This window comes from Notolabrus celidotus, chromosome 2, assembly GCF_009762535.1.
Source record: "Notolabrus celidotus isolate fNotCel1 chromosome 2, fNotCel1.pri, whole genome shotgun sequence".
NCBI classification, from domain to species: Eukaryota; Metazoa; Chordata; class Actinopteri; order Labriformes; family Labridae; genus Notolabrus; species Notolabrus celidotus.
The window spans coordinates 35,792,648-35,936,826 of record NC_048273.1 but is presented as its reverse complement, the minus strand read 5'-3'; the positions used below and the strand labels follow the sequence as shown (position 1 = coordinate 35,936,826).

Sequence of the window (144,179 nt, the reverse complement as noted above, 5' to 3'; positions counted from 1 at the left end):
TGATTGATTGATTGATTGATTGATTGATTGATTGATTGATTGATTGATTGATTGACTTCAGTTATATACTCTTTAAATCAAGGAGACTTAAAGCTCAAATGAGGAGTTTTTAGCTGCCAACAAAACAGACTGGATACAGTACTCTGTGTGTTACCTACAAACACAAATAACACCATCAACCACCAGATTCATTCAGAAGTCATTTTTAATCTTTGTAAGCACTTATGCTAGGTTGGTGAAGTTCTGCTTAAACAGCCTTTGTTGACATTTTTCACAGGAAAGATCAAAGTTAAGAAAAGTTTGATGTTATATTTTTTGCCTTTTGCCTTTATAAGATAGGACAGCTGAAGAGAGACAGAAAACATGGGGAGCAAAGGGTGGGGGAAGACATGCAGAAAATGGTTGTGGCCATGAGTCAAACCGGCGACCTCTGCGATGAGGACTATGGCCTCTGTAAGTTGGGTGCTGAAACCGCTAGGCCACCAGCACCCCACAAGTGCAATGTTAAAGATGAGATCAGAAAAGAGGTAAGAGGTATAAATTTGTCCACAGGGGAGTCTGGTTCTGCCTGAGGTTTCTGCCTATTAAATGGAAGTTTTTCCTCACCACTGTAACTAGCTAAATACTGCGATGTGCAATGCTCATGATGGATTAAGGTGGGGTCAGACTGAGTCTTACCCTGTCTTGAAGTTGGGTCTCTGTTCATAATTTGACATAGAGTGGTCTAGACCTCCTATGTTTGTAAAAGCGTCTTGAGATAACGTTTGTTGTGATTTGGCGCTATACAAATAAAGATTGATTGATTGATTGATTGAGGGGACGCCATAATCAACACAACAAAGTTCTTCACAGAAGCCTAAAGTGGTGCTGTATGAAGAAAACTCTGTCATTCATTGATCCATAATGTATCTAACTAAGATAAGACGGAGTGATATTGTAAAAATATCAGGACTGCTGTGATTCAGTCATCAGCACGAGGCTGCATCAAAGCAGTGCTGATCTTCAGTACAACATCCAAAACCTCAAATGTGATGTACGTAGCTATTATACAACAGTTATTCAAGCCGCACGTGGATGTAAAAAGTAGGGATGTGCACGTTTATATTGATTATTGTTTATTTATTAATGCAGGCCCACAATGACGGCAGCAGGGAAGCCTAGAGTCAGAAACAACCTTGTTACCTGGCAACAAAAAAAAAAGCTGAATGGGTCTGTGGGGGTTTTAAAACTGCTGTGAAAAACCAAAAGAGTCCCTCTTCATTACAACGTCCAAATGTACTCATCAGATATGTCTTTTTTGTAAGACACAAGTTATAGTTTCAGGATTTCATGGCTACATTTGGAGAGGACGGGACAGAGGGTAGAGCTGAAAACCAGGAGGGAGAGAGTTTTCTTTCTGTCTCTGTTCTCAAGTATCAATCAATCAATTATTTTTATTAGTTTAGTGCCAAATCACAACAAATGTTTGCTCATGATGCTTGCATGTAGACTTTTCTTTTGTCCTTTCATTTACTGTTCAGTAATTCACCTTGAAGAAACATAAGACACAGTGGTAAGGAAAGATGAATTTTCCCCAGGCAAACCTCGAGCAGAACCGGACTCACAGGCAAACAGCCTTCTACTGTAACAGGATGACTCTTATGCAGTGCACAGCTCTATCTGGGCCCACAATACTACTGCTCTTGTTTAACATGATGACTAAACTAACAACTCTGCTGCAATCTGCACTGGCACTCCAAGTGTTTTCAGGATTAGAGTTAGCCTGTGCCTGTTTACAGGCCCTTGATTGTTTAGGACCAGTCAAATGACTAATTCCTTGTTTTAAAATCCCTCACATCCTCTTAGATTTTATGTAGAAAATCAACAGCTGCGCCTTTATAACTCTACGACAAACTCTGGAACTCCCCCGCCAAGGTCGTGAGAGAAGCTAACTCTTACATGAGTTTTTAAAGATGTTTTTGAGCCATTTTTTTTTAAGAGAGACAGGAAGAGCCGTTCTCAAACAATTTCCTATGCACTCTGCTTACACATTTCCCTTCATTTGCATGCTCACAGGGAGTGTCTGCCACACTGAGTGCCATCCAAAACCTCTGAGTGTGGAGCTGTGAAACACTTCGACAGCAAGCCTGCACCGATGCTTTTTTAATGACCATATGTAACACCGTTTATCCCTCGGCATGGCAGATGCTCCATAAATTGAGGCTTTGTGTTGTAACCTGCACACATGAAGTGTTTCACATTAACAGTGACTAAAAGAAGTGAGTATCATCAGTGTGAATGTGGACCATGGTTACATAAAGGTCCTGATTTCAAAGGACTGAGGGGAGATTGTGCCAAAGCTTGGAGCTTAACATGATCCCTCCAACTTGAAGCAGGGGTTCCCAAACCTTTCAGCCCACGACCCCCAAAATATAGGTGCAGAAGACTCGTGACCTCCCCTGTCCCTCCAAGTGATTAAATGTTGCTTCATACTTCATTTAGCCGGTCTACAGAAAACTTGCCTACCTACATGCACATGTAGCTGTGTTCCCTGTGCTGTTATAAGCGACCCTGCTGCTACTGATGCTAACTTATAAATAACCCTAAACTCAGGAGTCATCTGGCAACAAAGAAAAGCAGAACATTAATTTAAAAAAATCTATTTGCAAGGTCTTATTTCGAATTGAACTATTATTTTTGTCTATATTTCACAATAATGGGTAAAATATGCAGTTTTAGACAACTTAAAAAAAAACAACATTCTGGATGACATCTTGCAACTCCTCATTAGTGTCTCATGACCCCCCAGGGGGTCCCAACCCCCAATTTGGGAACCCCTCCCTTAAAGAATGGAGCTTAATTTAACTGTGGATGTGGCTTCAAATGGAATTCACTCCGTAGTGGAGTTTTAGTGGAATGTGACTGATCTGAAAAAGCCTTGGAGTTTAGGGCTGTTTTCCAAACGGCCTGCTACATACTACCTACTAATGTAGTAGGCAGTACTGCGTTTCTGCTATGCAGCATGCTGAGCCAGACGTCACTGGATTTCCAGTTTCAGAAAGCAGAAGCAAACAACGGCCAAGCTGATAGATAAACTGCTTCTTTAGCATTCATTGATAATTTAAAAAGTTAAGAAGTGGTTTATATGGAATTTAATGATTTTTACAGCACCTAGAAACAGAGTGCCACCGTCAACAAGAATAAAAAGAAGAAGCATAACGTTAGCGCTGTGCATTGTGGGAAACAGTACAGGAGGGAGACTGGTCCGATGCATACTGAGAAATTTTCCTGAATCAGTACGACATCTGGGGAGTTTTGGCATACTGCAGATTTTGCTCTTGTTCACATACTACATACTGAATTTTGGCCAAGTCAGTATGTAATGCTAGTATAGTAGGCGATTTCCAAAACAGCCTAGGAGTAGAGTGAGGAACTTTCAGTTTGTGTTGATTTTGGCGCCCCCTGTGGACAAAGTGGAACCTCTTATATCTTAAAAGATATTTCCTGTACATGTGTTTGTTGTATTTTTTTGTTGTCTTTTAACAGTCAAACTCATCACTCATTGAGAATCTTTGATGTGGAAAAGGTAAAAACAAAGCTGAGTGACGTTATTTACTTCATCTTGCACTGACCCCTGCAGGGCTGTTAGACATTAAAAATAACTTTATAGAATCAATCTTTATACTGATGGTCATTTTTGCTTTTGTAAGTCATACAGAGGCAGTAATATAAATTTCAGTCTGTTTTGTAAGCTAATAAATAATCAGAGGAGCTTTAAGTGTCTTTTTGTTGAGTAAGAGTCCACTTAACCTGGCACTGGTTTTGCCGAGTTGATAAGAGCACACCTACAGAGTACAGAGACTGCAGTCCTTGAAGCGGGCGGCCTGCTTTCAATTTCAATCTGTGGTTCCTTGCCTCATATCAATCCCCTCTCTCCCTGTTTCTTACTCTATCCGCTGTCCCATCTTCTCAATAAAGGCATATGAGGTCCAAAAATAAACAGATTTTTGCTCCTGTCCATATTTATACTCACACTTTTTTTTATCTTGTTCCTGATTGTCTCTATGACCCCGGCGCTGTCGCTCTCACACAGTTTCTCGGTGGTCCTCAGGTCGTCACAGGCCATCTGCATCTTCTCCTCCTCAAATGTCATCATGGCGTTCTGTGGAGGATGATTTAGTCAGAAAACACCTTTAAATATCAGGCATACGCTTCTTTTTATCGCACTGATATGATTCAGAATCAAAATCATCTTTATTTGCCCAATATTTTTACAAATATAAGGAATTTGACACTTGATTTACATCTTTCTTAATATCCATACAGAGAAATAGACATAAAACATCAAACACTGATATAAAATCGTCTTGTGCAACAGAACAGATCTTCGCTTAAGCTGGCTTACAAACCCAAAGATCTTGTAATAGGAGGGAAGGAGTGTTATGTAATAGACTTATAAAGGACAAAGGGCTCTTGTGCTTAACAATGAATGGGGGGACACAGTGACATCTGTACAGCTGTGTGTTTGGAATTAGAGAGATCCAACTCAGTTATAACACCAGGAAGTTTACTGAGATGTTGCTATAAGCTCTTTAGATCCTCTTGAACCAGAGAGGAAATAATCACACGTAAATAGTAAACATGCTCTCCCTTGTAAAGTACCATTTATTAAAAGCACTAACTCATATTTAAAGAAGACTTTTGTGGTTTGACGTTTGTATGTTTTGTTGTATAACTGAGGCAGCCTCTCAGTTTCTGCTGCATTACACAGACCCCTGAGCGTGCCCACCATGTTGGTCAGATGTCACCTCCCCCACTCCCTTTAGGGCCATTTTGGATCCGAGGGTCAGAGGATGACATCATCTCTGCCTTCATGGTGTGTGACTAGGGTTATGAGGGGCTGCCTGTAGTGTGCATGTGCAAGTGTGTGTGTGTGTGTGACCACCACACTGTGAACAATCGCGCTCTTCCAGCAGTGATGTACGCACTGTTACAGTAATGTGCTTCTCAGAACAAGCAGTGCTGTTCTTTGAGAGGAGGAGGATGCATCCATTATGTTAATGGTTGGAGAGAGATGCAGAGAATGCCGGTGGTGACAAACAAGCTGACAGATTGGGTTATTTCAGGTCTTAATATTGAGCTACTTATGAGCTGTGACTTTATTGGCTTGAATCTTACACTGCTGCAATTTTATGAATCACTACTCTGCCATTTCCAAACACTAGCTGATATTTCCTTTGGCATTTTATTCCAATATTATAAAACCAGAGGAGAGAAAACTCACCAGGAAACTGACAAAACTGGCCCCGAAGCTCATCAGTGGACTCTGGGTCCTGCAGAGACAACAGAAGGGAGAGAGATGAAGATATCTCAGATGAAAAACGAGAAAACTCAGATGAATATTTTCTGAAATATTAAAAAAGTGCTCTGACGTCCACCCATCGTTGCATCCAGAAAACCAGAGGTGATAAATCATACCTGACAGCAGACATCGATTCTAGGGATGCTCAATGATGGATTTTTGCTGATATGCTGATATTTTCAAGCATATTCTGGCCAATACTGATACTGACATATGATGATAAAAAAATCCTTTTTCAGGCATTCAGTAATAATACAAAAATATATTTCTACTGATTACAGGCCTTCAGTTCACAAGTTAGTGAGGCTGAACCTGCTGACAGGACTTACACCTGATGTCCAGATGTCTGCGGTGAAGCTAATGGGAGTAGCTCTATGTGACTAAAGGCGAAGCTTTGCAGCTCAAGTGACGCTATATCTGAGAAGTGATGCTGGCTAGGCATAGCATAGTGTAGGCTCCAAGTAGCTATAGTTATTAGCTTGGAGAAGCCCGCTGCTTTGTTTATTAGCTTCCTTGAATGACTAGAGTAGAGACTGTTTACAGTATTCGCGAATGCTGACACTGTCATTCTTAGTTTTCAGAAACTCTTGGTGCTGTTCAGGATGACGCTTCTCTAGATGCTAAGTTAAACCAAGCGGCAACCTCTGGTCTAAAAATATGATTCCAAAGGGGAAGTGTTAGAAACTGCAGTTCATCAAGGATCCACTTGAGGCTGGCTCCGGAAGTACCGGGAAACCACATACACACCAATTCAAAGAAGATGATCTTTAGAGCAGAAATAAACATGTTTACAGGCTGGTTCAAAAGACGAGTGTAGTCTGGATAGATCATTTCTCGATCGGCTCTCACTGTGAGGGGGGGAATTTTTTTCTAACGCTGCAATCTCAAAGATATTAAGATTACAAGTCTTCCAATGAGAGGCACAGCTGACTTGATTGACAGGTGGGAACACTGTAGCTGTTGGCGAGGAGGCTCAAAGCCCGCCTCTTTATGTCATAATCACTCGACAGCAGCAATATGGCTCCCGCCGACAATTGCCCTCAAAACAGGTCTTCAGAAACAGATGTGTGGCGTCACAGATACCACGTCCATATTTTATACAGTCTATGAGTTAATCTGATAGTGTTGCTCCTCCTTGTATCACCAGCATTCACAAGCATTGGAAATAACTATTTAACTGTCTGTTTACGACACTTCATTAATAATAATGATGATTCAATATAATTCCATTGTGGTGCCAATAAGCGGTCATGGTATGCACATAATCAATGAATCACCTTATCGGTGCACAAAATGACTGATTATTATAGCTTTGAGTTTTTATCTGCTGATACCAATATTCTGCTGATGATACCGTATACATCCCTCATTGATTCTAGCTCTAGATAACAGGGGTCTCAGGCCTGATGATGCCCATAGAAATTCTAAAGAAGGAATAAATTAAAAACTGAAGGTGCAGTCAAAGCTTTTACAGTGAATGTCAGACTTTAAGTGGACAAATTAAATGATCACTCTTGTGAGTACAACAAAAATAAAGGTATCCATGTGATCTAGTTTCATGTAGAGGCTAATCATATGTCTTAATTTTCTATCTAAACATAAACAAATTATTAAAGGAAAGGGTATTATCTATCATTTTATTTTGGTAAAATTGTTTGGCCAAAATATCAGTACATGACTGTATCTGTTGATGCGAATCAAAAGTCAACCTGCAGTCACAATCCTTTCAGAAAACACCATCAAACTTTTCCAGTACACCAGTTTGCCATTGTGGAAATGTTCCTTCAATGTTTCTAAGCCCTGTATTTGATTTTTACCCGCTGCTGTAACCTCATCTCTAAAATGTTTGATCTATGAGGGAAATAATGTCTCAAGTCTCAAAATGTGTTTTTTCCATTCTTATGACCCTTTAAAAAGGGTTGTGTCAGTGATGGACATGTCATCCCTCCTTTAGAGACATAAAACAGAGCCGGTCTAAAGTCTGTCTATGGTAGGACCAGCAAGACAGACACCTGAGGGAATAGACCCTCTTCAATGACAAGCAGGCTTTCATGTGCATGTTAAACAGAGTATTTTACATTCAGGAGCTGTGGCTTCTCTGTTCCTGTGTAGGACTACAAGCTTTACTCTTTATCCTGAGTTTCAATCGCAGTTTGTTTCTGCAGATAATGTCCTCTCTTGCTGATATGACAGACTGTGCACACAACATGCTGCAGCACATTAACGCAGATCAGAGGGTCGGGTAATTACCTGTATCTCTTGAAGAGCTCGTCGCTCTCCTTGAATCCGTTGTTGAGCAGCATGTTGATGCCCTGCAGGGCCATCTCAGCATCATCTATGTGCTCTGCCTTCTCCTCCACCTGCTGCTGCTGCTGGGACTGCTCGGGACCCGCCATTGTTTGTACCACTACACCTCTGTGGCTGCTGCTGCTGCTGCTGGGTTGAACCGCTGCGTCTTGGGAACAAATCTGACCGTGGTTCTTCTTCCCTAAAACAAAGCCGCATTGGTTTACTTCCACTGATAAAGCAGATTAATGCAAACAGGAGAAGCGCCTTTATTCTGCTATAAAAGAAAGCAGTGCAGCTTCCGCAGGCTCCAGACGTCCGTGCGCACCTCAGGGAGAGATAGGCCACTGATGCCCAGACGGGCTCGAACACACGGTACTTTATCGATTCACAGCTTTCATCCTCCTTCGCATCAGCAGCAGCCTGAACGCTCAGTAATAACCAAACACACCGAGTTCTGCGTCTAAATCAGCCATCCGTCTGTGTTTTAACCCTTCACTTCTCTGTGGCGTGCAGCAGCATCCGATGCATTACATAACCTGGATCCAAGCGGCTGTGTGTGGCTCTCCCAGTCCCACGTAATGCACTCGTCAAACGGCCTGGCGTCACAACGCAGCGCGCACAGCCGGGAGGATGGAGGGAGGATGAGGGCCGCCGAGGAGAAGCTGCATCCTGTCAGCTTTCATCCACTCACACTGCCTCCACACCCGCAGGATACACACCAAACCCAGCCCCTCATCAAACACACGGCCAATGGGAGCACAGAGAGAGCAGCATGCAGACACACATGATGACAGACAGGTGAGGGGAATAATAACAGAGCTGCACATACAGTTGATTTAGCATTTTTACATGGGGTATTATTATAGTCCATGTGCCAGCAGCTTTGTATGTAGTGGCTGATTATGATCAGGGATTGGTGAGACCAAAGATTCTGCCCTCACATGTTCATGTTAGTCTCAGACAGTGCTCACAATGTGTATTTATCATGCAAAGAACAAGCTCTATTGAGGGAACTGATCAATTAAAGATGTGCTGTGTTTTTTACTCCCAAAATTCCTCTTTTTTTTTTAAAATTGTCTCCATGAAGGTGATCTCCTCCATGTAAAGATTTAAAAAGGCATACCAGACTTAAGACTGAGGATATATCTTAACTCACAGTTTTACAAAATATCAAGAAAGTATTTTATTGTAATATTTGTAAGGGAAGGTATATGTTGTAGAAAAAGTTGGTCCCAGTCAAATGCTTTGTTTGCCCATGATGTGTTCATTACGTCTCTGCAGATCAAAACAGTCCCTTCATTTGCTCAGACAGTTGTTTGTTCCCTTAGAACCAATGTTTCTCCAGCAGCTGGAAAAGCCTGACTGGTGAGATTTCTGAACAGGTAAAGATATCTCATAACTCTATCTGTAAGACAAACACTCCTTAAAGGTTGAGCTTGTTATTGTCCATTAAAATCTTCCCTCTTTGTTTCTTCTTGAAGGCAACCTTCAGTTTCCACAGCTTCATTATACACATATCGTTTATGCATTTTGTGATGTCTTCTAAATGCCAGAAATAATCAAACCTGTAGTATTGACATACGCCTCCAATGTGTATGGAAACATCACATATGATGAGTGACATGTCTCTACATATGGTTCCTAATATGCAGTGATAGAAAACTTAGATTTGCAAACTACCTGTTCCACATCTGATGAAGCTGAACTGCACTACAGCTGCTTGAGATCGATTTTTGTGATATCACTAACTAAAGATAAAAGTAGTCATTAGCATTTAAACCAATTGACAAAAATGATCATGATATCAAACAATGAAAACAAAAAGCTCACATCAGAGCAAAAAAAGTCATTCATTTAGTACAAAATGTGTTCCCTATTTACAAGTCAGACATGAACCACAAAGATAAATGCTTCAATGTTGTTAAATAGTGACAACTTCAAGGAGTCCAGGTCCAGATATTGTACGTTGCAGGATTACTCACTCAGTTAACCTGGTTACTTCTAAAACAACATACAAAATCCTCTGATTTTCATCTTAAGGAGCAAAACTCAGTCCAGTCCAAGCTTAATTTCAGACTCAAATTCCAAATAATGACAAGACAAGACATAAAATTGCACACTAAAATACAAACTTTGAACAAACTCTGCTAAGATGTCTATATCCACCCCAGAAAAAGTAAATACTATACACCAAAAAAGAGGCAATTATGCAAGTGTCTCCAGAGCTGAGACTCATAATGTCCTGTATGTCTGACATTAGAGAGGATCAAGACAGTCTCATTCACTGAGACTAAAACGTCAGAGATGAACTCATTCACTCAGTCAAATATATTCACTGGCACAGTACCATCCAGGTCGTCCCTCTCTCTGTCACCTCTCATACATTGTTTGCCACTTGTTTCTCTATAAGCTTCTTTCTCACAGTTTGACCACATGCTCTATACAAATACTCCTTCACCACATCTGAACACAAACTGAACCTGTGTGAAAGCATGTTTGCTTGAGAATACATCATTCATCAACATCAATCATAGAATGTCCAAGATATTTAACCCTGTCACTCACTTTATGATCGTGATTAGCTAAAGTCAAGAAATATCAGCTTCCTCTCTTTAGTGCAACAGATCAATAATCAGCTCTATGACTGACACACTGTGTGGTCCTTTTCAATGTTATATGTTAATGTTTTCAGTGTTTTTTGAACAACCAGCGAGCTGAAGCATAAGCTTGCTGGTACTTTAACTAAACATCATGACAGGGAACAATTCTATAAGTGTGTTGTCTAATTCTGCCTGTTTCTGAAATCCCTCCTCCTCACCACACTGACCTTTTATTGACCCCTCAGCTAAAATGCTTACACTTAAAATCCACAATCCACGTTCTGTTCAGAAATACATTCAAAAGCTCAGCTGAAGCTGATATGATGCTACAACAATCAGATTAAGTTGGATTAAGTTTAACCTTCCAAATTTAGCCCTTTCAGTACTGAATACCTCCTTTTTGTTTCCACACCTCAGCTTCCTAAAGTTAGGTAAGTACCGTGACACTGAAAGAAGGTCTTTGGATTTTGTCCTTAATAATTACATCAGAAGTAAACACATCTCTGGGGCTAATGTGAATAAAGAGTGAGTGTAGGTAAGGGTTATCCAATAAACCACATTGCATAAATCTTTCCCCTCCTTGGACTTATCACTTTTGTTCAGTCTTACTACCTTCCTTACAAACAGACCTCATTTATGTCTTTGTTGCTGTGCAGGACATGCTGTTTGAGTCAACTTGCTCACATTAAAATGACTTAATGAAGATCTAAATAAAGTGAGCTAAGAATGTGACTGTCTCCTTTGTTGGTGTGAGGGCCGGCTCATGTGAATAAACATGAGTGTTCCCTGAAGATGAGCACGCTCACGTGGCGGTGGCGTACTGTTGTTTTAATTAAAGCCAAAAACCCCGATGTGAACCTGTTCTGTGAGATCTCTGAGTGCGTGGGAGTGTTGTCTTGATGGATGTTTATGTGTTGTGATGTGTCTTCTGTTTGCAGGCCTCAGAACAATGCTGAAGTATGTTAGGTTATTTGTCAGATGCACATGCAGCCACACTTCTGAAGTAGTGCTCTCACATGAACTGATCATTACTTACATCTTATTTATATTCTATGTTTAGATGAGTGTCCCTTGGTTTTTTAAAGCTTATTTTAACACAAAGTTATTGACCAACCAACTCAATAAGGTTTTTTTTAGGTAAAAGTTTTTAAAGGACAGACTTACTGTCCTTCAAAGACTCATGACTTTGTGTTTGTTTAACTGAGTATCCGTTTGAACCGTCCTAAAGACGTGACATCTAGGCGTTTCAAATGTTGGAAACAGTGATGCTTTCATTTTAGAATGGATATAGAACAATTCATTATTAGTATATCACTGCAAAGCAAAAGCAAAGAGAGTGAAAAGATCTATCTCCCTATAAAATATCATTACAAGTTTACTGCTATTTATATAATGTCTCCAATACAATAAACTTACCCGTACTATCCTATTATGCCTTATATTATCTCCTGCTAGAAATTCAATTCAACACTTGAATAAACTCACCTTTATTTATACAGCACTATTCATACATAAAGCATGTAGCAGCACAAAGTGCTTTGTCAAAGAACAAACAGAAAGAAAACGTATTAAAAACGTAACAACTAAAACAAGAAAGAAGATAATAAAATAATCAAAATATGTAATAAATAACGAAGAAGAAATTAAAGCTAGGGTTGGTAGTCAGGGAAACTAGCATGAATTTGAGTGATTCACTGATTCATGACCATATGATGGTGACTGATTCAAAACCGGTCCTCAGCACATGGTTTGTGTTTTGCACCACATCAACTCATGTCTCACTCAGCGGTAAGAAAACACCAAAACATTCTCATAGTGAAAGTTAAAAACACAAACAAACATAAAATGTACACTTTGCAGGAGGCGGGCAGAACGGCAGGACAGGATTTGATTGGTTTCATCATTTGGCTCCTGATGGTAGGGATTGGTTGGTGTTTTCCCAGGTTTACTCTGGCTGTAGATAGTTGCTTTTTTCCACTCTCGCCATCGGGACATAAAGATCATCTTAGCCAGTATAACAAAAAATGTATCGAAATCTGACTACCAACCCCAGCTTTAACAGGGGGGGGGGAGAGGAATCGCTAACTCCATCGTGGCACAGTCAGTAAGACTTTGAAACCAGTTTCAGAGATCATTATATCTCTGTTTGCTCCAGTAAGAATCATGTTATCTCCTTCCATGTCAGACAGAGCTGCCTTAAAAGGAAGCTTGCATACTAAGACTTATTGCAATGCATATACCTACATATGTAAGTACACTACCAGTCAAAAGTTTAGAAACACCTTCTCATTCAAGGGTTTGTATTTATTGTAATGATTGTAAACACTGTACATTAATACTGAAGACATCAAAACTATGGAACATATATGGAATTATTGAATGAACAAAAAAGTGTTAAACAAAGCAGAATATGTTTTAGATTTTAGATTCTGTAAAGTAGCCCCCTTTTTCCTTCATGACAGCTTTGCACACTCTTGGTATTCTCTCAGTCTGCTTCATGAAGTGGTCTCCTGGAATGGTTTCTAATGAACATGAGCCTTGTCAAGAGTTCATTTGTAGAATGACTTGCCTTCTTAATGTGTTTGAGACCATCAGTTGTGTTGTTCAGAGGTAGGGTTAGTACACAATGGATAGCCCTATTTGACTACTGTTGTAATCCAGATTATGGTAAAACCAGATTATTTCATAGTTTTGATGTCTTCAGTATTAATCTACAATGTTAAAAATAATTAGAATAAATAAAAACCATTGAATGAGTAGGTGTGTCCAAACTTTTGACATGTGGTGTATACTTTATACCACCACTGCAAAAGTGAGTGCCACCGCAGTAAAACAGTCTGGCTCTGCCCCTGTTTAAAAACAGCAACATAAGTCAAAGTAAGAGAAATATCATACAGCAAGTTTAGACCTCAACATGTCTTTTTCTGCCACTTCTAAAAACTGAACCTTCTTGCATAATCCTCCAAGTACTGTCTAAACCTCTGTGCATGGTTGCGTTTCAAATGTGGTCACACAGACAAGAAAGTAAACAAAAGCTGATCCTTTGACCCGTATGCAGGGGGCGGTACCTCAGCAGTAGAACACAGGACTGCAAAGATCACATCAGAGTAGGAAGAGCAGAGTAAGGAGAGTGTTTTATACTCATTAACGAACATGGAGCTCGGAGCAACAGTTACAGCTGTAAGGAGTCAGAGGGTGCTGGTCGGTGATGAAGTCCGTCCTGCTGTCGTCGTTATAAAGGACGGGAAAATCTGCCAGATACTCTCTGACAGGGACTTTTCTGGGGATGTTGCAGAGGTGAGCTGACCCAGGTTTAAGATTTAAATGTTAAGGTAAAATGCATTGACTCCACCTTGTGTCTATTGACCCATCTGTGACAGCAGGTGTTGGATGTGGGTGACAGTGTGGTGATGCCAGGCGTTGTAGACAGCCATGTCCATGTGAATGAACCAGGCCGCACCTCCTGGGAGGGTTTCTACACCGCCACCAAGGCTGCTGCAGCCGGGGGGGTGACGACAATTGTGGACATGCCACTGTGAGTTCCCTCTGCCCCCTAAAATTAATCAGCTTTACCAACAGTCTGAACATGCTATGTCAAAGGTGCAAGGTTGAAGGTGCAGAGTCAAAAAATGTGAAGTAACTTCCCTCACCTGGTGAAGAAAAAAAAGGCACCACACAAAAGATGTTCAGTAGCTAGGTAATATTTAACATTGTTATTTCATGCCAGTAATTTTAAGTTGCAATTGATTTTGGTTTCTATCCTATTGAAATGTCACAGAAACAGCATCCCTCCAACGACCACACTTGGTAACTTTCACGAGAAGATGCGTGAGGCAACCGGACAGTGTTTTGTGGACACAGCCTTCTGGGGCGGTGTCATTCCTGGTAATCAGGTACAGTGGATGGCTTTCACTCTCAGGTGGACTGTGCTGAATTATGACGAATACAAAACAAGTAACGAATGTCTTCCTACAGCTGGAGCTTCGACCAATGATCCAGGCTGGAGTGGCAGGCTTTAAGTGTTTCCTCATCCACAGTGGAGTGGACGAGTTCCCCCATGTGACCGACAGCGACCTACACTCAGCCATGAAGCAGCTGCAGGGAACAGGAAGTGTCCTGCTGGTACACAGACAACTACATCTATAAGAACTGGGATTGTTCAAGCCACATGCTCAGATTAAGTATTTCAATATGACTGAAGCATCTTCTGCTCTCTCTCTCCTTTAGTTTCATGCAGAGACAGAAGTTCAGCCAACGACAGAGGAGGATGGTGGTAACGATAGTTTTACAATGCAAATATCTGTCTGTGCCATACCCTGTTTTAGCTTGCTGTCTCCATAGAGCATGTTTTTTTTAAATCAGGGTTGGTTCCATGGACACAATCACTTTGATGTTTACTTTATATCCTAATACCAATATTTTGATTATCCTTTGAGTATCTAAGGCCAGATTTGTTTGAATATCTTGAACCTAGAGGATTTTGGAGTGGATTAAATAATGTTGTCATGTGGGCAGATTGTCCTCTCTGCCAACCGAAGTTTGCAAAACAAAAACATCCATGACTCACGGCCTGTAGTAGTCATTAGTAATTCTTGCTAATGTTGCCAATAAAAGCTGGAGGCACTTTTCACTGATGGCAAACACTCATGAGGGGCCTGTTAGCCCCTGTGAGAGACTGAAATATCCCAAACTGCACCTGAAAGGTTTTTGTGATTTATTAAAATATGACAAAGTTAACCATGAAGAAGTTCATCATCAAATCATCAAAGTATCTGATGAGTGGTTACAGTGCAAAATGCCTCGCTGCAATGCTGCCCATTTGGTCTCCAGCCAAGTGCTTTGTCGCGTGTCAAATGTTGACAGTGGTCAATAGTCTTGGCAACACCTGCAGAGGGGGGCAAATTCAATTATGTTAAGAGCTCCTTAAAGGCTTCAGAAAGGCTTTGATTGCTAAAAGTCAATCAAGAAAGTCTATAGATACAGCAGGAGTTCTTGGAAAACGATTTTATTTTTGAGATTTTGGTGAACTGGTCCTTTAAATATGTGAAAATAGTCTATAAGATTTGAAGTTGATATTTTCCTGTCCTTTTACATTGATAGATGTAAACATTTAAGCATCATATAGCAACAGAGTTTTCCACTAACTCATTACTGATGCAAAATAATATTCTGCCTGCTCTGGTCTGAAAAAAAAAAGACTTGAAAAGGCCACACAGAGATCATTTTATGGATCTAAAGTACTCTGTTTACTCTGCACATCCCCTCCCCTATTAGATCCCTCTCAGTACTCCACCTTCCTGCAGTCCAGGCCTGACATCATGGAGGTCGAAGCAATTCGAATTGTCACAGAGCTCTGCCTCCATTACCAGTAAGAACATCAGTGTGGCTACAAATAACCATTGCATCAGAGCAGATAGGTCTCACAGGATTTCTCTGTAGCACTGATCAACTCTCCCTGACTCTCACTGCTCCAGGGTGCGGTGTCATATAGTCCACTTGTCTTCTGCAAAGCCATTAAAACTGATCCAGGATGCTCGACAGGCCGGAGCCCCCCTCACAGTGGAGACCACTCACCATTACCTCAGCCTGAGTGCAGAGAGTATACCTGCAGGGGCCACGCAGTTCAAGTGCTGCCCCCCCATCAGAGGATCTATAAACCAGGTAAACATATCAGATGAAAACCTGAACATCAAACTCAGCTGCACCAGCTTTATTGATAATTGATTTTCCTCCCCACAGGAGCAGTTATGGTCCGCTCTGAAGGATGGACACATTGACATGGTGGTGTCTGATCACTCCCCCTGCACCCCCGATCTGAAGAAACTGGAGAGTGGAGACTTCACTCAGGCCTGGGGAGGAATTTCTTCTCTACAATTTGGTAACTTAAGACATAAGATGGGCTAACTTAAAGGGAGGTTTCACATGTTTTGTGAAGGCATTTAATCAGGTAAATAGTAAATGTAATTCATTGAAGTAACACGTCCTCAGTGCATGCTGTACTGACCGATAACACTGACTTCTACAGTTTATGGGGCCCATGTACAATGACCCATTCACCACAGACTCTGACTCTCTATGCTACAGATCTTGGACCATGTGAACATCTGTTTCAGCTAAAACCCTATAAAATGAACTCTAAACCATAGAATACTTGTTTGAAGCCAGGGTTTTGGAGCTAGTTTGCAATACAGGCATGGACTACAAATCTAATCTGAAATAGTCTGAAGATCTTCCATGCCACTTCAATTTACTGCGCTGATCCCACAGGAACAATAAAATCTGAAGCTGCACCCGAGGGACACGACAGAAGACAATAGCAGCGGCTGCAGGCGTCGACAGGCCTCGCTTGAATGGGCTTTCAAAAGATGAAAATGTTTTGTTTTTCTAGCTCCGGCTCTGTCATATGATGGTGTGAATGGATGAATGTGACACTTTGTGTAAGTGCTTTGAGCTTTCAGAAGACTACAGAGAAAGCGCTACATAAACACAGTTCATTTACTATTCATCTACTAGATACAAGTATAATGACATCCCCCAAATACAAGTACAGAAACTATACGATACGATATGATGCCATGTGGTAGGGTTCTGTACAGCACAGTAAGGAGAGATACAACAGAATACGAGATAATACGATACAATGCGACCCGATATGACATGATGTGATGAACACATGTTACAAAACGATATGATGCCATGCAATGCCATATGATACGGTACGATACGATACATTACGATGCGATGGGATATGATACATTATGATACAATGCATTATGATACAATACATTATGCTCCGCTACATTATGATATGCTACATTATGATGCGCTACATTATGCTCCGCTACATTATGATACGCTACATTATGATACGCTACATTATGATATGCTACATTATGATACGCTACATTATGATAAGCTACATTATGATAAGCTACATTATGATATGCTACATTATGATAAGCTACATTTTGATAAGCTACATTATGATACGCTACATTATGATAAGCTACATTATGATACGCTACATTATGATATGCTACATTATGATACGCTACATTATGATAAGCTACATTATGATACGCTACATTATGATATGCTACATTATGATAAGCTACATTTTGATAAGCTACATTATGATACGCTACATTATGATAAGCTACATTATGATACGCTACATTATGATATGCTACATTATGATATGCTACATTATGATATGCTACATTATGATAAGCTACATTTTGATAATCTACATTATGATACGCTACATTATGATACGCTACATTATGATAAGCTACATTATGATACGCTACATTATGATATGCTACATTATGATATGCTACATTATGATATGCTACATTATGATATGCTACATTATGATACGCTACATTATGATAAGCTACATTATGATACGCTACATTATGATACAGTACATTATGATACGCTACATTATGATATGCTACATTATGATATGCTACATTATGATACGCTACATTATGATAAGCTACATTATGATACGCTACATTATGATATGCTACACTATGATACGCTACATTATGATACGCTACATTATGATACGCTACATTATGATACGCTACATTATGATATGCTACATTATGATACGCTACATTATGATACGCTACATTATGATACGCTACATTATGATATGCTACATTATGATACGCTACATTATGATAAGCTACATTATGATACGCTACATTATGATACGCTACATTATGATACGCTACATTATGATATGCTACATTATGATACGCTACATTATGATATGCTACATTATGATATGCTACATTATGATACGCTACATTATGATAAGCTACATTATGATATGCTACATTATGATACACTACATTATGATATGCTACATTATGATATGCTACATTATGATAAGCTACATTATGATAAGCTACATTATGATAAGCTACATTATGATACGCTACATTATGATACGCTACATTATGATATGCTACATTATGATATGCTACATTATGATACGCTACATTATGATATGCTACATTATGATATGCTACATTATGACACGCTACATTATGATATGCTACATTATGATACGCTACATTATGATACACTACATTATGATATGCTACATTATGATATGCTACATTATGATACGCTACATTATGATAAGCTACATTATGATATGCTACATTATGATACGCTACATTATGATACGCTACATTATGATATGCTACATTATGATATGCTACATTATGATACGCTACATTATGATATGCTACATTATGATATGCTACATTATGACACGCTACATTATGATAAGCTACATTATGATACGCTACATTATGATACGCTACATTATGATATGCTACATTATGATATGCTACATTATGATACGCTACATTATGATATGCTACATTATGATATGCTACATTATGACACGCTACATTATGATAAGCTACATTATGATACGCTACATTATGATACGCTACATTATGATACGCTACATTATGATATGCTACATTATGATATGCTACATTATGATACGCTACATTATGATATGCTACATTATGATATGCTAAATTATGATATGCTACATTATGATACGCTACATTATGATACGCTACATTATGATACGCTACATTATGATACGCTACATTATGATACGCTACATTATGATATGCTACATTATGATATGCTACATTATGATACGCTACATTATGATACGCTACATTATGATATGCTACATTATGATATGCTACATTATTATAAGCTACATTTTGATAAGCTACATTATGATACGCTACATTATGATACGCTACATTATGATATTCTACATTATGATATGCTAAATTATGATATGCTACATTATGATACGCTACATTATGATACGCTACATTATGATACGCTACATTATGATATGCTACATTATGATACGCTACATTATGATACGCTACATTATGATATGCTACATTATGATACGCTACATTATGATAAGCTACATTATGATAAGCTACATTATGATACGCTACATTATGATACGCTACATTATGATATGCTACATTATGATATGCTACATTATGATACGCTACATTATGATAAGCTACATTATGATACGCTACATTATGATACGCTACATTATGATACGCTACATTATGATACGCTACATTATGATAAGCTACATTATGATACGCTACATTATGATAAGCTACATTATGATACGCTACATTATGATACGCTACATTATGATACGCTACATTATGATATGCTACATTATGATATGCTACATTATAATATGCTACATTATGATACGCTACATTATGATATGCTACATTATGATACGCTACATTTTGATACGCTACATTATGATAAGCTACATTATGATACGCTACATTATGATATGCTACATTATGATATGCTACATTATGATATGCTACATTATGATATGCTACATTATGATAAGCTACATTATGATACGCTACATTATGATAAGCTACATTATGATACGCTACATTATGATACGCTACATTATGATATGCTACATTATGATATGCTACATTATGATAAGCTACATTATGATACGCTACATTATGATAAGCTACATTATGATACGCTACACTACGATACGATGCGGCACGATGCGATATGATACAATACGATCCGATACAGTATATTACGATCCGATACATTACGATGCAATACGATAAGATGCGATACGAGATAATACGATACAATGCGACCCGATATGACAAGATGTGATGCGACACATCACGTTACAAAACGATATGATGCCATGCAATGCCATATGATACGGTACGATCCGATACAATACAATAAGAAACGATGCGATGCGATGGAATACGATACATTACGATACGATTCGATACATTACGGTATGATACGATACATTATGATGCAATACGATATGTTACAATACAATACAACCATATTTAGCTGCCTTTAAAAATGGTATTAATAAACAAAAACAGGACAAACAATCCATAGCAACCATAAACAAAATATATACGGGAATACAATTGACCTGTTACAAAACAACATGATGCCATGCAACGCCATATGATACCATACGATACATACAATACAATATAATACGATGGGATACAAAACAATACCATACCATACGATAAAATACGATAAGATAAGATAAGATAGGATAAGATAGGATAAGATACAATACGATGCGATACAATACGATGCGATACAATACGATGCGATACAATACGATGCGATACAATACGATGGGATACAATACATGACAATACAATACATGACGATACAAAACGATACGATACGATGCGATACATTATGATGCAATACGGTACGATACGATACGATACGATGCAATACAATATGATACGTTACAATACATGACGATACGATACGATTCATTATGATGCAATACGGTACGATAAGATACGATGCAATACAATACAATATGATACGATACAATACATGACGATACGTTACAATACATGACGATACGATACGATTCATTATGATGCAATACGGTACGATACGGTACGATGCAATACAATACGATACGGTACGATACAATACATGACGATACGATACGATTCATCATGATGCAATACGGTACGATACGATGTGATACAATACAATACAATACAAAACATATTAAGCTGCCTTTAAAAATTAATAATAATTAATAAATCAAAAATAGGACAAACAATCCATAACAACCATAAACTACATGTACATTGGGACACTTTGGTCAACTGGAAATTCATCAGTGTCATTAAGGCCAGATAGTACAGCTGTAAAAATGCACTGAGGCCTGAGCTGCGGCTGCTTATTTGCATCCTGGCTCATGTAGGCACTACTGTTTAACATGAGGGTTTTTTTTAGGAATTAGCAGTATTTTAATAGAGATTGAGACTGAGAAGCCACGGTCATTACTCTGTGTGAAGAAAAACTCAACAACAGGAAAGCAGTTCTTCAGTTGACAATGTTTACCTGATTGGACGACCACAAAAACTTCATCATAACTACACAGATGCTTAGCAGAGTATTTGCTGTATTTTCTTATGTTTGTGCATCACTACTGGCTCTGTGCTGAGATCTGTAATTTAACTTGGTCAGTGATACATTGTACTGGGGGGTTAATTTCAGTGCTTGATGCATAGGTCTGGGTTGTGTATTTACATTCTACTGGGTGTTAAAATATCTCAATTTGAGGCGTTTCAAATCACAACAAAGTTTCTCTGCCTGCTGTTTGAGAAATGGCAAAGCTCCGGGATTTGTCTGTCGATGACAAATCCTCTGCTGTGTTCAGTTGAAAGAGACACTCTCTTAAGACTCTCTACTTTAAACCAGAGCTGGGCAAAATAACAGAGAATTTATATGCAGATTTTCTTTTTGAGGTGGATTAGTTGTTTCCTTCTTTCCCTCCTCCAAACTATAATCCTGAAAATCACCCAAACTGGGCAAAGTTCACGTGGAGGTAAACAGAAGCTGAGTGCCAAACAATCATTTACTGTTCAGACTGTGAAAAGGGAGAAAAACGGTCAAAGTCTGACACCAGGAAGGCTCTGACACTTATCCGCAGTATTAAACCGCACAGAATCATTACACCTCCTGATGTGATTGTGCATTTATGGTGCAATGAGTGTGTATAAGAGAGGAGCTTCATAAATACTTAATGGTGCCAGACCTGATTAACCACTCCTCTGGTTTTAACCATCCTCAGGTCTGCCTCTGTTCTGGACTTCAGCCAGTAAAAAAGGATTTCAGCTGAGCGACGTGACGAGACTCCTCAGCCAGAAAACTGCCCAGCTGTGCTGTCTTGATAAACAGAAGGGCAGCCTCGCCCCCGGCTATGATGCCGATCTGGTCATATGGGACCCAGAGCGAGAATTTAAAGTGTGTATAAAGAACCCATATGATCAATAATCACTTTTTCTGACAAAGAAAATCTTCATACTTTAAGACGTTTTGAGATTAATTTTCTGCCATGCTTTACAGATTGAAGAGGCAAACGTCCATCATAAAAACAAGGTATATCAGATCACATTTGCAGAAAATAAGAGGTAAAAAGCTATTTTTGTATAGCTTGGCTCATGATTCGGTGTGTGTGTGTTTGTGTGTGTGTGTGTGTGTGTGTAGATTACTCCGTACCTTGGCGTCACTCTGCATGGCGTTGTGTGTGTCACCATCATCAGGGGGCATCTGGTGTACAGAGAAGGCTCCTTCTGCCCTGAGCCTCTGGGGAAACACCTCCTCATCCCTCCGAGGAGAAATCAAGCCCAACTGTGAATAGAGATAACAACAAGCTGCAATAAACCAGAATAAATCTGAGCTCTGTTTTCCTGTGAGTCCATCAATAAGAGTGCTTCATGTCATTTTCATAATGTCTCTCACATCACATAGATGCTTTAAATTATACTTTATTATCTGAACATTATTTACATTTTTATAAGATGTGGGAAATGTTGCTGATTTGACAGATAGTTATACTATTTATATCCTTTTAAGTGTGTCTGAATATGGATTTAAGTGCCACATTTTAACCCTAAGACAAGTATGAATCCCTCTAGGGGAACCTGTTTCCACGCCCCAGTTTTTCAAAAACTTTAATCTGGATCAAAGTGATCCAGATTTTGTAGTCCCTTTTTGCTATCACAGATAAAAGTGATCTTGCAGATTTTGTCCTGGTTTTTCAGAGGCTTTTCAGATAGGATCCAGATACCACAAGATCAGGATTACAGAATCTAGATTTGCAGTCTTTGAATAGGCCAGCATCAGTTGGTCAAAGTAATACACTTCATTAACATGGTATGTATATTAAATGTCTCATTGGGATGAAAAAAAAAAAGTCAAACAAAGCACTTTTTTGTCAGCATACTAATGTTTTAATGCACCAGTCACTGACAAACAACAGCAGGAGGACCCCCACTCTTCAGGGGTAGAACCGCCCCATAAGAGGCCACGTCTGGTAAAAGACTCTAAGAGTCAAGATGGCTATCAGGATCTGGTGAGGAAAAAAACTGAGAGGGCAGAGAAACGGATCACTGACACTGAGCAGCAGATGAAACTGACTTTGCTTCAACAGAGGAAAACAAAGCTTCGTATTCGCCTCTTCGAAGAGAGGCTGAAAGATGCTGGCGTTACAGTTTCTGAGGAATACATGTCAAATTATTGTTTTCAAGTTCTTGTTGAAAATACTTCATGTCTAATTATTTAATTTAGAATGGATATTGTTTTGGTATGGTCCGTTACTGTTTAACAGTCTGATGGCAGTGGGCGCAAAGGAGCGCCTGAAGCGTTCAGTCTTGCACCATAGTGGAATGATGCGCTGACTGAACGAGCTCCCCATCAGCCACAGCTCATCAAGGAGAGGGTGAGAGGGGTTGTCCAGGATGGCTCGCAGTTTGTCCATCAACCTCCTCTCAGCCCCTGACTCCAGACTGTCCAGTTCTAGGCCAACCACAGAGCGGGCCTTCTTTACCAGCTTGTTGAGCTTGCTGGCCTCACCTGTCTTGATACCTCCACCCCAGCACGCCACAGCAAAGAAGAGAGCACTGGCCACCACAGACTGATAGAAGGTCTTCAGAAGCCTGCTGCAGACACTGAAGGACCTGAGTCTCCTTAGGAAGAACAGTCTGCTCTGTCCCTTCCTGTAGATGGCATCAGTGTTGGTGGACCAGTCCAGTTTATTGTTTATTTGGACCCCAAGGTACTTGTATGAGTCCACCCTCTCCACTTCCTCCCCCTGGATGAGGACTGGGGGCCTCCTGTTCCTCCGGTAGCTCACCACCAGCTCCTTAGTCTTGCTGATGTTGAGCTTCAGATGATTGCTGTCGCACCACGCGATGAAGCTCTCTATCAGTCCTCCACGCGATGAAGCTCTCTATCAGTCCTAAAGAAAGGAAAAGAAAAAAAAGAAGTCCCATTCTCACTTTTTCAATAAGTGAGATGTCACTTGTGATAAAACATTTGGAAGTTATTCTGTTTGTGACCTTGACAGTATTTCTCAAATTTTTGCAAAAAACCTTTTGAAACTATTTTCCTGCAAATTTTTCCTAAATCTAAAAAACTTTTAATGGAGCTCCCAAAGAACACACAAAGATGTTGTTGTAGCCACTTCAAAGATTGGAGAGAATCACAGTTTAGATATTGTGCTTAGTTTGTCTTGCTATAATTTATTATCAAAAAAACCCTGATGTGTCGTCAGTGTGTGTTTTGTATCCAGTAAATTGAAAAACCTTAAAAAAAATATATTGAAAAACAAATAAAGTATAAAACCAATATTTTGACGCCCATAATTCTGTTGTGTACATTATTCAAATGTTTCTGCTTAGGTTGTAATTATGATCAACAGTAAGGACTGAAACTATTATAAACTGATTAAAATGCAGGCCAACAAAAGCTTCTGCACATGAATGTCTGACACTCGTTTGTTATTATTGTTTTCTGTTGTAGCAGCAGTTTAATAGTTAACCCTGACTTTCTGGAGGGTTTCTAGTCAAATATTAACATTTGATGTCATGTTGGGTGACCTTCGTATCCTTAAAAACGAGAAAGTATCAAACAAGCTGAACTTACTGAGCACATGAGAGCAGCCTCTGTTGACAGAAGCAGTCTGAGATAAAGGTAGAAAATGTTGTGACAGACTCCTGACCTGCAGACCTCAGTGGTCAGACCGAGGGGAGGACTCTGCTCAGCCTTCACTTCGCCTGCTCCCCTTTTTTCTGTGCCTTCACCGAGTTGCCTCACAGCTGGAAACATGTCGTCCGTCTCTCTGCCTCCACCAGAATGTCTGCAGAAACCGTTGTCGGTTCCTCATCGTCACATGTTTGGACCGGGGCCTTCAAACGTTCCTCCACGGATCCTGGAGGCCGGGGCCAATCCTGTCATTGGACACATGCATCCAGAGATATTTGAGGTAACTCAGCCTTCTTAGGAAGAGGAGCATGAGACAGAAAACAGACAATTTTGCATGCAAGCCATAGCTTACCTTAAGCAATGTCTAAGTATATACTTAAAGATCTCTGAAAAGAATGTAACTATGTGTCAGTATAAGAGAGGGGTAATGTATTATATCACTTTTTACCTTTCTGTCCCAGTCTTTCTGTTGTAGAAACAAAACCTACACCCCTGAGCTCTGTTTGAAGTGGACAGGTTGGAAGGGTTGTGGCTGATCTGTGTTGGGACCACCTTCAGTCAGTCATTCACAAAGGGAGCAGGTTGATACAGCAGTCAATTCTATTCAAACTACTCTTTAAACACTTCTTTGTTCATTTTATGTTTCAGATAATGAGTGACATCAAAAGTGGAGTCCAGTACATGTTCCAGACTCAGAACAACGTGACTTTAGCTGTGAGCGGCACCGGACACACTGCGATGGAGTGTGCCATCTTTAACTCGGTGGAGGCCGGGGAGAGCGTGCTGTCTGCAGTCAACGGCATCTGGGGAGAGAGAGCGGCGGACATGGCTGAAAGGATAGGTACGACTGATGTTGTCATGTTTCTTCTTTTGGAAAATATTCAAACTTAGAAACAGGCAAAGAGGTGGAGCAGAGGCCGGCCTTTAGCCTCCTGGACAAAAAGCTACAATGCTTACATACTGAAATTGTCAGTTGTGTAAGCAACACCCCTTATTATGTCTTTTGATGCCAAACCAAGCAGCAACCTCCCACCGCGAGAATTGAAGCCAATGTGGAAGTGTTAAAAACTGCAGTTCATCGAGTGTCCAATTGAGGCTGGCTCCAGAAGTACCAGAAACCACATACACACCAATTCAAAAAAGCCGATCTTTACAGCAGAAATAAACATGTTTACAGCCTGGTACAAAAAATGAGTGTAGTCTGGATAGCTCATTTCTCGATCGGCACACACTGTACGGGGGGTGAATTTTTCCATAATGCAGCAATTTAGAAGATATTAAGATTCCAAGTTTTTCATTATGAGAGGCTCAGCTGACTCGACAGCAGTTATGTTGAGTTCAGTCCAATATGGCTCCAGCCGACGATTGGCTTCAAAACAGCTCTTCAGAAACAGATGGGTGACGTCACGGATACTACGACCGTTATTTATACAGTCTATGTGCCAAACCCGTAACCTTGTCTCCTCAAAATGAAAGCGTTATAACCCTGCCCCCGTACAGTGTGTACGAATAAAAAGAAGCTAACCAGACTGTAAACATGTTAAGTTTTGGAACTGCAGTTTCTAACACTTCCGTATTGGCCTCATTATTTAGGATAGGATTCACCAACAATGATTACGGCACTTCACGTTGCCACTCTTACACCTTGAAATTAGCTGTAATCAACAGCATAAGAATTTCTTCTGGGTGTAGTTATTCGTGCTCTTTAATCCAACAGGTGCCAGAGTGAATACAATTGTGGCGCCCCCTGGTGGTTTCTTCTCCAATGCAGAGATAGAGCAGGTATAACTGCCTCTCCATTTATTAGATTGCACAAATTATTCCTGTTAAAGCTGCAGTCTGTGTGCTGATGTTGTTTCCTCTTACAGGCCTTATCAAAACACAGACCAGCCGTGTTCTTCCTCGCTCATGGAGAGTCCTCTACGGGAGTCCTGCATCCTTTAGACGGTATCGGACAGCTGTGCCATAAGTAAGATGCAGCATTCACACATCTTTGATCCCACCTGCTGCAAAAATATCTGCAGAAAACAGCTTATGTGTGATTTGTTCCTGCAGATATAACTGCTTGTTTCTTGTTGACTCTGTGGCTTCGATTGGTGGAGCTCCTCTCTGCATGGATGAGCAAGGTGGAGTATTTCAATCCTGCTTATTTATGAGGCTATTTACTGTGTCATATGATCTGCTTTGAAGACACCACGTTTATATTTTATGGGTATTTGTGTTTGCAGAGATTGACATCCTGTACACAGGCTCCCAAAAAGTTCTGAATGCTCCCCCGGGTACAGCACCCATCTCGTTCAGTGACAGAGCATGGTGAGCAACCTAAATTCAAGTGATGGTTTAAAAATATATAACAAAGAAGTTAAAGGAAAAATCTTTCTGCAGCCAGAAGATATTTAACCGGAGGACAAAGCCTGTGTCGTTCTTCTTGGATTTAAGTTGGCTTGCTAACTACTGGGGATGTGATGGCAAGCCTGCCAGAGTGTAAGACAAATCTTTATTAAACACTCCAGGACTTGATAACGAATCAAAGCGTTGTTTAATTTCAGCCATATGTAAACAATTTACTGTGTTTTTTTGTTCTCCTTTCCTTCTTTACAGATATCACCACACAGGTCCTGTCACTGCTTTCTACACTCTGAGGGAGAGCCTGGCTGTCCTTTGTGAGGAGGTGAGACGTGTTTGAATGAAAAGTTTTTTATTTTCAAATCTCTCAGAGTTTTTAACAGTAATGTACAGACAGTAAGGGAAAAGGATCTGGATTCAATAACAACTCCATTCCCACAATATTCTGTCAGATCATACACTGTAAAGCAGAGGTGAACCGGTCGTCATGTAAGCTGTTAGCTGTAGATAGCTATGCCCTTAAATATATCTTGCTCTGTCATCTTTTTCACTCCAAGTGAGACATAAGTTTTGATCAAAAAATAAATAAATTGCATTGTACTGAAGTAGACACAAAATTAGTCATTCAGACCAAAACTCATTAAAAAATGTTTACTCTGTTGGGGTGCTGGTGGCCTAGCAGTCTAAGCGCCCCACGTATAGAGGCTACAGTCCTCGTCGCAGGGGTCGCCGGTTCGATTCCCGGCTGGCCGACCATATCCTGCATGTCTTCCCCTGCTCCCTACTCCCCACATTTCCTGTCTCTCTTCAGCTGTCCTATAAAATAAAGGCAATAATGCCAAAAAAATATAGAAGAAAAAATATATATTTATAAAAAAATAAAAAATGTTTACTCTGTTATATAGAGAGTAAAATAACAGAGATCAGAGATGCATAATGCGTCTACTTATGTTGATTGCCAAAAAACTTATTACTATTAACTGGAAGGACACAAAGCCACCAACAACTGCACAGTGGAAACAGAGACTAAAGCAGCTCTACATCATGGAACAGATGACAGCAAAACTACAACTGGAGACAGACTTTTTTATGCAAAGATGGAACTGCATTTGTATTTATTTGGACATGTAACCATGTGATCTGCATGACGCAGCTGAACTCAGCATAGAGCGTGATTATACGGGTGGCCCTGACCCCTGCCTGAAATGCTTGTCATTAGGTTATGTTTTATACTTTCTTTCATTATATAGATGGTAAGTAATGTAGAAACTGTGTGTCAAGCTGTGAAAAATTAAAATAAACAGTACAGAAAAAAAAAAGTTTACTCAAATGATAAACAAAGCAAGACAATACATTTCACATCTGCTTCCAGACAATAAGACAACCTCTTGAGCAGTGAAGTGTCCTCCTGCTGGACAGTTAGAAGTATGCATGTGAAGACCACTTTTTCCCATGCTTCACATTTCAGATCAAGTACAGTATTGGTATGAGAAAAATATATAAATGTGGATTAATTATCATCGTTTGCTTTGGGATATCCTGTAGGAAAATGAAATATATTCAAAAAGCCAAACATGTTGTTTAGGAATTCTGCTTCAGGTTTAAGCTTTTATTTTACCAAAAGTTTGTGTGATTAAACATTAAACTAAGTTGTTTAAAATGGTAAACATTAACTAGACAAAACAGAAGTGTTGTCACTGTAAGCGTGGTGGGACATTTTAGCTCAAAACATCCCTGTGCTGAAGTAAAGGTGCACTGAGTGCTGTTTGCAAGGCTGCAGATGTCACACTGTATATTCTCAATAATGCCTTTGAATTAACATGCATGACAAAATTTGGCTTGAGCACACAATGTTAATGTTTTGTCTCTTTCATTCATTGTCTCTTAATTGAAGGGTCTGAAGAATTCATGGGAAAGGCATCAAAAAGTGGCGGAGTACTTCCACGCAGGCCTGGAGAGCATGGGTCTGAAACTCTTTGTCAAAGAAAAGGTACGTTTCAAACGTTAATGCTATCATGACATTTTCTGAAATAACCAGAGTTTACATTATCAAAGAGACTAAAGTCCTGACTTTGATTGTTATTTCAGAAAGCAAGACTGCCTACAGTAACCACGATAGTTGCCCCTCATGGTTACGACTGGAAGGAGATCACATCATACATCATGAAAACACATAACTTAGAGATTTCTGGAGGGCTTGGACCATCAGTTGGCCTGGTGAGAGTATACATTGCCTTTAATACAGTTCTTTATGACCATCAATAAGTTGTTGAATTACATGTCTCCTAACTCCTGGATGTTTTTGGTCGTTTCAGGTGCTACGTGTGGGGCTGATGGGATGTAACAGCAGCATGGCTAACGTTGACATGGTGTTGGGGGCTCTGAAAGACGCTCTGAAACACTGCCATAAGAGCAAAGTGTGACATGTAACATGCTGGAAAGGTTACCCTGAATTAATGCTACTTTTAAAAGGAAAAAAGCTGTGTGTAATGATAAATATCATTTTAAGTTCTCATTTAGTGAAGCCATTTTTTCTGTTGTATGTTGGAGCTGCAGGTGTTGAATGATGATTTGCTGTGCACAACAAGAGATGTAAAGAATTTACGAAACAAAGCACAGAGATTGTATATTGAGTGTGCCAAACTGCGCTGTTTGAAAATACACTATCAAATAATTGACTCTTGCCCTTACCCTTGTAAGTGGATCATCCTGAGTGGAAACTTAGCAGTTAAAAATGTAAAACATAGGTTCATTTTGGTGATATCATTTTTAACAGTTGGCTTTTAGATTTAACAGAATTTGATCAAGTGGTGAGAAAAGGCACTAGATCCATTACATGAGAAAAAGTAGTACTTCTAATGAACAATGAGTACCTTTAATCACATAACACATATCATATTACTGTTTAAAAATGATGTCTGCATTAATATGTTGATTATTTTGTTATTAAATATGGATTCTCCCCTGCCTCTTCTTATCTGTAACAATAATAATGATTAGCTGTATTTTTGTAATAATTGTTGGAATTTAGTAACTTTGTTAACACCATCTCACGTTTTCTTAGACATATTTTGTAGTGTAATAAGCAGGTTATTTAGTAATATTACTGTGAATAAAAATCTCATATGTACGAAAATGTTTCTGTTTCTGCTGTTCAGTGAAATCGGTGGTCCAGTGGTATGATGAGCACTTGCAAGGATATCCCATATCAGAGGCTGTTTACGAAACCACCTGCTACATACTACCTATGAATGTAGTATGCTGTACCTACTTCATACTGTATGCAGTATGTACTTCATACTGCGTTTGGAGATAGGATGTAGTATGACTGTTCTGTTGGATCTGTTTTGCAGTATGCTGGGTGAGGCGTCGCTTCATCTCCGGTTTCAGAAAGCTGAAGTAAACTTTGGACAAGCTGATAGAGAAACTGCTTCTTTAGCATCACTTATGATTTAAAAAGTTAGGAAGTGTTTTATATAGAATTTTACATTTTCACAGCACCTAAAAACTGAGTGTCCCCCTCATAGACTGTATAAATAATGGACGTAGTATCCGTGACGTCACCCATCTGTTCCTGAGCGCTGTTTTGAAGCCAATCATCTGCATCAGCCATATTGGTACGGAACTCAACCAGTCAAAGTGTGACGTAAAGAGGCAGGGTTTGCGCCTCCGAGCCAACAGCTATGTGTTCCTGTCTGTCAATCAAGTCAGTCATGTCCTTATTCGTAATCTTAATATCTTCTGAACCGTTGCGTCAGAAAAAAATCACCCTCCGTACAGTGTGTGCCGATAGAGAAATTAGAATGTTTATTAAAGCTAGGGTTGGTAGTCATTGAAAACTAGCATGAATTTGAATGTAGCATTTCCTCAGGATCTGTCTAACCCCTCCCCTCAGAATTTGCTCTCGTTCACATACTGCATACTACATACTGAAATTTGACTAAATCCAGACGTATTATATAGTAAGCGGTTTCGAAAAGAGACAGTGTCTCTATTGGGGCTGAGACCCCACTTTCATGACTGCACAAGCCGATCTGTGTTGGGGGCAAGCGAGCCGGATACGGCCCTGGTGATGAAGCTTTCAGCAGTGTGTCTGCCCCCTGGTGGCTGGCTGCAGTATAGGTCAAAAAATTTGTCTCCCCCATTCATATGAATGGGGGAGCAGTCAAACTTTAAAACATAAATACATGTACGAATGTTTCTCACATCAGTATGCTGTGGTGATATGTAGTTAGTATTTGACTGTTTTGTGTCCAAGGCCTCTTTTTCCTGAAAAGTTCTTTTTAGTTGGTTATTAGAGGTTAAAAAATGGGGTTTCACTTCCTGTTTACTTTGATTCACAGCCCCCGTAGAGTGAAACTTCAAAGGACACACAGCGTCTTGTGACGTTACGCTGTGGGCGGAGCTTGTTACAGTGGCTTCACAGGCTCTGGCTGCACAATGGCTGCGCCCAGGAGAGGGATTTTTTGGCTTCAGAACCGTACAACGGGAAGAGGCGGAGCAACACTGTCCATTTTTATTTACAGTCTATGGTTGGGGGGCTAAGTGGAAATCTGGTTGGGAAGGATAGTGATGACATTCGAAGTCCCTCTCTCAGAACAGATGTTTACTCTGTGACTACAAACAGCAGCTTTAAGAAAACATAAGATATACTTTATTGGTCCCCAGTTGGGGGAAATTATTTTGTAACAGCAGCTTACAACACGGGGCAGGGGAATACAACAATGTATTAACATAGTTAAAAAAATATAATAACAATTTTGATAGCAATGACAAAGGTAAAATATAATAAAATAAAATAAAATAGAATAAAAATAAAATAAAATAAAATATGACAACTATTACAGATGTATACAAACTATGTACACTTATATCTGATAAATAGATAAGGTATGTTATTGCACGGATAAAATTAACAAATAATAATTAGCAAATTATATATAAGTAATAAAAAACCAACAAAGAAAAGAAAAAATTGATCAATACAAAAAAATATAAACATGATAATAATAAACAAACAATAATAAACAGTACAAACAAAGAGGAAGATAAACATATGAAAACAAGGCAAATAAACATGAATAAATGATATTCATAATAATAGTAATATCATTAAAAATAATAATAATACTCCCAGGGGGTCCCGACCATAGACTGTATAAAATATAAACAATGTCCCGACCTATTTTATACAGTCTATGGTCCCGACCCACACTAAGGGAACCCCTGATTTACATTAAAGGATTATCATGGTTCAGGCCTACCCATAGACCGTATCACTCTGTTGAGTGTCTGGGTGCAATAAAGTTTTCTGAAAAAACAAAAAAAAGTAGAGAATAAAGACTACGTCACTTCCGCGTTGACGTTTGTGTAGGTTTTTAAGAAAATAGCGGGTAAATGTTGAGGAGCTACCCAGCTACCGTATGGGAGCTACAGACTGAGATTTAGCTCAAGAGAGGTCTGACAGTGTGAGCCCTTTTGTCTTTTGGAAGCACACAGCTGTAAACATGGCGTGTAAACGAGGAGCTCTCATAGTCCTGGAGGGGGTCGACAAAGCCGGGAAAACCACCCAGTGTAAGCAGCTCGTCCAGGCCCTGCAGCAGAGCGGCAGACCGGCCGAGATGATGAGGTTTCCCGGTAAGGGCGTGTCTCAACCTTAGCTTGAGATCTCACTTTTCTTTTACAAGGCAGCTGAGTGATGCAAATACCATGTCACTGCCATGTCACATTAATACAATAAACACTGTGGTGTGGTCTCTTTCATGGCAGACAGGACCACCACCATCGGACAGCTGATCAGCGCCTACCTGGAGAAGAAGAGTGACCTGGAGGACCACACGGTGCATCTGCTCTTCTCTGCTAACCGCTGGGAGCTGGTGTAAGACTCTAGATCTATGTTGAATTGGGCCTACCCTGTAAAGTAGTTATATAACATTGTTGAATTTACTTGAATACACAGACTAGAACCAGAGCTTTTAGGGGCAGACACTGTGACATGAAGGAAAAGCACACGTGTCTAGTGACAGTAATGATAGTTCACTACCACAGTATGGAAGTCCTGTTTTGTGAGTGCTAGGTGCTAACCATAGATCAGGGGCATCAAACTCATTTCAGTTCAGGGGCCACATACAGCCCGAGTTGATCTGGAGTGGGCCAGACCAGTAAAATCAGAACATAATAACCTATAAGTAATGAAAACGCTACATTTTTCTCTTTGCTTTTGTCCAAAAACAGTATGTTACAGTCTGAAAATGTTCACATTGCATGAACTATCTTTCTACAAAAACAGCTGTTGTATTTTTTGTCATGATGAGTCTCATAGTGGGCTGAATATTTTACTCTTTAAGCCCTGAAACCTATTGCCAACACACCAAACACACAGGTTACCCATTCACCTGACACACAGAGTGTGTAATGTTTACAGCAAAAGAACAGAGATTATAATAATGAAGAAGGTAAAGTTGATTATTGTGGACCCCTCAGCTCCAGCAGGAACAGTTTGCTTGCTGGACAGTGTTGTATACAGGGGTGTAGTGCTAGTGTTAGTAGTTAGTGGATCATCTTACTGTGCTCTAAAAGTCTTTATGAATCTCAATGCAAACAGCAAGTCATCTATTTTATCACTTTGAGAAATAAAGTCCTGGAGAACTGTTAAGGTGCGCTCTGTCAGTAATATGACTTTAATGTGACCCACAGAGGACACATTTCAAATAGTGGTTACTTTTATTGAAAATTGCAGTTAATGTGCCATAGACTGTATGAATAAGATGCTAACTCATCCTTGTTTATTTTCCAAGCTTCACTTTTCCCGCTATGATCAGTTTTCATCATCGTTCAATCTACACTGTAGCACACTCTGTAGTTTCGTGCTGCATAGCCTCGTGTGCACCTCCTAACAAAATGAACCAAGAGTCAGACCAGTGTAGACTGCAAACCCTGGATTGGTCCAGTGGGTAGCAGTGTGTTTACATTTACACTTCAAGTATGGCTGTCATCGTCCTCTGCTTACACTGATTCAGCAGCCGCACAATCCACCTCCTCTTCTTTGCAACAATTGCAGTTTGATCAACTACTGCTAAGTGTTTATCAGCTCCAAAATCAACGTAATAATAATAATAATAATAATAATATTATTATTTGTAGAGCACTTTTCAAAAATGAAAGTTCCAATTGCTTTACATTGGCAGCAAAATAAAACAGGCACATTGTAAAATTACACAAGTCAAGATAAAGAAATAAAACCTATTTTAAAAGACATAAAATTCCCCTAAAAGAACTCCATATATACAATTAATTTAAAACATATTTATTGAAATAAGTAAAATAAAATACAATTCAGATAAAAACAGAAAAGGCTGTGGGATAAAAGTATGTTTTCAGAAGAGATTTAAAATAGATTAAAAAAAATATATACAACTGGATTAATTTCCTCTTATCTCTAAACAGTGAAGCTGTTTTTTTTCCATAATAACAGATGGACTTATCTTATTATCTCAAGATGAAAGGATCATTTCTTTGGTTTTTCTTTTTAGTGCCTTTGCATCTTTGGAGATATGACTTATGCTCATGTATATTTTAGGTCCCAGGAAAATAGCTGCAATGACTAGTTGTCAAGGAGTAAATAAAATGTATGAAAGAAAATATCTGGCTGCATGTCCGCTTAGGACCACCATTAACATGGGAAATCAACATTGCAGGAAAAGCACAGCCCATAAAACAGATACAGGGCAGTAGTTTGTGATATCTTAAAGAATAGAAATAGTGAATACATAATAAGATAAAAGATAATAACCAGCGTTTCATTTAACAATTCCCAGAACTTAAATGTAGTTTAATTTATGCCTGCCAGCAATCCAATCAGAATAATGTAACATTTTTTGTAACTTGCCCTGAAAAATTTCCAGTGCACTAAAAACATTCCAGCCTGCCTCATCTCATGCATCTTGTTAAAATCCCTCTGACCACAGACCTCTGATGAAGAGGAAACTAGAGCAGGGGACCACCCTGATCGTAGATCGGTACGCCTTCTCTGGGGTTGCTTTCACCAGTGCCAAGCCAGTGAGTCTTTCTCAGCCTCTGCATCCATCAGACACTCATCACGTGTTAGTTAAGCATCAGATACTTACACATTCTCATCTCTTTGAAGGGATTCAGTCTGGACTGGTGCAAGAACCCTGATGTGGGACTTCCAAAGCCGGACCTGGTCATGTTTCTTCAGCTCAGTCCAGCTGAAGCGGCTCTCAGGGGTCAGTTTGGAGAGGAGAGATACGAGACCAGCACTTTCCAGAAGACTGTCCAACAGAAGTTTGAACACTTGATGAAGGATCCGTCTGTGAACTGGCAGGTAAGAGGCCGAGCTGGATTATAGATCCACAACACTGTGCAAGAAGTTGATGTAGCTACTTGGCCTCACAAGTTAGTGTCTGTGTAATTCTTCATAATGGCCAGCAGGGGGCTACGCCATTATCTGTCAAAATTAAAAGATTGCATGTAGGGATGAGTACCTTTCACATTTGAACCGATACGATACCAATACCCGGTACCTGGGAATCAGTACCGGTACCAATTTTTAGTACTTTTGTGTGTGTTTATGTGGTAATAAATGTTTATTTGTTCAATAATAAAATCTCACATTTTTTAAATTTAACATATTTATTTCATTTGACATAAAATGATCAGAAACAGAATTATATAGGTGATTATATATATTAGCTGACACGTGCTCGTGGCGTCTAATTGCTCTTTCAGGAGTTTATCAATGAACACACCTGAATACCTGCGGACAGGAAAAAGTCAGTTCTCCATCTCTTTATAAAAACAGGACACACAACTTGTTGGGCATTCATGCACACAGGAACGGTGATAAAGAGGGCAGGTAGTCTGAGCGAGGGGATCAGCCTCAACCACAGACTGTAAATAAAAAGTAAACTTTAATCCACCTGCGCTTCTGCCTCGCGGTGAGTGCGTGCGCCTGTCAGCTGCAGGCTCTGCTTGGCCTGCTCCCGTGCATATGCAGAGAGCAGAGAGGCCCTACCGATCAGTCTCAAACTTTATTACAGGGCGAAAGTATGGAAAATCGCCTATTCTTCCACTCCCTCACAGCCACAAGGATGCATTCAGGTACCGAAACATTGTAGCGTTTGATTTTACGTGAATCGGTACTCGGTAAGACCGACGGAATTCGGTCGGTACCTATAAAAGTACCGAATTCGGTACCCATCCCTAATTGCATGAAAGTAAAAGAAACATAAACCTAAATAAGTTGATACATTACCACATGAACTTTCCTTCATGAGGTTATGGTCTCAATCTCTAGTCTTAAGTGTTAAACACAGCAGGATGCTCACTCTGTTTTGGAGCAGGATACGCTTTAGGGAGTGGTGAGATTTGCAAGTTTCTACTACAGCAAACTTTCAACCAGGATACAGATGTGCTCAAATAAAACTAAGAGGTTGTTAAACATGTGACTTCAAAATGAGAGTCAACAAACCAGTGGGTGCAGATAGAGTAGTTAAAGCCTGAGTGAGGAACTTTGTGCAGATGTTGGCAACCCCTGTGGACAAAACAGTACGTGTATTTATTTTCTGTTCTTTTTCCATATGTGAGTAAAAATATATTTAAACCTTTATCGTAAATGTGTAGTGTGCAACTATAAACAAATCTTGTAAGTCTACTCTAAGGAAACCTAGCACAGCAGAGGTGACAGGCATATATCATCTATTCTAGTCAATGTGTTAAAGGTGACATATCATGCAAAATGGACTTTTTAATGGTTCTCTACCTGAAATATGTTTCCCTGGCATGTCTACAAACCCCCAGAGAATGAAAAAAATCCATTCTGCCCCTGTTTTGATTTCTCCACCTTTCTGTAAATGTGTGTGAAACGAGCCGTTTCAGACTTCCCTGTTTTTGTTACGTAACAACAATATCCGGTCTGTCACGGAGTCAGAGCTCGGAGCTTGTTCAGCCCATAGACTGTATAAAATAATACTGAATCCCCCCTCCGTTTTTCATTACCTGCACAAATGTGAGGTAACAAGGAGCTTAGGAGGGAGGCATGCTAGTTGTAGGCTGTCTTAATAAACACAAAGGTCGGTTTTACTCCCCACGTCTGCAGATTTGAAGATCCAGTGGATGATTTCTATTTTTCATGTAACTGTAGCTGTGTACCAAGACACACGTCTACATACTGACAAATAAAACAACATGAAACACAGAATCTGTGACCAATCCTTCAGAAAGGTCCCGCTGCCTCTCTGGCAGAGGTCGGTTTTACTCCCCACGTCTGCAGATTTGAAGATCTAGTGGATGATTTTTATTTATCATTGATAAGTGCTAGCGCTAGTTAGCATAGCCACATAGCTACATGTTCGTAGCTGTGTACCAAGACACACGTCGACATACTGATAAATAAAACAAGAAACACTAAATCTGTGACCAATCCTTCAGAAAGGTCCTGCTACAGGCGCCTCTCCGTCAGGATCAGATTCTGGATCAGATTCAGAGGGTTGAAGTAACGGGATCTCTGAGCAGCCGTGTATATTCAGCCAACATGTAAACATTAGATCAACGTGCTGGAGAGCCGAGGCCACATCCACTTCCTGAGGGGGAGTGGTCAGAGAGAAAACAGAGTGTTCTGAGGAGGACTGAAGAAGAGGGTTTTTCAGACATGCCAAAATCTGATTTCAAAGTGTTTTTTTGAGCATAAACTTTAAAGACATGTTTTGGGGACCTCTTAGACCAATATATATTGATGACAAAAGCGTGATATGTCACCTTTAACTTCCACTGGATCCGCTCCGTTGTGATCCGGCTGCGTCTCTGATCCGGCAGGTCGGAATGCAACGGATCAGATACGCAAGACTTCTGTTATTGGCGGATGCTGGAGCACGACGCATCAATCTCAACAGAGCAGATGGAGCGGGACAGGAAGTCAGGTTTCACCAAAACAAAATGAAAACATCCGGTTAATTTTCAGAATAAAACACTCCATTTTTCACTTACCTACAACAACAACAAACTGTCAGAGCCAGGCTTTGAGTCACCAGGTCAGGTTTTGAGCGGCCGATAAAAACGACATGGATGAGGAGAGGAGGATTAATTAATGCAGTAATTATTGCGGGAAAACCTCGCGTTCTGAAAACGCAACCGGTGGGGTGAGAAAGCACAGAGCAGGATCAGGTGGAAGTCCCTTGTTAGTCTTCTCTCTTATCGTCTCGTTGTCTTTTCTGTGTCATAAAACAGCATCAGTATTAATCAGTCTGTTTGATCACCAGCTAAACACTCCAAACAGGATCTTTGAGTCTGCTTCTTCAATATGATTCGTTTCGATCCAGTTTGTGTTTAACAGCTTGTGATTTGTGTTTTCTAGGTCATTGATGCTTCTCAGAGCGTTGACCAAGTGCATAAGGACATCAAAGCTCACAGCCAAAATGCGATCAACACAGCTCAGAACCTGCCGATGGGAGAACTCTGGAAGTGACCTCAGACCTGTGTGAGGGACACTGCTGCTTTTAGACAAACACAAGATGTGCTGTGTAGTGACTCAATGACTCTTCTACACACTGAACACTTTTCTCGCACCCTATTTTTGTATGTTATTGCTATTAAACACATCAGTGGTACACCTGGGCTGTCAGTGAGGTATTTTTCCACACTGTGTTGACATTGAGTTGTGTTGACATTGTGGATATTTCTAAAATTAGACACATCCTATCTCAGAGCGACGCAGAAAAACTAGTCCATGCATTTGTTACCTCCAGGTTAGATTACTGTAACTCCCTCTTATCAGGCTGCCCCAATAAGTCTCTAAAGACTCTTCAGCTAGTTCAAAACGCCGCAGCTCGAGTATTGACTAGAACTAGGAAGAGAGAGCACATCTCTCCAGTGTTAGCTTCTCTACACTGACTCCCAATAAAATGTAGAATAGAATTTAAAATCCTTCTTTTAACCTACAAAGCCCTTAAAAATCAGACACCCTTGTATCTTAAAGAGCTCATAGTGCCCTATTACCCCTCTAGAGCTCTACGCTCCCAACATGCAGGCTTGCTAGTTGTACCTAAAATCTACAAAAGTAGTATGGGAACGTAGAACCTTCAGTTATCAGGCCCCTCTCCTTTGGAATCATCTACCAGTCAGGGTCCGGGAGGCAGACACCTTCTCCACTTTTAAGAGTAGGCTTCAAACTTTCCTTTTTGATAAAGCTTATAATTAAAGCTGGCTCAGGCTTGGACCAGCTTTTGTTATGCTGCTATAGGCCTAGACTACCGGAGGAACTGGCGCACTAACACACTGGGATCCTAGCTCACCCCTTTCCCCCCCAACCCCTTCATCTCTTACTTTAACTCTGCCTGTCCCATTAAAGTTACTAACCATAGACCTTTCTGGAGTCCCTGAGCTCCATTGTCTCGTAGATTCCTCTGAGCTGCCGTAGACGTCCTCCTGCTGCAGACGTTCCAGACTCCAGCTGATACGGACGTGCTGGACTCCAGCGGCAACAGCTTCTACTACTCGTCTCATCACTAACACCTCTCTCTCTTACTCCCCTCTATCTGTCTTTCCAGACCCAACTCAGTCGAGGCATGATGGCTGTCTAACATGAGTCTGGTTCTGCCTGAGGTTTCTGCCTGTTAAAGGAAGTTTTTCCTTGCTGCTGTAACTAGCTAAATACTGCGATGTGCAATGCTCATGATGGATTAAGGTGGGGTCAGACTGAGTCTTACCCTGTCTTGAAGTTGGGTCTCTGTTCATAATTTGACATAGAGTGGTCTAGACCTCCTAGGTTTGTAAAAGCATCCTGAGATAACATTTGTTGTGATTTGGTGCTATACAAATAAAGATTGATTGATTGATTGATTGATTGAGGAGGACATCGGTCAAACATCAGATTCTGAATTGATTTTATTTTGAATCCTCTTACACGTCTATTGTTCGTTCACCTGTCTATACAGCGTTTTGATTAAATAAATAATCTTCAAATGAACCTGTGTATATGTTGAAAACTTGGCAAGGATACTTTGCATGAATAATTAATACAGCATGTCTGCTGAGTTGACTTATTTTGGTTTCATTACAGGCTGTTACAGACTTGTTAGTAGTGACAAACCGCGTAAGCCATGGGCAACATGAACCGTCGTGTTTCTATACAACATAAAACTGTTATGGCAATTTAAATTATGGAGTCAGGGAAAGGCACCATATCACTTCAGAATAAACATTTAAAGTGTTAAGACTCAATGGAAACACATGGATGTGGAAGATGTGCATACAGAATTAGTCCTGAGCTCCTGCTACGGCTTCCACCAGGCGGTCTCGACGTCGGATACAGAGAGCTTTCAGTGGCTGTTGAGAAGAACGCTGTGTGATGCACACTGACTACACCATTGGAGCTGGACCGGCTCAAGAGGTCTCCAGTTAATGTTCATCCTCTCAGGCTTCCCGTCTGATACAGAGAAGAGACAGAAGAAACTCTCGCCCACTGTCGAGAACAGTGAATCATTGTTCGTTTTGTCCCTCACAGAGAAAGGATCTCAAACTCTTCATCCTCCGAATCGAAGAACCGCTCCAACCTGTCCGAGTCCGAGAAGTCTATGAAGAGAGTGTCAACACGGAGAAGATTTAAGGGTAATATAAATCATGTACATATTTGGAATAAATGCTTCCTGAAGAGATGACGCTCATTTACCAGGAGTGAGGTTAAGAGCGTCCACGCTGACCATGTGAGAGGGCTGACTGTCGACCAGTTCAAACATGGGCAGGCCTCCTCTTTTGCAGGACCACTGGAAGAGGAAGATTTATATTAGGGATGTACATTTCAAGTATTTTCTGTGATTGATCTTTGGAAATGTTAATGATCAATTATCGATTAATCATTAAGAAAATGTAAAAGTTTTCCATGTCAAAAACAATGACAAATGTGTTTTTTCCCTGAATCAAATTTTCCTTCAAGACACAATGTTTATAACTGACAGTATTGAATATCTACGGATCGTATTGAGGTGTTCAAAATGTTTAACGTTGAATATCAACGTGAGGAGCAGGCTCATAATCTCTGTGGACATACAGTCATAAAGTGAAGACTCAGACTTCAACAAGGGAACTGAGCAGAATCATATTTCAGACTCACAGTGTCCAGTTTCTGTCTACTTGTTCTTATTGAGTAAAATAAACATGTAAATGTGGTCAGGTGTCAGCTGGGAGCGCAACCGGGTCAGAATCAGTCTGGCGGCAGAGAAAAATAGCACCTGTGGAGACCTGTCACTTAGCCGCAGCCCCCAGCTGAGCGTCTCTGCTGTGAGCAACCCCTTCAGTCAGCTGATTCTGAAACATGCTTTAAACTTCACACACCTCCCTGATAGCTGAACCAGATATGAGACCACATGATGTTTGTTCAACGTGATAGAAAATCAAAACAAAAAAATGTGTCAGATTAAGTTCTTAACAATCAATTATTCGATGTTGATTAATTGTGAACATCCCTAATTTATATAATGTGCTAAATTCTACAAAACCAATGTTACATTCTTCATGTAACAAGCAATGTCAACAGAAACATACCCTTCTTATGCGCATACACCAGTCATCAAACTCATCCTCTGTTCTGCAGAAGAAACCCTGGCAGACGGAAAACAAGAAGGAATTGAACATCAGAACATTTTCAGCTTTCCCACTCAATAAAACAAACATGTTTATTTTAGGAAACAAAAGCTCTGATCTATTTAAACTCTCTCTGGCGTTCTTACCGCTGCGATGGACGGGTCCAGCTCACAGATGTGCATGCGACATGGCGGGTGCTGACAGTGGTACGTCTCATCTTGGACTTGACCGTCTTCACATGGCTCCACTGCAGGCTGAGTGGTGTGCGGGTCTAAGTAAATGAGTTCCTCTCCTTAAACCGAGGACACAAGCATATTTATAACCGGGTAACTCTCTTTGTGTACGTAGCATTAATATGGTGGGTATGAGTGTTCTGTGCACAGCTGAGTGTTTATTTCACAAACACAGAGACCAGACATACCGACATAACCAATGAAGTAATGGGCACTGTTGGGTTTTCCCCCAATAACACCCAGGGACTGAGGCAGCATGAAGCATTGCTGTGGGAAGAGACAAGAGGGTTTATCTCACCCCAGCTGGAGCTGACTTTGTCTCAGAGATAGTTAAAAAAAAAACTTTACTCTTAAATGTGATTGCCAGTTTTCAACAAAGAGAAATCAAATCAAGATCACATCTACAGAAGAAACACCTGCATAGTCCTCATTTAAAAAAAGTAAACAACTCCTGCTCTGTTTCAAAGCCTTAAGTTTGGCATTGTTTGGAGTATCTGAAACCAGAGGTGACAAGAGATGGACGAGAGTTAAGCCTCTGTCTGGTTTGACTGGTTCCTGTGGAGGTAACTCATCAATCATAAAGCAGACATGCCCTAAAGCATACCCTGTTTTCATCTATTTGACTAAATACCAACATAACTATCTTACAAACTGAAAACATCCTGGTGTTTTTGCAACTTGGCCTGATTTTTTGCATTTTGGCTCTAATGACTGTCAGGGTCAGAGCACTATGAAATGGGCCAAATGGATTGTAAGGGTTGTGACTATCTTTAGCTGCGGTCTTCTGAAAAAATTATGAGAATACTATGTCCAAAGAGACCTTTAGTTACAGTGAGATCATTTTTTTAAACAAGCAACAGTTGTTGCTCTCTTCAAAGCAACTACACTCCATTGCAGAACATGAAGCTGTGCTGGTCTACTGCTGTTTTAATCTGACACACACCATTGGGTGACTTTTGGGTTCAAATGGTGATTTGAATGTGACAAAATGTTTGTGTTACCCAAAATGATGAAAATAAATGAACAGATAGAAGCAGCTTTAGACCAAACTCCTGTCTGTGAGATAGAGTGAGCTGGAGATCTTGAGACTTTGAAACATGAACTCAAAGCTTATTTATTGTGTCTGGCTTTTATGTAGGGTTTAACAGTTTTATTACTTACTTTTTACTATTATATTGATTTAAATGTTGTTTTATTATTTTTAATTAATTTAAAGGCACTATGAGGAGTTTTTGACTGGTTGACAAACAGATTGAAAATGATACTGATGCCTCTTTTCGACCCTCAAAAGCAAACAAGACCATCCACAACAACACTGATACCTTCTCTGTTGTCATTTTTAATGCCTGAAACCGCTCTGAGGGGGTAGGTGTCAGATCAGATGATTGACATCTTGCTTTAGAAACACCCTGTTAGGTCTATTTTCATGGCAAATAATCACACTGTGTGATACATCTATATGTTAAACACAACAGGATGAGGTTATTGTCTTAAGATACAAATTTTGCATGTACAGGATAAGAGCTAAGAGGTATCGTGTTGTCCACAAGGGGGCGCCAGAATCGATACAAAACCAAAAGTTCCTCACAGCAGCTTTAACACTTTATTTTATCTATTTATGTTTTAATTGATACACTCAGTTTTATTGATATTTTTAGCCTAAATTTTATTTTCAACTCTTATTCTTGACACTTTTACATGTTTTAATTTGAACTAATTATATTCTTAATATTAATTTAATGCTTACACTTATTTTAATGAAATTATTTTATTTCTGCTTCTTTCTTGTTTTCAATCACTGTAAAGCACTTTGGGTTGCATTTGATTTGTATGAAATGTTCTATATAAATAAAGCTTGATTGATTGATTGATTGATAGTCAGTATTAGTCAGTGGAGTGGTTGTTGTGAACAGTGTTATAATCACTGATTCAGTCTTCAAAAAACATCTTATTTGTTAACATAACATGAACTCTCATTGCAGCATATTTTAAAGCTGCATGAAGCAGTCTACTAGATTTTTAACCTTCCAGTCATTAATTATGAGCCAGGTTCAAAATTTGACAATCTCTGTATAAGAGGACATAACAGTCATATAAAACTCTTAGATTGAAAAGTTAAATTCTTTATAAAGTATGTATAATGGGGGAAAACACTCACCTTCAGGGTTTCTATGTAGGCCTCATTGATATCACTCAGGCCCAGCCTGAGAGGGATGAGCAGGACCAGAGGTTTCCACAGAGCCGTCTCCTCCTCAGACATTGCACACGCCCCCTCCAGGCAGCCGTTAAGCTCCCCGACACCGTCTGCATCTGCACATGCTCCGTCCAACCAGGGCATACAAAGACGCTCTGCAGCGACAACAAGAGAAGAAGTCACCCTGTGAAATGTGCTCACGTTTATGCTGCAGAGAAAGAGAGCAGATAAAAGCCATGAAAGGATTCAAGTGGATCTAATATATTTCTAACATGGACTCAGCAGATTTATGTTTCTGTAGCGATCCATCACTGTAAAGTGTTTCCTCTCTTGTGTTGGATGAACTTGTTTTTCAGACATTATTTGTCTTCAACAGAACCTTTGTTCCATATAAACGAGAAGATTCAGGTGAAGCCCTTCTTCAGCAAACAACCCCAGCACGGTCAATAACTCAGCCCGGAGTGACATTCAGACTGCTTATTCATATGAATGATAACGGGAGCAGAACACTCAAACACAACGTTGCAACACAAGTGAACTCACTGATCTCCTCGATGACCACGGTGTTGTCCATCGCCACGTGTACCACTAATCTGCTCCATGTATCAAACACTGCCAGCTTCCTGAGAGCAGAACATGGAAACACATCACACATCAGTTTGTTAACACATCAGATAATCATCTCTTTACATCGAAACCTCCTCAGGGAGCAGCGTCTCGTCTCTGGTGTTCATTTATTGACAGAGCGGGTGAACACACGGAGAGAGAGGGGGAATAAAGACATCATTGTATTATGGTTTAGGCGTGACATGATACACATTCCTGCAACCTTCAAACATTTATATTGATTGACTGGTTATGGTGCTAATGCACTTTGAAACAAAGCAATGTTTCTGCACAGGCAGAGAAAATTAAAGGGAAGAGTTAACATGTAAATATTACATTTTAAAGGAGACACTATGAAAAACCCACTGTGCACCCACTGACCCACAGAACAAACGTGATACAAGCAAACCCTGTCCTTTATATGTGGTTGAGCCTCTGTCTGAAAACACACAAGCTGACGGTCCGTTCAACATTTGAGAGTTATTATAATAATACCTTCTTCAGAGCTTTATTTCATGGATGTCCAGGAGCTAAGTTCCTCTGGAGAGATGTGGAGAATTTTATTGCCAATTTTATGAATTGCACAGTTGATTTAACTCCTTTATTAAACATCATTTTATATTATGAGAATGAAAGAAGTTGCAACGATTGATTGATCTTATAATCAATTAATCAACTGTACATTTCACATCCATAAGTCCAAATTCACACTGCTCAGTTTTTGTCACTGAATGTACAGTTAGTACTACATAGAGTCTTTAAAACTTAACAACCAAAAATGCTGCCCACACTTTGATTCAAGTCAAGATTTATTTAAAGAATAAATATTCATCAACAATCATTTAACTGTTTATTTATAGATACTATTCCTATAATGTATTTTTCCTTTAAGGATTATACTGATTCTCATTTCTGATAAAGCTCCAATATTATTATTTTTTTTTAAATGCACTTCATTATGTATACTTATAAATATGCCATGATTCCTATGACGTACACTACCAGTCAAAAGTTTGGACACACCTTCTCATTCAAGGGTTTGCATTTATTTTAATTATTGTAAACACTGTAGATTAATACTGAAGACATCAAAACTATGAAAGAACATATATGGAATTATTGAATGAACAAAAAAGTGTTAAACAAAGCAGAATCTGTTTTATATTTTACATTCTGTAAAGTAGCCCCCTTTTTCCTTCATGACAGCTTTGCACACTCTTGGTATTCTCTCAGTCTGCTTCATGAAGTGGTCTCCTGGAATGGTTTCTAATGAACATGAGCCTTGTCAAGAGTTCATTTGTAGAATGACTTGCCTTCTTAATGTGTTTGAGACCATCAGTTGTGTTGTTCAGAGGTAGGGTTAGTACACAATGGATAGCCCTATCATAGTTTTGATGTCTTCAGTATTAATCTACAATGTTGAAAATAATAACAATAAATAAAAACCATTGAATGAGAAGGTGTGTCCAAACTTTGGACTGGTAGTGTATTTATATTTGTCTTATTTTTCCTGTATTGTATTTTTCCTTTAAGAAGTATATAGATTGTCATTTCTGCTAAAGCTCTAATTTTCTTTTTTTAAATGCACTTTATGTATACTTATATGTATGCAATAATTCCTATGATATATGTACTGTTTTCTTATGCCTTCAAATAAAGTTTTCTGCTTCAGAGTTACACTTTTGGGAAATCTGCTACAGTTTTCTCACAAGAGTTTGAGCTACTAGACTCTCTAGTCTCCTTAAATGCAAAGGAGGAGGAGCACATTTGCATTTCAAGAGCCACACACCGAAACAAGATGTTCTGAAAAAGGATGTTAAGAGACGGTTTAAAGGGTCCAAAACATCCTCCGGTGCAGCGTGCAGCACAGATGTCTCATTTAGACTGCAGGGGTCTGTGTGAAAGGGTCAGAAAGGGGTATCATATGTTGCCTTTAAAATATAACAAAGAGCCGCTTTATTAACACTTTAGATTGAATACATTTGTGACATCTTGAAGGTACACCAAAATATTCAGGTGACAAACTGAATTAAAATAAACATATTTTATAAGAATTCTCTACTTTGTACTTGACATGGTCATTTAATGGACAAATAGTCCACTTATTAAAGCTGCTCACATCAGAGATGAGCAACATTTTAGCAAATTTACACAAGTTAATAATCTTTGTGCTCTTAATTCGGGCTGCAACAGAACATTATTTCCATGATTGTCTCCCCTGTGAATGACTGTCACCAGTAATCGTTTCACTGTTAGAAAAACACGTCAGTCAAATACCTGAAACAGAATTGTTGTATGCATATACAAGAGTCTATCAAACCTCAAGCACCTTCTACTTGAAACATTGGAACAAAGCAGGATGAATGTGAGTGAGGAGGAATGGATGACAGCATGGAGGTGTCAGTAGAGATGTAGCAGTTCCCAGAAACAGAGTTTAGTTAGACAATCTGATAAGGTGTTTCATTAAACCCTCTCTGAAGTCTCATTCTGATGATAAACTGTTATCTGGAGAAACTGTGGAAACCAAAATGCAATGCGAATTTTCTAAGATTGTTCTGATTACAAAGACTGCTGGAAAGAGATACAGGTAGTCCTAGAAGTCATTGTTCAGTGTGAAGCGGTGAAAATGTAAGAACATGTACCTCGGATATATACCTCAAGAAAAAAGAAGGTAAACGCTTTCTGCATGTGCAGCTGGTTTCTAGTAGAAGGAACGCTTTAAGTCATTTTATGCAAAGTGGATCAATTATGTAACTCTCTGTGGTTCTGATTTTATTTGCATCAATGAATGACCGTGTTGTAGAGAGAAGCTCACCTCTGGCCTCTACATAGTTTATTATCCTTTTCTAGTTTTTACCATAGACTGTATAAATAATGGACGTAGTATCCATGACATCACCCATCTGTTTCTGAAACACTGTTTTGAGGCCAATCTGCGGCGGCAGCCATATTGGAAATGCTGAACTCAACATAACTGCCCTCAAGCTAGCGTGACGTAAAGAGGCGGGCTTTGAGCCTCCTAGCCAACAGCTACAGTGTTCCCACCTGTCAATCAAGTCAGCTGCGCCTCTCATTGGAAGACTCGTAATCTCAACATATTTGAAACTGCCCCGTCCAGTGTGTGCCGAGAAATGAGCTATCCAGACTACACTTGTTTTTTAAACCAGGCTGTAAACATGTTTATTTCTGCTGTAAAGATCGGCTTTTTGTCGTCGTGTGTACGTGGTTTCCGGTACTTCTGGACCCAGCCTCTAGTGGACACTCAATGAACTGCAGTTTTTAACACTTCAGCATTGGCTTCAATTCTTGCAGCCGGAGGTCACCTCTTGGTTTTTACCTATTTCCTTTTTAAAACATAAACAACTCTAGTCTGTACTGTTCATGACTCATGGCAGTCAAATATGTTTGTTATGTAAAGTGACTGACACACTTTATTAAGATGTTTGTCAAATGACAATAAAAACAAAGAAATAAAGGATCAATAGAGTATCTGATGATACAAAGAAGTTTTCATAGAGACAGAGATCTGTAACCTGCTGACCCATCCTCACAGTACTTACTTCAGAACCTGGGCGACTGTGTTTGGTCCATACCACTGGCCTATAGGCTTCCCCTCGCCAACTCCCATTTGAGCTGCGACATTTAGACATAAAGAGAGATAAACTTCAATCAAGACGGCCCAAATGACTCCTTGATAATATTTAAAAAGGTTCAGACACTCACCAATTTGATGGATGGAATAATAGCTGTCTTTTTTGTCAATGAAGGCGTTGAGAATACTGATGTACTCTTCTCTTTGTCTCTTCCCTCCAACCCATCTCCAGTCTAAGAACAAAAGGTCATTGATAACGCCTCAGTGTAAAACAAGCTTTGTTTGGTGGAGTCTACTCCCTGGAGGAGAGCTGTTAGTGCCACACTGTGATGAAATCAACATGGAGTGGAATACTGTTCTGTTTCCTCTTACCTCTGCCTAAATGTCGACACACCAAGGCCTCACCCAGGATCATCTGTCCGCACCGTAACATACACCCCCATCCTGTGTCTGAAGTTGGTCCTGTCCCACCTGTGACACATTAAAGAATCATGCATGAGCTTCCTTTTTGATGGAAGAAGTGAAACCTAGACCTCTGGAGTCTCTCTGCTCATCAGCTCAAATAAAGACAGCTACACATCTTCTCTTACCGATGGGTGGGAAGTTTTTTCTGTATGTGAGCCACAGCCGTGAAGTGACATCTGATAAAATCTCATCTTTCTCTACAAGGAACAGAAATCTCCATGTTAAGACAGTCAGAAAGAAAGGGGTTTAAGCCTTACAAACACACTTAGTATGTCACAGTCCTACCTATGAGTGCATTGTATTCCTTTCCTAAGATCCACACGGGCTCCGAGGTCTCAGGAAAATCTTCAAACTCTCCAAAGCGAAGTGTGTCGTATGTCAAGGTTGCTGCAAAGAGGACACGAGTGTTAGTGCTAGAATTGGCAGACGGTGTTTGTGTTGCTGTTGAAAACTCTTCACTTGTTGCAGTGAATACACTCTGTCTGCACAGACGTGGATCTGTCAACCACTGGAGAAGAATTCCAGTATCTTCCTGTTTTGGTTGTTTTCACACTTCGTCTTTAAGAGTAGGATACGAGAAGCTAAGGAATAAAATCTTATCTCTGTACTATGGACTGACCTTATGGGTCTCCTTTTGTTTCCAAGTGGAAGTGAAAGGGTAATAAAGTTGAATAAAGTTATATGTGTCATATTCCCCGGTGAAATGATGAACGCACAAGAGGCCTGATGAAGTTGGGAAAACATCAATTCTATTTATAGTAGTCCAGCACAGAGCTACAGCCAAACGTCAGGGCATTAAAATTCAGGGTTGTTATACAATGTTTGCTCTTCTTGTATTCTAACATATCACGTCTTCAAATTGTGAAAGAAATATAACGGAGCAAGTCTGTGTTTGTTTATTTAACAGTCATTAAAACTGATGATGAAACAAGTGCAAAGTACCTCTACCCAGAACTTCCATAACACCAGGGTTTGTTTGGGAGAGACTTTCAGAGACGTGTTGCACCAGAGGTCTGTCCTGACATGTCCTGACTTTACTCTCTGATACTGGACTGTCCCTATATGGTCCCTATTATTGCTATAACTAAATCCTATACTGCAACTAACTTATTGGAACATCTTCACGCTCCCCGTCCTGTAACAAGGTCCACTATTTTTTTAATTACCACCAAGTTCAGACTCTGTGGTATAAATAAATAGAGAAATAAACTGAGTGTCATTCTCTCAGACTTACATACTGAAACCGATATGACACACATCAACATCTGGGGGAAGTTTCCTTTCCACAATCAGCTGTTAATAAACGAGTACCTGAATAAGTGAGCTGTAAAGAAAGTGTGGAGGTAAAAGCAAGCTCTTTAAAAGTCTCTTTCTGCAGAAAGACTGCAGTCAGAAGAACTCGGCTCACAGCCAGCTTTAAAAACCAGGAGTGGACACATTAAAGGGTTCACTTTCTTATAAGACAGAAATAAAGTCTGATTTTGATGGACTGGTGATGATCATACACTGTGAATGTGCTCACTTTTGAGGTTACATTTAATAAGTAGATCAGCAGTTTATGGCAAAACATGCTGTACAAGTCCATAACAGAGGTTTACCAGCTGGCTTACTGCCTGGTAGTTGGCTGGCAGGGTAAAACATTGCACAAGAAAATATTAGTTGCATAGACATTAAAAGTGAACATTCATATTACACAAAACTAGTTTTTAAGAAGATCAGATGCATTTGATTTTCTGCTGTCCATATGTTGTAAGTTTTATGGCCTAACATCTATAATTTAATATTTGACTTCAACTTAAACCTTTAAACATTACATTTGAAATGTCCTCAAATACTAAATACCATTATTCTTCTGGTTAAAATGCCCTCATTTCAAACACAGCCAGCAGATAATCTGATTCTAACTTTAGTTTATAACACACAGTAGAGTCACCACCGCAGTAGCTCAGTCCATAGGGACTTGGCTTGGGAACTGGAGGATCAGGTCCTAGTATGGACAAAGTTTGGTGGCTGGAGAGGTGCTGGTCCATTTACCTGGGCACTGAACCCCTAACTGCTTGGGTGGCACTGTTTGATGGCAGCCTCCTCACTCTGACATCTCTCCTAAGTGCATGTCCGTAGCATGTTTGTGCATGATTGTATGTATAACAAACTATGTGTGTGTAGCCTGATCCCAAAAAGAACCTGAGTGAAAAAACTGAATTCCCCCCATGGGGATTATTTAATATTTAACACATGAGCACAACATTTAAATGAAAAGAAAATATCTCTAGTTAAGAGTGGGGTTATATAGAACCCTGAATACTCTTTACTTCATATTTAGCTAGAAGAATGATTTTACTTATTAGAACCCTTTCTGAAATGATTTAGAGATCATGTGTATTATATGCTGACTCAAGGTAAAGTTTTGATATGTCTATAAATCATCACCTTGACTCATCTGATACAACTATCATGTAGCTGGTGCCCAATTAAGACACTTTAATTTGAACCCTCCTGTTACCCTCAAATTCACCAACATCTTTTATCCTTGGGGTCAATCTGACCCCAGCAATTTAAACCTCCAGAAACGGATTGTTACCCAGGTGTATGTGTCAGGTACTTTATGTTTCTTTGTTGACTGCCTAAATAAAATATATGTCAAGCATAAACACAATTTAAAGCATTCAGAAGGACTTTATTTATAAAACAGAACATCAAACTGCTGTGAGTTTGTCATGCTCTCGTCGGCCCTGCCTTGTTTCTATGTTATCAAAACAATGACACAGGACTCATCATTGAATGTCTTTAGAGACATGGTGGCTGAAAATATTAGATCTCAATCTAAAGATTGGCGATTCGATCCCAGCTCCTGCAGTCACATGTGGAAGTGTCCTTGGTTTTAGTGATATCAATATTATCCTAAACAACCAAAACAAATGTGTGTAAAATGTTGATATTTCTTATGTTACATACAGTTAAAACAGCCTGGGTCAAATTGACCCCAAGGAACACCAATGTGTACATTTCTTTTACAGGAAATAAAAAAACACATCAATATTTCAATTTAGTTGTCCCAGTTGTCCCCATTAAATAAACAAAAGTGATAAATGATATTAGACATTAATTTAGAGACTTTAAACATTCAATGGGGTCCAATTGACCCCAAAGATAATAGGAGGGTTAAGTTAATCTGATATCCTGATGTATCATGATGATGTTGTAATTTATAAATCATCACAGAATCGCTGTATCTAGATGTCATTGTTATCATGGGCCGTATACTGGGTGTAGTATAGTATTATATTGGACAGTAATGTATCCTGAGTCACACTTCTGTGTTTGAGTGAAGTTATATTATAATGTTTTACTGTCAGTGTAAATACAGTTATTAAACAGACATGTACACAGACAGAACCAGGTTATATGTAGAGTGCAGGATTGCACGGTTCAATACAGAGTACAGGACGTCTGTTTACTTCCGCAGAGTGCCGTCACTTACCTATATTAGTCTGTGTGCATCCTGTATTACTCTCTAATAGCAGAGAGTATTACCTCTCTGTTAGTGCTGACTGTAGCAGCCATATATCTGATGTGATGGTGACACACACTTACATGCTCCTCTTGGGCGTAACTCAGCGTTAGCACTGACTGTTACCCCAAGGACGAGAACAATGTTACAGACAGTGAAACTTGTGACATGAACACAGATGACAGCTCGACCCCACACATGAAGTTTCAGATCTGCACAGAGAGATGTCAACACGGAGGAACATCCACATTCAGCAATAACAGCAGGCTAATGTTTGTTAGCTTCTAGCTTTAGTCATCACTTTGGCAGGCTAACGTCACCGAAGCTACAAAGCAGTAAATGTCTGTCAGTCCTGTCCTCAAAGATTACAGGATGTTTCCAGGAGAGGAATGAGGATGTTAGGATGACTTTGTGGTTAGAAAAGCTTCCTGAGGAAAGGTAAAAAGGCTATTTTACTGTAAAATCTCGCTTACCTGCATCCATCCCGACGGTCTTCACCCTATCTTGTTTGTTGTTCTCGGCACTCAGTCCCGCTGGACCAATCAGAAAGGAGGAATTTACAAAGAGGCGGGACTTTTCGTACAATGACCAATTAGGTTCAAGAAAGAGCTTGGTCATTGTGCAAGACCAATCAGTGACAGCTGACGTAACTGTCCCGTCAGAGACAGTTGAGGATGGGTTCATATTACAGGTGACGGGGTGCGAGATATCGAGACGTCTTCCTCAGATGACCTTCATGATGATAAACCCGTAATAAACCAGTGAACATATCATTTATCATTTTATGTCTTTTCTTTTATTCTGAAGCATAACTGGACCCTTTAGTTTGAAAGATTATCAAAACCATCAGATGTTCAGGGTCGTCGCCAGGAATTCTGGCCCCATCACCACAGCCGACCCTACAAAATAAAACATTGCTGCTATAATACTGGTGGTTTATTTGCATTAAACAAAAATATATGCTTACAAATATCCTGATTAACTGACTCAAATCTAAGCTACATAACAATATTATTTATTTTACAATTTCTCCAAATGTAACTGCACAATATTGACCTTCAGACTGTCCACATCTTTAAACACGATTATTTGAAGCTAAGTGACTTGTTAAATAAGAACAAGGGGGCATTATTTAGTATAATCTGGCCTCATGAAGTCAAATAAAACCCTAAAAACCTACAGTTTACTTTCAATCAGATTCAGCCACACCTGATGCTATAAAAATATGACAATTCCCCACTTTAGGCATGAGACACGCATCTCACAGAGGTGATTGTTTGTTTATTTATTAAGACAATTTTAGTTATCTTATTGCAGTTATAACAAAACAAAACAAAACAAAAGTGGAGTGGAAAACACATTTTATTTCAGGCCCATCAACTTATTTCATGTCTTTAAAAGTACTTCTATACCTTTCTTTGTACATATAGTATTTTTATTCTTATTTTATTTAGAATTTTTGGATTTGTGTTTAGGTTTCTATATTTATTGTCCTTACTGACTTGTTGTTAAGTACCAGTGTTCCATTCACCACATCAAATTCCTTGTGTGCTCGAGCTCACTTGGCAATAAAGCTTTCTTGAATCTTGAATCTTGAATCTTGAATCTTAACGGCCCCCCTCCCCACTTGGGCCCTAGACAGTCCCACTTTTCTCCCACTATGACGCCCCTGTCTGTGTTACTGTGAATCTTTATTTCACTGAATGGAAGATGGCAAAAAGAGCTTGTAAATAAGATTTATGTGGTTAGTTTGCAAATATGTACCATATAAATTAATGCCAGGTTATTGACTGAAATAAATCTATAGTTTTATTCAAAAAGTTCTTATTGTTTGGTTTAAGATTAATTTTTTCCAGAACAGAAGTACTCCACAGTTTCCAGATCTGTTTATTTATTTATCTATTTTTTACCTTTTTAATTGTTAACAATGTTTTAATTCACTATTTTTTATATGCTCTTTATTGTTTGCAATATCCACTTTGCTGCTGTAACACTTCAAATTTCCCTTTTTCGGGACAAGAGTGGCTTCAGATTTTGTGATAAAACGGGTGATGTCAAACCTGTAGCATACAGTAAATTATGAGGTGGTACAAAATGCAACATGGGCAATTAAATATGCTCTTTATATATATAAACTGTACATACATATAAGGGGGAAAGCTTCTACTTTTACAAGCATATAACTTTACATTTATTGATATCCTGTCCTTGCTTTGAAAGCTACCCATATTTTTTCAGCTTTACAGCTTTTAATTTTTAATTTATTCTACAAGTTACTTTTCCATAAAGATTCTCTTTTGAACACTTGAATATGAAAATAAAATTATGTAGAAGTCAGAGGAGTGATAGCATTCATCTTTTGAAAGAAGTTGGATGCATGTCATACTGAACAAATACATTTTAATTTTAATTTTAATTACTCATAAACTGGGAACATATTCTGTATCTAGGAGCCATACATGTTGGAGGAATTGGGGCGTGATCATTGGGCGTGACAGAATTGTCTGAATATGACTTTCCTGCTGAGATTAAGAAGAGATTTGTACATTACAAGGTGGGAAAATGGAAACTCTACTTTTTGGAATAGAAGGTGTGAATGGTGGCTGCTCCCCTCCTTCTTACTGCTGAAAACATTGTTGACCTCCATCTTATTGTATTCTATGATAATGAGGCAAACTTAAAGTTTACACACATGCTGCACACATCTTATGACTGAGGAAGTTCTCTAGAACTGTGAATATTACAAAGACTAGCAACCACTAGTCACATTTTAATTACATACAACGTTTTAGTCATTTTATTGATTTGCATTATCCAAAGTTTGTGTTCAAATGTTTAAATGGTCTTACCCCTCAACCTTTCTGCAAATACATAAAGAGACTACAGGGCTGCAGCAGATCCACCAGAGCAGCTTTAAGTGGCGCCTGTAAAGTCTCATTCTGCAGAACATCATTTTCTCAAACAGCTCTCTCTGTGAAAGGAGTTAAAGCCTGGAACTTTCTTCCTGATAACTTAAACCTCATTACAAACTTCACCAGGTTCAAGACCGTCACCAAATCCTGGTTCATTCAGCAACAAACCTGCACTCATGTCTAATTTTTCAGCATGTTCTGTCATTGCCAAATGTGTGTTTTATTGTATCATGCTGTACTTATAATACCTTTTCTTTTTCATTTTAAATTACTGTTTTAATATTTTACTCCCTTAAAAATCAAATGTGGCCAAGCTGTCGTCTCTGATGGACATTTCTTTTCTGTATATATTCTTGTTGAAATTCTTGTACTGTACACCTTCTTGTTTGCTGCTGTAACTCCATGAATTTCCCCGTTGGGGGACGAATAAAGGAGTAGCTTATCTTAAACCCTTCTAGGGACGGTGTTGTAAATTAGCATTTGCTACAAATACTATGATACTTGCATGGGATGGCTGTTCACAGTTTGTCTATGTATCTGTACCTAACAAATAAACCATAAATGAATAAAGAAATGATGTTGATGTTTGTGTATTCTTTCTTTTGTTATGTAAAAGGAAAAAAACAAGATAAAATTGATGTGTTAAAAAAAAGAACACCTTCTCTGTAAAGCTAAAGAATGCAGCCGAGAAATAAACTTGAAACACATGAATAAAGATGAAATGATGGTGAAATCTGTTATTTCTTTGACCTCTTGACCTCTGGTGATAATAAACTCTTTGCCTTTATGTTTTCCTGACACCACAACATCTCTAACTTGGACAGGAATCATGAGATTTGCTCAGAAGAAACGACACACCCCACTGTGGGCTGTTTTACCTCAGACATTGTGTTGTACTGTTTTAGTAACAACCTGGTACATGAAAGTGTAAAACTGCAACCTTCAGAGCTTGGATATCAATATTTTTATTGATATATGCAGAAAGAGACAGTCTGAGAGGAATGGAGGGTCGGGGGAGAGAGTTGTGGAGGACGGAGTGAAATGGAAGAGGGGGGGTTATGGGTGGGTTCATGGGATTCAGCTCACTGCTCCACACCAGCTGAATGAAGACAGCGTGACATGTTGTTCTGCATGCATCTTTTTCTGCTCATTCTCCTCCTGCTTCAGCTTCTTCTTATTCTTTATGGGGAAGACATAAAAAACATTTAGAACAGTTGTATAAAAAAACACACTTCATATCATCTGGCTCATTTCAGCCCATTGCCCTCATTGATCCCCAGACAATCTGCTAATAAATGCATCTTTACCTTAGAGAAGATGCGTCTGAAGAATCTTGTGAATCCATTGCCCTTCTTCATCTTTGTCTCAGCACTGACATCTACATGGTCCTCTTCGATAGAGGAGCAAGTCTCTGGTGGACAGTCTGAGTTCTTTATGTTCTGTCCAGTGCTCACATCAGCCTCAACGGGGTGGATTTTGTCCGTCTTCAATCTGAAGAGCCTCCCCCTGGTGGAGATAGTGGTCTTGGAGCTGGCAGGGGTCACTGAGTCACTTTGTTCTGGTTGTTTGACCTCTCCTGCCTCTGCTTCCTCCTGGTGTGATGAATCTTTGTCATATGAGGGTCTTGGAGAAGAAATTATCACCTCCACTTGGATCACAGATCCAGCCGTTGTTTGGCTCTGAGGTGAGGGGATTTTATCCTCCTGAATTGAAGAGGGACTTGATCTGCCAACGTTTGGAGATTGGACCTCCTCTTCTGTCTCCTCTGTATGTACTTCTTGTTCCTCAACAGGAACTTTGATGTCTGCCTTTTTCTGCCCATTCTCATTCTTCTCGTTCTTTATGGGGAAGACATAAAAAACATTTAGAACAGTTGTATCAAAACACACTTCATATCATCTGGCTCATTTCAGCCCATCGCCCTCATTGATCCCCAGACAATCTGCTAATAAATGCATCCTTACCTTTGAGAAGATGCTTCTGAAGAATCTTATGAAACCATTGCCCTTCTTTGTCTTTGTCTCAGCACTGACTCTTCTTGGCACCTCTTCAATAGAGGTCTGTCCAGTGCTGACATCAACGTCATCGGGGTGGATTTTATTCTTCTTCATCCATCTGAAGAAATTCCCCCTGGTGGAGATGGTGGTCTTGGAGCTGGCAGGAGCAGGGTCACTTTGTTCTGTTTGTTTGACCTCTCCTGCCTCTGCTTCCTCCTGTTGTGATGGATGTTCATCATCCGAGGATCTTGAATATAAACCTCTCACCATGGTCCTGCTGTCCCAGCTGAGGGAACCCCAAGATAGAGTGTGAGAGCGCTCCTCATTTATGGAAGACAAATCAAGACGCAAGTCCGTGGCTTCATCTCCGAAGAGGTCGTCACACTTCATCAGATCGTCTGCCTCTTCTTCAGTTTGACTGGAATCAGACATCTGGTGGACAAAGACAAACATTTGCATTTAATATTTAGAGCAAGGTTCAAATCTTTGCAATCATCACACACTAAAGAAAAACCTGTGGAGTTTGTAACATGCAGTCAAACACCTCAAACATCTTAGAGATCTTATATTTATGAGAATCAGAGAGAGGATACAATGTAATGAAAGCTCTTCTCTACAACTTGCTCTCAAACTTTCTCCACCTGCAGGTCTGAAACACTTCAGTAGTGATGCAGATGCAGGATTTTATTTTGTATTACTGTTATGGATTTGTAAGGTGTTTTAAGTTTGGGGAGGGCTGCTCTGATTCTTTGCTCTAACATTAACTGAAATATTGTAAATTATAATTGATCTCAGATGTTTATTTCCTTGTTTCAGTGGGTATGCATGTGTTAACCCTTAAAACCAAACATTTGACTTCTCTCATATATATCACACAGTATATTTAAAAAGTGATGTTTAAACCCTCTGTGCTGCAGGCTGAGGGGACACAGTCCTGACAGCCTCTTATAGTCACCTTCTTGATGCCGGTGGAGGACGCTCTCCTGCTCTCCTCTGATTGGACGTCATGTGAGATCCTCTCAGAGATGTCTGAGGCAGGAGATGACCACACAGAGGTGGCTATGGACATGCGGTCCTTGTCCAGGGAACTCTGAGACAGAGGGTATAAGCTCTTCTTGTCTTTGAGAGTAGAACTGGGACGGGAGGTGAGGTCTTTGTCCTGGAACAGATCCTCACAGTTCATCAGGTCTTCAATTATCTCAGCTAGGTTTGTGGATAACTCAGGAGGGATGAAGGTTTCCTTCATGCTCTCTGGTTTTTCATCCCTTTCACTGAAATCAGAAATCTGCAGGGGAACCACAAACATTGTTTAAGTTACTGAGGAGGAGAAATACTTTCAAAGTCTTCTTATGGAGTTTAAATAACTACTCATTGTGCAACAGTTACAACAGAGAGGGATTTGATTCATTAGTCAAACATTAGATATTCAAATATTCTTCCATGTCCTTATTCGTCTTCTCTCTGACTCAACAGTTCATTAACAAACATGTAAATAATAAACATAAATACACCGACTCTGAAGTTCAAATCTGATTCACAGCTTCTGATTGAGCTGTGAAGGACAGGGTTGATGAAACCAGGTCCTGATCAAAAACCACTTCAGCTAGACTTATCAGGTCTGGACTCCAGCGTGCTCTTAAACCTCCTCCCTCCTGCTGCTTCATATTGACATCCTTCTCTTAAAACCTCTACATCTCTTTCTTTAAACTTTGAACTCAAAAACAGTTTCAAGCTGAAGTGACTGCAGCGAGTACTCACCTGTGTCTGTTCAGACATGTTTTAGATGAGCAGGTGTAACTTTGGTTTTCTGTCTCTTCTTCAATCTCTGATCTCTGATCTCTCTAGCTTCAGGTTTTATCTCTCGTAGTTGTGTGTATTTCTCTCTCTCTATCTCTCTATCGCTCTCTCTCTCTGGGGTATTTCAGTTGAAATGAGCTCTGCTGTATTCAATCTCCAGTTTTATGCACTCCCAATGAACAATGCCCCTGTGACCCGGGTTCTATACAACAGTCAGGCCCCTGTGACCCGGGTTCTATACAACAGTCAGGCCCCAGTGTTTCTGATTGAACTCTGTAGCTGTAGCAACTTGTGCCCACAAACAGCTACAATGTGCACAACCTTTAACTTATGTTCACAAGTTAATATCTTTTGCACATAGGATTAAAATGAGTGTGTAATATAAGACAAGGCAATTTAAGAAATTCCACTTTTAGAACTTCAGTTTTTATTTGACTCTGTTGAAGTTTCTCAGCTGTAGGAGTCCTGTTGGTAATTTGTTTCCTTTTCTTATTCCCTGTTTACGTTTATTCGCACCAAAAACACCGAGACATGTATGTATAAGACCCTGATTCTGGTTTCTAATGTGTATCATGTGTGCACACGACTCATGATGTTCCCTAAAGCCTGAGATAGAAAGTCAGATGGGGAGCAAAACCAGCATATCACTAGGGTTATCAAGTGGGCTCCTCACTTCACTAACTCTGACGTCCCAGAGCGACCCCCCTCCATGCCAGCTCCCACTGTCCATCATATCCACAAGCAGAACACCCCTAAAACCCAACCCACTGATACTACCTACTCTACCACCTGGCCCCGAGCAGCACCCACCACCTAACACACAACAAGAGGCGTCTGTAGCCAGGTGTTAGAAGACAGGGGAGGCAGAGCCAAGATGAGGAGCTGGTCTAGGCTAGAACTCATACCTGCCTGGTTAGGCAGTGTGCTCTACCTCCCCCCTACTGAGTATTTTCCTATTTCTGTTTTGGCCTTCACCTGATGTTATTCCTCCTCAACCAGATCCACTGACTAGTTTTAACTGCTTCGTCTGACATTTCCTTAGCCGTCTTTTGCTAATTTTGTCCATGCACTCCCAGTTCTCCCAGTAATGAGACAGTTGATCTGTATATATGTGAAATACACACAATTAAAAATCAAAAGGAAAAGGGTGGGGTGGGGGGCCTGCTTCGATCTGGGGGTTTCTGGTGCTTTTCAGGGCCTGGGGGTGGCTGAGTGGTCCCTGCTTCACCTCTTTCACATTTGAGCTCTTTCTCTTTTCTCTCTGTTGAATGAAAAAAAAAGGAATGCAAGTACAGGTGGAAAAGCTAGCAACCAGGGGTCAAAAATACATGGTGGGGTGCAGGCTTGGCCTAATGGTTAAGTTGTGCGCCCATATAGTGGCCGGCCATGGTTCCAGTCCAGTTTGTGTCCTCTTTCCCACGTGTAAACCCCCTGCTTTCTTCAAGTTTCCTCCTCAAGCCCCCAAAATATAACTTAAAAACAATATATGACTAGAAAAATGTATGCCGCCCCTTACCCCCCAAACATCAAACCTGCATCTCATTCAAGGATGCAAACACAAAGTCACCTCAACATGAACTGAGTGGCTCTAAATCTGTAACCAAATCCCATTCCCACAGGAAGGCCTGATAAATGAACGTAAACATACATATATGACCGTCTCTGATGTTATACAATGTGTTATACATGTGTTACTAAGCAAAACTCCTGCTGTATAAAACCTCTGAACCATCTGGTGCATGTTCTGAGTCACACTGAGCCTCCTGCTGTGCAGCAGTCTGAAGGCCTACAGACAATAACAGAAGAGACGGTCAGTGCCCTCTGGTGGTCTGAAGAACATCCACAGTAAGGTTTGTTGTCCTCTTTCTAAGATTACTGGGTAGAGGAGGGTTGATCAAACTTACTGTTAATGCTCAAAAGGATCTTTAAGTTGTATTTTTAAAGTCTAACATAAGGAGAGCATGAGTGGGTGCATCTTATGTCATAATCAATACCTTAGAGTGGTAATATATAGATCATTTTAGAAGATGTGACCATCTTCAAGTGTTTAACAGTTAGTAGAACCTGTCTAAAATAAATAATAAGTCCCAACACTACTTACTAAGTACAGTACATTAAGTTACATACGTACACTAAGAGAGAGAGAGAAAGTGGATCAAACATAACCAGCCACATAAATGAACAGCATCTGAACTCAAATGAAATGGTTCAAATTGCCTTGAATTCAGAAGAGACCCTGAATGCAGTTGAAGTGTTTATTAAATGTTTTGTGTTTGCTGTGTGTTTTTCCTGGTTTGTGTTGCTATTGTGTTATATGTTCATTGTTTATTGCAAGATGTGTAATCATCAGTCCACAACAGCTCAACATGATAAAGATTAGAATGAACACACACATGCTAATGATAAATGTGCATGACTTTCTGTTAAAACCACCTCAAATACTACATTGAATTCACATACAATTGACTCAACAACATAGTAGGATCAATCATTCCTCACAGACACGCCTGAGGGCATTGTGAGAAGAGCAGTGAGTGGTCACTTTCTCACCACTCCTAGGTAAATGGATAAAACAAAGATGGCCACATCTCAGGTCATTTGAGTCAAAGAAGATCCAGTTAGCTACTGCTAATATTAAACCAGTGAGAGGTGATCCAGAGTGGGATTACAAGTACATGTGTGTAGATCTGTGTGAAAGTGTGGTCTGACGTGGCCTGTAAGAGGTGTGGAGAGAATGGTGAAGAGAGGCGTTGTGAATGGTTGTTGGATGAGTTGAAGACTTTCCTTAATGACAAATCTGAGTTGATATCTATACACAGTGCTGATTACATACTTTCACATGCAGCAGCCATAATCATGAAAAGTTATAAAGTAAGAGTAGAGAGGTATGCACTCGCTGAAGCCTCACATATCACTGGTACTCAAGAGACACATGAAAATGCAGCAGACTACAGTCTGCTCCTTGAGGAGAGACACAATCAGACAGATGGACTTAGAAACATAGCTAATCCACCAGATAGATACAAAACATCTAGATTTGATACTCCTAAAAACTCTATAGGACGAGTAGCAGTTTTCAGGGCCTGGACTTCATCTGAGGTCAGAGACATAAAACAGTGTGCCCCTAATCCAATCTCTAGTCCTGAAGCCTTCTTAGTTTGGTTAAAACGCACCTGCCACTATTACCACTGCTTAATACCTGATGTAGAGATGCTTTTGAGCCTCACATATGCTGCTGAATGGCCAATGTGTGAGAGCATTTTCAAGTTTCCACATTCACCAGACGGGCAGTGGCCCATGACCATACCTATGAATGAGTGGCTGAATCACAAAGCTGAGAAGTATGTAAGAACATGCACACGTAATTGTAGTCATTTTACTAAAGTAAGACTTTCTTAGTCAGTTTATCTTCAAACATAGCGATACATAAATAACTTGCTGATACATATAAAAAATGTGCCATATTTCCCCCCCTCCTCTTTAGGAGGGGCTTCTCTAAACTGAGCAAAGGGAGGCCATGTAGAAGAAGAATCAAATCCACAGTCAATAAGCAAATATTAACAATAAGATTTTATACTTGTCCTTTTGAAAGATTAATTATGTCAATTAAAGATGATGATGTTAAGATTTAAATTTACAAGAGTGTACCCCAACACCCGGCATCCTAAATGATCCACACTGTATGTGTTTCAGGCTCTCCTATATCAGAGCCAGTTTCCACTGAAGACAATGTTGCTGTGGAATTTGATGGGAAAAGATTTTTGTGTGAATTACTTGCTTTGATTCATTGTAGTGAGCTTTATTTAAGAAATACTGTGAGAGAGCCTTTCAAGCAGTTCAATGTTTGCAGTTTGTTAAATGTGCAGTACTTTTTTTCTCTACCCATCTTATCAGTTCTGTATATTGTTTTTAACCTTACAAGTCTGTGCACATTTTTCACTGCATCGCTGGTTTTATAAATATTTGTAAATTGAATTATTTAGTTGTGTATATAAGTTCGTGAGATATGCTTATTTTACTTCTTTAATTTTAATTGCTAATAACTTTTATTTTAGTGAATACCTTTTCTTTTTCATTTTAAATTACTGTTTTAATATTTTACTCCCTTAAAAATCAAATGTGGCCAAGCTGTCGTCTCTGATGGACATTTCTTTTCTGTATATATTCTTGTTGAAATTCTTGTACTGTACACCTTCTTGTTTGCTGCTGTAACTCCATGAATTTCCTTGTTGGGGGACGAATAAAGGAGTAGCTTATCTTATCTTAAACCCTTCTAGGGACGGTGTTGTAAATTAGCATTTGCTACAAATACTATGATACTTGCATGGGATGGCTGTTCACAGTTTGTCTATGTATCTGTCCCGAACAAATAAACCATAAATGAATAAATAAATGATGTTGATGTTTGTGTTTTCTTTCTTTTGTTATGTAAAAGGAAAAAAAAAACAAGATAAAATTGATGTGTTAAAAAAAAGAACACCTTCTCTGCAAAGCTAAAGAATGCAGCCGAGAAATAAACTTGAAACACATGAATATAGATGAAATGATGGTGAAAACTGTCATCTCTTTGACCTCTTGACCTCTGGTGATAATAAACTCTTTGCCTTTATGTTTTCCTGACACCACAACATCTCTAACTTGGACAGGAATCATGAGATTTGCTCAGAAGAAACGACACACCCCACTGTGGGCTGTTTTACCTCAGACATTGTGTTGTACTGTTTTAGTAACAACCTGGTACATGAAAGTGTAAAACTGCAACCTTCAGAGCTTGGATATCAATATTTTTATTGATATATGCAGAAAGAGACAGTCTGAGAGGAATGGAGGGTCGGGGTGACCGGAAAAAGGAGAGAGTTGCGGAGGAGGGAGTGAAATGGAAGGGGGGGAGGGGGTTATGGGTGGTTTCATGGGATTCAGCTCACTGCTCCACACCAGCTGAATGAAGACAGTGTGACATGTTGTTCTGCATGCGTCTTTTTCTGCCCATTCTCCATCTTATCTTGCTTCAGCTTCTTCTTTTTCTTTATGGGGAAGACATAAAAACATTTAGAACAGTTGTATAAAAAAACACACTTCATATCATCTGGCTCATTTCAGCCCATCGCCCTCATTGATCCCCAGACAATCTGCTAATAAATGCATCTTTACCTTTGAGAAGATGCTTCTAAAGAATCTTGTGAATCCATTGCCCTTCTTCATCTTTGTCTCAGCACTGACATCTACATGGTCCTCTTCGATAGAGGAGCAAGTCTCTGGTGGACAGTCTGAGTTCTTTATGTTCTGTCCAGTGCCCACATCAGCCTCAACGGGGTGGATTTTGTTCGTCTTCAATCTGAAGAGCCTCCCCCTGGTGGAGATGGTGGTCTTGGAGCTGGCAGGGGTCACTGAGTCACTTTGTTCTGGTTGTTTGACCTCTCCTCCCTCTGCTTCCTCCTGGGGTGATGAATCTTCCTCATATGAGGGTCTTGGAGAAGAACTTATACCCTCCACTTGGATCACAGATCCAGCCGTTGTTTGGCTCTGAGGTGAAGGGATTTTATCCTCCTGAAGTGAAGAGGGACTCGATCTGCCAACGTTTGGAGATTGGACCTCATCTTCTGTCTCCTCTGTATCGACTTCCTGTTCCTCAACAGGAACTTTGATGGCTGCCTTTTTCTGCCCATTCTCCATCTTATCCTGCTTCAGCTTCTTCTCGTTCTTTATGGGGAAGACATAAAAAACATTTAGAACAGTTGTATCAAAACACACTTCATATCATCTGGCTCATTTCAGCCCATTGCCCTCATTGATCCCCAGACAATCTGCTAATGAATGTATCCTTACCTTTGAGAAGATGCTTCTGAAGAATCGTGTGAAACGATTGCCCTTCTTTGTTTTTGTCTCATAGCTGACTTTTCTTGGCACCTCTTCAATAGAGGAGCAAGTCTCTGGTGGACAGTGTGGGCTCTTTATGTTCTGTCCAGTGCTGACATCAACTTCATCGGGGTGGATTTTATTCTTCTTCATCCATCTGAAGAACTTCCCCCTGGTGGAGATGGTGGTCTTGGAGCTGGCAGGAGCAGGGTCACTTTGTTCTGTTTGTTTGACCTCTCCTGCCTCTGCTTCCTCCTGGTGTGATTGATGTTCATCATCCGAGGATCTTGAATATAAACCTCTCACCATGGTCCTGCTGTCCCAGCTGAGGGAACCCCAAGACAGAGTGTGAGAGCGCTCCTCATTTATGGAAGACAAATCAAGACGCAAGTCCGCGGCTTCATCTTCCAAGAGGTCGTCACACTTCATCAGATCGTCTGCCTCCTCTTCAGTTTGACTGGAATCAGACATCTGGTGGACAAAGACAAACATTTTCATTTAATATTCAGAGCAAGGTTCAAATCTTTGCAATCATCACACACTAAAGAAAAACCTGTGGAGTTTGTAACATGCAGTCAAACACCTCAAACATCTTAGAGATCTTATATTTATGAGAATCAGAGAGAGGATACAATGTAATGAAAGCTCTTCTCTACAACTTGCTCTCAAACTTTCTCCACCTGCAGGTCTGAAACACTTCAGTAGTGATGCAGATGCAGGATTTTATTTAGTATTACTGTTATGGATTTGTAAGGTGTTTTAAGTTTGGGGAGGGCTGCTCTGATTCTTTGCTCTAACATGAACTGAAATATTGTAAATTATAATTGATCTCAGATGTTTATTTCCTTGTTTCAGTGGGTATGCATGTGTTAACCCTTAAAACCAAACATTTGACTTCTCTCATATATATCACACAGTATATTTAAAAAGTGATGTTTAAACCCTCTGTGCTGCAGGCTGAGGGGACACAGTCCTGACGGCCTCTTATAGTCACCTTCTTGATGCCGGTGGAGGACGCTCTCCTGCTCTCCTCTGATTGGACGTCATGTGAGATCCTCTCAGAGATGTCTGAGGCAGGAGATGACCACACAGAGGTGGCTATGGACATGCGGTCCTTGTCCAGGGAACTCTGAGACAGAGAGTATAAGCTCTTCTTGTCTTTGAGAGTAGAACTGGGACGGGAGGTGAGGTCTTTGTCCTGGAACAGATCCTCACAGTTCATCAGGTCTTCAATTATCTCAGCTAGGTTTGTGGATAACTCAGGAGGGATGAAGGTTTCCTTCATGCTCTCTGGTTTTTCATCCCTTTCACTGAAATCAGAAATCTGCAGGGGAACCACAAACATTGTTTAAGTTACTGAGGAGGAGAAATACTTTCAAAGTCTTCTTATGGAGTTTAAATAACTACTCATTGTGCAACAGTTACAACAGAGAGGGATTTGATTCATTAGTCAAACATTAGATATTCAAATATTCTTCCATGTCCTTATTCGTCTTCTCTCTGACTCAACAGTTCATTAACAAACATGTAAATAATAAACATAAATACACCCACTCTGAAGTTCAAATCTGATTCACAGCTTCTGATTGAGCTGTGAAGGACAGGGTTGATGAAACCAGGTCCTGATCAAAAACCACTTGACCTAGACTTATCAGGTCTGGACTCCAGCCTGCTCTTAAACCTCCTCCCTCCTGCTGCTTCATATTGACATCCTTCTCTTAAAACCTCTACATCTCTTTCTTTAAACTTTGAACTCAAAAACAGTTTCAAGCTGAAGTGACTGCAGCGAGTACTCACCTGTGTGTGTTCAGACATGTTTTAGATGAGCAGGTGTAACTTTTGTTTTCTGTCTCTTCTTCAATCTCTGATCTCTGATCTCTCTATTCAGGTTTTATCTCTCGTAGTTGTGTATATTTCTCTCTCTCTATCGCTCTCTCTATCTCTCTCTCTCTCTCTCTGGTGTATTTCAGTTGAAATGAGCTCTGCTGTATTCAATCTCCAGTTTTATGCACTCCCAATGAACAATGCCCCTGTGACCCGGGTTCTATACAACAGTCAGGCCCCTGTGACCCGGGTTCTATACAACAGTCAGGCCCCAGTGTTGTGATTGAACTCTGTAGCTGTAGCAACTTGTGCCCACAAACAGCTACAATGTGCACAACCTTTTAACTTATGTTCACAAGTTAATATCTTTTGCACATAGGATTAAAATGAGTGTGTAATATAAGACAAGGCAATTTAAGAAATTCCACTTTTAGAACTTCAGTTTTTATTTGACTCTGTTGAAGTTTCTCAGCTGTAGGAGTCCTGTTGGTAATTTGTTTCCTTTTCTTATTCCCTGTTTACGTTTATTCGCACCAAAAACACCAAGACATGTATGTATAAGACCCTGATTCTGGTTTCTAATGTGTATCATGTGTGCACACGACTCCTTCACACAATGGACCAGACAATAAGTTATTTCTGCAAGCTCGACCTCGCTTAATGTTGTTGTGTTTACGAGCAAATTCAAATAAATATGTGATATAAACACAAAGAAAGAAGGGAAGAGTGCTCAGTGCAGAATCCCACCCCACTATGCCCTCTACTGATATGTCTAGTTGCCTACTCCATGGCTCCTGATGTTCCCTAAAGCCTGAGATAGAAAGTCAGATGGGGAGCAAAACCAGCATAGCACTAGGGTTATCAAGTGGGCTCCTCACTTCACTAACTCTGACGTCCCAGAGCGACCCCCCTCCATGCCAGCTCCCACTGTCCATCATATCCACCAGCAGAACACCCCTAAAACCCAACCCACTGATACTACCTACTCCACCACCTGGCCCCGAGCAGCACCCACCACCTAACACACAACAAGAGGCGTCTGTAGCCAGTTGTTAGAAGACAGGGGAGACAGAGCCAAGATGAGGAGCTGGTCTAGGCTAGAACTCATACCTGCCTGGTTAGGCAGTGTGCTCTACCTCCCCCCTACTGAGTATTTTCCTATTTCTGTTTCGGCCTTCAACTGATGTTATTCCTCCTCAACCAGATCCACTGACTAGTTTTAACTGCTTCGTCTGACATTTCCTTAGCTGTCTTTTGCTAATTCTGTCCACGCACTCCCAGTTCTCCCAGTAATGAGACAGTTGATCTGTATATATATGAAATACACACATTTAAAAATGAAAAGGAAAAGGGTGGGGTGGGGGGCCTGCTTCGATCTGGGGGTTTCTGGGGCTTTTCAGGGCTTGGGGGTGGTTGAGTGGTCCCTGGTTCACCTCTTTCACATTTGAGCTCTTTCTCTTTTCTCTCTGTTGAATGAAAAAAAAAAGGAATGCAAGTACAGGTGGAAAAGCTAGCAACCAGGGGTCAAAAATACATGGTGGGGCACAGGCTTGGCCTAATGGTTAAGTTGTGCACCCATATAGTGGATGGCCCTGGTTCCAGTCCAGTCTGCGTCCTCTTTCCCACGTGTAAACCCCCTGCTTTCTTCAAGTTTCCTCCTCAAGCCCCAAAAATATAACTTAAAAACAATATATGACTAGAAAAATGTATGCCCCCCCCTTACCCCCCAAACATCAAACCTGCATCTCATTCAAGGATGCAAACACAAAGTCAGCTCAACATGAACTGAGTGGCTCTAAATCTGTAACCAAATCCCATTCCCACAGGAAGGCCTGATAAATGAACGTAAACATACATATATGACCGTCTCTGATGTTATACAATGTGTTATACATGTGTTACTAAGCAAAACTCCTGCTGTATAAAACCTCTGAACCATCTGGTGCATGTTCTGAGTCACACTGAGCCTCCTGCTGTGCAGCAGTCTGAAGGCCCACAGACAATAACAGAAGAGACAGTCAGTGCCCTCTGGTGGTCTGAAGAACATCAGTCAGGTTTGTTGTCCTCTTTCTCAGATTACTGGGTAGAGGAGGGGTGATCAAACTTACTGTTAATGCTCAAAAGGATCTTTAAGTTGTATTTTCAAAGTCTAACATAAGGAGAGCATGAGTGGGTGCATCTTATGTCATAATCAATACCTTAGAGTGGTAATATATAGATCATTTTAGAAGATGTGACCATCTTCAAGTGTTTAACAGTTAGTAGAACCTGTCCCAAAATGTGGTTTTACTTCAAAAATTAAACTGACAACATTTTATCACAACTTGATACTCCACAGGTGAAGAGTTTGAGGTTTAACTTTGAATAGCTTGTTTTGTTTTTCCTTGTTTGCTAGTATTTGAAGCCCTAAGCAGACATGCATCCATAAAGTCACTGCTTCTTTCCTCCATAGGTTAGCGCTGTTGCCTCATTGTGAGAAGGTTCCTGGTTTGAATCCCCGGCCTTAAAGGAACCTTTCTGTGCGTTTGAATGTTCTCGGTGACATGGAATTTTCATAGTATTATATATATGTATGTAAGAATGTTTAAGTCTTGTATTCTTCCAGTCTAAGTGTCAGGATCAGAGTAACTTCTCCTATGTCAGCTGTGGCTACGGAGGGGATAGACGAGACAGGGTCAGTGTAGTAATCAAGGTCTCTCCTCCTGTTCCTGTCTTTATCTGTGTGTTGTGACCAACTTACTGTCTCCAGACTAGAGCACAGCTCTTCTTCCCAATTGTTTTGTTTCCTATTGTCCAAATATGGTTATCTAACTGTAGTGTCGTCTTTGGGGGAATAAAGGTACATGCCTGGGGATTTGTCTGACAGAACTGACTTGTCATTGCACTGCACTCCCCTTCTATTATGTTATTTCTCCTTGATCAAGTTCTATATAAACTATTTCAACGTAAGCCGTCAGAGTCTCCTGAGTCTTCTGTGTACAGTGTCCAGTTTATTGATGAATTCCATCACAAATAGGCGTCACAAACGAGAATCTTAACGACAAAGACTGGGAAGTGCAAACTTTTATTTGCTTTTCCCATGTCTGAGTCTGACAAGATCTCAAAGAAACTGTAATAGGGGTTTAGAATTCTAAACTTGACACATAGTGACAGTAGTGAATTGATAATTGCTGTATGTTGACAGATATAAGTTAAGGCGTTATGGAATAAAGGTAAAATGGGATCTACAATTTGTTTAGATGTTGGGCATTGGGCACCCTGTGGGGGTAGTCAAGAGGTCTGAGCCAGCTTCGGGCTGCGACTCGACACAGAAAATATTCAATCTGTGAGTCTTAACCCTTGGGAAAAGTTCTGAGGTGAATCGAATGATTAAAGGGTTCATCTCGTTAAGACAAGACCAGTTGTGATTCTGTGTCCGGGGGAACAATAAGACTCTGCAATGACACGAACTTCAGAGCACTAAAGGGGGTCGATTTTTGGTATAATCCCTCCTATCTAAATAAATTACAAGTCCACTACTAATAACACTACTTACTATGTACGGTACATTAAGTTACATACGTACACTAAGAGAGAGAGAGAAAGTGGATCAAACATAACCGGCCACATAAATGAACAGCATCTGAACTCAAATGAAATGGTTCAAATTGCCTTGAATTCAGAAGAGACTCTGAATGCAGTTGAAGTGTTTATTAAATGTTTTGTGTTTGCTGTGTGTTTTTCCTGGTTTGTGTTGCTATTGTGTTATATGTTCATTATTTACTGCAAGATGTGTAATCATCAGTCCACAACAGCTAATAGACCTCAACATGATAAAGTTAAGAATAAACACACACATGCTAATGATAAATGTGCATGACTTTCTGTTAAAACCACCTCAAATACTACATTGAATTCACATACAATTGACTCGACAACATAGTAGGATCAATCATTCCTCACAGACACGCCTGAGGGCATTGTAAGAAGAGCAGTGAGTGGTCACTTTCTCACCACTCCTAGGTAAATGGATAAAACAAAGATGGCCACATCTCAGGTCATTTGAGTCAAAGAAGATTGAGTTAGCTACTGCTAATATTAAACCACTGAGAGGTGATCCAGAGTGGGATTACAAGTACATGTGTGTAGATCTGTGTGAAAGTGTGGTCTGACGTGGCCTGTAAGAGGTGTGGAGAGAATGGTGAAGAGAGGCGTTGTGAATGGTTGTTGGATGAGTTGAAGACTTTCCTTAATGACAAATCTGAGTTGATATCTATACACAGCGCTGATTACATACTTTCACATGCAGTAGCCATAATCATGAAAAGTTATAAAGTAAGAGTAGAGAGGTATGCACTCGCTGAAGCCTCACATATCACTGGTACTAAAGAGACACATGAAAATGCAGCAGACTACAGTCTGCTCACTGAGGAGAGACACAATCAGACAGATGGACTTAGAAACATAGCTAATCCACCAGATAGATACAAAACATCTAGATTTGATACTCCTATAAACTCTATAGGACGAGTAGCAGTTTTCAGGGCCTGGACTCCATCTGAGGTCAGAGACATAAAACAGTGTGCCCCTAATCCAATCTCTAGTCCTGAAGCCTTCTTAGTTTGGTTAAAACGCACCTGCCACTATTACCACTGCTTAATACCTGATGTAGAGATGCTTTTGAGCCTCACATATGCTGCTGAATGGCCAATGTGTGAGAGCATTTTCAAGTTTCCACATTCACCAGACGGGCAGTGGCCCATGACCATACCTATGAATGAGTGGCTGAATCACAAAGCTGAGAAGTATGTAAGAACATGCACACGTAATTGTAGTCATTTTACTAAAGTAAGACTTTCTTAGTCAGTTTATCTTCAAACATAGCGATACATAAATAACTTGCTGATACATATAAAAAATGTGCCATACTTCCCCCCCTCCTCTTTAGGAGGGGCCTCTCTAAACTGAGCAAAGGGAGGCCATGTAGAAGAAGAATCAAATCCACAGTCAATAAGCAAATATTAACAATAAGATTTTATACTTGTCCTTTTGAAAGATAAATTATGTCAATTAAAGATGATGATGTTAAGATTTAAATTTACAAGAGTGTACCCCAACACCCGGCATCCTAAATGATCCACACTGTAGGTGTTTCAGGCACTCCTATATCAGAGCCAGTTTCCACTGAAGACAATGTTGCTGTGGATTTGATGGGAAAAGATTTTTGTGTGAATTACTTGCTTCGATTCATTGTAGTGAGCTTTATTTAAGAAATACTGTGAGAGAGCCTTTCAAGCAGTTCAATGTTTGCAGTTTGTTCAAAGTTGTGTTTATTACTGGACCTTCCCAAGTTAATGTTGACACATTTGAGATGGCACACGTGCAAAAGTTGCTGAATCATCATCTTTAGTGTGTTTCATTGATGTCTGTATGAGGCCTGTACTGTATTGCTGTTGCATAGTTGCCATTAATCAAACAGAGGAGTGTAAATAACTTTCTGATGCATTTATCAGCTGACATGTGAGCAATCAGTATGTGTGTCTGTAAGGGTGTGCTTTAGCAGTCAAACTGTCTGAAAATAAATAAATAAAAAGTTTTAGGAACACTGAGGCTCCTCTAAATATCACTCTGGCTGTTACAGCTGGTTTGAACCCAAACATGTGAGTGAACTGGTTAAACAATGCTTTCTGTGAGACAGGCTTTATCAGCTGCTCAGACTTAAACCATAACAACCTTGGGGATGAAATATTTACTTTACAATTGACAGAGCCTCTGATTTTACATATGAATTCTTTTGTTTCAGCAGTTTGGACACCTATCTAAGCGTTTTGAAGTCCCTATAACAAAACAAAAAATGTAAAAACAAATGTAAAAAATCTATGATTTGTGACATCTGGTTGGCCTAATATTGTGAAATTCAAGCTAATGCTAAACCAAAAAAAGGTTATGATAATATTGCATATAATAATATTTGGTTAAGAAATTCTGATCCATATAAAACCTATTATTGGAGTTGAAAGGGTTAATCCCTCCCTCTTTAATCAAAGTGTGTTGGTTCAAACTTCTAGACTGTATATCACTCTTATTTTGCCTTCTGTAAACTTTTGGAGTCTAGAAATATATGTTTATGATTTCTGACCAAATATTAGGTTGTGTCCATTCGAAACACACTGACCTCAACAATCAGGCTAAGTCCTTAAAATATTTTGATGGGAGGACCAATGTCCACAGGGACAAGTCAACCTTTGACACCCCATAAAGTAACACTGTTATGGACTGATGTTTTTGGGTCTGATTTTTTTCATCATGTAACTGAACAACTAAAGTTTCATTTGCAGGTATCTGACCAGCTTCCAGAACCCTTTTCATCCTTCTCTGTGTGGAGATTATGTACTAATCAAGTCCTTGGACAAGGTCTCTGTTCTGATTTTCCTTCCAGTTGGAAAGGTCCATTCCAGGTGTTACTGGTCACCCGAACTGCTCTAAAGGTCAAGGGCAGGGCAAAATGGGTGCACACATCCCGGTGCTGGCTGGCACCTTCAGGAGAGGGGGCTCAATCCTCTGAGGAGGACTGACATTCCTCCTCCCCCTCGTGGTGGTGAACCCTGACCGAGGGTTCAACAGAACGAGAGTGGCAATCCTGACCTGGAGGTCAGGTAGAGAGGCACCGATGTGCCTCACTCTCAGTTCCAGGAGCATGATGCTGACAGAAAGCAGCCCCTTGCACAGGTTAAAGAGAGTGGTGCTGAAGGAAAGCAGCCCCACAAGTGTGTGTCTTTAAGATAAAGAAAAGGTGTGAGCCACAGTGAGAAGGAAGCTGCAGTGGCTATTCCTAAATCCACAAGTAACGTAAGACACACCTTTCTAACACACAGTTTGGATATGAGAAGAAAAAAAGTGAAAAAACATGACTATGTGAGAGGTAAAGGGAGAAAGCCCAACAAGAATAACAAGGAGGTGACTAGTGACTCTGTTTCTGTTCCACCTGTTTCTGTTCCACCTGTTTCTGTTCCACCTGTTTCTGATCCACCTCTCTACAGAGCCAAAAGAGAGGTGAACCCAGTGTCTGTCCGGTGTAACAGAAGTCTATCAAACTTCATTAAAGACTCAATGATCTAAATGCTTAGACCAAAATAAAATCTCATCTTACATACTTTCCTCTCTTCAAATGAAATGTCCTCATTTCACAAGTTATGAAAAATAAAATCTCAACCAACAGTAAAACCCATTAAGACTTGTAAACAGAATAACAAGTCAAGAACAACCAGGCAATGCACATGCGTTAATTCAAATATGCATAGAGACCAAAACATGGCATGAATTCTTCAAACACAAAACTTGTACCTTTTTGTTTTCTCTCTTGTTTGTATATCACTCACATGAAGATTTAGCACAAACTTGTAAGTTCAAAGTAACGGTATACCTCCCAAAAAAAATACACCTGTATCATTGTTTAGTCAACGGTAGAGAAAAATTGCAAAAACCAAATCTAATCAAATCACAAGTTTTCATTTGTTTACTCTATATATATATATATATATATATATATATATATATATATATATTTTTTTTTTTTCTTTAATTTTCTTTTTTTTGTCCTTGTTTCAATCAGTAGTCCATGGCCCATAACTCACTGCAAAAAATGCTGTGGTCTCCTAACAATCCGTCCAGTGCGAGTGGTAGGTCACCAACATGTGTCCCACAAGGCAGTACAGGAGGATCAAACCACCTTGGGTGAACAGGGGAGACCTGACCAGAAGGCCTTCGAAGCAGTGGAACAGAGGGGCAGGCAGGGGCAGATGACTGTCCAGAGTCAGTATTAGAGTGCAAGGGGAGTGAACCAAAACAGTCGGTATGTTCTTTACAAAAACGTGTGACTCAGTAGACCCCGATATTCTTGTGTCTGGTGAAAAGTTACAAATTGTAAAATAATTTAAATACCTTGGTCTTACTCTTGACTCCAACCTTAATTTCAGAGCGCATGTAAAAAAATTCTGTAAACAGGTCAAATTTAATCTTGCCAACTTCAGATTCATCAGAAACTCAATGTCCACTGAAGCAGCCAAGATGTACATGCATTCAATGATTTTCACTCACATGACCTACTGCTTAACAAGCTGGTCTCAAGCTAGTCATGCCACGGTGAAACCATTAAAGACCCTGTATAAACAGACACTTAAGGTTCTAGACAAACGACCAAGGACATTCCACCACTGCGAAATTTTAAAGAAATACAACCTCCTAAGTTGGGAAAACATGGTAATGCACATAAATGCCCATCTCCTTTACAAAAGCACACATGGCATGGCTCCCCCACCACTTAGCGATTTTGTTAGCATCCAAACTAATCCGCATCACACTACGAAAGGAGTCACAAGAAGGGACTGTGTTATTCCACTTAGAAAAAGTGCTTTTAGTCAATCAGCCTTCTCCATCAGAGCATCACGAGAATGGAACAACATACCAACCTCTATCAGAGAGCTCAACACATACCGGTCATTTAGTTTTCATTTGAAGCAGCAGCTCATAAGCAACCAAATCTGTCAGCACTAAACACATCTCCCCCTCCTGCTGCCACCTTGTGTCGGCCATCTGTGAATTTGTCCTGTTTTTTTTTTTCCTTAACATACTGTTGCTTGCTTGTGTTGTCTATTCGTTGTGCTCACCTGTCGCTCAGTCTATATGTTGCCTCATTTGATCTGCATGCAGCTAGTTTAATGATTGGTAATCACTGCCAGATGCAAATATGTACAGCAATGTTAAATGTTGTCCTGTTGTGTCTGCACGTGTCTTCTTTAACATTTCCTTATTGCTGCTCCCTGATTGTCTTGCTCCATGTATTTTGTCCATGGACACTTTCTCAAAAACTGTCATATCATGTCCTTATGTAGCTTTAAGTCATTTTTAATCGTATGGTGCTATTTGTACTTTTCTTTTCTTCTCTTTTTTGTTTGTTTGTTTGTGTTTTGGTCTCTCCTCTACCTTCTTACTTTGATTTGATTTTACTCAATTTTATCTTTGTTTAACCATGATTTTTTTAGGGAGCCTTTTTAACATCTGGCAAGGGACTACGGATGTAAACTAGCCTTTTGGCTAACTCTGGCATATTTACAGAAATGTTAATTCATATGCATGGTCATTTTAAATAATAAATAAATAAATAAACCAGACAAAGATGTATACCTGGGGTATGTGTCCACAGTCAAGGGGGGAACTGTCCAATTCACTGGTGCTGAAGTTGTGTCCCAGGCAGATCTAAAAGGTTTTAATCGGTCATAGTGAAGAACTTTGAATCCAGCTTGAGGGCGTCTCAAGTCTAAAAGAGTATAGATGAGTCCCTCGTTCTCTGATGAAACAACCTTGTAGGGTCCAATCCAGTTTGGCTCAAGTTTCTGTCTCTGTGTAGTATGATACACTGTCATTTAAGATGGTTAAAGCTTCCATGTACAATTGTTCTGTTATGATTTCTGATTAGAAAACGCCTCCACAAGACAGTTCTGACTATATTCCACCTGTTTATACTCATGAGTTGCAGAATGTTTCTCTATGCTTTAATGGAGTGGGTTACTGACGAGCTAAATTTGGGTGAGGGTTCTTGTAATTCAGTGGTAAATGTTAGCCTTAGACAACAGCCTCTCCCAGAAAGAGTATATCTAATTTGTGGTGATAAAGCTTATAGGTGCATGCCATACACTAGGCTGAGGGGAGTGTGCTATTTAGCTTATTTAGTCCCTATGATTCGAGAGGTGGACTCACAGGAACTTGCAGTCCTGCATTCCCCTCCACTGAGACAGAGAAGAGAGCTCTCAGGGTTCCAAAAGGTTGCGAGTGTCTTTCTGCCATCTTAGTGTGTATATGTGTCCCAACAGGGGCGGACTGGCCATCGGGTGTTCCAGGAGTTTTCCCGGTGGGCACAATGGAGGGTAAATTATCAACTGTTTCCTAAACTGGGCACTGACTGTATTGTTCAGGAGGATGAAGATGATTGGGCAGTCGTAGAGCAAGCATGTACGACTACGGTAACTCTCCCAGGCCGGCCCGGGGAAATGTGCTGGGCCTGTGTCCTGTCCAGGAGAGTTACCGTAGTTACCAAGGCAAGACGCAGGTTGCAGACAAAACAAAATAAACACAGTGCTCAGCTGCAGACTAAACGCAACGGAGAGATGACCTGATGATTGATTGGCCCAGTGGCTTGTCTGTCAAGAATACCTGGCTCAATGGCCCTATGAGAGGCAACAGAGGTCCAGGAGGTCTCATACTTTCTCACCAAGTTGCACATCTACAAGCTTACAACTCACATGTTGCAATGTGATGTGTTTTGAGTATGTAGATCTGCTATTTTCAGAGTTTTTGATCATTTCAACCTATAATGAAATCTCCCAAATCAGGTCACCAGAGTTTAAGTGTCAACATGCACCTTTTTAGTGCCCACAGTCCAATTTGGTTCATGAAGGACATTGATCTAACAACTTGAATAATATATGCTATATATGTATGCTTTACATTTTTTTCAGTCAGTTGTTATGGTTTATTGTCCTTTCAACAGTTTCACATTATATACAGTAGCTAAATTAATAAAACACTGATTAACTGTTACAATAAAACATCTGCACATATTATGCAGATATATGGTCAATAGGTACATTATGTTGAGCTGTACTGTCTGTTAAAATAAAATTCTAAGTGTTTGTCCATTTTTCAGATCATTATATTATTGTTTTCTATACTTTAGTCAACTAGCCACAGTTCTGATTGCATGCAGACTCATTTTTTGCATGTAATCTTGTTCAAACTTCACCTATTCCAGACTATTCCTCTACTTTTCATGTCCGATTTGTGATAGGCAGCATGCAGCCTGTGGAGATGATCTCCCCAGAGAGCCCAGCAGCCCAGTGAGCCCACCCATAAATGATTTCACCTGTCCCATCCCAGACACCCTTCAGCAATTTTTAAACCATCACCCTCAACAAATAACAAAGAACTCCAAATGGCAGAAAGTTTTCTGATGTATGGCTTTGCACTGTATAGTTATCATTTATTTATTAAAGGCTCCAGAATATAAAGGAATATTGTTTAGTATAGTGGTGTTATTAAGAGAGACCATAACAACACTGGGAAGCTTGTTCAGTGACAGACTTCTTCACCCGCAGTGTCTCATGGAGAGATACCACAGGTCTTTTCTTCCTGCAGTGGTCAGACTTATAATCAATAACAATAACCTCACCAAAACGGATTCAGGTGCAATAGCCCCCCGTCTATTTATTAACGTGCAATAACTACTTCATCCCTCTCTTCTTACATGTGCAGTACTTTTTTCTCTACCCATCTTCTCAGTTCTGTATATTGTTTTTTACCTTACAAGTCTGTGCACATTTTTCACTGCATCGCTGGTTTTGTAAATATTTGTAAATTTAATTATTTAGTTTTGTATATATGTTTGTGAGATATGCTTATTTTACTTCTTTAATTTTAATTGCTAATAACTTTTAATAATTGCTATATATGCTCTTGTTTACTTACTTTATGCTGTTTTGCACTGTCTACTCTGCTGCTGTAACACTTTAAATTTCCCCGTTTTGGGACTAATAAAGTAATATCTTATCTTATCTTGTTTATATGTTTAAAGAACACCTTCTCACCAGGGGATTGGAGAGGGAAGAGGAAGTACCACACACAGTATTAAAGAGAGATGGGAAAAAGAATCCAATGATAAAATAACTGAACAGCAATGGGAAAACATATGCAAAATCATCTTTTCCACTTCTTGTTCTATGTACTGGCGTGATGTGGTTGGAAGAATCTTGTACGATATTTCATTACTCCTAAACTGGAAAGGTACTCTGTATCTAGGAGCCCTACAGGAGGAGAAATTGGGGAGTGATGGGGCAGACCACCACCATATTTTTAAATGTTAAATATTTTGGAGTATCATGAAGCAGATTCTGGGATTGTCATTTCTATTAACTTCTGTTTCTCTTTATTTGTGTGACCCACCAGATGACATAACAGGAGACACTCAATATCTCTTGAAAATATTTGTTGTTGCTGCTAAAAAAGGAATCACTCATAAATGGTTCCAGGCAGATCCACCTATGGGACAGAATTGTCTGAATATGACTTTCCTGCTGAGATTAAGAAGAGATTTTTACATTACAAGGTGGGAAAATGGAAACTCTATTTTTTAGAATAGAAGGTGTGAATGGTGGCTGCTCCCCTCCTTCTTACTGCTGAAAACATTGTTGACCTCCATCTTATTGTATTCTATGATAATGAGGCAAACTTAAAGTTTACACACATGCTGCACACATCTTATGACTGAGGAAGTTCTCTAGAACTGTGAAGATTACAAAGACTAGCAACCACTAGTCACATTTTAATTACATACAACGTTTTAGTCATTTTATTGATTTGCATTATCCAAAGTTTGTGTTCAAATGTTTAAATGGTCTTACCCCTCAACCTTTCTGCAAATACATAAAGAGACTACAGGGCTGCAGCAGATCCACCAGAGCAGCTTTAAGTGGCGCCTGTAAAGTCTCATTCTGCAGAACATCATTTTCTCAAACAGCTCTCTCTGTGAAAGGAGTTAAAGCCTGGAACTCTCTTCCTGATAACTTAAACCTCATTACAAACTTCACCAGGTTCAAGACCGTCACCAAATCCTGGTTCATTCAGCAACAAACCTGCACTCATGTCGAATTTTTCAGCATGTTCTGTCATTGCCAAATGTGTGTTTTATTGTATCATGCTGTACTTATAATACCTTTTCTTTTTTATTTTAAATTACTGTTTTAATATTTTACTCCCTTAAAAATCCAATGTGGCCAAGCTGTCGTCTCTGATGGACATTTCTTTTCTATATATATTCTTGTTGAAATTCTTGTACTGTACACCTTCTTGTTTGCTGCTGTAACTCCATGAATTTCCCCGTTGTTGGACGAATAAGGGAGTAGCTTATCTTAAACCCTTCTAGGGACGGTGTTGTAAATTAGCATTTGCTACAAATATTATGATACTTGCATGGGATGGCTGTTCACAGTTTGTCTATGTATCTGTCCCTAACAAATAAACCATAAATGAATAAAGAAATGATGTTGATGTTTGTGTTTTATTTCTTTTGTTATGTAAAAGGAAAAAAAAAAACAAGATAAAATTGATGTGTTAAAAAAAAGAACACCTTCTCTGCAAAGCTAAAGAATGCAGCCGAGAAATAAACTTGAAACACATGAATAAAGATGAAATGATGGTGAAAACTGTCATTTGTTTGACCTCTTGACCTCTGGTGATAATAAACTCTTTGCCTTTATGTTTTCCTGACACCACAACATCTCTAACTTGGACAGGAATCATGAGATTTGCTCAGAAGAAACGACACACCCCACTGTGGGCTGTTTTACCTCAGACATTGTGTTGTACTGTTTTAGTAACAACCTGGTACATGAAAGTGTAAAACTGCAACCTTCAGAGCTTGGATATCAATATTTTTATTGATATATGCAGAAAGAGACAGTCTGAGAGGAATGGAGGGTCGGGGTGACTGGAAAAAGGAGAGAGTTGCGGAGGAGGGAGTGAAATGGAAGAGGGGGGGTTATGGGTGGGTTCATGGGATTCAGCTCACTGCTCCACACCAGCTGAATGAAGACAGCGTGACATGTTGTTCTGCATGCGTCTTTTTCTGCCCATTCTCCATCTTATCTTGCTTCAGCTTCTTCTTTTTCTTTATGGGGAAGACATAAAAAACATTTAGAACAGTTGTATAAAAAAACACACTTCATATCATCTGGCTCATTTCAGCCCATCGCCCTCATTGATCCCCAGACAATCTGCTAATAAATGCATCTTTACCTTTGAGAAGATGCGTCTGAAGAATCCTATGAATCCATTGCCCTTCTTCATCTTTGTCTCAGCCTTGACTTCTCCTATGTCCTCTTCAATAGAGGAGCAAGTCTCTGGAGGACAGTCTGAGATCTTCATGTTCTGTCCAGTGCTCACATCAGCCTCAACGGGGTGGATTTTGTCCGTCTTCAATCTGAAGAGCCTCCCCCTGGTGGAGATAGTGGTCTTGGAGCTGGCAGGGGTCACTGGGTCACTTTGTTCTGGTTGTTTGACCTCTCCTGCCTCTGCTTCCTCCTGGGGTGATGAATCTTTGTCATATGAGGGTCTTGGAGAAGAACTTATCACCTCCACTTGGATCACAGATCCAGCCGTTGTTTGGCTCTGAGGTGAGGGGATTTTATCCTCCTGAAGTGAAGAGGGACTCGATCTGCCAAAGTTTGGAGATTGGACTTTATCTTCTGTCTCCTCTTGATGGACTTCTTGTTCCTCAACAGGAACTTTGATGGCTGCCTTTTTCTGCACATTCTCCATCTTATCCTGCTTCAGCTTCTTCTCGTTCTTTATGGGGAAGACATAAAAAACATTTAGAACAGTTGTATCAAAAAACACACTTCATATCATCTGGCTCATTTCAGCCCATTGCCCTCATTGATCCCCAGACAATCTGCTAATAAATGCATCTTTACCTTTGAGAAGATGCTTCTGAAGAATCTTATGAAACCATTGCCCTTCTTTGTCTTTGTCTCAGCACTGACTTTTCTTGGCACCTCTTCAATAGAGGTCTGTCCAGTGCTGACATCAACTTCATCTGGGTGGATTTTATTCGTCTTCATCCATCTGAAGAACTTCCCCCTGGTGGAGATGGTGGTCTTGGAGCTGGCAGGAGCAGGGTCACTTTGTTCTGTTCGTTTGACCTCTCCTGCCTCTGCTTCCTCCTGGTGTGATGGATGTTCATCATCCGAGGGTCTTGAATATAAACCTCTCACCATGGTCCTGCTGTCCCAGCTGAGGGAACCCCAAGATAGAGTGTGAGAGCGCTCCTCATTTATGGAAGACAAATCAAGACGCAAGTCCGTGGCTTCATCTTCCAAGAGGTCATCACACTTCATCAGATCGTTTGCCTCTTCATCAGTTTGATTGGAATCAGACATCTGGTGGACAAAGACAAACATTTGCATTTAATATTCAGAGCAAGGTTCAAATCTTTGCAATCATCACACACTAAAGAAAAACCTGTGGAGTTTGTAACATGCAGTCAAACACCTCAAACATCTTAGAGATCTTATATTTATGAGAATCAGAGAGAGGATACAATGTAATGAAAGCTCTTCTCTACAACTTGCTCTCAAACTTTCTCCACCTGCAGGTCTGAAACACTTCAGTAGTGATGCAGATGCAGGATTTTATTTTGTATTACTGTTATGGATTTGTAAGGTGTTTTGAGTTTGGGGAGGGCTGCTCTGATTCTTTGCTCTAACATGAACTTAAATATTGTAAATTATAATTGATCTCAGATGTTTATTTCCTTGTTTCAGTGGGTATGCATGTGTTAACCCTTAAAACCAAACATTTGACTTCTCTCATATATATCACACAGTATATTTAAAAAGTGATGTTTAAACCCTCTGTGCTGCAGGCTGAGGGGACACAGTCCTGACGGCTTCTTATAGTCACCTTCTTGATGACGGTGGAGGACGCTCTCCTGCTCTCCTCTGATTGGACGTCATGTGAGATCCTCTCAGAGATGTCTGAGGCAGGAGATGACCACACAGAGGTGGCTATGGACACGCGGTCCTTGTCCAGGGAACTCTGAGACAGAGAGTATAAGCTCTTCTTGTCTTTGAGAGTAGAACTGGGACAGGAGGTGAGGTCTTTGTCCTGGAACAGATCCTCACAGTTCATCAGGTCTTCAATTATCTCAGCTAGGCTTGTGGATAACTCAGGAGGGATGAAGGTTTCCTTCATGCTCTCTGGTTTTTCATCCCTTTCACTGAAATCAGAAATCTGCAGGGGAACCACAAACATTGTTTAAGTTACTGAGGAGGAGAAATACTTTCAAAGTCTTCTTATTGAGTTTAAATAACTACTCATTGTGCAACAGTTACAACAGAGAGGGATTTGATTCATTAGTCAAACATTAGATATTCAAATATTCTTCCATGTCCTTATTCGTCTTCTCTCTGACTCAACAGTTCATTAACAAACATGTAAATAATAAACATAAATACACCCACTCTGAAGTTCAAATCTGATTCACAGCTTCTGATTGAGCTGTGAAGGACAGGGCTGATGAAACCAGGTCCTGATCAAAACCACTTCACCTAGACTTATCAGGTCTGGACTCCAGCCTGCTCTTAAACCTCCTCCCTCCTGCTGCTTCATATTGACATCCTTCTCTTAAAACCTCTACATCTCTTTCTTTAAACTTTGAACTCAAAAACAGTTTCAAGCTGAAGTGACTGCAGCGAGTACTCACCTGTGTCTGTTCAGACATGTTTTAGATGAGCAGGTGTAACTTTCGTTTTCTGTCTCTTCTTCGATCTCTGATCTCTGATCTCTCTAGCTTCAGGTTTTATCTCTCGTAGTTGTGTATATTTCTCTCTCTCTATCGCTCTCTCTCTCTATCTCTCTCTCTCTCTCTCTGGGGTATTTCAGTTGAAATGAGCTCTGCTGTATTCAATCTCCAGTTTTATGCACTCCCAATGAACAATGCCCCTGTGACCCGGGTTCTATACAACAGTCAGGCCCCTGTGACCCGGGTTCTATACAACAGTCAGGCCCCAGTGTTGTGATTGAACTCTGTAGCTGTAGCAACTTGTGCCCACAAACAGCTACAATGTGCACAACCTTTAACTTATGTTCACAAGTTAATATCTGTTGCACATAGGATTAAAATGAGTGTGTAATATAAGACAAGGCAATTTAAGAAATTCCACTTTTAGAACTTCAGTTTTTATTTGACTCTGTTGAAGTTTCTCAGCTGTAGGAGTCCTGTTGGTAATTTGTTTCCTTTTCTTATTCCCTGTTTACGTTTATTCGCACCAAAAACACCAAGACGTGTATGTATAAGACCCTAATTCTGGTTTCTAATGTGTATCATGTGTGCACACGACTCCTTCACACAATGGACCAGACAATAAGTTATTTCTGCAAGCTCGACCTCGCTTAATGTTGTTGTGTTTACGAGCAAATTCAAATAAATATGTGATATAAACACAAAGAAAGAAGGGAAGAGTGCTCAGTGCAGAATCCCACCCCACTATGCCCTCTACTGATATGTCTAGTTGCCTACTCCATGGCTCCTGATGTTCCCTAAAGCCTGAGATAGAAAGTCAGATGGGGAGCAAAACCAGCATATCACTGGGGCTATCAAGTGGGCTCCTCACTTTACTAACTCTGACGTCCCAGAGCGACCCCCCTCCATGCCAGCTCCCACTGTCCATCATATCCACCAGCAGAACACCCCTAAAACCCAACCCACTGATACTACCTACTCCACCACCTGGCCCCGAGCAGCACCCACCACCTAACACACAACAAGAGGCGTCTGTAGCCAGGTGTTAGAAGACAGGGGAGGCAGAGCCAAGATGAGGAGCTGGTCTAGGCTAGAACTCATACCTGCCTGGTTAGGCAGTGTGCTCTACCTCCCCCCTACTGAGTATTTTCCTATTTCTGTTTTAACCTTCAACTGATGTTATTCCTCCTCAACCAGATCCACTGACTAGTTTTAACTGCTTCGTCTGACATTCCCTTAGCCGTCTTTTACTAATTCTGTCCACGCACTCCCAGTTCTCCCAGTAATGAGACAGTTGATCTGTATGTATATGAAATACACACATTTAAAAATAAAAAGGAAAAGGGTGGGGTGGGGGGCCTGCTTCGATCTGGGGGTTTCTGGGGCTTTTCAGGGCCTGGGGGTGGCTGAGTGGTCCCTGGTTCACCTCTTTCACATTTGAGCTCTCTCTCTTTTCTCTCTGTTGAATGAAAAAAAAAAGGAATGCAAGTACAGGTGGAAAAGCTAGCAACCAGGGGTCAAAAATACATGGTGGGGCGCAGGCTTGGCCTAATGGTTAAGTTGTGCACCCATATAGTGGATGGCCCTGGTTCCAGTCCAGTCTGCGTCCTCTTTCCCACGTGTAAACCCCCTGCTTTCTTCAAGTTTCCTCCTCAAGCCCCAAAAATATAACTTAAAAACAATATATGACTAGAAAAATGTATGCCCCCCGTTTCCCCCAAACATCAAACCTGCATCTCATTGAAGGATGCAAACACAAAGTCACCTCAACATGAACTGAGTGGCTCTAAATCTGTAACCAAATCCCATTCCCACAGGAAGGCCTGATAAATGAACGTAAACATACATATATGACCGTCTCTGATGTTATACAATGTGTTATACATGTGTTACTAAGCAAAACCCATGCTGTATAAAACCTCTGAACCATCTGGTGCATGTTCGGAGTCACACTGAGCCTCCTGCTGTGCAGCAGTCTGAAGGCCCACAGACAATAACAGAAGAGACAGTCAGTGCCCTCTGGTGGTCTGAAGAACATCCACAGTCAGGTTTGTTGTCCTCTTTCTCAGATTACTGGGTAGAGGAGGGTTGATCAAACTTACTGTTAATGCTCAAAAGGCTCTTTAAGTTGTATTTTTAAAGTCTAACATAAGGAGAGCATGAGTGGGTGCATCTTATGTCATAATCAATACCTTAGAGAGGTAATATATAGATCATTTTAGAAGATGTGTTCATCTTCAAGTGTTTAACAGTTAGTAGAACCTGGCCAAAATAAATAATAAGTCCCAACACTACTTACTATGTACAGTACATTAAGTTACATACGTACACTAAGAGAGAGAGATAAAGTGGATCAAACATAACCAGCCACATAAATGAACAGCATCTGAACTCAAATGAAATGGTTAAAATTACCTTGAATTCAGAAGAGACTCTGAATGCAGTTGAAGTGTTTATTAAATGTTTTGTGTTTGCTGTGTGTTTTTCCTGGTTTGTGTTGCTATTGTGTTATATGTTCATTGTTTATTGCAAGATGTGTAATCATCAGTCCACAACAGCTAATAGACCTCAACATGATAAAGATAAGAATAAACACACACATGCTAATGATAAATGTGCATGACTTTCTGTTAAAACCACCTCAAATACTACATTGAATTCACATACAATTGACTCGACAACATAGTAGGATCAATCATTCCTCACAGACACGCCTGAGGGCATTGTGAGAAGAGCAGTGAGTGGTCACTTTCTCACCACTCCTAGGTAAATGGATAAAACAAAGATGGCCACATCTCGGGTCATTTGAGTCAAAGAAGATCCAGTTAGCTACTGCTAATATTAAACCACTGAGAGGTGATCCAGAGTGGGATTACAAGTACATGTGTGTAGATCTGTGTGAAAGTGTGGTCTGACGTGGCCTGTAAGAGGTGTGGAGAGAATGGTGAAGAGAGGCGTTGTGAATGGTTGTTGGATGAGTTGAAGACTTTCCTTAATGACAAATCTGAGTTGATATCTATACACAGCGCTGATTACATACTTTCACATGCAGTAGCCATAATCATGAAAAGTTATAAATTAAGAGTGGAGAGGTATGCACTCGCTGAAGCCTCACATATCACTGGTACTCAAGAGACACATGAAAATGCAGCAGACTACAGTCTGCTCCCTGAGGAGAGACACAATCAGACAGATGGACTTAGAAACATAGCTAATCCACCAGATAGATACAAAACATCTAGATTAGATACTCCTATAAACTCTATAGGACGAGAAGCATGTTTTCAGGGCCTGGACTCCATCTGAGGTCAGAGACATAAAACAGTGTGCCCCTAATCCAATCTCTAGTCCTGAAGCCTTCTTAGTTTGGTTAAAACACACCTGCCACTATTACCACTGCTTAATACCTGATGTAGAGATGCTTTTGAGCCTCACACATGCTGCTGAATGGCCAATGTGTGAGAGCATTTTCAAGTTTCCACATTCACCAGACGGGCAGTGGCCCATGACCATACCTATGAATGAGTGGCTGAATCACAAAGCTGAGAAGTATGTAAGAACATGCACACGTAATTGTAGTCATTTTCCTAAAGTAATACTTTCTTAGTCAGTTTATCTTCAAACATAGCGATACATAAATAACTTGCTGATACATATAAAAAATGTGCCATATTTCCCCCCCTCCTCTTTAGGAGGGGCCTCTCTAAACTGAGCAAAGGGAGGCCATGTAGAAGAAGAACAGTCAATAAGCAAATATTAACAATAAGATTTTATACTTGTCCTTTTGAAAGATTAATTATGTCAATTAAAGATGATGATGTTAAGATTTAAATTTACAAGAGTGTACCCAAACACCCGGCATCCTAAATGATCCACACTGTAGGTGTTTCAGGCTCTCCTATATCAGAGCCAGTTTCCACTGAAGACAATGTTGCTGTAGAATTTGATGGGAAAAGATTTTTGTGTGAATTACTTGCTTTGATTCATTGTAGTGAGCTTTATTTAAGAATTACTGTGAGAGAGCCTTTCAAGCAGTTCAATGTTTGCAGTTTGTTAAAAGTTGTGTTTATTACTGGACCTTCCCAAGTTAATGTTGACACATTTGAGATGGCACACGTGCAAAAGTTGCTGAATCATCATCTTTAGTGTGTTTCATTGATGTCTGTATGAGGCCTGTACTGTATTGCTGTTGCATAGTTGCCATTAATCAAACAGAGGAGTGTAAATAACTTGCTGTTGCATTTATCAGCTGACATGTGAGCAATCAGTATGTGTATCTGTAAGGGTGTGCTTTAGCAGTCAAACTGTCTGAAAATAAATAAATCAAAAGTTTTAGGAACACTGAGGCTCCTCTAAATATCACTCTGGCTGTTACAGCTGGTTTGAACCCAAACATGTGAGTGAACTGGTTAAACAATGCTTTCTGTGAGACAGGCTTTATCAGCTGCTCAGACTTAAACCATAACAACCTTGGGGATGAAATTCAAGCTAATGCTAAACCAAAAAAAGGTTATGATAATATTACAAAGTGTGTTGGTTCAAACTTCTAGACTGTATATCACTCTTATTTTGCCTTCTGTAAAATTTTTGAGTTTACAAATATAAGTTTATAATTTCTGACCAAATATTAGGTTGTGTCCTTTCGAAACACACTGACCTCAACAATCAGGCTAAGTCCTTAAAATATTTTGATGGGAGGACCAATGTCCACTGGGACAAGTCAACCTTTGACACCCCATGAAGTAACACTGTTATGGACTGATGTTTTTGGGTCTGATTTTGTTCATCATGTAACTGAACAACTAAAGTTTCATTTGCAGGTATCTGACCAGCTTCCAGAACCCTTTTCATCCTTCTCTGTGTGGAGATTATGTACTAATCAAGTCCTTGGACAAGGTCTCTGTTCTGATTTTCCTTCCAGGTGGAAAGGTCCATTCCAACAGAACCAGAACGGCAATCCTGACCTGAAGGTCAGGGAGAGAGGCACCGATGTGCCTCACACTCAGTTCCAGGAGCATGATGCTGACAGAAAGCAGCCCCATGCACAGGTTAAAGAGAGTGGTGCTGAATGAGAGCAGCCCCACAAGTGTGTGTCTTTGAGAGAAAGAAAAGGTGTGAGCCACAGTGAGAAGGAAGCTGCAGTGGCTATTCCTAAATCCACAAGTAACGTAAGACACACCTTTCTAACACACAGTTTGGATATGAGAAGAAAAAAAGTGAAAAAACATGACTATGTGAAAGGCAAAGGGAGAAAGCCCAACAACAATAACAAGGAGGTGACTAGTGACTCTGTTTCTGTTCCACCTGTTTCTGTTCCACCTCTCTACAGAGCCAATAGAGAGGTGAACCCAGTGTCTGTCCGGTGTCCTTCCCACAGGTGTGGACTGAATGATTGCCGGCTGGCATACCGTAAATACGACGCAAAGGAGAGGCAAACATGGGGAGTTCTGCATCTGAAACAAACGTTTGTGAGGCCAGCCTCCTTTGACTACATGATTGTGAGTTATACTATTCTTCTGTTGAAGGAGACACCTGACCGGTGGTGTTTCACAGTGCAGCAGCTGAGCGAGGATCCTCACTGCGCACAATGGAGGGTAAATTATAGACTGTTTCCTAAACTGGGCACTGACTGTATTGTTCAGGAGGATGAAGATGATTGGGCTGTCGTATAGCAAGCACGCACGACAATCTACTATGAGGCTGTAAAGCCAGTTGGAAGGAACTCTTTCAGTTATGGTGCACGACACAATTAATAATTAAAAAACTAAACTAAACTAAACTATGTAAACTTGTTGTGCATAAATTCAGTACAACCCTTCGTAATGTTAGCTCTTCAATATAAATTGCATTTAACTTTGGTTCAGACTAACTGTACCAAGTGTAACGCCGTACCTTGTTTAATCTCTTCAGACCTGTTAAACTGCAACAGTGTTAACTTAAAACTTAATTAATTATATTTCATGGCTGTGGGGAAGAAAGAGCACGGGACAACCTCTGCTCTGCGTCGTGATGCCTTTAATGACCTTTCAACAACATCGGACAACAGCACATCGAACTCGTGACACTGTTAAATCACAAGTCTCCACTCTACCTGACTGTTAATTCACCAGGCCACACCTGATTGCCTAAGCCACGCCCCCTACACTATAAAAGCCTGCACCCAAGCCTTTGTTCCTCCTTTTCCCTCCAAACCTGCCATGTGCGAGTGACTCCCTTTGTTGAAATGTTTGTATAATGTTGTTTTGAACTATTACCTGGAGTGGATGCATTACTGATGTAAGTAACGCCTTATTTCTATATTATCTTTATCAGTGTTATGCTACATTGTTTATTTAGATATTTAATATCTCCCTTTTTGTCCCTTTTTGTTTGATAGTACAAATCATCCACAACCGAACTCAGTCCTTTGTCTGCACTGAGCTGATCCTTTTGTTGATAATAAACCTTCGAAACCTGCCCTGGACCCGGCGTGTTTGACTTCACACCACACATTGTTCAGTGAACTAGCATCAGGAGAAAACAGACTTTTTACAGACACATTTAATTAAACTCAAACAATATCACCCTGAGCAACCTTAAACAGGCAGTGCAATATATGAAACAGAAGTCTATCAAACTTCATTAAAGACTCAATGATCTAAATACTTAGACCAAAATAAAATCTCATCTTACATACTTTCCTCTCTTCAGATGAAATGTCCTCATTTCACAAGTTATGAAAAATAAAATCTCAACCAACAGTAAAACCCATTAAGACTTGTAAACAGAATAACAGTCAAGAAGAACTAGGCAATGCACATGCGTTAATTCAAATATGCATAGAGACTAAAACATGGCATGAATTCTTCAAACACAAGACTTGTACCTTTTTCTTTTCTCTCTCATTTGTATATCACTCACATGAAGATTTAGCACAAACTTGTAAGTTCAAAGTAACGGTATACCTCCAAAAAAAATACACCTGTATCATTGTTTAGTCAACAGTAGAGAAAACTTGCAAAAACCAAATCTAATCAAATCAAAGTTTTCATTTGTTTACTCTTTATATATATATATATATATATATATATATATATATATATATATATATATATATATATATATATATATATATATATATATATATATATTATGGCAAGCCGTTCAGGAAATTAATATATATGGAATGAAGTCTGAATATATGGATTGAAAGTCTGAATATATTGAATGAAACTTGATATATATGGAATGAAACTCGATATATATGGAATGAAGTCTGAATATATTGAATGAAACTTGATATATATGGAATGAAACTTGATATATATGGAATGAAGTCTGAATATATGGAATGAAACTTGATATATATGGAATGAAACTTGATATATATGGAATGAAACTCGATATATATGGAATGAAGTCTGAATATATTGAATGAAACTTGATATATATGGAATGAAACTTGATATATATGGAATGAAGTCTGAATATATTGATTGAAACTTGATATATATGGAATGAAGTCTGAATATATTGAATGAAACTCGATATATATGGAATGAAGTCTGAATATATTGAATGAAACTCGATATATATGGAATGAAGTCTGAATATATTGAATGAAACTTGATATATATGGAATGAAACTCGATATATATGGAATGAAGTCTGAATATATTGAATGAAACTCGATATATATGGAATGAAACTCGATATATATGGAATGAAGTCTGAATATATTGAATGAAACTTGATATATATGGAATGAAACTCAATATATATGGAATGAAACTCGATATATATGGAATGAAGTCTGAATATATTGAATGAAACTTGATATATATGGAATGAAACTCGATATATATGGAATGAAACTCGGAATATATGGAATGAAAAATCACGTCATGTATGGCCTGCGCCATCTTGTCTTTCTGGGGTGTGATCATAGGGGTGTGATTTTGTTTTCCGGTTAGACGTAGCTTTTAGTAATGCAACCATGAGGGAGGCACGAGATGTTTTCACTGCAATCTTAGTTAATGAAGGGGTTATCAACCCCTTGGGTAATGCATGTGCTGTTAAGTCAATCCGTATAGGAAAAAGGAACCCACCCCTTCTCTCTATTAAGTTGGTTTCATCCAAAAGTGATGATCGGACCGTCTGCACAGAGAGACGAGAGGAACACGAAGCAGTGGGCTGCAGAAGCATTTAAGAGGGTAGTAAACAAGTGAAAATACGAAAATATTAAATATCACAGGTTATACACACTTCTACAAAGGCTAAAGATATTGCCCCTTCTTTATTCAGGTGGTTCAGTCCTCTAGCTCGCTAGCTAACTTTTGTTATGACTTGTGATAATGTAGCATCCTGTTCAATGTTAACAGGTGGAGCTCATACCTGTGTGCATCATCTGACAGTGAGTGAGTGTAATGAAAAAGTACGACCAAATTACCACAGGTTACAGAGGTAGAGGAAAATGTGTCCCCTCACTAAAAAAAAACACTAAAAAGAAGTGCAAAAGGTTATTTTCAGAGAGACATTAATAAAAGATGAGTCTCTTTGATGACAATAAAACAATACGATTAGAAGTGGTGTTCAGAGTACTTATTTAAGCTTTCATTCAATATTTTGAGACTTCATTCCATATATATCGAGTTTCATTCCATATATTCAGACTTTCATTCCATATATATCAAGTTTCATTCCATATATTCAGACTTTCATTCCATATATATCAAGTTTCATTCAATATATTCAGACTTTCATTCCATATATATCAAGTTTCATTCCATATATTCAGACTTTCATTCCATATATATCAAGTTTCATTCCATATATTCAGACTTTCATTCCATATATATCAAGTTTCATTCCATATATTCAGACTTTCATTCCATATATATCAAGTTTCATTCCATATATTCAGACTTTCATTCCATATATATCGAGTTTCATTCCATATATTCAGACTTTCATTCCATATATATCGAGTTTCATTCCATATATTCAGACTTTCATTCCATATATATCGAGTTTCATTCCATATATATCGAGTTTCATTCAATATATTCAGACTTCATTCCATATATCGAGTTTCATTCCATATATTCAGACTTCATTCCATATATATCGAGTTTCATTCAATATATTCAGACTTTCATTCAATATATTATTTCCTGAACGGCTTGCCATAATATATATATATATATATATATATATATATATATATATATATATATATATATATATATATATAATTATTATTTTTTTTTTCTTTAATTTTCTTTTTTTTGTCCTTGTTTCAATCAGTAGTCCATGGCCCATAACTCACAGCAAAAAATGCTGTGGTCTCCTAACAATCCGTCCAGTGCGAGTGGTAGGTAACCAACATGTGTCCCACAAGGCAGTACAGGAGGATCAAACCACCTTGGGTGAACAGGGGAGACCCGACCAGAAGGCCTTCAAAGCAGTGGAACAGAGGGGCAGGCAGGGGCAGATGACTGTCCAGAGTCAGTATTAGAGTGCAAGGGGAGTGAACCAAAACAGTCGGTATGTTCTTTACAAAAACGTGTGACTCAGTAGACCCCGATATTCTTGTGTCAGGTGAAAAGTTACAAATTGTAAAATAATTTAAATACCTTGGTCTTACTCTTGACTCCAACCTTAATTTCAGAGCGCATGTAAAAAAATTCTGTAAACAGGTCAAATTTAATCTTGCCAACTTCAGATTCATCAGAAACTCAATGTCCACTGAAGCAGCCAAGATGTACATGCATTCAATGATTTTCACTCACATGACCTACTGCTTAACAAGCTGGTCTCAAGCTAGTCATGCCACGGTGAAACCATTAAAGACCCTGTATAAACAGACACTTAAGGTTCTAGACAAACGACCAAGGACATTCCACCACTGCGCAATTTTAAAGAAATACAACCTCCTAAGTTGGGAAAACATGGTAATGCACATAAATGCCCATCTCCTTTACAAAATCACACATGGCATGGCTCCCCCACCACTTAGCGATTTTGTTAGCATCCAAACTAATCCGCATCACACTACGAAAGGAGTCACAGGAAGGGACTGTGTTATTCCACTTAGTAAAAGTGCTTTTAGTCAATCAGCCTTCTCCATCAGAGCATCACGAGAATGGAACAACATACCAACCTCTATCAGAGAGCTCAACACATACCGGTCATTTAGTTTTCATCTGAAGCAGCGGCTCATAAGCAACCAAATCTGTCTCCCCCTCCTGCTGCCACCTTGTGTCGGCCATCTGTGAATTTGTCCTGTGTTTTTTTTTTTCCTTAACATACTGTTGCTTGCTTGCGTTGTCTATTCGTTGTGCTCACCTGTCGCTCAGTCTATATGTTGCCTCATTTGATCTGCATGCAGCAGTTTAATGATTGGTAGTCACTGCCAGATGCAAATATGTACAGCACTGTTAAATGTTGTCCTGCTGTGTCTGCACGTGTCTTCTTTAACATTTCCTTATTGCTGCTCCCTGATTGTCTTGCTCCATGTATTTTATGTCCATGGACACTTTCTCAAAAACTATCATATCATGTCCTTATGTAGCTTTTAGTCATTTTTAATCGTATGGTGCTATTTGTACTTTTCTTTTCTTCTCTTTTTTGTTTGTTTGTTTGTGTTTTGGTTTCTCCTCTACCTTCTTACTTTGATTTGATTTTACTCAATTCTATCTTTGTTTAACCATGATTTTTTTAGGGAGCCTTTTTAACATCTGGCAAGGGACTACGGATGTAAACTAGCCTTTTGGCTAACTCTGGCATATTTACAGAAATGTTAATTAATATGCATGGTCATTTTAAATAATAAATAAATAAATAAACCAGACAAAGATGTATACCTGGGGTATGTGTCCACAGTCAAGGGGGGAACTGTCCAATTCACTGGTGCTGAAGTTGTGTCCCAGGCAGATCTAAAAGGTTTTAATCGGTCATAGTGAACGACTTTGAATCCAGCTTGAGGGTGTCTCAAGTCTAAAAGAGTATAGATGAGTCCCTCGTTCTCTGATGAAACAACCTTGTAGGGTCCAATCCAGTTTGGCTCAAGTTTCTGTCTCTGTGTAGTATGATACACTGTCATTTAAGATGGTTAAAGCTTACATGTACAATTGTTCTGTTATGATTTCTGATTAGAAAACGCCTCCACAAGACTGTTCTGACTATATTCCACCTGTTTATACTCATGAGTTGCAGAATGTTTCTCTATGCTTTAATGGAGTGGGTTACTGTAACGAGCTAAATTTGGGTGAGGGTTCCTGTAATTCAGTGGTAAATGTTAGCCTTAGACAACAGCCTCTCCCAGAAAGAGTATATCTAATTTGTGGTGATAAAGCTTATAGGTGCATGCCATACACTAGGCTGAGGGGAGTGTGCTATTTAGCTTATTTAGTCCCTATGATTCGAGAGGTGGACTCACAGGAACTTGCAGTCCTGCATTCCCCTCCACTGAGACAGAGAAGAGAGCTCTCAGGGTTCCAAAAGGTTGCGAGTGTCTTTCTGCCATCTTAGTGTGTATATGTGTCCCAACAGGGGCGGACTGGCCATCGGGTGTTCCAGGAGTTTTCCCGGTGGGCACAATGGAGGGTAAATTATCAACTGTTTCCTAAACTGGGCACTGACTGTATTGTTCAGGAGGATGAAGATGATTGGGCAGTCGTAGAGCAAGCATGTACGACTACGGTAACTCTCCCAGGCCGGCCCGGGGAAATGTGCTGGGCCTGTGTCCTGTCCAGGAGAGTTACCGTAGTTACCAAGGCAAGACGCAGGTTGCAGGCCAAACAAAATAAACACAGTGCTCAGCTGCAGACTAAACGCAACGGAGAGATGACCTGATGATTGATTGGCCCAGTGGCTTGTCTGTCAAGAATATCTGGCTCAATGGCCCTTTGAGAGGCTACAAAGGTCCAGGAGGTCTCATATACTTTCACACCAAGTTGCACATCTACAAGCTTACAACTCACATGTTGCAATGTGATGTGTTTTGAGTATGTAGATCTGCTATTTTCAGAGTTTTTGATCATTTCAACCTATAATGAAATCTCCCAAATCAGGTCCCCAGAGTTTAAGTGTCAACATGCACCTTTTTAGTGCCCACAGTCCAATTTGGTTCATGAAGGACATTGATCTAACAACTTGAATAATATATGCTATATATGTATGCTTTACATTTTTTTCAGTCAGTTGTTATGGTTTATTGTCCTTTCAACAGTTTCACATTATATACAGTAGCTAAATTAATAAAACACTGATTAACTGTTACAATAAAACATCTGCACATATTATGGAGATATATGGTCAATAGGTACATTATGTTGAGCTGTACTGTCTGTTAAAATAAAAATCTAAGTGTTGGTCCATTTTTCAGATCATTATATTATTGTTTTCTATACTTTAGTCAACTAGCCACAGTTCTGATTGCATGCAGACTCATTTTTTGCATGTAATCTTGTTCAAACTTCACCTATTCCAGACTATTCCTCTACTTTTCATGTCAGATTTGTGATAGGCAGCATGCAGCCTGTAGAGATGATCTCCCCAGAGAGCCCAGCAGCCCAGTGAGCCCACCCATAAATTATTTCACCTGTCCCAACCCAGACACCCTTCAGCAATTTTTAAACCATCACCCTCAACAAATAACAAAGAACCCAAAATGGCAAAAAGTTTCTGATGTATGGCTTTGCACTGTATAGTTATCATTTATTTACTCGAGACTGCAGAATATAAAATAATATTGTTTAGTATAGTGGTGTTATTAAGAGAGACCATAACAACACTGGAAAGCTTGTTCAGTGACAGACTTCTTCACCCGCAGTGTCTCATAGAGAGATACCACAGGTCTTTTCTTCCTGCAGTGGTCAGACTTATAATCAATAACAATAACCTCACCAAAACGGACTCACGTGCAATATCCCCCCGTCTATTTATTAACGTGCAATAACTACTTCATCCCCCTCTTCTTACATGTGCAGTACTTTTTTCTCTACCCATCTTCTCAGTTCTGTATTTTGTTTTTAACCTTACAAGTCTGTGCACATTTTTCACTGCATCGCTGGTTTTGTAAATATTTGTAAATTTAATTATTTAGTTGTGTATATACGTTTGTGAGATATTCTTATTTTACTTCTTTAATTTGAATTGCTAATAACTTTTAATAATTGCTAAATATTTAAATGGACAAAAGATGGTATTAGATATCTTGGCACTCATATTCCGCGAACATTAAACAACCTATATGATACAAACTACAAACCCATAACTCAGATTATTAGTCGGGATCTGGGCTGGTGGTCATCTCTTCCACTATCTCTGTTAGGTTGTATTGAAAGCCTACGTATGAATATACTCCCTTAGCTTCTCTAACTGTTTCAGATGCTGCAAATTGATATTCCTAAATCCACATCTGATAAATTAGATAGACTTATTTCAAAGTTTCGAAGGCCAAGAGTTAGACTGAAAACACTACAACTTCCTAAATCCCATGGAGGCCTCAAACTTCCAAATCTTAGGCACTACTTCTGGGCTGCACAGTTAAGACCCCTAACAATATGGATTCAGGATCTCTCAGATACACGCTGGCTAAACATTGAAAAATGTTTTTATGCTACTCCCCTCCAGGCCTTGCTTTTTATAGATGTCCCATTAGGGGACACCCAAATGAGTGAATGGACTAGAGTCACATTAAATATCTGGAGGAAAATGAAAGTATCATTTGGATTACCTAAAACAATCTCAGCACTTACTGACATTGGATTTATGAAGGACTTTGCTCCCTGCCATATGGATGCAGGCTTTAGGAAGTGGTCAGGACATGGACTCACTAAGCTACACCAACTCAATGAGGGTAGGAGCCTAAAATCATTTGAACAACTAAAAGAGGAATTCATACTCCCTAACACTGACTTCTATAGATATTTACAATTAAGGACATTTTTAACTAAACACAAAGAATGGAATAAAGTCTTGGAACCCACCCCAATTGAGGAATTTCTGTTAAAAGTACAAACTGGAAACCAGGGTAAGAAGATAATAGGTCATTTTTATCAAATCTTTTCAGGTATGACTTTGAATAATACATTGCAGATAAAAAGCAGCTGGGAAACCAAAATTAATGTAGTCATACTGGAGGACACATGGGAGGAAATAAGCACTGAAGCACATCTTGTAACCAATTCTAATTCATGGAGGGAATTCAAGTGGAAGGTGATAATGAGATTCTTCCAGACGCCAGCTATAGTGGCTAAAATGGGCCCAGCATATTCTAATATATGTTGGAGAAATTGTGGTACACAAAATCCCGACCATACTCACATATTCTGGACATGTGCAAAATTAAAAGCATTTTGGGAGGAGCTTTTTAAAGCTCTAGAAATTATATTTCATCAAAAGCTTACAAAAGATCCAACAGTAGCCATACTGGGTCGAACACCAAGAGGCATTGATGGTAGAGCTGAAAAACATCTCTTACAAATACTTACTACAGCAGCTCTGAAATGTATAACAACTAAATGGCTAAAACCTGACCCTCCGACATATAGTAGATGGACTGAGAAGTTCAGTCAGACAACTCACGTTTAAATTGTTTATTGTAGCAGCAAATACATATTCATGTTTGGCGCCCAGGCTCCGGCCTCATCACTCCCTGCAGATAAGTTTACATGCAGACATTTTGGAGTGATGAGCAAAACATACTAAACACCCCCGGAGCCTGCAGGTGGAAGCTGGGGAGGCGGCGGGGAAGAGGAAATATCAGCAATAGGCATGCAGCAGCAGAGACGTTGACAGGCAGAGGGAGAGATGGGAGATTTTTCCCCAGTTTAAATAGACCGCCAATTTGAGAGGCAGAGGGCAGGATTGGATGATGGTTATGAGAGTGGGACATGTGACGTGTATGGCATTGCAGCTCGAGTTGTCTGCCTGAACTAGCTCGCAGGCGTCGCTCCATTTATTGGAAATCTATCACATGGAACGCATAACATACTCCCTAAGACTACAGAAAGAAACATTCATGAAAGATGGAACCCTGCCATTTTAGTACTGCTTCTAAGCTGAAGCTACTACATACATGTGTAAACGCACGCATGCTCACGCACACACACCCCCGTGCTCACGCACACACGCACACACGCACCCGTGTGCACATGCGCACACACACACACGGCCGCACACGTGCAAATCCACACCCCGACTCTTACCTCCTTTATTATTTATCTGCTTTTTTCTTCTTCTTTTTTTGTATTTATATTTATATTTTTTACCTTATGATAGAGTTAAGTTATATCTATCTTGCTGGGTTATTTGTATTTTATTGTTTATCCTTGTAATCATATAGATACAGCTGTAAACAAAAAAGGAAAAATGAAGAATTGTGAATACTGTTGTGTAAATTGTTGAATTTGAAATAAAAACTAAGTTAAAAAAAATGTTGCTATATATGCTTTTGTTTACTTTATACTGTCTACTCTGCTGCTGTAACACTTTAAATTTCCCCGTTTTGGGACTAATAAAGTAATATTTTATCTTATCTTGTTTACATGTTTAAAGAACACCTTCTCACCAGGGGATTAGAGAGGGAAGAGGAAGTACCACACACAGTATTACAGAGAGATGGGAAAAAGAATCCAATGATAAAATAACTGAACAGCAATGGGAAAACATATGCAAAATCACCTTTTCCACTTCTTGTTCTATCTACTGGCGTGATGTGGTTGGAAGAATCTTGTCCGATATTTCATTACTCCTAAACTGGAAAGGTATTCTGTATCTAGGAGCCCTACAGGAGGAGAAATTGGGGAGTGATGGGGCGGATCACCACCATATTTTTAAATGTTAAATATTTTGGAGAATCATGAAGCAGATTCTGGGATTGTCATTTCTATTAACTTGGTTTCTCTTTATTTGGGTGACCCACCAGATGACATAACAGGAGACACTCAATATCTCTTGAAAATATTTGTTGTTGCTGCTAAAAAAGGAATCACTCATAAATGGTTCCAGGCAGATCCACCCATGGGACAGAATTGTCTGAATATGACTTTCCTGCTGAGATTAAGAAGAGATTTGTACATTACAAGGTGGGAAAATGGAAACTCTATTTTTTGGAATAGAAGGTGTGAATGGTGGCTGCTCCTCTCCTTCTTACTGCTGAAAACATTGTTGACCTCCATCTTATTGTATTCTTTGATAATGAGGCAAACTTAAAGTTTACACACATGCTACACACATCTTATGACTGAGGAAGTTCTCTAGAACTGTGAAGATTACAAAGACTAGCAACCACTAGTCACATTTTAATTACATACAACGTTTTAGTCATTTTATTGATTTGCATTATCCAAAGTTTGTGTTCTAATGTTTAAATGGTCTTACCCCTCAACCTTTCTGCAAATACATAAAGAGACTACAGGGCTGCAGCAGATCCACCAGAGCAGCTTTAAGTGGCGCCTGTAAAGTCTCATTCTGCAGAACATCATTTTCTCAAACAGCTCTCTCTGTGAAAGGAGTTAAAGCCTGGAACTCTCTTCCTGATAACTTAAACCTCATTACAAACTTCACCAGGTTCAAGACCATCACCAAATCCTGGTTCATTCAGCAACCAACCTGCACTCATGTCTAATTTTTCAGCATGTTCTGTCATTGCCAAATGTGTGTTTTATTGTATCATGCTGTACTTATAATACCTTTTCTTTTTTATTTTAAATTACTGTTTTAATATTTTACTCCCTTAAAAATCCAATGTGGCCAAGCTGTTGTCTCTGATGGACATTTCTTTTCTGTATATATTCTTGTTGAAATTCTTGTACTGTACACCTTCTTGTTTGCTGCTGTAACTCCATAAATTTCCCCGTTGTGGAAGGAATAAAGGAGTAGCTTATCTTATCTTAAACCCTTCTAGGGACGGTGTTGTAAATTAGCATTTGCTACAAATACTATGATACTTGCATGGGATGGCTGTTCACAGTTTGTCTATGTATCTGTCCCTAACAAATAAACCATAAATGAATAAAGAAATGATGTTGATGTTTGTGTTTTCTTTCTTTTGTTATGTAAAAGGAAAAAAAAAACAAGATAAAATTGATGTGTTAAAAAAAAGAACACCTTCTCTGCAAAGCTAAAGAATGCAGCCGCGAAATAAAGTTGAAACACATGAATAAAGATGAAATGATGGTGAAAACTGTCATCTCTTTGACGTCTTGACCTCTGGTGATAATAAACTCTTTGCCTTTATGTTTTCCTGACACCACAACATCTCTAACTTGGACAGGAATCATGAGATTTGCTCAGAAGAAACGACACACCCCACTGTGGGCTGTTTTACCTCAGACATTGTGTTGTACTGTTTTAGTAACAACCTGGTACATGAAAGTGTAAAACTGCAACCTTCAGAGCTTGGATATCAATATTTTTATTGATATATGCAGAAAGAGACAGTCTGAGAGGAATGGAGGGTCGGGGTGACTGGAAAAAGGAGAGTTGCGGAGGAGGGAGTGAAATGGAAGAGGGGGAGTTATGGGTGGTTTCATGGGATTCAGCTCACTGCTCCACACCAGCTGAATGAAGACAGCGTGACATGTTGTTCTGCATGCGTCTTTTTCTGCCCATTCTCCATCTCATCTTGCTTCAGCTTCTTCTTATTCTTTATTGGGAAGAAATAAAAAACATTTAGAACAGTTGTATCAAAAAACACACTTCATATCATCTGGCTCATTTCAGCCCATTGCCCTCATTGATCCCCAGACAATCTGCTAATAAATGCATCTTTACCTTTGAGAAGATGCGTCTGAAGAATCCTATGAATCCATTGCCCTTCTTCATCTTTGTCTCAGCACTGACTTCTCCTATGTCCTCTTCAATAGAGGAGCAAGTCTCTGGAGGACAGTCTGAGATCTTCATGTTCTGTCCAGTGCTCACATCAGCCTCAACGGGGTGGATTTTGTCCGTCTTCAATCTGAAGAGCCTCCCCCTGGTGGAGATAGTGGTCTTGGAGCTGGCAGGGGTCACTGAGTCACTTTGTTCTGGTTGTTTGACCTCTCCTGCCTCTGCTTCCTCCTGGTGTGATGAATCTTTGTCATATGAGGGTCTTGGAGAAGAACTTATCACCTCCACTTGGATCACAGATCCAGCCGTTGTTTGGCTCTGAGGTGAGGGGATTTTATCCTCCTGAAGTGAAGAGGGACTCGATCTGCCAACGTTTGGAGATTGGACTTTATCTTCTGTCTCCTCTTGATGGACTTCTTGTTCCTCAACAGGAACTTTGATGGCTGCCTTTTTCTGCCCATTCTCCATCTTATCCTGCTTCAGCTTCTTCTTATTCTTTATGGGGAAGACATAAAAAACATTTAGAACAGTTGTATCAAAAAACACACTTCATATCATCTGGCTCATTTCAGCCCATTGCCCTCATTGATCCCCAGACAATCTGCTAATAAATGCATCTTTACCTTTGAGAAGATGCTTCTGAAGAATCCAATGAAACCATTGCCCTTCTTTGTCTTTGTCTCAGCACTGACTTTTCTTGGCACCTCTTCAATAGAGGTCTGTCCAGTGCTGACATCAACGTCATCGGGGTGGATTTTATTCTTCTTCATCCATCTGAAGAATTTCCCCCTGGTGGAGATGGTGGTCTTGGAGCTGGCAGGAGCAGGGTCACTTTGATCTGTTTGTTTGACCTCTCCTGCCTCTGCTTCCTCCTGGTGTGATGGATGTTCATCATCCGAGGATCTTGAATATAAACCTCTCACCATGGTCCTGCTGTCCCAGCTGAGGGAACCCCAAGATAGAGTGTGAGAGCGCTCCTCATTTATGGAAGACAAATCAAGACGCAAGTCCGTGGCTTCATCTTCCAAGAGGTCATCACACTTCATCAGATCGTTTGCCTCTTCATCAGTTTGATTGGAATCAGACATCTGGTGGACAAAGACAAACATTTGCATTTAATATTCAGAGCAAGGTTCAAATCTTTGCAATCATCACACACTAAAGAAAAACCTGTGGAGTTTGTAACATGCAGTCAAACACCTCAAACATCTTAGAGATCTTATATTTATGAGAATCAGAGAGAGGATACAATGTAATGAAAGCTCTTCTCTACAACTTGCTCTCAAACTTTCTCCACCTGCAGGTCTGAAACACTTCAGTAGTGATGCAGATGCAGGATTTTATTTAGTATTACTGTTATGGATTTGTAAGGTGTTTTGAGTTTGGGGAGGGCTGCTCTGATTCTTTGCTCTAACATGAACTTAAATATTGTAAATTATAATTGATCTCAGATGTTTATTTCCTTGTTTCAGTGGGTATGCATGTGTTAACCCTTAAAACCAAACATTTGACTTCTCTCATATATATCACACAGTATATTTAAAAAGTGATGTTTAAACCCTCTGTGCTGCAGGCTGAGGGGACACAGTCCTGACGGCTTCTTATAGTCACCTTCTTGATGCCGGTGGAGGACGCTCTCCTGCTCTCCTCTGATTGGACGTCATGTGAGATCCTCTCAGAGATGTCTGAGGCAGGAGATGACCACACAGAGGTGGCTATGGACACGCGGTCCTTGTCCAGGGAACTCTGAGACAGAGGGTATAAGCTCTTCTTGTCTTTGAGAGTAGAACTGGGACGGGAGGTGAGGTCTTTGTCCTGGAACAGATCCTCACAGTTCATCAGGTCTTCAATGATCTCAGCTAGGCTTGTGGATAACTCAGGAGGGATGAAGGTTTCCTTCATGCTCTCTGGTTTTTCATCCCTTTCACTGAAATCAGAAATCTGCAGGGGAACCACAAACATTGTTTAAGTTACTGAGGAGGAGAAATACTTTCAAAGTCTTCTTATGGAGTTTAAATAACTACTCATTGTGCAACAGTTACAACAGAGAGGGATTTGATTCATTAGTCAAACATTAGATATTCAAATATTCTTCAATGTCCTTATTCGTCTTCTCTCTGACTCAACAGTTCATTAACAAACATGTAAATAATAAACATAAATACACCCACTCTGAAGTTCAAATCTGATTCACAGCTTCTGATTGAGCTGTGAAGGACAGGGCTGATGAAACCAGGTCCTGATCAAAACCACTTCACCTAGACTTATCAGGTCTGGACTCCAGCCTGCTCTTAAACCTCCTCCCTCCTGCTGCTTCATATTGACATCCTTCTCTTAAAACCTCTACATCTCTTTCTTTAAACTTTGAACTCAAAAACAGTTTCAAGCTGAAGTGACTGCAGCGAGTACTCACCTGTGTCTGTTCAGACATGTTTTAGATGAGCAGGTGTAACTTTCGTTTTCTGTCTCTTCTTCGATCTCTGATCTCTGATCTCTCTAGCTTCAGGTTTTATCTCTCGTAGTTGTGTGTATTTCTCTCTCTCTATCGCTCTCTCTCTCTATCTCTCTATCGCTCTCTCTCTCTGGGGTATTTCAGTTGAAATGAGCTCTGCTGTATTCAATCTCCAGTTTTATGCACTCCCAATGAACAATGCCCCTGTGACACCGGGTTCTATACAACAGTCAGGCCCCTGTGACCCGGGTTCTATACAACAGTCAGGCCCCAGTGTTGTGATTGAACTCTGTAGCTGTAGCAACTTGTGCCCACACACAGCTACAATGTGCAAAACCTTTTAACTTATGTTCACAAGTTAATATATTTTGCACATAGGATTAAAATGAGTATGTAATATAAGACAAGGCAATTTAAGAAATTCCACTTTTAGAACTTCAGTTTTTATTTGAGTCTGTTGAAGTTTCTCAGCTGTAGGAGTCCTGTTGGTTATTTGTTTCCTTTTCTTATTCCCTGTTTATGTTTATTCACACCAAAAACACCAAGACATGTATGTATAAGACCCTGATTCTGGTTTCTAATGTGTATCATGTGTGCACACGACTCCTTCACACAATGGACCAGACAATAAGTTATTTCTGCAAGCTCAACCTCGCTTAATGTTGTTGTGCTGACGAGCAAATTCAAAGAAATATGTGATATAAACACAATGTGAGTTAAACACTAAGAAAGAAGGGAAGAGTGCTCAGTGCAGAATCCCACCCCACTATGCCCTCTACTGATATGTCTAGTAGCCTACTCCATGGCTCCTGATGTTCCCTAAAGCCTGAGATAGAAAGTCAGATGGGGAGCAAAACTAGCATATCACTGGGGTTATCAAGTGAGCTCCTCACTTCACTAACTCTGATCTCCCAGAGTGACCCCCCTCCATGCCAGCTCCCACTGTCCATCATATCCACAAGCAGAACACCCCTAAAACCCAACCCACTGATACTACCTACTTTTGCTAATTCTGTCCACGCACTCCCAGTTCTCCCAGTAATGAGACAGTTGATCTGTATGTATATTAAATACACACAATTAAAAATGAAAAGGAAAAGGGTGGGGTGGGGGGCCTGCTTCGATCTGGGGGTTTCTGGGGCTTTTCAGGGCCTGGGGGTGGTTGAGTGGTCCCTGGTTCACCTCTTTCACATTTGAGCTCTTTCTCTTTTCTCTTTGTTGAATGAAAAAAAAAAGGAATGCAAGTACAGGTGGAAAAGCTAGCAACCAGGGGTCAGAAATACATGGTGTGGCGCAGGCTTGGCCTAATGGTTAAGTTGTGCACCCATATAGTGGACGGCCCTGGTTCCAGTCCAGTCTGCGTCCTCTTTCCCACGTGTAAACCCCCTGCTTTCTTCAAGTTTCCTCCTCAAGCCCCAAAAATATAACTTAAAAACAATATATGACTAGAAAAGTGTATGCCCCCCCTTACCCCCCAAACATCAAACCTGCATCTCATTCAAGGATGCAAACACAAAGTCACCTCAACATGAACTGAGTGGCTCTAAATCTGTAACCAAATCCCATTCCCACAGGAAGGCCTGATAAATGAACGTAAACATACATATATGACCGTCTCTGATGTTATACAATGTGTTATACATGTGTTACTAAGCAAAACCCACGTTGTATAAAACCTCTGAACCATCTGGTGCATGTTCTGAGTCACACTGAGCCTCCTGCTGTGCAGCAGTCTGAAGGCCCACAGACAATAACAGAAGAGACAGTCAGTGCCCTCTGGTGGTTTGAAGAACATCCACAGTCAGGTTTGTTGTCCTCTTTCTCAGATTACTGGGTAGAGGAGGGTTGATCAAACTTACTGTTAATGCTCAAATGGCTCTTTAAGTTGTATTTTTAAAGTCTAACATAAGGAGAGCATGAGTGGGTGCATCTTATGTCATAATCAATACCTTAGAGAGGTAATATATAGATCATTTTAGAAGGTGTGACCATCTTCAAGTGTTTAACAGTTAGTAGAACCTGTCCAAAAATGTGGTTTTACTTCATAAATTAAACTGACAACATTTTATCACAACCTGATACTCCACAGGTGAAGAGTTTGAGGTTTAACTTTGAATAGCTTGTTTTGTTTTTCCTTGTTTGCTAGTATTTGAAGCCCTAAGCCAGGGGTGTCCATCCATAAAATCACTGCTTCTTTCCTCCATAGGTTAGCGCTGTTGCCTCATTGTGAGAAGGTTCCTGGTTTGAATCCCCGGCCTTAAAGGAACCTTTCTTTGTGTGGAGTTTGAATGTTCTCGGTGTCGTGGAATTTTCATAGTCTTGTATGTAAGAATGTTTAACTCTTATATTCTTCCAGTCTAAGTGTCAGGGTCAGAGTAACTTCTTCTATGTCAGCTATGGCTACGGAAGGGATAGACGAGACAGGGTCAGTGTAGTAATCAAGGTCTCTCCCCCTGTGCAAACTTTTATTTGCTATCACCATGTCTGAGTCTGTGAAGTATCTGATAGTTAATAAGTAACTGATGTAAAACAAGTCAAAGAGAAACCTATGTTGCCCCAGACTTTCAAGGAATTTGTTTGAGACCCCCTTCCACTTTAGTGACATGCATGGACAAGGTTTGTAACCATTAGGCTAGCAGAGCCCAGGAGGGTATAGTAAATAACTAGAGATCAAGATAAGTTTGGGCTTTGCAGTAGGCTATGTCATTGGCTCAAAGACCTATAAAAGGTGCTGGTCAACAGCATTCTGGGAGTCAGCAGATTTGCAGAGCTGTTCTCCCAGGCATTCCGCGGTGCTTGTTCGATACTGGTATTGTTTTCTTGTAATAAATATATTACTAAACAAGCAAGCCAGTGTCACGAAGATTCCTTCTACATCTACACATCACGGGCGGTCCAGATACGACAAGTTGGCGTTGTCGGCAGGATCTGTTGTGGCCTCCTCCAGCGAGCGCTGCAGTCTCATCACATCTATTCCTCTACCACATTTGACGTCAGGGTGAGTGTTTTACTCACAAAATTTTTGTGGCACTGGTTTGTGCGTTGGGACTGTGTGTTCGTCTGGTAGGCTACACTGTACTAAATTATCTTGCGTGGGTATACTGTGATGTGTTGATGTTTGAAGCTATACTTCGTCTAAATTTGGGGTAGAGAAATAAATAAAAAGAAGTTATAATGATAAGAAGATTGAGAAAAGAAGATTGAAATAAGAAGATTGAAGTGATTAATATGTAGAATAGCAAGAAACGAGTAACGGACAGTGAGCTAAATAATCATGCAAGATTAATGAAGAACAGGGCCCGTATCTTCTTAACGGTAAGTCATGTATAAATTAGTGACTTCCTGAAAGTTTGGCTAAAAGAGATAGTTAAATTTGTGTTGAAAAAAGTGGAAATGATAGCCCTGGGCCCAGGGAAATTGGCAAATAAAATATATAGATAGAAGGAAAATGAAGATAGAAGATAAAGTATAGATAAAAGAAAAGAAAAGATAGAAGATAAAAGAGTGACAAGGAATAAGTGAAATGACCATTTGCTTTTGAAGAAGCTTGGCCAAAGTTTAAAGATGTTTAATGAAGATAAAAGAAAAGGAGAAGAATTCAATTTAAGATAGGATTGAAAATAAGTTAGGGAAAGATAGAAAAAGAGAATGAGTTGACTTAATGGTAGGAATAAAGTTTTAGAGTGTAAGCCAGGGAAAGATAGACAAATTAAAGAGATACCTTCCTTTTTGATAGGAATGTATTGTGTGAGCGCTTTGTGAGGAGGTAGGAGAAGCATGCTGGAGGACTGTGTGTGAAGAATGTGTGTGTATGCATACCTGTGTGTGTCTCTGTGTGTGCGAGGAGTTATAAATCTCTCACTCTCTCTCTCTTTCTGCTTCTTTCCTTTTTTTTTTAAAGGGTTTTCTTGTTTCTTTCTAAGGGGTATAGAACTAGTTTAATAGAAGTGGACTAATTGAAGGTGTTGTGCTAAAGCTTGAATTGAATTGCATATATATATGTTTGAATTCAGGCGGCAGCATAATACTGGCAAATTGTCCATGGATTTGTGTCTCTAAATAAGTCATTGTTCCAGGAAGATTTGAATTGTTTCTGAACGTAAGTCTGTTAACCCTTTGAGGAACAAGCAGTTTGAACATCAATGAAACTGGAACCTTGCATAATAGACAAAAATCAGGTCGACTGAGGTTCATAAAACTTTAGTGGTCAACAAAACACTTATCTGACTTCATAATCAGTTAAAGTGGGCATTGTTAGGAAGATTGTTATCTGTTTGTCTGTGCTGTGTGTTTTGGCTGTGTATACATGTTGGGGAATGTTTTTGAGTAGGTGTAATTGATACATAGACGTCTTAATAAATAAATAAATAAATAAATATATATATATATATATATATATAGATATAGATATAGGAGATTGAGTAAAACTATATGAGCCTCTAGGATAAGAGGACGTTTTTAAATCTAATAAAATGAGCCTTTGGTATATGAGGACGTTTGTACATTTGCAATGAGCCTTTTGCTGAAGTCTAAGGAGTGATGAGATCAGAAAAAGGATGTTCTGTATAAACAAGCATGAATAAGAATCTAAAAGCAAAAAGTGAAGAGAAAATCTACTGCTGAAGTCTATCTTGGCTGTAAAGTCAGTTTTGATTCTTTGTGTGAAGTTGATAAGGACAAATTTGCTGAGGTGTGGTCTCTTTTCTCTGTGCCTGTGTGTGTGCTGTGCCTTCCCTTGTAGGATAAGAAGGGGAGGAGGTAACAGAAAGCCCATATCAAAATAAAATAACTCTTTAGAGTTTTAAGGTGTTAGACCATTAAATAGATCATTAGATATTATACATTTGAAATGCATGTAAGTGAAAAGTGAGAAATCTGTTATGAGAGTAATATGATTGATATAATAGATTTGTGTCTATTGTAATAGAGGAAAGTCCTAAGTATTGACAGATTAAGTGTGAAAGTTTCACTAAATTGTATATTGCATTGTTGATAAAGATTTAGATGATGATAAGTTACTGAACTTTTGTTTTGTCTTGTTCTATGATGCATGAGAGTTGAGGAAGATGGAAAAGAGGGGATGTGTCTGAATTTGGATTCTCCAAAGGACAGACGAGAAGATAATTGACTGTTTCACTCCAAAAGGAGGTTTGCGGATCATGTGCTGACTTCAACTGAACAGGCTAGTACGATTTTATCCACAAACTCTTGCGACATGTGTCTGTGTTCACCCATTTGTGCACATACTCATTTATAGCTGATACATATTTAGTTTGTTTGCACATATAAACTAGAAGTGTTTTATTTTACCTGTTGCTGCTGCAAATAAGATCTTTTTTTCGTTTTGCGTTACTGCAATGCAATAAATATCATAACTATTTTGAAGACAAAGCTTGGCAATGGACTGACCAATTAGAATATTTAATTAATTGAGTTTAATTTACAAAGGGGGGTATAAGAGAGTTGCCACCATGTCAAAGATGAACACTAAAAATCTAAAAGTGATAACCCCAGTTGATGTGGTACAACAGAATAATCCTCTTATTAAAAGTATTTCAAAGATATCGAAGAAATGGAGTAAACGTTGGCCTGACATTGACCAGCCGTGGCCAGTGGAAGGTACTCTTAATCCAGATGTAGTTAAAACAATGCAGGTGCTTGTGTCTACTTACAAGACAGGACAAAAGAAAGGTAAAAAGGGACAGAAACGCAAGGAGAAGAGACAAACAGAATTAGGCATTTTGCAGTTGTTTGAACAGGAGGGACAGAAATTGTTGAAAGCTAGAAACAAAAGTAGGGAAAAGAAAGCAGAAGAAACAGAAAAAAGTGTTAAGGAAACAGAAAAGTTAATGGCTAAAGTTAAAGCGCCCTTCTCACATACGACCCCAGAGAAAGGGTCCCCACTTTACAAGAAGGACGTAAAGTTTACTGATGTTTATCCTCAGCTTCCAGTGATAAGACAGGAGAGTAATTATCACATCAAAGATCAGGATGAGGCTTTTGGAGGCTATGACCCAGCAGTCAGACGGTTGTTAGCCAAGGCAGAGGAAAGCTCAGAAAAGCCAGAAACTTCAAGATATGCATTATGCTCAAGAAAGAGAGGAAAGTTACCCAATAAGATGTGTCCAGTGATTGTTCGAGGACAGAATTTGGAGTATAAACCTTTGCAGAGCTCGGATATGTCAGATATTCTTGAAAAGTTACCTATTCTTCAGGATGGAGCACATCCTTGGATTTCAAAGCTGGAAGAGATGATGATAGGATTGCAGTTGGCCATGGGAGATATCAAGAGACTCTTAGCTAACCTTTTAGGGGTTCCAGCTATGGAAGAGATCTTACAGAAGGCAGGACTTAATCGATATGTGATGACTGCAGTGAATGATCCAGAACTGTTTGCTGCGAGCAGAGGACGAATGTGGAGAGCGCTGAGAGAAACATTTCCAACAAATGTACATCCTGATAATATTTTCATTGAGCCGTTAGGGTCACAGGAGAACCCTAGAGCTTATGTGTCAAGAGCTCATCAAGTGTGGAGAAATGTGACAGGAAATGATCCAGATTTGCACCAAATGGAGCAATCAATCCTGCGAGATAAGATACAGACGGGGCTGCCTCAGCCAGTGAGAAGCAAACTGGCCGAAGTGGTTGGTCTAGGAAGCATGACAAAAGGTGTCTACACAGATCATATAGCTCATCAAGTGGAGCTACAAAGGAAGAAGGAGTATGATCAGCAAAAACAAGATCAGGAGACTCTTAGGAAACTTAATCAAATGCAATTAAGTAAATAATGTTAAAAAGGTGGAAAAAGTGACAATATATACAGATTCTGAATATGCACATAATGTTTGTCACCTGTTTGGATCAGTGTGCAAAGATCGAGGGTTTAGGAAAACAGATGGTTCTCCTATACAACATCACGCCTAGATAATGAAATTGTTGCATGCAATGAAGAAGCCTAAAGAAATAGCACTAGCTAAGTGTGCAGCAGTGCAGCACACAAAGTGGATATGTCGAGAGTTACACAGGGTAACAGAGCGGTTGACGAGGCTGCAAAAGCAGCTACAGGAGCAGATTAATTAAACAAGATTATTCTGGTCAATCATGAAGTAAACCTGGAAGATAAAATTACTCTCAGAGGTGTGATCTCAATGCAAGAAGCACTCAAGATTTTACTGGTCTGTGACAAAATCATGAAGGACTGCTGGTAACATCCTCAGACCTGCTAGGTCTGATGATTTAGGAGGCACATGGTTAGCCCATGCTGCAAGGGGGGAAGTTAAGAGAAAGATCACAGAGGAGCACGATTTTTGGGCAACATATTTGCTTGAACAAATTGATTATGTCATAGGCAGGTACACTATCTATTAAAAACAATATTAGGAGGGATGTAATGGTTCATTCTGAATATATTTAAACTCTGACAGGTCCCATGTGGAATTTTGTTGATGTGATAAAACCAGTTGGAGGCAAAAAGTACATGATAGTCATAGAGTATAGATTTTGGCGATAGTCTGAAGCTTGTCCAACTAAGCGTTAGGATGCTCAGTCTCTTGCCAAGTTTTTGTGTTGTGAAATCATAAATAAATGGGGATTTCCAGATCGCTTATCCTCAGATAACGGAAAAGAGCTTGTGGATAAAACAATCAAATTGATTTTAAAATAAAATGGATAAAACAGTCATCAGTGATTCTAAAAACTAGGAATTAAATTAAGATAAAATAGTCAGATTGATTCTAAAAACTAGGAATTGGATTAAAATAAAATGAAATTTGGGAATTAAGTAGCATTTAGGAGCCATGTACCATTCACAAAGCCAAAGATAATTCTGAAAAATGAAGTGTGATAAAAAACCACCTTGTTAAGATCTGCCAACAGGTGTGGTAATGCCAGGAGATAATATCCAGATGACACTACTACATAAGAATGACCAAAGTGAAGACGAGGAGGAAGTGATGGTAGAGAAGTGATGCTTGAACAATATCCATTTAAATATTTAACTTCCTTATAGTCCTGACATTTGATTTTGATATTATCTTTTGACTTTTTGATGTACGATAAATTGAATAATGTGAAAAAATGAGTATGAAGTGACTTTATTTCAATATAAAATACAACATTTGATGTTTGTTGTTTTTGCAAGATATTGGTTGGTGATTTTTCTTCCCAGGACAATAGTTGGGAGATTGAGTCAAGAGGGCCTGCTTGTCCAGAGGTCCTACAGCTTACATGAACTCAAATACTCAAAAATGGACAGTGGACTCTGAACAACAGTGACAATGCACAGAGAATCCTGAACGAAGACATCGAGTCTTGGAATAATGTTGGGAGTACATTACACTGACAGCTTCTGCTGCTGAAGAACAAAAGTTTGATGTATTTGTATGTTTTCTTATTCAATTTTATGGTTTTGAATTTTGATTTGTTATATTGTAATCTGTGATATGGATAGTTACTATTTATGTGTTATACATTGATGGATGGAAAATATAAGTAGAATGTTTTTGATATTAATCTTAGTAAGCTATGATGTCTTGGTTTAGTTTTCTATAGCTACATGCATTATATTTTAGTGTTTATTATGGGGGATATGGATAATGACAAATATGGGGATTTTCTATTTTTGATTTGTTTTGACAATGATGTTTTCTGATATGATGTAGATATATTGGGATCTCAGGTGTTTTCCTTTGTTCTCGATGCCTAGGGCCAGTGGTATTAGGCAGGGCTAGGTCCAACGAAAGGTCAGATGGGATGACCAGCCTGACTTTGGACACTTTTCATTTTTATTTCTGAGATTACCAAATGTATTTGCTTCTCGTATTTTTAAAGAAGTTTAAAGTTTTATAGGTGGTCGCCTTGGGCAGAGGGACCGGTGAGTGAGTTTTTTCCTGTCTTAATTGTTTGATGGAAATCAAAAGACTGATCGCTGCCTGACAGGTTTTTCACTCTCACCTTTCAAATATGTATTGTAATGTTAGGATTTGCTGTAACAAACACTGACTGGAGATATATCTTAAATATTCTGTGTGTCATTAGGAGGTTTTATGTGACAGAGTGTTTCCTGTTTTTTTTCGAGACAGTGTTGTCTCGAAGGGGGGATATGAAGTATCTGATAGTTAATAAGTAACTGATGTAAAACAAGTCAAAGAGAAACCTATGTTGCCCCAGACTTTCAAGGAATTTGTTTGAGACCCCCTTCCACTTTAGTGACATGCATGGACAAGGTTTGTAACCATTAGGCTAGCAGAGCCCAGGAGGGTATAGTAAATAACTAGAGATCAAGATAAGTTTGGGCTTTGCAGTAGGCTATGTCATTGGCTCAAAGACCTATAAAAGGTGCTGGTCAACAGCATTCTGGGAGTCAGCAGATTTGCAGAGCTGTTCTCCCAGGCATTCCGCGGTGCTTGTTCGATACTGGTATTGTTTTCTTGTAATAAATATATTACTAAACAAGCAAGCCAGTGTCACGAAGATTCCTTCTACATCTACACATCACGGGCGGTCCAGATACGACATCTGACAAGATCTCAAAGAAACTGTAATAGGGGTTTAGAATTCTAAACTTGACACATAGTGACAGTAGTGAATTGGTAATTGCTGTATGTTGACATTTATAAGTTAAGGTGTTATGGAATAAAGTTAAAATGGGATCTACAATTTGTTTAGATGTTGGGCATTGGGCACCCTGTGGGGGTAGTCCAGAGGTCTGAGCCAGCTTCGGGATGCGACTCGACACAGAAAATATTCAATCTGTGAGTCTTAACCCTTGGGAAAAGTTCTGAGGTGAATCGAATGATTAAAGGGTTCATCTCGTTAAGACAAGACCAGTTGTGATTCTGTGTCCGGGGGGACATTAAGACTTTGCAATGACACAAACTTCAGAGCACCAAAGGGGGTCGATTTTTGGTATAATCCCTCCTATCTAAATAAATAATAAGTCCCAACACTACTTACTAAGAACAGTACATTAAGTTACATACGTACACTAAGAGAGAGAGAGAAAGTGGATCAAACATAACCGGCCACATAAATGAACAGCATCTGAACTCAAATGAAATGGTTCAAATTGCCTTGAATTCAGAAGAGACTCTGAATGCAGTTGAAGTGTTTATTAAATGTTTTGTGTTTGCTGTGTGTTTTTCCTGGTTTGTGTTGCTATTGTGTTATATGCTCATTGTTTATTGCAAGATGTCTAATCATCAGTCCACAACAGCTTATAGACCTCAACATGATAAAGATAAGAATAAACACACACATGCTAATGATAAATGTGCATGACTTTCTGTTAAAACCACCTCAAATACTACATTGAATTCACATACAATTGACTCGACAACATAGTAGGATCAATCATTCCTCACAGACACGCCTGCGGGCATTGTGAGAAGAGCAGTGAGTGGTCACTTTCTCACCACTCCTAGGTAAATGGATAAAACAAAGATGGCCACATCTCAGGTCATTTGAGTCAAAGAAGATTGAGTTAGCTACTGCTAACATTAAACCACTGAGAGGTGATCCAGAGTGGGATTACAAGTACATGTGTGTAGATCTGTGTGAAAGTGTGGTCTGACGTGGCCTGTAAGAGGTGTGGAGAGAATGGTGAAGAGAGGCGTTGTGAATGGTTGTTGGATGAGTTACAGACTTTCCTTAATGACAAATCTGAGTTGATATCTATACACAGCGCTGATTACATACTTTCACATGCAGTAGCCATAATCATGAAAAGTTATAAATTAAGAGTAGAGAGGTATGCACTCGCTGAAGGCTCACATATCACTGGTACTCAAGAGACACATGAAAATGCAGCAGACTACAGTCTGCTCCCTGAGGAGAGACACAATCAGACAGATGGACTTAGAAACATAGCTAATCCACCAGATAGATACAAAACATCTAGATTAGATACTCCTATAAACTCTATAGGACGAGTAGCAGTTTTCAGGGCCTGGACTCCATCTGAGGTCAGAGACATAAAACAGTGTGCCTCTAATCCAATCTCTAGTCCTGAAGCCTTCTTAGTTTGGTTAAAACGCACCTGCCACTGTTACCACTGCTTAATGCCTGATGTAGAGATGCTTTTGAGCCTCACATATGCTGCTGAATGGCCAATGTGTGAGAACATTTTCAAGTTTCCACATTCACCAGACGGGCAGTGGCCCATGACCATACCTATGAATGAGTGGCTGAATCACAAAGCTGAGAAGTATGTAAGAACATGCACACGTAATTGTAGTCATTTTCCTAAAGTAAGACTTTCTTAGTCAGTTTATCTTCAAACATAGCGATACATAAATAACTTGCTGATACATATAAAAAATGTGCCATATTTCCCCCCCTCCTCTTTAGGAGGGGCCTCTCTAAACTGAGCAAAGGTAAGCCATGTAGAAGAAGAATCAAATCCACAGTCAATAAGCAAATATTAACAATAAGATTTTATACTTGTCCTTTTGAAAGATTAATTATGTCAATCAAAGATGATGATGTTAAGATTTAAATTTACAAGAGTGTACCCCAACACCCGGCATCCTAAATGATCCACACTGTAGGTGTTTCAGGCACTCCTAAATCAAAGCCAGTTTCCACTGAAGACAATGTTGCTGTGGAATTTGATGGGAAAAGATTTTTGTGTGAATTACTTGCTTCGATTCATTGTAGTGAGCTTTATTTAAGAATTACTGTGAGAGAGCCTTTCAAGCAGTTCAATGTTTGCAGTTTGTTAAAAGTTGTGTTTATTACTGGACCTTCCCAAGTTAATGTTGACACATTTGAGATGGCACACGTGCAAAAGTTGCTGAATCATCATCTTTAGTGTGTTTCATTGATGTCTGTATGAGGCCTGTACTGTATTGCTGTTGCATAGTTGCCATTAATCAAACAGAGGAGTGTAAATAACTTTCTGTTGCATTCATCAGCTGACATGTGAGTAATCAGTATGTGTGTCTGTAAGGGTGTGCTTTAGCAGTCAAACTGTCTGAAAATAAATAAATAAAAAGTTTTAGGAACACTGAGGCTCCTCTAAATATCACTCTGGCTGTTACAGCTGGTTTGAACCCAAACATGTGAGTGAACTGGTTAAACAATGCTTTCTGTGAGACAGGCTTTATCAGCTGCTCAGACTTAAACCATAACAACCTCGGGGATGAAATATTTATTTTACAATTGACAGGGCCTCTGATTTTACATATGAATTCTTTTGTTTCAGCAGTTTGGACACCTATCTAAGCGTTTTAAAGTCCCTATAACAAAACAAAAAATGTAAAAAAATCTATGATTTGTTGTGAAATTCAAGCTAATGCTAAACCAAAAAAAGGTTATGATAATATTGCAAAGTGTGTTGGTTCAAACTTCTAGACTGTATATCACTCTTATTTTGCCTTCTGTAAAATTTTTGAGTTTACAAATATATGTTTATGATTTCTGACCAAATATTAGGTTGTGTCCATTCGAAACACACTGACCTCAACAATCAGGCTAAGTCCTTAAAATATTTTGATGGGAGGACCAATGTCCACAGGGACAAGTCAACCTTTGACACCCCATAAAGTAACACTGTTATGGACTTATGTTTTTGGGTCTGATTTTGTTTGTCATGTAACTGAACAACTAAAGTTTCATTTGCAGGTATCTGACCAGCTTCCAGAACCCTTTTCATCCTTCTCTGTGTGGAGATTATGTACTAATCAAGTCCTTGGACAAGGTCTCTGTTCTGATTTTCCTTCCAGGTGGAAAGGTCCATTCCAGGTGTTACTGGTCACCCGAACTGCTCTAAAGGTCGAGGGCAGGGCAAAATGGGTGCACACATCCTGGTGCTGGCTGGCACCTTTAGGAGAGGGGGCTCAATCCTCTGAGGAGGACTGACATTCCTCCTCCCCCTCGTGGTGGTGAACCCTGACCGAGGGTTCACCACCACGAGAGTGGCAATCCTGACCTGGAGGTCAGGGAGAGAGGCACCGATGTGCCTCACACTCAGTTCCAGGAGCATGATGCTGACAGAAAGCAGCCCCATGCACAGGTTAAAGAGAGTGGTGCTGAAGGAGAGCAGCCCCACAAGTGTGTGTCTTTGAGAGAAAGAAAAGGTGTGAGCCACAGTGAGAAGGAAGCTGCAGTGGCTATTCCTAAATCCACAAGTAACGTAAGACACACCTTTCTAACACACAGTTTGGATATGAGAAGAAAAAAAGTGAAAAAACATGACTATGTGAACGGCAAAGGGAGAAAGCCCAACAAGGAAAACAAGGAAGTGACTAGTGACTCTGTTTCTGTTCCACCTGTTTCTGTTCCACCTCTCTACAGAGCCAAAAGAGAGGTGAACCCAGTGTCTGTCCGGTGTCCTTCCCACAGGTGTGGACTGAATGATTGCCGGCTGGCATACCGTAAATACGACGCAAAGGAGAGGCAAACATGGGGAGTTCTGCATCTGAAACAAACGTTTGTGAGGCCAGCCTCCTTTGACTACATGATTGTGAGTTATACTATTCTTCTGTTGAAGGAGACACCTGACCGGTGGTGTTTCACAGTGCAGCAGCTGAGTGAGGATCCTCACTGTGCACAATGGAGGGTAAATTATAGACTGTTTCCTAAACTGGGCACTGACTGTATTGTTCAGGAGGATGAAGATGATTGGGCTGTCGTATAGCAAGCACGCACGACAATCTACTATGAGGCTGTAAAGCCAGTTGGAAGGAACTCTTTCAGTTATGGTGCACGACACAATTAATAATTAAAAAACTAAACTAAACTAAACTATGTAAACTTGTTGTGCATAAATTCAGTACAACCCTTCGTAAAATCTCATCTTACATACTTTCCTCTCTTCAGATGAAATGTCCTCATTTCACAAGTTATGAAAAATAAAGTCTCAACCAACAGTAAAACCCATTAAGACTTGTAAACAGAATAACAGTCAAGAACAACCAGGCAATGCACATGTGTTAATTCCAATATGCATAGAGACCAAAACATGGCATGAATTCTTCAAACACAAAACTTGTACCTTTTTCTTTTCTCTCTTGTTTGTATATCACTCACATGAAGATTTAGCACAAACTTGTAAGTTCAAAGTAACGGTATACCTCAAAAAAAAATACACCTGTATCATTGTTTAGTCAACGGTAGAGAAAAATTGCAATAACCAAATCAAATCAAAGTTTTCATTTGTTTACTCTTTTATATATATATATGTATTTATTATTATTATTTTTTTCTACTTTTCTTTTTTTTGTCCTTGTTTCAATCAGTAGTCCATGGCCCATAACTCACAGCAAAAAATGCTGTGGTCTCCTAACAATCCGTCCAGTGCGAGTGGTAGGTCACCAACATGTGTCACAAGGCAGTACAGGAGGATCAAACCACCTTGGGTGAACAGGGGAGACCCGACCAGAAGGCCTTTGAAGCAGTGGAACAGAGGGGCAGGCAGGGGCAGATGACTGTCCAGAGTCAGTATTAGAGTGCAAGGGGAGTGAACCAAAACAGTCGGTATGTTCTTTACAAAAACATGTGACTCAGTAGACCCCGATATTCTTGTGTCAGGTGAAAAGTTACAAATTGTAAAATAATTTAAATACGTTGGCCTTACTCTTGACTCCAACCTTAATTTCAGAGCGCATGTAAAAAAATTCTGTAAACAGGTCAAATTTAATCTTGCCAACTTCAGATTCATCAGAAACTCAATGTCCACTGAAGCAGCCAAGATGTACATGCATTCAATGATTTTCACTCACATGACCTACTGCTTAACAAGCTGGTCTCAAGCTAGTCATGCCATGGTGAAACCATTAAAGACCCTGTATAAACAGACACTTAAGGTTCTAGACAAACGACCAAGGACATTCCACCACTGCGCAATTTTAAAGAAATAGAACCTCCTAAGTTGGGAAAACATGGTAATGCACATAAATGCCCATCTCCTTTACAAAATCACACATGGCATGGCTCCCCCACCACTTAGCGATTTTGTTAGCATCCAAACTAATCCGCATCACACTACGAAAGGAGTCACAGGAAGGGACTGTGTTATTCCACTTAGAAAAAGTGCTTTTAGTCAATCAGCCTTCTCCATCAGAGCATCACGAGAATGGAACAACATACCAACCTCTATCAGAGAGCTCAACACATACCGGTCATTTAGTTTTCATTTGAAGCAGCGGCTCATAAGCAACCAAATCTGTCTCCCCCTCCTGCTGCCACCTTGTGTCGGCCATCTGTGAATTTGTCCTGTGTTTTTTTTTTTCCTTAACATACTGTTGCTTGCTTGTGTTGTCTATTCGTTGTGCTCACCTGTCGCTCAGTCTATATGTTGCCTCATTTGATCTGCATGCAGCTAGTTTAATGATTGGTAGTCACTGCCAGATGCAAATATGTACAGCACTGTTAAATGTTGTCCTGTTGTGTCTTCATGTGTCCTCTTTAACATTTCCTTATTGCTGCTCCCTGATTGTCTTGCTCCATGTATTTTATGTCCATGGACACTTTTTCAAAAACTGTCATATCATGTCCTTATGTAGCTTTTAGTCATTTTTAATCGTATGGTGCTATTTGTACTTTTCTTTTCTTCTCTTTTTTGTTTGTTTGTGTTTTGGTTTCTCCTCTACCTTCTTACTTTGATTTTATTTTACTCAATTTTATCTTTGTTTAACCATGATTTTTTTCAGGGAGCCTTTTTAACATCTGGCAAGGGACTACGGATGTTAACTAGCCTTTTGGCTAACTCTGGCATATTTACAGAAATGTTAATTAATATGCATGGTCATTTTAAATAATACATAAATAAATAAACCAGACAAAGATGTATACCTGGGGTATGTGTCCACAGTCAAGGGGGGAACTGTTCAATTCACTGGTGCTGAAGTTGTGTCCCAGGCAGATCTACAAGCTTTTAATCGGTCATAGTGAACAACTTTGAATCCAGCTTGAGGGCGTCTCAAGTCTAAAAGAGTATAGATGAGTCCCTCGTTCTCTGATGAAACAACCTTGTAGGGTCCAATCCAGTTTGGCTCAAGTTTCTGTCTCTGTGTAGTATGATACACTGCCATTTAAGATGGTTAAAGCTTCCATGTACAATTGTTCTGTTATGATTTCTGATTAGAAAACGCCTCCACAAGACTGTTCTGACTATATTCCACCCGTTTATACTCATGAGTTGCAGAATGTTTCTCTATGCTTTAATGGAGTGGGTTACTGTAACGAGCTAAATTTGGGTGAGGGTTCTTGTAATTCAGTGGTAAATGTTAGCCTTAGACAACAGCCTCTCCCAGAAAGAGTATATCTAATTTGTGGTAATAAAGCTTATAGGTGCATACCATACACTAGGCTGAGGGGAGTGTGCTATTTAGCTTATTTAGTCCCTATGATTCGAGAGGTGGACTCACAGGAACTTGCAGTCCTGCTTTCCCCTCCACTGAGACAGAGAAGAGAGCTCTCAGGGTTCCAAAAGGTTGCGAGTGTCTTTCTGCCATCTTAGTGTGTATATGTGTCCCAACAGGGGCGGACTGGCCATCGGGAGTACCAGGAGTTTTCCCGGTGGGCCAATCAATCTTTGGGCCGGCCGATGGACGGCCGTTTTTTTAATTTGTTTATATTAAGTATTTGTTTATTTATGCTGCACCTTGCCTTGGAGAGTGATGACTGAGAATTGATTGAGACCTGAGCTCTGCCTACTGGCACCTCAGCTCAAGCAGCAGAGTTTTATGATCTTATCTGGCCTGTACTCAAACCAAGGACAAAGCAACCACAATATTTACAGATTCATGTTATGTCTTTGGTGCTGCTCATGATTTCATGCTTACCTTTGGGGACAGAGAGGATTTCTCTTGTCCTCAGATTAATCAATTAAAAATGATTGTATAATCACAATTTGCTTGATGCTGTATATGTTACAAGTACAGCTTGCTATTTTAAATGTGGGGTTCAAACCTCTGGATCTGATACTGTTTCACATGGAAATGCAAAACAACTGATATGAAGTTAAACAAGCCACAACTTCCTCCAGCTCCACGATACATTAATGTAGGTCCCTGTAACTTAAAAAGGCCATACCTGTGCCTTCTGTTAGTGATATTCCAGTACAGGACACCAAGATGATACAGTTAGAGCATCATTTATGAGTGTGTTAGGGTTGTTCTAGGAGTCTAGCTTGTAGGACTCCCTAATGGTATATTATCTGTCCTCAGCCCTCCTCCATGTTCTGGTGATTTTTGTACACTGCCCTTCACATGCAGGACAGGGGAAATGAATGATTTAATGAATCTTAAATAAGATAATTGCAGGTAATTAAATTGCAATGGCTTCACACAGGTCTCACACACACACTGGTAGACTGATGCACACCATGTCAGTAGGCCAGATGAAGAAAAAACAGCCCTATTAAACAAGACCATTTATCATCGCCATCAGGGCTCTTTGTAGATATAAGAAAACACTTTTGTACACACAGTGTGTCAAAATTTTGAGTTTACAAATATATGTTTATGATTTCTGACCAAATATTAGGTTGTGTCCATTTGAAACACACTGACCTCAACAATCAGGAGAACGAGAGTGGCAATCCTGACCTGCAGATCAGGGAGAGAGGCAACAATGTGCCTCACTCTCAGTTCCAGGAGCATGATGCTGCAGAAAGCAGCCCCATGCACAGGTTAAAGAGAGTGGTGCTGAAGGAAAGCAGCACCACAAGTGTGTGTCTTTAAGAGAAAGAAAAGGTGTGAGCCATTGTGAGTTATACACCTATTCTTCGGTTGAAGGAGACACCTGACCGGTGGTGTTTCACAGTGCAGCAGCTGAGCGAGGATCCTCACTGCACACAATGGAGGATAAATTATCAACTGTTTCCTAAACTGGGCACTGACTGTATTGTTCAGGAGGATGAAGACGATTGGGCAGTCGTAGAGCAAGCACGTACGACTACGGTAACTCTCCCAGGCCGGCCAGGGGAAATGTGCTGGGCCTGTGTCCTGTCCAGGAGAGTTACCGTAGTTACCAAGGCAAGACGCAGGTTGCAGGCCAAACAAAATAAACACAGTGCTCAGCTGCAGACTAAACGCAACGGAGAGATGACCTGATGATTGATTGGCCCAGTGGCTTGTCTGTCAAGAATACCTGGCTCAATGACCCTTTGAGAGGCTACAGAGGTCCAGGAGGTCTCATACTTTCACACCAAGTTGCACATCTACAAGCTTACAACTCACATGTTGCAATGTGATGTGTTTTGAGTATGTAGATCTGCTATTTTCAGAGTTTTTGATCATTTCAACCTATAATGAAATCTCCCAAATCAGGTCACCAGAGTTTAAGTGTCAACATGCACCTTTTTAGTGCCCACAGTCCAATTTGGTTCATGAAGGACATTGATCTAACAACTTGAATAATATATGCTATATATGTATGCTTTACATTTTTTCAGTCAGTTGTTATGGTTTATTGTCCTTTCAACAGTTTCACATTATATACAGTAGCTAAATTAATAAAACACTGATTAACTGTTACAATAAAACATCTGCACATATTATTCAGATATATGGTCAATAGGTACATTATGTTGAGCTGTACTGTCTGTTAAAATAAAATTCTAAGTGTTGGTCCATTTTTCAGATCATTATATTATTGTTTTCTATACTTTAGTCAACTAGCCACAGTTCTGATTGCATGCAGACTCATTTTTTGCATGTAATCTTGTTCAAACTTCACCTATTCCAGACTATTCCTCTACTTTTCATGTCAGATTTGTGATAGGCAGCATGCAGCCTGTGGAGATGATCTCCCCAGAGAGCCCAGCAGCCCAGTGAGCCCACCCATAAATTATTTCACCTGTCCCAACCCAGACACCCTTCAGCAACTTTTAAACCATCACCCTCAACAAATAACAAAGAACCCCAAATGGCAGAAAGTTTTCTGATGTATGGCTTTGCACTGTATAGTTATCATTTATTTATTCAATGCTCCAGAATATAAAGGGATATTGTTTAGTATAGTGGTGTTATTAAGGGCTTGCATGTTTGTGTGTACATCAATGGCGCGAGTTGGCACAGTATCTGCGCGCGGATTGTAGTGGGCCAGTCTGGACCAAAAAGTCCAGGGCCAAATTTTGTCCCAGTCCACCCCTGGTGGTGGCTGACAGGAGGATGATAGCCAAGCTGTCTTCTCTGATGGATAACACGTCACATCCCCTGCAGGAGACCATAACAACACTGGGAAGCTTGTTCAGTGACAGACTTCTTCACCCGCGGTGTCTCATGGAGAGATACTAGAGGTCTTTTCTTCCTGCAGTGGTCAGACTTATAATAAATAACAATAATCTCACCAAAACAGACTCACGTGCAATATCCCCCCGTCTATTTATTAACCAGCAATAACTACTTCATCCCTCTCTTCTTACATGTGCAGTTCTTTTTCTCTACCCATCTTCTCAGTTCTGTATATTGTTTTTAACCTTACAAGTCTGTGCACATTTTTCACTGCATCACTGGTTTTGTAAATATTTTTAAATTTAATTATTTAGTTGTGTATATACGTTTGTGAGATATTCTTATTTTACTTCTTTAATTTTAATTGCTAATAACTTTTAATAATTGCTATATATGCTCTTGTTTACTTACTTTATGCTGTTTTGCACTGTCTACTCTGCTGCTGTAACACTTTAAATTTCCCCGTTTTGGGACTAATAAAGTAATATCTTATCTTATCTTGTTTACATGTTTAAAGAACTCCTTCTCACCAGGGGGTTAGAGAGGGAAGAGGAAGTACCACACACTGTATTAAAGAGAGATGGGAAAAAGAATCCAATGATAATATAACTGAACAGCAATGGGAAAACATGCAAAAACACTTTTTCCACTTCTTGTTCTATGTACTGGCGTGATGTGGTTGGAAGAATCTTGTACGATATTTCATTACACCTAAACTGGAAAGGTATTCTGTATCTAGGAGCCCTACAGGAGGAGAAATTGGGGAGTGATGGGGCGGATCACCACTATATTTTTAAATGTTCAATATTTTGGAGGATCATGAAGCAGATTCTGGGATTGTCATTTCTATTAACTTTTGTTTCTTTTTCTTTGGCTGACCTTCCAGATGACATAATAGGAGACACTCAATATCTCTTGAAAATATTTGTTGTTGTTGCTAAAAAAGGAATCACTCATAAATGGTTCCAGGCAGATCCACCCATGGGACAGAATTGTCTGAATATGACTTTCCTGCTGAGATTAAGAAGAGATTTGTACATTACAAGGTGGGAAAATGGAAACTCTATTTTTTGGAATAGAAGGTGTGAATGGTGGCTGCTCCCCTCCTTCTTACTGCTGAAAACATTGTTGACCTCCATCTTATTGTATTCTATGATAATGAGGCAACCTTAAAGTTTACACACATGCTGCACACATCTTATGACTGAGGAAGTTCTCTAGAACTGTGAAGATTACAAAGACTAGCAACCACTAGTCACATTTTAATTACATACAACGTTTTAGTCATTTTATTGATTTGCATTATCCAAAGTTTGTGTTCAAATGTTTAAATGGTCTTACCCCTCAACCTTTCTGCAAATACATAAAGAGACTACAGGCTGCAGCAGATCCACCAGAGCAGCTTTAAGTGGCGCCTGTAAAGTCTCATTCTGCAGAACATCATTTTCTCAAACAGCTCTCTCTGTGAAAGGAGTTAAAGCCTGGAACTCTCTTCCTGATAACTTAAACCTCATTACAAACTTCACCAGGTTCAAGACCGTCACCAAATCCTGGTTCATTCAGCAACAAACCTGCACTCATGTCTAATTTTTCAGCATGTTCTGTCATTGCCAAATGTGTGTTTTATTGTATCATGCTGTACTTATAATACCTTTTCTTTTTAATTTTAAATTACTGTTTTAATATTTTACTCCCTTAAAAATCCAATGTGGCCAAGCTGTCGTCTCTGATGGACATTTCTTTTCTGTATATATTCTTGTTGAAATTCTTGTACTGTACACCTTCTTGTTTGCTGCTGTAACTCCATGAATTTCCCTGTTGGGGGACGAATAAAGGAGTAGCTTATCTTATCTTAAACCCTTCTAGGGACGGTGTTGTAAATTAGCATTTGCTACAAATACTATGATACTTGCATGGGATGGCTGTTCACAGTTTGTCTATGTATCTGTCCCGAACAAATAAACCATAAATGAATAAAGAAATGATGTTGGTGTTTGTGTTTTCTTTCTTTTGTTATGTAAAAGGAAAAAAAAAAGCAAGATAAAATTGACGTGTTAAAAAAAAGAACACCTTCTCTGCAAAGCTAAAGAATGCAGCCGCGAAATAAAGTTGAAACACATGAATAAAGATGAAATGATGGTGAAAACTGTCATCTCTTTGACCTCTTGACCTCTGGTGATAATAAACTCTTTGCCTTTATGTTTTCCTGACACCACAACATCTCTAACTTGGACAGGAATCATGAGATTTGCTCAGAAGAAAGGACACACCCCACTGTGGGCTGTTTTACCTCAGACATTGTGTTGTACTGTTTTAGTAACAACCTGGTACATGAAAGTGTAAAACTGCAACCTTCAGAGCTTGGATATCAATATTTTTATTGATATATGCAGAAAGAGACAGTCTGAGAGGAATGGAGGGTCGGGGTGACTGGAGAAAGGAGAGAGTTACGGAGGAGGGAGTGAAATGGAAGTGGGGGGGGTTATGGATGGGTTCATGGGATTCAGCTCACTGCTCCACACCAGCTGAATGAAGACAGCGTGACATGTTGTTCTGCATGCGTCTTTTTCTGCTCATTCTCCTCCTGCTTCAGCTTCTTCTTATTCTTTATGGGGAAGACATAAAAAACATTTAGAACAGTTGTATAAAAAAACACACTTCATATCATCTGGCTCATTTCAGCCCATTGCCCTCATTGATCCCCAGACAATCTGCTAATAAATGCATCTTTACCTTAGAGAAGATGCGTCTGAAGAATCCTATGAATCCATTGCCCTTCTTCATCTTTGTCTCAGCACTGACTTCTCCTATGTCCTCTTCAATAGAGGAGCAAGTCTCTGGAGGACAGTCTGAGATCTTCATGTTCTGTCCAGTGCTCACATCAGCCTCAACGGGGTGGATTTTGTCCGTCTTCAATCTGAAGAGCCTCCCCCTGGTGGAGATAGTGATCTTGGAGCTGGCAGGGGTCACTGAGTCACTTTGTTCTGGTTGTTTGACCTCTCCTGCCTCTGCTTCCTCCTGGTGTGATGAATCTTTGTCATATGAGGGTCTTGGAGAAGAACTTATCACCTCCACTTGGATCACAGATCCAGCCGTTGTTTGGCTCTGAGGTGAGGGGATTTTATCCTCCTGAATTGAAGAGGGACTTGATCTGCCAACGTTTGGAGATTGGACCTCCTCTTCTGTCTCCTCTGTATGTACTTCTTGTTCCTCAACAGGAACTTTGATGTCTGCCTTTTTCTGCCCATTCTCATTCTTCTCGTTCTTTATGGGGAAGACATAAAAAACATTTAGAACAGTTGTATCAAAAAACACACTTCATATCATCTGGCTCATTTCAGCCCATCGCCCTCATTGATCCCCAGACAATCTGCTAATAAATGCATCCTTACCTTTGAGAAGATGCTTCTGAAGAATCTTATGAAACCATTGCCCTTCTTTGTCTTTGTCTCAGCACTGACTCTTCTTGGCACCTCTTCAATAGAGGTCTGTCCAGTGCTGACATCAACGTCATCGGGGTGGATTTTATTCTTCTTCATCCATCTGAAGAACTTCCCCCTGGTGGAGATGGTGGTCTTGGAGCTGGCAGGAGCAGGGTCACTTTGTTCTGTTTGTTTGACCTCTCCTGCCTCTGCTTCCTCCTGTTGTGATGGATGTTCATCATCCGAGGATCTTGAATATAAACCTCTCACCATGGTCCTGCTGTCCCAGCTGAGGGAACCCCAAGATAGAGTGTGAGAGCGCTCCTCATTTATGGAAGACAAATCAAGACGCAAGTCCGTGGCTTCATCTCCGAAGAGGTCGTCACACTTCATCAGATCGTCTGCCTCTTCTTCAGTTTGACTGGAATCAGACATCTGGTGGACAAAGACAAACATTTGCATTTAATATTTAGAGCAAGGTTCAAATCTTTGCAATCATCACACACTAAAGAAAAACCTGTGGAGTTTGTAACATGCAGTCAAACACCTCAAACATCTTAGAGATCTTATATTTATGAGAATCAGAGAGAGGATACAATGTAATGAAAGCTCTTCTCTACAACTTGCTCTCAAACTTTCTCCACCTGCAGGTCTGAAACACTTCAGTAGTGATGCAGATGCAGGATTTTATTTAGTATTACTGTTATGGATTTGTAAGGTGTTTTAAGTTTGGGGAGGGCTGCTCTGATTCTTTGCTCTAACATGAACTGAAATATTGTAAATTATAATTGATCTCAGATGTTTATTTCCTTGTTTCAGTGGGTATGCATGTGTTAACCCTTAAAACCAAACATTTGACTTCTCTCATATATATCACACAGTATATTTAAAAAGTGATGTTTAAACCCTCTGTGCTGCAGGCTGAGGGGACACAGTCCTGACGGCCTCTTATAGTCACCTTCTTGATGCCGGTGGAGGACGCTCTCCTGCTCTCCTCTGATTGGACGTCATGTGAGATCCTCTCAGAGATGTCTGAGGCAGGAGATGACCACACAGAGGTGGCTATGGACACGCGGTCCTTGTCCAGGGAACTCTGAGACAGAGAGTATAAGCTCTTCTTGTCTTTGAGAGTAGAACTGGGACGGGAGGTGAGGTCTTTGTCCTGGAACAGATCCTCACAGTTCATCAGCTCTTCAATTATCTCGGCTAGGTTTTTGGATAACTCAGGAGGGATGAAGGTTTCCTTCATGCTCTCTGCTTTTTCATCCATTTCACTGAAATCAGAAATCTGCAGGGGAACCACAAGCATTGTTTAAGTTACTGAGGAGGAGAAATACTTTCAAAGTCTTCTTATGGAGTTTAAATAACTACTCATTGTGCAACAGTTACAACAGAGAGGGATTTGATTCATTAGTCAAACATTAGATATTCAAATATTCTTCCATGTCCTTATTCGTCTTCTCTCTGACTCAACAGTTCATTAACAAACATGTAAATAATAAACATAAATACACCGACTCTGAAGTTCAAATCTGATTCACAGCTTTTGATTGAGCTGTGAAGGACAGGGTTGATGAAACCAGGTCCTGATCAAAAACCACTTCACCTAGACTTATCAGGTCTGGACTCCAGCCTGCTCTTAAACCTCCTCCCTCCTGCTGCTTCATATTGACATCCTTCTCTTAAAACCTCTACATCTCTTTCTTTAAACTTTGAACTCAAAAACAGTTTCAAGCTGAAGTGACTGCAGCGAGTACTCACCTGTGTCTGTTCAGACATGTTTTAGATGAGCAGGTGTAACTTTGGTTTTCTGTCTCTTCTTCGATCTCTGATCTCTGATCTCTCTATCTTCAGGTTTTATCTCTTGTAGTTGTGTATATTTCTCTCTCTCTATCGCTCTCTCTCTCTATCTCTCTATCGCTCTCTCTCTCTGGGGTATTTCAGTTGAAATGAGCTCTGCTGTATTCAATCTCCAGTTTTATGCACTCCCAATGAACAATGCCCCTGTGACCCGGGTTCTATACAACAGTCAGGCCCCTGTGACCCGGGTTCTATACAACAGTCAGGCCCCAGTGTTGTGATTGAACTCTGTAGCTGTAGCAACTTGTGCCCACAAACAGCTACAATGTGCACAACCTTTTAACTTATATTCACAAGTTAATATCTTTTGCACATAGGATTAAAATGAGTGTGTAATATAAGACAAGGCAATTTAAGAAATTCCACTTTTAGAACTTCAGTTTTTATTTGACTCTGTTGAAGTTTCTCAGCTGTAGGAGTCCTGTTGGTAATTTGTTTCCTTTTCTTATTCCCTGTTTAAATTTATTCACACCAAAAACACCAAGACATGTATGTAAAAGACCCTGATTCTGGTTTCTAATGTGTATCATGTGTGCACACGACTCCTTCACACAATGGACCAGACAATAAGTTATTTCTGCAAGCTCGACCTCGCTTAATGTTGTTGTGTTAAAGAGCAAATTCAAAGAAATATGTGATATAAGCACAATGTGAGTTAAACACAAAGAAAGAAGGGAAGAGTGCTCAGTGCAGAATCCCACCCCACTATGCCCTCTACTGATATGTCTAGTGGCCTACTCCATGACTCATGATGTCCCCTAAAGCCTGAGATAGAAAGTCAGATGGGGAGCAAAACCAGCATATCACTGGGGTTACCAAGTGAGCTCCTTACTTCACTAACTCTGATCTCCCAGAGTGACCCCCATCCATGCCAGCTCCCACTGTCCATCATATCCACCAGCAGAACACCCCTAAAACCCAACCCACTGATACTACCTACTCCACCACCTGGCCCCGAGCAGCCCCCACCACCTAACACACAACGAGAGGCGTCTGTAGCCAGGTGTTAGAAGACAGGGGAGGCAGAGCCAAGATGAGGAGCTGGTCTAGGCTAGAACTCATACCTGCCTGGTTAGGCAGTGTGCTCTACCTCCCCCCTACTGAGTATTTTCCTATTTCTGTTTTAACCTTCAACTGATGTTATTCCTCCTCAACCAGATCCACTGACTAGTTTTAACTGCTTCGTCTGACATTCCCTTAGCCGTCTTTTGCTAATTCTGTTCACGCACTCCCAGTTCTCCCAGTTCTCCCAGTAATGAGACAGTTGATCTGTACATATGTGAAATACACACAATTATAAATCAAAAGGAAAAGGGTGGGGTGGGGGATCTGTTTCGATCCGGGGGTTTCTGGGGCTTTTCAGGGCCTGGGGGTGGCTGAGTGGTCCCTGCTTCACCTCTTTCACATTTGAGATCTTTCTCTTTTCTCTCTGTTGAATGAAAAAAAAAGGAATGCAAATCTAGGTGGAAAAGCTAGCAACCAGGGGTCAGAAATACATGGTGGGCGCAGGCTTGGCCTAATGGTTATAAGTTGTGCACCCATATGGTGGATGGCCCTGGTTCCAGTCCAGTCTGTGTCCTCTTTCCCACGTGTAAACCCCCTGCTTTCTTCAAGTTTCCTCCTTAAGCCCCAAAAATATAACTTAAAAACAATATATGACTAGAAAAATGTATGCCCCCCCTTACCCCCCAAACATCAAACCTGCATCTCATTCAAGGATGCAAACACAAAGTCACCTCAACATGAACTGAGTGGCTCTAAATCTGTAACCAAATCCCATTCCCTCAGGAAGGCCTGATAAATGAATGTAAACATACATATATGACCATCTCTGATGTTATACAATGTGTTATACATGTGTTACTAAGCAAAACCCACGCTGTCTAAAACCTCTGAACCATCTGGTGCATGTTCGGAGTCACAATGAGCCTCCTGCTGTGCAGCAGTCTGAAGGCCCACAGACAATAACAGAAGAGACAGTCAGTGCCCTCTGGTGGTCTGAAGAACATCCACAGTCAGGTTTGTTGTCCTCTTTCTCAGATTACTGGGTAGAGGAGGGTTGATCAAACTTACTGTTAATGCTCAAAAGGCTCTTTAAGTTGTATTTTTAAAGTCTAACATAAGGAGAGCATGAGTGGGTGCATCTTATGTCATAATCAATACCTTAGAGAGGTAATATATAGATCATTTTAGAAGATGTGACCATCTTCAAGTGTTTAACAGTTAGTAGAACCTGTCCAAAAATGTGGTTTTACTTCAACATTTTATCACAACCTGATACTCCACAGGTGAAGAGTTTGAGGTTTAACTTTGAATAGCTTGTTTTGTTTTTCCTTGTTTGCTAGTATTTGAAGCCCTAAGCAGACATGCATCCATAAAGTCACTGCTTCTTTCCTCCATAGGTTAGCGCTGTTGCCTCATTGTGAGAAGGTTCCTGTTTTGAATCCCCGGCCTTAAAGGAACCTTTCTGTGTGTGGAGTTTGAATGTTCTCGGTGTTGTGGAATTTTCATAGTATTATATATATGTATGTAAGAATGTTTAAGTCTTGTATTCTTCCAGTCTAAGTGTCAGGGTCAGAGTAACTTCTTCTATGTCAGCTGTGGCTACGGAGGGCATAGACGAGACAGGGTCAGTGTAGTAATCAAGGTCTCTCCCCCTGTGCAAACTTTTATTTGCTATTACCATGTCTGAGTCTGACAAAGATCTCAAAGAAACTGTAATAGGGGTTTAGAATTCTAAACTTGACACATAGTGACAGTAGTGAATTGATAATTGCTGTATGTTGACATTTATAAGTTTAGTTTAGATGTTGGGCATTGGGCACCCTGTGGGGGTAGTCAAGAGGTCTGAGCCAGCTTCGGGCTGCAACTCGACACAAAAAATATTCAATCTGTGAGTCTTAACCCTTGGGAAAAGTTCTGATGTGAATCGAATGATTAAAGGGTTCATTTCGTTAAGACAAGACCAGTTGTGATTCTGTGTCCAGGGGAACAATAAGACTCTGCAATGACACAGACTTCAGAGCACCAAAGGGGGTCGATTTTTGGTATAATCCCTCCTATTTAAATAAATAATAAGTCCACTACTAATAACACTACTTACTATGTACAGTACATTAAGTTAAATACGTACACTAAGAGAGAGAGAGAAAGTGGATCAAACATAACCGGCCACATAAATGGACAGCATCTGAACTCAAATGAAATGGTTCAAATTGCCTTGAATTCAGAAGAGACTCTGAATGCAGTTGAAGTGTTTATTAAATGTTTTGTGTTTGCTGTGTGTTTTTCCTGGTTTGTGTTGCTATTGTGTTATATGTTCATTGTTTATTGCAAGATGTGTAATCATCAGTCCACAACAGCTAATAGACCTCAACATGATAAAGATAAGAATAAACACACACATGCTAATGATAAATGTGCATGACTTTCTGTTAAAACCACCTCAAATACTACATTGAATTCACATACAGTTGACTCGACAACATAGTAGGATCCATCATTCCTCACAGACGCGCCTGAGGACATTGTGAGAAGAGCAGTGAGTGGTCACTTTCTCACCACTCCTAGGTAAATGGATAAAACAAAGATGGCCACATCTCAGGTCATTTGAGTCAAAGAAGATTGAGTTAGCTACTGCTAATATTAAACCACTGAGAGGTGATCCAGAGTGGGATTACAAGTACATGTGTGTAGATCTGTGTGAAAGTGTGGTCTGACGTGGCCTGTAAGAGGTGTGGAGAGAATGGTGAAGAGAGGCGTTGTGAATGGTTGTTGGATGAGTTGAAGACTTTCCTTAATGACAAATCTGAGTTGATATCTATACACAGCGCTGATTACATACTTTTGCATGCAGTAGCCATAATCATGAAAAGTTATAAAGTATCACTGGTACTCAAGAGACACATAAAAATGCAGCAGACTACAGTCTGCTCCCTGAGGAGAGACACAATCAGACAGATGGACTTAGAAACATAGCTAATCCACCAGATAGATACAAAACATCTAGATTTGATACTCCTATAAACTCTATAGGACGAGTAGCAGTTTTCAGGGCCTGGACTCCATCTGAGGTCAGAGACATAAAACAGTGTGCCTCTAATCCAATCTCTAGTCCTGAAGCCTTCTTAGTTTGGTTAAAACGCACCTGCCACTATTACCACTGCTTAATACCTGATGTAGAGATGCTTTTGAGCCTCACATATGCTGCTGAATGGCCAATGTGTGAGAGCATTTTCAAGTTTCCACATTCACCAGACGGGCAGTGGCCCATGACCATACCTATGAATGAGTGGCTGAATCACAAAGCTGAGAAGTATGTAAGAACATGCACACGTAATTGTAGTCATTTTACTAAAGTAAGACTTTCTTAGTCATTTTATCTTCAAACATAGCGATACATAAATAACTTGCTGATACATATAAAAAATGTGCCATATTTCCCCCCCTCCTCTTTAGGAGGGGCCTCTCTAAACTGAGCAAAGGGAGGCCATGTAGAAGAAGAATCAAATCCACAGTCAATAAGCAAATATTAACAATAAGATTTTATACTTGTCCTTTTGAAAGATTAATTATGTCAATTAAAGATGATGATGTTAAGATTTAAATTTACAAGAGTGTACCCCAACACCCGGCATCCTAAATGATCAACACTGTAGGTGTTTCAGGCTCTCCTATATCAGAGCCAGTTTCCACTGAAGACAATGTTGCTGTGGAATTTGATGGGAAAAGATTTTTGTGTGAATTACTTGCTTCGATTCATTGTAGTGAGCTTTATTTAAGAATTACTGTGAGACAGCCTTTCAAGCAGTTCAATGTTTGCAGTTTGTTAAAAGTTGTGTTTATTACTGGACCTTCCCAAGTTAATGTTGACACATTTGAGATGGCACACGTGCAAAAGTTGCTGAATCATCATCTTTAGTGTGTTTCATTTATGTCTGTATGAGGCCTGTACTGTATTGCTGTTGCATAGTTGCCATTAATCAAACAGAGGAGTGTAAATAACTTGCTGTTGCATTTATCAGCTGACATGTGAGCAATCAGTATGTGTGTCTGTAAGGGTGTGCTTTAGCAGTCAAACTGTCTGAAAATAAATAAATAAAAGTTTTAGGAACACTGAGGCTCCTCTAAATATCACTCTGGCTGTTACAGCTGGTTTGAACCCAAACATGTGAGTGAACTGGTTCAACAATGCTTTCTGTGAGACAGGCTTTATCAGCTGCTCAGACTTAAACCATAACAACCTTGGGGATGAAATTCAAGCTAATGCTAAACCAAAAAAAGGTTATGATAATATTAAAAAGTGTGTTGGTTCAAACTTCTAGACTGTATATCACTCTTATTTTGCCTTCTGTAAAATGTTTGAGTTTACAAATATATGTTTATGATTTCTGACCAAATATTAGGTTGTGTCCATTTGAAACACACTGACCTCAACAATCAGGCTAAGTCCTTAAAATATTTTGATGGGAGGACCAATGTCCACAGGGACAAGTCAACCTTTGACACCCCATAAAGTAACACTGTTATGGACTGATGTTTTTGGGTCTGATATTGTTCGTCATGTAACTGAACAACTAAAGTTTCATTTGCAGGTATCTGACCAGCTTCCCGAACCCTTTTCATCCTTCTCTGTGTGGAGATTATGTACTAATCAAGTCCTTGGATAAGGTCTCTGTTCTGATTTTCCTTCCAGGTGGAAAGGTCCTTTCCAGGTGTATTGTTTAGTATAGTGGTGTTATTAAGAGAGACCACAACAACACTGGAAAGCTTGTTCAGTGACAGACTTCTTCCCCCGCAGTGTCTCATGGAGAGATACCACAGGTCTTTTCTTCCTGCAGTGGTCAGACTTATAATCAATAACAATAACCTCAACAAAACAGACTCACGTGCAATATCCCCCCGTCTATTTATTAACGTGCAATAACTACTTCATCCCCCTCTTCTTACATGTGCAGTACTTTTTTCTCTACCCATCTTCTCAGTTCTGTATTTTGTTTTTAACCTTACAAGTCTGTGCACATTTTTCACTGCATCACTGGTTTTGTAAATATTTGTAAATTTAATTATTTAGTTGTGTATATACGTTAGTGAGATATTCTTATTTTACTTCTTTAATTTTAATTGCTAATAACTTTTAATAATTGCTATATATTTAAATGGACAAAATATGGTATTAGATATCTTGGCATTCATATTCCACGAACATTAAACATCCTATATGATACAAACTACAAACCCATAACTCAGAATATTAGTCGGGATCTGGGCTGGTGGTCAACTCTTCCACTATCTCTGTTAGGTTGTATTGAAAGCCTACGTATGAATATACTCCCTGAGCTTCTCTACCTGTTTCAGATGCTGCCAATTGATATTCCTAAATCCACATTTGATAAATTAGATAGACTTATTTCAAAGTTCATCTGGCAAGGACGAAGGCCAAGAGTTAGACTGAAAACACTACAACTTCCTAAATCCCATGGAGGCCTCAAACTTCCAAATCTTAGGCACTACTTCTGGGCTGCACAGTTAAGACCCCTAACAATATGGATTCAGGATCTCTCAGATACACGCTGGCTAAACATTGAAAAATGTTTTTGTGCTACTCCCCTCCAGGCCTTGCTTTTTATTGATTTCCCATTAGGGGACACCCAAATGAGTGAATGGACTAGAGTCACATTAAATATCTGGAGGAAAATGAAAGTATCATTTGGATTACCTAAAACAATCTCAGCACTTACTGACATTGGATTTATGAAGGACTTTGCTCCCTGCCATATGGATGCAGGCTTTAGGAAGTGGTTAGGACATGGACTCACTAAGCTACACCAACTCAATGAGGATAGGAACCTAAAATCATTTAAACAACTAAAAGAGGAATTCATACTCCCTAACACTGACTTCTATAGATATTTACAATTAAGGACATTTTTAACTAAACATAAAGAATGGGATAAAGTCTTGGAACCCACCCCAATTGAGGAATTTCTGTTAAAAGTACAAACTGGAAACCAGGGTAAGAAGATAATAGGTCATTTTTATCAAATCTTTTCAGGTATGACTTTGAATAATACATTGCAGATAAAAAGCAGCTGGGAAACCAAAATGAATGTAGTCATACCGGAGGACACATGGGAGGAAATATGCACTGAAGCCCATCTTGTAACCAATTCTAATTCATGGAGGGAATTCAAGTGGAAGGTGATAATGAGATTATTCCAGACGCCAGCTATAGTGGCTAAAATGGGCCCAGCATATTCTAATATATGTTGGAGAAATTGTGGTACACAAAATGCCGACCATACTCACATATTCTGGACATGTGCAAAATTAAAAACATTTTGGGAGGAGCTTTTTAAAGTTCTAGAAATTATATTTCATCAAAAGCTTAAAAAAGATCCAACAGTAGCAATACTGGGTCGAACACTAAGAGGCATTGATGGTAGAGCTGAAAAATATCTCTTACAAATACTGACTACAGCAGCTCTGAAATGTATAACAACTAAATGGCTAAAACCTGACCCTCCGACATATAGTAGATGGACTGAGAAGTTATTGGAAATCTATCACATGGATCGCATAACATTCTCCCTAAGACTACAGATAGAAACATTCATGAAAGATGGAACCCTGCCATTTTAGTTCTGCTTCTAAGCTGAAGCTACTACATACATGTGTAAACGCACGCATGCTCACGCACACACACACCCCTGTGCTCACGCACAGATACTACCGCGTGCACATGCGCACACACACATACGGCCGCACACACGTGCAAATCCACTCCCCGACTCTTACCTCCTTTATTATTTATCTGCTTTTTTCTTCTTCTTTTTTTGTATGTATGTTTATATTTTTTACCTTATGATAGAGTTAAGTTATATCTATCTTGCTGGGTTATTTGTATTTTATTGTTTATCCTTGTAATCATATAGATACAGCTGTAACCAAAAAAGGAAAAATGAAGAATTGTGAATACTATTGTGTAAATTGTTGAATTTGAAATAAAAACTAAGTTAAAAAAAAAAATTTCTATATATGCTTTTGTTTACTTTATACTGTTTTGCACTGTCTACTCTGCTGCTGTAACACTTTAAATTTCCCCCGTTTTGGGACTAATAAAGTAATATCTTATCTTATCTTGTTTACATGTTTAAAGAACACCTTCTCACCAGGGGATTAGAGATGGAAGAGGAAGTACCACACACTGTATTAAAGAGAGATGGGAAAAATAATCCAATGATAAATAACTGAACAGCAATGGGAAAACATATGCAAAAACACCTTTTCCACTTCTTGTTCTATGTACTGGCGTGATGTGGTTGGAAGAATCTTGTCCGATATTTCATTACTCCTAAACTGGAAAGGTATTCTGTATCTAGGAGCCCTACAGGAGGAGAAATTGGGGAGTGATGGGGCGGATCACCACCATATTTTTAAATGTTAAATATTTTGGAGTATCATGAAGCAGATTCTGGGATTGTCATTTCTATTAACTTTTGTTTCTCTTTATTTGGGTGACCCACCAGATGACATAACAGGAGACACTCAATATCTCTTGAAAATATTTGTTGTTGCTGCTAAAAAAGGAATCACTCATAAATGGTTCCAGGCAGATCCACCCATGGGACAGAATTGTCTGAATATGACTTTCCTGCTGAGATTAAGAAGAGATTTGTACATTACAAGGTGGGGAAATGGAAACTCTATTTTTTAGAATAGAAGGTGTGAATGGTGGCTGCTCCCCTCCTTCTTACTGCTGAAAACATTGTTGACCTCCATCTTATTGTATTCTATGATAATGAGGCAAACTTGAAGTTTACACACATGCTGCACACATCTTATGACTGAGGAAGTTCTCTAGAACTGTGAAGATTACAAAGACTAACAACTAGTCACATTTTAATTACATACAACGTTTTAGTCATTTTATTGATTTGCATTATCCAAAGTTTGTGTTCAAATGTTTAAATGGTCTTACTCCTCAACCTTTCTGCAAATACATAAAGAGACTACAGGGCTGCAGCAGATCCACCAGAGCAGCTTTAAGTGGCGCCTGTAAAGTCTCATTCTGCAGAACATCATTTTCTCAAACAGCTCTCTCTGTGAAAGGAGTTAAAGCCTGGAACTCTCTTCCTGATAACTTAAACCTCATTACAAACTTCACCAGGTTCAAGACCGTCACCAAATCCTGGTTCATTCAGCAACAAACCTGCACTCATGTCTAATTTTTCAGCATGTTCTGTCATTGCCAAATGTGTGTTTTATTGTATCATGCTGTACTTATAATACCTTTTCTTTTTAATTTTAAATTACTGTTTTAATATTTTACTCCCTTAAAAATCCAATGTGGCCAAGCTGTGGTCTCTGATGGACATTTCTTTTCTGTATATATTCTTGTTGAAATTCTTGTACTGTACACCTTCTTGTTTGCTGCTGTAAATCCATGAATTTCCCCGTTGGGGGACGAATAAGTGAGTAGCTTATCTTAAACCCTTCTAGGGACGGTGTTGTAAATTAGCATTTGCTACAAATATTATGATACTTGCATGAGATGGCTGTTCACAGTTTGTCTATGTATCTGTCCCTAACAAATAAACCATAAATGAATAAATAAATGATGTTGATGTTTGTGTTTTCTTTCTTTTGTTATGTAAAAGGGAAAAAAACAAGATAAAATTGATGTGTTAAAAAAGAGAACACCTTCTCTGCAAAGCTAAAGAATGCAGCCGAGAAATAAACTTGAAACACATGAATAAAGATGAAATGATGGTGAAAACTGTCATCTCTTTGACCTCTTGACCTCTGGTGATAATAAACTCTTTGCCTTTATGTTTTCCTGACACCACAACATCTCTAACTTGGACAGGAATCATGAGATTTGCTCAGAAGAAACGACACACCCCACTGTGGGCTGTTTTACCTCAGACATTGTGTTGTACTGTTTTAGTAACAACCTGGTACATGAAAGTGTAAAACTGCAACCTTCAGAGCTTGGATATCAATATTTTTATTGATATATGCAGAAAGAGACAGTCTTAGAGGAATGGAGGGTCGGGGTGACCGGAAAAAGGAGAGAGTTGAGGAGGAGGGAGTGAAATGGAAGAGGGGGGTTATGGGTGGGTTCATGTGATTCAGCTCACTGCTCCACACCAGCTGAATGAAGACAGCGTGACATGTTGTTCTGCATGCGTCTTTTTCTGGTCATTCTCCATCTCATCTTGCTTCAGCTTCTTCTTTTTCTTTATGGGGAAGACATAAAAAACATTTAGAACAGTTGTATCAAAAAACACACTTCATATCATCTGGCTCATTTCAGCCCATCGCCCTCATTGATCCCCAGATAATCTGCTAATAAATGCATCTTTACCTTTGAGAAGATGCGTCTGAAGAATCTTGTGAACACATTGCCCTTCTTCATCTTTGTCTCAGCACTGACTTCTCCTATGTCCTCTTCAATAGAGGAGCAAGTCTCTGGTGGACAGTCTGAGTTCTTTATGTTCTGTCCAGTGCCCACATCAGCCTCAACGGGGTGGATTTTGTCTGTCTTCAATCTGAAGAGCCTCCCCCTGGTGGAGATAGTGGTCTTAGAGCTGGCAGGGGTCACTGAGTCACTTTGTTCTGGTTGTTTGACCTCTCCTGCCTCTGCTTCCTCCTGGGGTGATGAATCTTCATCATATGAGGGTCTTGGAGAAAAAATTCTCACCTCCATCTGGACCACAGATCCAGCCGTTGTTTGGCTCTGAGGTGAGGGGATTTTATCTTCCTGAAGTATAGAGGGACTTGATCTGCCAAAGTTTGAAGATTGGACCTCATCCTCTGTCTCCTCTTGATGGACTTCTTGTTCCTCAACAGGAACTTTGATGGCTGCCTTTTTCTGCTCATTCTCCGCCTTATCCTGCTTCAGCTTCTTCTCGTTCTTTATGGGGAAGACATAAAAAACATTTAGAACAGTTGTATCAAAAAACACACTTCATATCATCTGGCTCATTTCAGCCCATTGCCCTCATTGATCCCCAGACAATCTGCTAATAAATGCATCTTTACCTTTGAGAAGATGCTTCTGAAGAATCTTATGAAACCATTGCCCTTCTTTGTCTTTGTCTCAGCACTGACTTTTCTTGGCACCTCTTCAATAGAGGTCTGTCCGGTGCTGACATCAACTTCATCGGGGTGGATTTTATTCTTCTTCATCCATCTGAAGAACTTCCCCCTGGTGGAGATGGTGGTCTTGGAGCTGGCAGGAGCAGGGTCACTTTGATCTGTTTGTTTGACCTCTCCTGCCTCTGCTTCCTCCTGGTGTGATTGATGTTCATCATCCGAGGGTCTTGAATATAAACCTCTCACCATGGTCCTGCTGTCCCAGCTGAGGGAACCCCAAGATAGAGTGTGAGAGCGCTCCTCATTTATGGAAGACAAATCAAGACGCAAGTCCGCGGCTTCATCTTCCAAGAGGTCATCACACTTCATCAGATCTTCTGCCTCTTCTTCAGTCTGACTGGAATCAGACATCTGGTGGACAAAGACAAACATTTGCATTTAATATTCAGAGCAAGGTTCAAATCTTTGCAATCATCACACACTAAAGAAAAACCTGTGGAGTTTGTAACATGCAGTCAAACACCTCAAACATCTTAGAGATCTTATATTTATGAGAATCAGAGAGAGGATACAATGTAATGAAAGCTCTTCTCTACAACTTGCTCTCAAACTTTCTCCACCTGCAGGTCTGAAACACTTCAGTAGTGATGCAGATGCAGGATTTTATTTTGTATTACTGTTATGGATTTGTAAGGTGTTTTAAGTTTGGGGAGGGCTGCTCTGATTCTTTGCTCTAACATGAACTGAAATATTGTAAATTATAATTGATCTCAGATGTTTATTTCCTTGTTTCAGTGGGTATGCATGTGTTAACCCTTAAAACCAAACATTTGACTTCTCTCATATTTATCACACAGTATATTTAAAAAGTGATGTTTAAACCCTCTGTGCTGCAGGCTGAGAGGACACAGTCCTGACGGCCTCTTATAGTCACCTTCTTGATGCCGGTGGAGGACGCTCTCCTGCTCTCCTCTGATTGGACGTCATGTGAGATCCTCTCAGAGATGTCTGAGGCAGGAGATGACCACACAGAGGTGGCTATGGACACGCGGTCCTTGTCCAGGGAACTCTGAGACAGAGAGTATAAGCTCTTCTTGTCTTTGAGAGTAGAACTGGGACGGGAGGTGAGGTCTTTGTCCTGGAACAGATCCTCACAGTTCATCAGGTCTTCAATGATCTCAGCTAGGCTTGTGGATAACTCAGGAGGGATGAAGGTTTCCTTCATGCTCTCTGGTTTTTCGTCCCTTTCACTGAAATCAGAAATCTGCAGGGGAACCACAAACATTGTTTAAGTTACTGAGGAGGAGAAATACTTTCAAAGTCTTCTTATGGAGTTTAAATAACTACTCATTGTGCAACAGTTACAACAGAGAGGGATTTGATTCATTAGTCAAACATTAGATATTCAAATATTCTTCCATGTCCTTATTCGTCTTCTCTCTGACTCAACAGTTCATTAACAAACATGTAAATAATAAACATAAATACACCGACTCTGAAGTTCAAATCTGATTCACAGCTTTTGATTGAGCTGTGAAGGACAGGGCTGATGAAACCAGGTCCTGATCAAAACCACTTCACCTAGACTTATCAGGTCTGGACTCCAGCCTGCTCTTAAACCTCCTCCCTCCTGCTGCTTCATATTGACATCCTTCTCTTAAAACCTCTACATCTCTTTCTTTAAACTTTGAACTCAAAAACAGTTTCAAGCTGAAGTGACTGCAGCGAGTACTCACCTGTGTCTGTTCAGACATGTTTTAGATGAGCAGGTGTAACTTTGGTTTTCTGTCTCTTCTTCAATCTCTGATCTCTGATCTCTCTATCTTCAGGTTTTATCTCTCGTAGTTGTGTGAATTTCTCTCTCTCTCTCTCTCTCTCTCTCTCTCTATCGCTCTCTCTCTCTCTCTCTCTGGTGTATTTCAGTTGAAATGAGCTCTGCTGTATTCAATCTCCAGTTTTATGCACTCCCAATGAACAATGCCCCTGTGACCCGGGTTCTATACAACAGTCAGGCCCCTTTGACCCGGGTTCTATACAGTCAGGCCCCAGTGTTGTGATTGAACTCCGTAGCTGTAGCAACTTGTGCCCACAAACAGCTACAATGTGCACAACCTTTTAACTTATATTCACAAGTTAATATCTTTTGCACATAGGATTAAAATGAGTGTGTAATATAAGACAAGGCAATATAAGAAATTCCACTTTTAGAACTTCAGTTTTTATTTGACTCTGTTGAAGTTTCTCAGCTGTAGGAGTCCTGTTGGTAATTTGTTTCCTTTTCTTATTCCCTGTTTACGTTTATTCGCACCAAAAACACCAAGACATGTATGTATAAGACCCTGATTCTGGTTTCTAATGTGTATCATGTGTGCACACGACTCATGATGTCCCCTAAAGCCTGAGATAGAAAGTCAGATGGGGAGCAAAACCAGCATAGCACTAGGGTTATCAAGTGGGCTCCTCACTTCACTAACTCTGACGTCGCAGAGCGACCCCCCTCCATGCCAGCTCCCACTGTCCAATATATCCACCAGCAGAACACCCCTATAACCCAACCCACTGATACTACCTACTCCACCACCTGGCCCCGAGCAGCACCCACCACCCAACACACAACAAGAGGCGTCTGTAGCCAGGTGTTAGAAGACAGGGGAGGCAGAGCCAAGATGAGGAGCTGGTCTAGGCTAGAACTCATACCTGCCTGGTTAGGCAGTGTGCTCTACCTCCCCCCTACTGAGTATTTTCCTATTTCTGTTTTGGCCTTCAACTGATGTTATTCCTCCTCAACCAGATCCACTGACTAGTTTTAACTGCTTCGTCTGACATTTCCTTAGCTGTCTTTTGCTATTTCTGTCCACGCACTCCCAGTTCTCCCAGTAATGAGACAGTTGATCTGTATATATATGAAATACACACAATTAAAAATCAAAAGGAAAAGGGTGGGGTGGGGGATCTGCTTCGATCTGGGGGTTTCTGGGGCTTTTCAGGGCCTGGGGGTGGCTGAGTGGTCCCTGCTTCACCTCTTTCACATTTGAGCTCTTTCTCTTTTCACTCTGTTGAATGAAAAAAAAAGGAATGCTAGTACAGGTGGAAAAGCTAGCAACCAGGGGTCAGAAATACATGGTGGGGCGCAGGCTTGGCCTAATGGTTAAGTTGTGCACCCATATAGTGGATGGCCCTGGTTCCAGTCCAGTCTGTGTCCTCTTTCCCACATGTAAACCCCCTGCTTTCTTTAAGTGTCCTCCTCAAGCCCCAAAAATATAACTTAAAAACAATATATGACTAGAAAAATGTATGCCCCCCCCTTACCCCCCAAACATCAAACCTGCATCTCATTCAAGGATGCAAACACAAAGTCACCTCAACATGAACTGAGTGGCTCTAAATCTGTGACCAAATCCCATTCCCACAGGAAGGCCTGATAAATGAACGTAAACATACATATATGACCGTCTCTGATGTTATACAATGTGTTATACATGTGTTACTAAGCAAAACCCCCACTGTATAAAACCTCTGAACCATCTGGTGCATGTTCTGAGTCACACTGAGCCTCCTGCTGTGCAGCAGTCTGAAGGCCCACAGACAATAACAGAAGAGACAGTCAGTGCCCTCTGGTGGTCTGAAGAACATCCACAGTCAGGTTTGTTGTCCTCTTTCTCAGATTACTGGGTAGAGGAGGGTTGATCAAATTTACTGTTAATACTCAAAAGGCTCTTTAAGTTGTATTTTTAAAGTCTAACATAAGGAGAGCATGAGTGGGTGCATCTTATGTCATAATTAATACCTTAGAGAGGTAATATATAGATCATTTTAGAAGATGTGATCATCTTCAAGTGTTTAACAGTTAGTAGAACCTGTCTAAAATAAATAATAAGTCCCAACACTACTTACTATGTACAGTACATTAAGTTACATACGTACACTAAGAGAGAGAGAGAAAGTGGATCAAACATAACCGGCCACATAAATGAACAGCATCTGAACTCAAATGAAATGGTTCAAATTACCTTGAATTCAGAAGAGACTCTGAATGCAGTTGAAGTGTTTATTAAATGTTTTGTGTTTGCTGTGTGTTTTTCCTGGTTTGTGTTGCTATTGTGTTATATGTTCATTGTTTATTGCAAGATGTGTAATCATCAGTCCACAACAGCTAATAGACCTCAACATGATAAAGATAAGAATGAACACACACATGCTAATGATAAATGTGCATGACTTTCTGTTAAAACCTCCTCAAATACTACATTGAATTCACATACAGTTGACTCAACAACATAGTAGGATCAATCATTCCTCACAGACATGCCTGAGGACATTGTGAGAAGAGCAGTGAGTGGTCACTTTCTCACCACTCCTAGGATGGATAAAACAAAGATGGCCACATCTCAGGTCATTTGAGTCAAAGAAGATTGAGTTAGGTACTGCTAATATTAAACCACTAAGAGGTGATCCAGAGTGGGATTACAAGTACATGTGTGTAGATCTGTGTGAAAGTGTGGTCTGACGTGGCCTGTAAGAGGTGTGGAGAGAATGGTGAAGAGAGGCGTTGTGAATGGTTGTTGGATGAGTTGAAGACTTTCCTTAATGACAAATCTGAGTTGATATCTATACACAGCGCTGATTACATACTTTCGCATGCAGTAGCCATAATCATGAAAAGTTATAAAGTAAGAGTAGAGGGGTATGCACTCACTGAAGCCTCACATATCACTGGTACTCAAGAGACACATGAAAATGCAGCAGACTACAGTCTGCTCCCTGAGGAGAGACACAATCAGACAGATGGACTTAGAAACATAGCTAATCCACCAGATAGATACAAAACATCTAGATTTGATACTCCTAAGAACTCTATAGGACGGGTAGCAGTTTTCAGGGCCTGGACTCCATCTGAGGTCAGAGACATAAAACAGTGTGCCCCTAATCCAATCTCTAGTCCTGAAGCCTTCTTAGTTTGGTTAAAACGCACCTGCCATTATTACCACTGCTTAATACCTGATGTAGAGATGCTTTTGAGCCTCACATATGCTGCTTATTGGCCAATGTGTGAGAGCATTTTCAAGTTTCCACATTCACCAGACGGGCAGTGGCCCATGACCATACCTATGAATGAGTGGCTGAATCACAAAGCTGAGAAGTATGTAAGAACATGCACACGTAATTGTAGTAATTTTCCTAAAGTAAGACTTTCTTAGTCAGTTTATCTTCAAACATAGCGATACATAAAT

General features: G+C 39.8%; 8 protein-coding genes across 19 annotated transcripts in view; 3 read left to right on the top strand and 5 right to left on the bottom strand.

Annotated features, from left to right (window-relative positions):
* Nucleotides 1-8,388, bottom strand: part of LOC117824173 (tetratricopeptide repeat protein 39C-like) — a 25,966-nt gene extending 17,578 nt beyond the window's left edge. The window contains exons 1-4 of one of the 2 annotated variants that reach the window (XM_034699596.1): nucleotides 7,956-8,336; nucleotides 7,592-7,829; nucleotides 5,264-5,312; nucleotides 4,013-4,141 (exon numbers count right to left, since the gene is read on the bottom strand). In XM_034699596.1, the coding sequence (XP_034555487.1) occupies nucleotides 4,013-4,141; nucleotides 5,264-5,312; nucleotides 7,592-7,737 (324 nt within the window). In that variant the 5' untranslated portion in view covers nucleotides 7,738-7,829; nucleotides 7,956-8,336. Of the gene's footprint in view, nucleotides 1-4,012; nucleotides 4,142-5,263; nucleotides 5,313-7,591 lie in introns of both variants that reach the window. The other variant, XM_034699588.1, reaches the window with a different exon arrangement.
* Nucleotides 7,739-22,554, top strand: zgc:103559 (uncharacterized protein LOC494056 homolog). Of its 5 annotated transcripts, XM_034699609.1 has the most exons (13): nucleotides 8,393-8,428; nucleotides 8,959-9,012; nucleotides 13,289-13,527; nucleotides 13,614-13,765; nucleotides 14,009-14,123; nucleotides 14,206-14,352; nucleotides 14,458-14,503; nucleotides 15,505-15,598; nucleotides 15,705-15,891; nucleotides 15,970-16,108; nucleotides 21,947-22,119; nucleotides 22,222-22,254; nucleotides 22,363-22,554. In XM_034699609.1, exons 3-13 carry the CDS (start codon nucleotides 13,384-13,386, stop codon nucleotides 22,510-22,512), a joined length of 1,380 nt encoding a protein of 459 aa, XP_034555500.1. In that variant the 5' UTR covers nucleotides 8,393-8,428; nucleotides 8,959-9,012; nucleotides 13,289-13,383; the 3' UTR covers nucleotides 22,513-22,554. The 5 variants fall into 5 exon arrangements, with proteins under 5 accessions (XP_034555533.1, XP_034555527.1, XP_034555500.1 ...); XM_034699642.1 differs by lacking the exon at nucleotides 13,289-13,527 and having other exon boundaries at nucleotides 7,739-8,428; XM_034699636.1 differs by lacking the exon at nucleotides 13,289-13,527 and having other exon boundaries at nucleotides 7,739-8,428; nucleotides 13,611-13,765.
* A 2,237-nt stretch (nucleotides 22,555-24,791) lies between these two features.
* agxta (alanine--glyoxylate and serine--pyruvate aminotransferase a) lies at nucleotides 24,792-29,778 on the top strand. The gene is made up of 11 exons (XM_034699650.1): nucleotides 24,792-25,141; nucleotides 25,510-25,702; nucleotides 26,579-26,643; nucleotides 26,730-26,830; nucleotides 26,917-26,987; nucleotides 27,090-27,174; nucleotides 27,247-27,345; nucleotides 27,463-27,532; nucleotides 29,102-29,197; nucleotides 29,296-29,424; nucleotides 29,523-29,778. Exons 1-11 carry the CDS (start codon nucleotides 24,983-24,985, stop codon nucleotides 29,628-29,630), a joined length of 1,176 nt encoding a protein of 391 aa, XP_034555541.1. The 5' UTR covers nucleotides 24,792-24,982; the 3' UTR covers nucleotides 29,631-29,778.
* A 2,773-nt stretch (nucleotides 29,779-32,551) lies between these two features.
* dtymk (deoxythymidylate kinase (thymidylate kinase)) lies at nucleotides 32,552-38,833 on the top strand. The gene is made up of 5 exons (XM_034709344.1): nucleotides 32,552-32,844; nucleotides 32,977-33,085; nucleotides 35,175-35,265; nucleotides 35,354-35,551; nucleotides 38,579-38,833. Exons 1-5 carry the CDS (start codon nucleotides 32,715-32,717, stop codon nucleotides 38,687-38,689), a joined length of 639 nt encoding a protein of 212 aa, XP_034565235.1. The 5' UTR covers nucleotides 32,552-32,714; the 3' UTR covers nucleotides 38,690-38,833.
* A 1,256-nt stretch (nucleotides 38,834-40,089) lies between these two features.
* On the bottom strand, nucleotides 40,090-53,006 carry atg4b (autophagy related 4B, cysteine peptidase). Of its 2 annotated transcripts, none has more exons than XM_034709324.1 (13): nucleotides 52,877-53,006; nucleotides 49,178-49,279; nucleotides 49,018-49,089; nucleotides 48,800-48,898; nucleotides 48,559-48,660; nucleotides 48,396-48,468; nucleotides 44,773-44,852; nucleotides 44,194-44,384; nucleotides 42,224-42,302; nucleotides 41,949-42,094; nucleotides 41,764-41,820; nucleotides 40,892-40,985; nucleotides 40,090-40,809 (listed from the first exon to the last, which is right to left on the bottom strand). In XM_034709324.1, the coding sequence occupies exons 1-13, from the start codon at nucleotides 52,884-52,886 to the stop codon at nucleotides 40,721-40,723; spliced, it is 1,194 nt and encodes a 397-aa protein (XP_034565215.1). In that variant the 5' UTR covers nucleotides 52,887-53,006; the 3' UTR covers nucleotides 40,090-40,720. The 2 variants fall into 2 exon arrangements, with proteins under 2 accessions (XP_034565215.1, XP_034565224.1); XM_034709333.1 differs by having other exon boundaries at nucleotides 40,090-40,794.
* Nucleotides 53,007-56,300: 3,294 nt separating this feature from the next.
* On the bottom strand, nucleotides 56,301-103,500 carry LOC117824954. 4 transcript variants are annotated; one of them, XM_034700477.1, is made up of 8 exons: nucleotides 103,350-103,500; nucleotides 102,548-102,877; nucleotides 101,560-102,024; nucleotides 100,883-101,431; nucleotides 80,614-81,162; nucleotides 64,261-64,809; nucleotides 64,070-64,133; nucleotides 56,301-56,436 (listed from the first exon to the last, which is right to left on the bottom strand). In XM_034700477.1, the coding sequence occupies exons 1-8, from the start codon at nucleotides 103,365-103,367 to the stop codon at nucleotides 56,393-56,395; spliced, it is 2,568 nt and encodes an 855-aa protein (XP_034556368.1). In that variant the 5' UTR covers nucleotides 103,368-103,500; the 3' UTR covers nucleotides 56,301-56,392. The 4 variants fall into 4 exon arrangements, with proteins under 4 accessions (XP_034556368.1, XP_034556391.1, XP_034556377.1 ...); XM_034700486.1 differs by lacking the exon at nucleotides 56,301-56,436 and having other exon boundaries at nucleotides 63,886-64,133; nucleotides 100,883-101,322; nucleotides 101,371-101,431; XM_034700500.1 differs by lacking the exons at nucleotides 64,070-64,133; nucleotides 64,261-64,809 and having other exon boundaries at nucleotides 56,301-56,494; nucleotides 103,350-103,499.
* A 21,462-nt stretch (nucleotides 103,501-124,962) lies between these two features.
* On the bottom strand, nucleotides 124,963-127,905 carry LOC117825048. The gene is made up of 5 exons (XM_034700665.1): nucleotides 127,750-127,905; nucleotides 126,947-127,276; nucleotides 125,959-126,423; nucleotides 125,300-125,830; nucleotides 124,963-125,171 (listed from the first exon to the last, which is right to left on the bottom strand). Exons 1-5 carry the CDS (start codon nucleotides 127,765-127,767, stop codon nucleotides 125,070-125,072), a joined length of 1,446 nt encoding a protein of 481 aa, XP_034556556.1. The 5' UTR covers nucleotides 127,768-127,905; the 3' UTR covers nucleotides 124,963-125,069.
* A 9,934-nt stretch (nucleotides 127,906-137,839) lies between these two features.
* Nucleotides 137,840-144,179, bottom strand: part of LOC117824984 — a 19,039-nt gene continuing 12,699 nt past the window's right edge. Inside the window, exons 1-5 of one of the 3 annotated variants that reach the window (XM_034700556.1) lie at nucleotides 140,685-140,825; nucleotides 139,883-140,212; nucleotides 138,895-139,359; nucleotides 138,218-138,766; nucleotides 137,840-138,089 (exon numbers count right to left, since the gene is read on the bottom strand). In XM_034700556.1, the coding sequence (XP_034556447.1) occupies nucleotides 137,982-138,089; nucleotides 138,218-138,766; nucleotides 138,895-139,359; nucleotides 139,883-140,212; nucleotides 140,685-140,702 (1,470 nt within the window). In that variant the 5' untranslated portion in view covers nucleotides 140,703-140,825 and the 3' untranslated portion in view covers nucleotides 137,840-137,981. Of the gene's footprint in view, nucleotides 138,090-138,217; nucleotides 138,767-138,894; nucleotides 139,360-139,882; nucleotides 140,399-140,684; nucleotides 140,826-144,179 lie in introns of those variants that run through there. The other 2 variants (XM_034700548.1, XM_034700538.1) reach the window with 2 other exon arrangements.

What these genes read in the sequence shown, in the direction of transcription:
- zgc:103559 (XM_034699609.1), top strand. Translation starts at nt 13,384, where the DNA reads ATGGAGCTCGGAGCAACAGTTACAGCTGTAAGGAGTCAGAGGGTGCTG. An exon ending in GAACAGGAAGTGTCCTGCTG is followed by an intron (nt 14,353 to 14,457) that starts GTACACAGACAA and finishes TCTCTCCTTTAG; the next exon opens with TTTCATGCAGAGACAGAAGT. An exon ending in ACCCAGAGCGAGAATTTAAA is followed by an intron (nt 22,120 to 22,221) that starts GTGTGTATAAAG and finishes CATGCTTTACAG; the next exon opens with ATTGAAGAGGCAAACGTCCA.
- agxta (XM_034699650.1), top strand. Translation starts at nt 24,983, where the DNA reads ATGTCGTCCGTCTCTCTGCCTCCACCAGAATGTCTGCAGAAACCGTTG. An exon ending in TCGTTCAGTGACAGAGCATG is followed by an intron (nt 27,175 to 27,246) that starts GTGAGCAACCTA and finishes ATCTTTCTGCAG; the next exon opens with CCAGAAGATATTTAACCGGA. An exon ending in TGGCTGTCCTTTGTGAGGAG is followed by an intron (nt 27,533 to 29,101) that starts GTGAGACGTGTT and finishes TCTTAATTGAAG; the next exon opens with GGTCTGAAGAATTCATGGGA.
- dtymk (XM_034709344.1), top strand. Translation starts at nt 32,715, where the DNA reads ATGGCGTGTAAACGAGGAGCTCTCATAGTCCTGGAGGGGGTCGACAAA. An exon ending in GCTAACCGCTGGGAGCTGGT is followed by an intron (nt 33,086 to 35,174) that starts GTAAGACTCTAG and finishes CTCTGACCACAG; the next exon opens with ACCTCTGATGAAGAGGAAAC. An exon ending in CTTTCACCAGTGCCAAGCCA is followed by an intron (nt 35,266 to 35,353) that starts GTGAGTCTTTCT and finishes ATCTCTTTGAAG; the next exon opens with GGATTCAGTCTGGACTGGTG.
- atg4b (XM_034709324.1), bottom strand. An exon ending in AAAAAACTTCCCACCCATCG is followed by an intron (nt 48,899 to 49,017) that starts GTAAGAGAAGAT and finishes AATGTGTCACAG; the next exon opens with GTGGGACAGGACCAACTTCA. An exon ending in TTATTCCATCCATCAAATTG is followed by an intron (nt 48,469 to 48,558) that starts GTGAGTGTCTGA and finishes TAAATGTCGCAG; the next exon opens with CTCAAATGGGAGTTGGCGAG.
- LOC117824954 (XM_034700477.1), bottom strand. An exon ending in TCAGAAGCATCTTCTCAAAG is followed by an intron (nt 101,432 to 101,559) that starts GTAAAGATGCAT and finishes TTCCCCATAAAG; the next exon opens with AATAAGAAGAAGCTGAAGCA. An exon ending in TTAGAAGCATCTTCTCAAAG is followed by an intron (nt 64,134 to 64,260) that starts GTAAAGATGCAT and finishes TTCCCCATAAAG; the next exon opens with AAAAAGAAGAAGCTGAAGCA.
- LOC117825048 (XM_034700665.1), bottom strand. An exon ending in TCAGAAGCATCTTCTCAAAG is followed by an intron (nt 125,831 to 125,958) that starts GTAAGGATGCAT and finishes TTCCCCATAAAG; the next exon opens with AACGAGAAGAATGAGAATGG. An exon ending in TCAGACGCATCTTCTCTAAG is followed by an intron (nt 125,172 to 125,299) that starts GTAAAGATGCAT and finishes TTCCCCATAAAG; the next exon opens with AATAAGAAGAAGCTGAAGCA.